The sequence below is a fragment of the Podarcis erhardii genome (genome assembly GCF_964252035.2).
Source record: "Podarcis erhardii genome assembly, chromosome: 5".
Classification (NCBI taxonomy): domain Eukaryota; kingdom Metazoa; phylum Chordata; class Lepidosauria; order Squamata; family Lacertidae; genus Podarcis; species Podarcis erhardii.
Genome location: NC_138509.1, coordinates 47,614,215 through 47,758,393, shown reverse-complemented (window position 1 = coordinate 47,758,393; position 144,179 = coordinate 47,614,215). Strand labels below are relative to the sequence as shown.

Here is a 144,179-nt window from a genome sequence, read left to right as displayed (position 1 = left end):
ATGTTCCTCACATTGTCTGACAATTGTCTACCTGGTAGAAAGCCTGTTTGGTCCCCATGAATCTCCTCCAACAAAACTTTTTTAAATCTTTTTGCTAAAATATCTGCAAAAATTTTATAATCCACATTCAAAAGTGATATAGGGCGGTAGTTCTTAACCTGATGTTTCTCAGTTTCTGTCTTCGGTATAAGTGAGATGAATGCTTCCTTCCACGATTCGGGAGCCTTTTTCCCCTCCAAGATTTGGTTACTAACTTCTTTCAATGGTTGTACTAGCCATTCCTTCAGTGCTTTATAGTATTTCGCAGTTAGTCCATCTGGTCCTGGTGATTTCCCTAGTTGCATATTCTGGATGGCACTCTCTATTTCTTGGTCTGTAATTTTCTCATTCAAACTCCTCCTATTTTTTTCCGAAATTTTTGGTAAGCCGTATTTTCCAATAAATTCTTCTATCTGTTGTTCACTTTTTGGCCCTTGTTTGTACAGTTTCTTAAAAAAACTTTGGAAACAATTACTTATCTCATTTGGTTTATTAATAAGCTTCCCGTCTACTTCGAGCGATGTCACCGTGTTTAGCTTTTGTCTCTTTTTCAATTGCCATGACAGTAGCTTCCCACATTTATCTGCTGACTCAAATGTCTTTTGCTTCATTTGTTTTATTTTCCATTCTATTTCCTGATTCATCAGTTCCATATATTGTGTTTGATGAAACTTTACACAATATCTTTTATTGCTGGGGACAAGATCAGAGCTGATACAGGCTGATAAATCTGAATGAACACAAGCTTTTTACAGTATCTTTGTTTTCACCACCTGCTTGACCAAGAACTGTAGAAAACTTGCATGTTTTCATAGCATCACAAATAGATATTAACCAACTGTCCAAGGGGATGGAGAACCTGCGCTCCTCTAGATGTTGTTGGACTACAACACCCATCATCCTGTGCTGGCTGGGAATCATGGGAGTTAGGAGTGACTATCTGGAGGGCAGCAGTTTCCCCATCCCAGAAAGGTGTCAGCTGATCCAGTTTGCACTCTTGCTAAGTCTGACTATTAAGACATTGAACCCTGCAGATAACTTGTAAAATAAAAACAACAACATTGTCAAGTTCAAACTGATAGCAAAATACTTGTATGAGTAATAGAATTTAACACCAAATATTATTTCCCCTAGTCAAGACACAGGGTGAGAGTAATTTGAAGAACCAACACCCAATGGACAAAATCAGTCACAGCACACACTGATATCATGCTATGTATTTGTTTTCTCATACTTATAACTTGTCCTTCCTCCCAATGGGAACACAGAATGGCTAACAGTACAAACAATAAAAATAACATTAGCAACACAGTGACAATATATACAATGCAGCAGTCGCAGAAAGAAGGCTGGTTACATTTCAGAGGCCTGGGTGAAGGAGAAGGTTGTCACCTTGCATCTAAACGAGGACAACATGGAAGACAACCAAATGTTGATAAAGTTGAGGTGGCAAGCAGGGCATCCCCAGAGGGCCTTCTCGGTAGTGGTGCCCTCCCTATGGAACGCCCTCCCACCAGATGTCAAAGAGAACAACTACCAGACTTTTAGAAGACATCTGAAGGCAGCCCTCTTTAGGGAAGCTTTTAATGTTTGATGTATCATAGTATTTTAATATTCTTTTGGAAGCCGCCCAGAGTGGCTGGGGAAGCCCAGCCAGATGGGCGGGGTATAAATAATTTTATTATTATTATTATTATTATTATTATTATTATTATTATTATTATCTTAATAGATGGGTAAAGCAATACTGGAGAAGGTACTCTCTTGATTATTCCATCTAGAACCTGCTGCCTGCATAATTTCTGAACTCAGGAACCACTGGTATCTGTATCATTTATAGAAAAATATAAAAGATACAAAAAATGTATATAAAATATACAAAAAAGGTTCAAAAATATACTGTCAGTATCAGCAGATTTGCTGGTCTAGATGGTTCAATGGCTTGACCCAGCAATAAGTTTATGTTCTTACATGCATGCTAAGCAAAAATTTCAGTAATTTGTAAGAAATAACTGTTTTGTGATTCTGCATCCTCCTTGGATAGACTTCTATCTTTTGACAATAGGTTCTGTAGGATCACAATAAATCTTTAGAAACATGCCACTTGCCAGATGGTGGGTGGTGGAAACAGACAGAGTGGTGCTAGCAAACGGTAAGCTTGCTCTGCAGGAAGATCAGATGAATGTGAGCAAACAAAATCTCAAATAAGGGTGTGGCTATCTTGGGATGGGCTGGAGAAGGCGGATGTGAAAGCATCAGTGCCTTTTCTCACAGCTTTCCTTGGCAGGGTTCCTAGCAGAACCAAGCTAGAATGTGTAAAGCTTCTACCGCAGATTACTGAATAAACTTACAAGCCATATTGTTCTGTTAGGGGAATATGAGCTGGTGCATTTGTGCAGATCAGTTTGTGCTCTGGCCTTATATGAATACACAATTACCTGTGAGAAATCTGGCAGGCTTCAACTCTGAGAAAGAGCCAGCCTGAATAATGCAAGCCTCAGCTCTGCTGGTGAGAATGTTTTGTGTTCTTGGTCTTCCTTGTCTACAGCAGGGATGTCCCTGGGTCATCCTGTCATAGAGCTGGCCCAATGCATTTTGCCCCCTGAGGCAAACCACAAAATGTGTCCCGTCCCCCCCAAACCAGGAAAGGAAGGGTGAGTGAGGATCTACATCAGGAACAAGGGGAGGAAACAAAGATCTACATTGGGCACAAGGGGAGAATCAAATTAACCTTACCCAGTGGTTGAAGTGGTAATCAAAAGCCATCGTGAGGGAAAAGGGCCCCCATTCTGAATCACACTGGATGTGGAGCCCAGGAGACCCCAGAGGGCAGCCCCTGTTTTTTTCTTCGTAGAGATGGGAGTAGACCAGTAGCACTTCCTACCTGCAGCCAGGCTGCTGTGGAGATGGCATCGCAGGGTGGGGAGTTGCTGAGGAGGCAGCAGATCTGACCTCCAAGCAGCGTGCCACAACCATCACTGCTACCATGGCAGTGGCAGCGGGCAATGTATTCCTTGGAGGATAGATCTGCTGCCTCTGTGGATCCTGCTGCCTGAGGCAGTCACCTCACCTTGCCACATGGGTGGGCCAGCCCAGCAACTAGCCCTTGTTTTCAGAGGTCTTGGGACGACAATTCTGGATATATCTGGGAGTCAGTCCTATTGAATTCAACAGGGCTTGTTTGGCTTGCACTGTAAGGCTACATCTACCTTAAATTTAAAGCACTGTGATACCACTTTAAACAGTCATGACTTTCCCAAAGCAATTCTGGGAGCTTGTTAAAGGTGCTGAGTGATGTTAGAAGACCCCATTTCCCCTCACAGAGCTACAATTCTCAGAATTCCCTGTGCAGACAGATTTATTGTTAAACCTCTGAGAAATGTAGCTCTGGGTAGGGAATAGGGGTTGCCCAACAACTGTCAGCACCATTAAGAAACTACAGCTCCCAGGATGCTTTGGGGGAAGATGTTAAAAGTGGCATTTCAATGTATGGTGTGACCGTGGCCTAAGACACTCAGAACTCTTCCTTCCTTGCCATGTCCCACCAAGAGCCTCAAGAAGACAAGGTTCAGAAACAGAAAAGCATCCATCACAGATGCTGCGGGAAAGACAAGACTTCATACTTTATAAGGCGGCAACTGCTAATATAGCTTACTCTGGCCCAAGACTAGATACCAAACCAAACAAGGCATACACCGGAGTTAGGTCAATTAATACCATAAGATGATTCTACAGTCCCTCTCACCTGGTGATTCACCACATCAGGGAGTGAGGTCAACCTCCCTAGCTTATACTTGGATAGGGGAGATCTGGGTTCAAATTCCTGCTCTGCCATGAATCTCTATCACTGTAGACCAAATGTGCATTCCTTCCTTACTCTGCTCAGTACCATTTATAATGATGAAAATGCATGCATGCATGAATATAAGTACTACAAGTAATTATTAAGAGAGTCCTGAGGGTAGGGAGGTTTCTGGCCCTGTCAGGAGGAACAGCATGTGACACTAGTTGTTTAGGAAAGGATGTCAAGAACATATCTATAGCAATCTGTTGATTGGTCTTCTTTGCTAAAAACATAAGGTGTGTCCTAAAGGATTTGTTAGACTGAGTTTGCACATTGGCCAGAGCTCTTGAAGGTAGATGAATGGATATGTGTGTATGTGGCGTTTCTGAAGGTAGTATGTGACACAGGCAGCATGTGGGTACATTCTCACATACAGATGCCTCATACACAATATTTTTCCCCATTAAAAAAACAAACAGGGAGGGAGAGACTTTAGTCACATGTCAAATACAGAGTGTATTCTGCCTGGCAGTGTTCTTCCACAACATGAACTGAATCTCTGGCCATAAGCATGCGAAGCTGCATCCTATTTTATTGGAATCTTGTTTCATTTAGGCAAAGCTTCCTCAATCCATTAGTCTGAGGGACCAAGGGGAAGAAATATTCTTTTGGGAAATAGATACTTTGTCATCTTTACCAGCAGAGGGCAGTTCACAACCATGTATATAGGGAATAAGGCTCTCTTCAAACAGCTGCTCTTTCTTCTCTTCCCAGCCAGAAATGATTGCTTGTTTTTAGGCTATAAATCAATATATTATCTATATTTCATTATTTAAATAGCATATTAGGAAGAAGAAAATCCACCCACCTTGGAATATTCAAAACGAAGAAAGTGGTTTATATGGTCAATTCTTCTTTCTCAAATATGTACATCAGAAGTACTTTAAACTGAAAATATGGATTGCAGTAGGGCTTGGTGAAGCACACCAAAAAGTTTGTGGGTGCCAGATTTGTAATCCCTATAACCCTAGCAAGTGTTAAAATATAAGACAGGCTAGCTTCCTCATGAGGTGATTGCCTGGGAGATGGGCCATTAAGGGAAACACAGGAATGGCTGTGTACCAGAGGGTAAGCGGGTTGGCCTCCTTCCCACAACTGTCTGTTAGATAGAAAGACAAAAAGTGAGCACAGAGGACCTAAAAGAAATAGCTGCAGGCTGGAAAAGCAAAGAGAGAAGCCCCAGCTGATTTCTGCTTGAATTCAAGGCTATGGCTATGAGAGAAACAAGACCCTTTTGAAGTGTTAATGCTGTGAATCCCTCCATTTCAGGCTCAGGTTGTATTTACGTGTAAATAAACCAAATACCATGAAGACGCCACAGTCTCTGCTGTGCCTCATTCCCAAAAGGAAACATGAAATCATGCACTGCTTGGAGATTGGGGTTGCGTGCAACACTATATACCACAAAACTGGGGAAGTACCAATGAAAGGTTTTTTAAATCCAGGTGCTTGAGATGAAATTTATCCCTGGCCCAATGTGTTTTAGAACAAATCCTTCCTTGGGGACAGTGCTTGTATTATTAATAATAAATATCAACTTCTATCCCACTTTTAACGCCTCCTCTGGTCCTTTTGCCTTGGAGGAGGCAGCCATTCTTTCTCTTCCTCTTCTCAAGCCCCCTTGACTCAGCATGCAAGGAGTTCAGGCTGTGGCACTGAGGCCCACCTGAAAGTGCCTCATGAACAAGCCCCACTGGTGGTTCCTCGAGTCCACTGTTTGAGAAGCACTATGCTATGACATTGGGGTGGGCTATTTTCATTGTTTTCCTTGATGGTATGTAAGAATAAGAAATCACACTGGATGTCACCAACCCCTGAGGCCATCCAAATATCAGCTGATGTAAATATCAACAGGGGCTGTGAGAAAGTTAACTCCTCAAGTGGAATACCTGAAGGACTTAATACCCAAGTAACCATGCTCAGAAAGTCCATTTCTGAGTATTATGCTGAAGTGAAGAATTAAGGCTTGAATATATTTGTTTTTAGGTAGTCCTCCCCATTCTCAATATGTTGGGAATCACTGATTACCAACAAACACAGGATTCTTTCTTTCTCTCTCAGCAACATTTTCTTTGCTCATTTGTTCTTTTTCAGACTGAACTCAGGGACTGAGAATGGTTGAGTAACAGGCTTGCAAAAGGAAGGAAGTGGCAAGTTCTTAACAGCGCTGTCTTATAAATGTTTACTCAGCCAGTAGTAACTCTGTATAGGAGGCCACCCCCCCATAAATTTAAAACACCCCCAAGAATCCTGGAAACTGTAGTTTGTTAAGGGTGCTAGGAATTATAGCTCTGTGAGGGGTAAATTACAGATCTCAGGATTCGGTGCAGGTGGGTGTGCCTTCATGCAGCCTGTGTTCTCAGGTTCAAAGATCTTTGGTCCTTCTATCCCATCTTACCAGGATTAGCCTTTATTTATTACAGTTTTATATCACCCTTTGTCCAGAGAGTTGAAGACAATGTATATGTGTCTCCCCCACCCTTCCCCCACACCTTACAAAGTACAGTGGTACCTCGGGTTACATACGCTTCAGGTTACATACGCTTCAGTTTACACACTCTGCTAACCCAGAAATAGTGCTTCAGGTTAAGAACTTTGCTTCAGGATAAGAACAGAAATCGGGCTCCGGCGGCACAGCAGCAGCAGGAGGCCCCATTAGCTAAAGTGGTGCTTCAGGTTAAGAACAGTTTCAGGTTAAGAACGGACCTCCGGAACGAATTAAGTACTTAACCTGAGGTACCACTGTATTGAGTGAGGCCTGTGCTGAATCCTTTTGGCTTCCACTGAGCTTTGTGGCTTGATGGGCAATTTGAATCTGAGAGTGCCCACATACATAATCTAATCACGACTATGCCACACGGTCAGTTTCCTCTAGGTCAGTTTCTCTACACCAGAGCAGGGAGGATGCATAAAATGGTTTGGAGAGAATACAGAGATACATTACATTTCTGGGGCAGCTGGCTCAGAACCCACCAAGGTCATACAACCAGTGGGGAAACTTGGGTTGTTGTCTCTTCTTCTTCTTCTTCTTCTTCTTCTTCTTCTTCTTCTTCTTCTTCTTCTTCTTCTTCTTCTTCTTCATGCAAAGTCATTTCTGATGAATATTAAGCTATCTCTCTGCCAAGGTTATGGGAACGTCCTGCACATAATCGTATGTGCAAAGGTAGCAGTAAACATTTTTAGCCTCCGCACGATAGTGATCAGCAATTCCAATTTCGTGACTATAATACAGCAGTCTCAGAGGGTGCTGCTGTCCCCTTTTAATTTTTCTGACTACTGTACCTCCTCTGAGAATTATGAACATTTCATTAAGAGTATGGTACTTCACTATGCAGAAAATATTCTAAAAGTAGCTACTGATATAAAGGCTTCAGGAGTGCCCTCCAGCCAGGAAGAGAGACCCATATGTAATGATAGTCTTTAGTTTAAATCAGTTATTGGAGTCGTACTTCATGATACTTAGAACAGGTCTCCCCAAGTGAGGTACATGACATAAAGCAGGATTAAGGTTCTTGAAAGATGCTGGTTATGATCCGTGGATGCTGTAGGCCCCTGGATCTCCCTAACCTTTTCAAAAGGTATCTGAAAAAGTGTGCATGCACACAAAAGCTCATACCAATAACAAACTTAATTGGTCTCTAAGGTGCTACTGGAAGGAATTTTTTTTATTTTCTTTTCAAAGGAGATATACATTAAAGGTATATAGGGCACCCCTCTTATGCTTTTGCAGCAGCTATCAAGATATATGCCGATTCATTTAAGCCCCTTCTAAAGCCATTAATGCCTCCTTAAATCATCCACTTACACTTTCAGAGATTTTTCTGCTCCAGAGTGAATTAATAGAATAATTGAACAGTACTACTACCCTTCTTCTGCCCTTGCCAGCAGTAGGGTTGCCAGTGTGGCAGGGAATCTGCGGCTCTGTCCCATCCCCAGTTATGATTGGTCCCTTGTTTTGATTTTAGGTATGTTGCTTTAAAATGGGAATTTCCCCAATCTCAAAGAAGACATAGATTTAAATATTAACTAAACATCAAAATGCACACATACATCTACGCACTATGTCTTTGCTTCAGAATACAAACAATGGTTAGCTAAGATGGTGGGGAGATGTAAATATTTTGCATATTCGTTCCTGGAACTATTACAACTTAGAATTGATATTGCTTTTTCATACATAGCTTAGTTAAAATGACAAGGTTGCTTGGGAGCTGAGCGGGAGAACGGCGAGGATTGCCAGAGATTAGAATGATTTGACATTTTTGTGACTTTAAATCATATTATTCTGGTGGTTTGCATGGATGAAGCCATCTATCTTACTGTCACCCAGCAGCCAACAGCAATGTAAACACCTAATAAAGTAAGTGTAATGATGTCCCAGTTTTTGGCAACTGTTTGTCCCCTTTGTGGAAGCTGCGGTGCCAATTTTCAGCTGATCTTACAGCACTTAAGCAAGATTATAGTGCCAAGAAAAAAACACATACACACAATTTTCTGTTTATGAACTGTTGTCTGACCCTGTAAGCTCTTCTGTATGAAAAGCGATTTATAGCTTCAGGTACCGTAACAAATATCATTCCAAGAAGATGTGTAGAAGTGAGAGGACAGCACCATCTCAGACAAACATAGTCATACATTTGTTTGAATACAACTGATAACCTAAAAGGTTTTTCAAGGTGTCTTATTCTACCACCACCTGGCTTCCTGAAGGAACGTCTCCACCTCCATCGTTCAGCCTGGACACTGAGGTCCAGCTCCAAGGGCCTCCTGGCAGTTCCCTCACTGTGAGGTCACAGGGAACCAGGCAGAAGGTCTTTTCACTAGTGGGGCCCACCCTGTGGAATACCCTCCCATCAGATGTCATCCGAAGGCAGCCCAGTATAGGGAAGTTTTTAATGTTTGATGTTTTATTATTGTGTTTTTATATTTTGCTGGAAGCTGCCTGGAGTTGGTGGGGCAGCCCTGTCAGATGGGCAGCATTATTATTATTTCATCTCCATTTTTTGGCTACTGGTGTTGTGAGGGAAGTGCTAATTTGTAATGATTTGTCAGTTGCATACTATTCCATTTTATTCGCCTTCAGGTTGACTTGCTTAGCTGCTCAATTTTTTAAATGGGGTTTTAGATTATGTAGATTGATTTGCTGCTTTTGCAATCCCCATTTTATAAAGATATTTACAAACGGATCCTGTGGATCTGCTTTACTTGCAGCAGCAGAAAAGCAGTGACTTATATTATTATAAAGTCATCCTATTTCTGTCAAGAAGAGTGGAGTCAGTCAATGCTGTAGAAATAGCCAGAGGGGACTCATCTATCTCTCTGCTCTGCTCCTGGCTGAGTTGTGTTGCTATAAGAAAACAGAGTTTGTCCCATGTTGATGCCAGGTGTAGTGACTGGTTATTTTGCAATGCTCTTTGGATCCTAATGCCCAATCCTATAAACTGTCCTGCTCACTTTATTGCATACTGTTTATTAGCTGCTCAGCTGTAGTATCTGTTACAACATTTTCAGTAAGCCCTGTGGGAAAATAACTTCTTGGGCAACTGGAACACCATACTTTAGAAATAGTCACTTAATAACAAATAAAACAGGATAACAACTAACACCGCCCCACTCCTGCCAATAAAAGATGTGATAATGTTATTGTGTTTGAGTGCCAGGGTAGCTGGTAGACTCTCCTTGACCAAATGAAGTGATAATGAGCCTTTCAAGTTTGTGACAAATTAGCCCAGAAGTTAAAGAATGAGGAAAATAAGCAGAGACAGTAAGCTTCTTTCAGTTTCTTCAATTAGTTTCCTACTTCATGCTGGCAGATTAAATGGCAACATTTCTTTGCAAAATTGTTTGCTAATTATAAAGCTGAAGTTTGCATTTCAGCTAGCTGAAGACCACTAGTTGAAAAATTGCTTCAGACTAATTTAATTATGTGAAGTGATGCCCTACAGCCATGCAGTGTGACTGTGTGCACTAGCGCCCCCCCCCCCCGTACTGCTGCCATATTGAATCACTTCCTCTATCTGGTCTCTGAACTGGTGGAACCTCAGTTGCTCCTCTGCTCCCAAGATCTGCGTGAAGTGTGAGAAGAAGAAAGACCTGTTCCACCAATGTTATTAAACAGCAGCATCTGTGTTGCAAAAGATAAACCAGAGGCAGCAGCAAAGCTAGCCACTTGGACGCATGGGGGGCGGACGGAGCGAGATGCCCACAGGAGCAAGGCAGGGCATGCTAGAATCCCAGTGCCTGAGCCCCGTCCTGCTCTGGCACTCTGCAGGCCCACATTGCTTTTTGGGGCAGCATGGAGCCTACAGGCGCTTGACTCCCAGGAGAGAGACGCATGGCTTGGACGCAGTAAGTGCCACCCCCCGCAGTGTGGGGCCCAGTGCCCCTGCCCAGCTACGCCTCTGACCAGAGGGCAACATACAAAAATATAGAAGTGGCTATTAGGCTATTTTAAGCATGGACAAGATTAAGATTGTCTTGCAGACTTGTCAAAACAGTATTGCCCCAGGGCAATCTGAGACACCTGGCAATATTGTTTCACTAATCAATTTACAGTGGTACCTCGGGTTACATACACTTCAGGTTACATACGCTTCAGGTTACAGACTCTGCTAACCCAGAAATATTACCTTGGGTTAAGAACTTTGCTTCAGGATGAGAACAGATTTGTGCAGCGGCGGCACAGCGACAGCAGGAGGCCCCATTAGCTAAAGTGGTGCTTCAGGTTAAGAACAGTTTCAGGTTAAGAACGGACCTCTGGAACGAATTAAGTACTTAACCCGAGGTACCACTGTATGCTTATCACAGAGTCCTGGCGCTGGAAGATACTGGAAAAAACTTTGTCCTACCCTTCATTATAAACTGGAATAGAATTGCCAACTTTTGTTACACTCTCCTTGGCTCAGCAACAACTTGCTGGGCACACATGAGCAGGTGATAATGCTTATCTCCATGCTGTAAAAAGGTTTTACCTGCTGATTACTGCATTCCAGGCTGCTGTTAAAGGAAAGGAGAAACCTAGGCTGGGGTTTTTCCAGGCCAGATAGCAGCAATTCTAAACTAGTATAAGACTCCAAAGGACAACATCAAACATATGCAGCAGCACACTTTTATAAGGATGCTACACTTCTCCCAGAAGAGAAAACATGCTGTTTGATCACTTGCACATTGACTAAAACTGAAATTGAGGTAAACTACCCTCAGCCTGGCAAAGAAAACTCAAGCAGGGTAATTTATCCCAGCGGCTGCCATTTTATTTACCCACAATACCTCAAACACGGCATCGTTCCATTGTGAATAAAATGGCACTTGCTGGAGATAATGCCATTTTTAAAGGCATCTATATACTGCTTAATTACCAAAGTCTCTATGGAGCATAAATAAAAATTACATTTTAAAAAATGATAAAAACTGGAGAGTTAAAGAGCAATGCAGCGCTGTTTACAAAAGAGCTTTCAAGCAGCCATGTTTATAGTCTTTGAATGGGTGAAGTGATCTTGATTTCAGGTGACTGGGGGAGGGGTTAACTTTTTCCACCGTGTTCTTCCTCCTTTCTCTCTCAGCACATGAGTGTGCACACACAGTCCCCTTCATGCAGGTGTTCAAGATAGAATAATGAGCCAGGCTATCGAATAGGCTCCTGGTGAAGGGCATCGCTGGGCAAAGTGACCTAGCCTCTCAGCTTACAAGGTGGTTTTATATTTCTTGTGAAAAATACTGCTGACTATTGAGATCACTCTGAATGTACTTTGTAGCAAAGGCCTTGGGAGGACAATGGACACCTAGAAGCATTATAATTGCTATGGGCCAGCTCCCCCAAGCTGTAAAATAGCAAGGGAGGCAGGGAAATGCATAATCAGACCCGTTGCTGGACTGTGAATACCATGTACTTTTGCACATAATGCACAAGGTCCCTTTGGAGCCTCTACAGAGGTAAATCAAACACGTTCAGAGGCAATAAAGCAGGTCAGGAGTGGGTATTTTATTACATTTCTCTGTAAACAATATAGAGCGACTTTAACCATCTGTCCACCACTTGACAGTTCACCTGCGACATGTTTGATAAATTCATACAATTAATAAATTCATACAATGGAATTGATTCTGTAGGCTCTTCTGTTATCATAAGGACCTGGTTTTGTGACACTGGGAAGTATGTTACTAAGGGCTCAATTAAACTTCCCTTTGTCCTTTGGCTTGTCCTGCTGTTTCTAACCACAGGTTTGAAATAGCACAGGTTCATTTTCCCAGGAAAGCGGTGGGACAGAATAAAAAAAACCCCTGAACCTGTGCCTAGAAATTGCAGGAAAAACAGAAGTGTGGGTGAGTCCTACAATAAAGTCGGCAAAGCTATACTTTACAGTGGGGGATATACCTATGTGAAAGGGCAAGCTTTCAGGTTTCATAGAATCCTCAGGCATAATTACCAAATTTCCTTTACTGGCTCTGCTTCCTGGGCCTTTAAAAACAGGTAGACAGATGTAAATGTAGCAAGTGAAAAATTTCCTGGCACGCTGTTACGTAAACCATTTTTACTCCCACCTTTCAACCACCTTTCTCAAATTGGATCACACCAAAGGTTAAACAGCATTGGTGGTATAGTTTAAGCGGGTGGCGCTGTGGTCTAAACCACTGAGACTCTTGTGCTTGCCGATCAGAAGGTCAGCAATTGGAATCCCCGCGTTGGGGTGAGCTCCCGTTGCAATTTGAAAGCACACCAGTGCAAGAAAATTGGTACCGCTGTGGCGGGAAGGTAAATGGCATTTCCGTGCGCTCTGGTTTCCGTCACGGTGTTCTGTTGCGCCAGAAGCGGTTTAGTCCTGCTGGCCACCTGACTCGGAAAGCTGTCTGTGGACAAACGCTGGCTCCCTCAGCCTGAAAGCGAGGTGAGTGCCACAACCCCATAGTCGCCTTTGACTGGACTTAACAGTCCAGGGTCCTTTACTTTTTTATAGCTTAAGAACAAATACTAAAAAAAACCAAACAAACCCACAACCACTGTGAAAATAAAACAGCAGCAGGATCAAGTTTAACCAGATCATGGAATGCCCTAGTTAATAAAAAGATGGTAACAAGCACTCCTAGCTACTGGGGCCACCAGGGCTTCAGGTGACAAAGCTATATCCAGGAGCAACCCCCAGACTAGCCACCTTTCTTTCACCCTACCCAAAGGAGGCAATTTTCCAAGTATCTAGATTTGGAAACAACCCTCTTGCAGTGCCTCGTCTTGCCAGGATTCAGAGTCAGTTTGTTGGCCTTTCTCCAGTCTACCACCAAGTCCAGGCACTGGTCCAAGGCTTGCATGGCCTCCCTTGTGTCAGATTTCACAGAGAAATAGAGCTGGGTATCATCAGCATACTGATGACACCTCGCCCCAAATTTCCTGTTAGCTGCTCCCAACCATGTCATGTAGATGTTAAACAACACTGTGAACGGGATGGTATCCTGTGGCACCTCACAGCACAACGGCCAGGGAGCCAAATGACCACCATCCAATGCTATTTTCTGAAACCGACCCTGGAGATAGGATCAGAACCACAGTAAAACAGTGCCTCCGTTTCCCATCCTGCTAAGATGTGGCAGATGGATACCACAGTCAATGGTATAATGGGGAGATCAGTTAAGAATAGGAGGGCTGCACTCCTCTGCTTTCTCCTCATAAAGGTTAGGGCAACCAAGGCCAATTCATTCCCATCACCTGGACTGAACTCAGAAGGAACCCAACCAACCAAAGTCCCTCTGATAGCTGCAGGCATATTCTCTCCCCACCTTGAATTAAAATTAGAGGTGCATTTCATTCACTTCTAGATTGTCATGTTGTAAGCCCAGCAACAACAACCCCTTGAGTGTGGACGCTGAGTCACTGTTCCGGGTGTGCCTTTTTATTGGAGTGAGACTAGCTGAAAGGAGTGACTCATGCGGCAGGACACAGCAGGCAGCCTATTTTGTGGGTGTGCACAGTTGTAAGATGGAGGGGGGAGGGACAGGAAAGGGATAATGGGCAAACCTGCTGGACAGGTTAACCTAGCAAATGTCTTTTGTTAGGGAAACCAAGGTTGCCATGGGAGCTAAATAGTTAGCAGTTTGCTTCTTCATACAGCAGTGTTCACCAAACTGGCGCACTCCACACAATAACAATAACAATTTATTATTTATATCCCGCCCATCTGGCTGAGTTTCCCCAGCCACTCTGGGCGGCTCCCAATCAAATGTTAAAAACAATACAGCATTAAATATTCCCTAAACAGGGCTGCCTTCAGATGTCTTTTAAAGATAAGATAGCTGCTTATTTCCTTCACATCTGAAAGGAGGGCTTTCCACAGGGTGGGCGCCACTACTGAGAAGGCCCTCTGTCTGGTTCCCTGTAACCTCACTTCTCACAATGAGGGAACCGCCAGAAGGCCCTCTGCACTGGATCTCAGTGTCCGGGCTGAATGATGGTGGTGGAGACACTCCTTCATGTATACATGTTTGGAACTATAACTCCCATCACCCCCAATGGTCCAAGAGAATGGGAGTTGGGTCCAACAGTATCCGGAGAATGTTAGGCTGTGATATGGCATCTTTTTGAGATTGTTCTGAGACAGCCATTTTGACAAAAGGACACCACCACTAACCAAGGGGAGGGGACTAATTGCCTGTGCAAAAGGATAAGACTCCAGTCACGCTAAAGCTCCATCAGTTCAGATACTTGTGCTCATTGCACAAAGACTAGGGAGAGAGGTTACTTCATGTATTCCTGAAGAGGACATCTTAATAGGGCTAGAAACAATGAAGAGAGCTGAGTTTGGGGGTTCTGGAAACATTTCAGGGTGCTAGCTGTCCCACTAGAGATCTGTTGTGGACTTTGCCTTTCTGTTGGGCGTGCTTAAGCTGCATCCCCACCTGCAGATTTGTAAATAAGCACCAATATTACAAAACATCAACAAACCTCTGGTGGCCTTCTTCTAAACGGTACACCAAACATCGGTTAATCACTGTACTCCCTGTGTCACTGCTTGGAGAAGTAGAGTGTGTGTTAACAGTACTTTTAAGTTCCCCAGAGCCAAAAATGATTTTACTTATTTATTTCTCACAACCACACGCTAGGTTTATCTCCTTTCCACACATTTAGGAAAAGCCCTACCTGTTGGACTTCTGCCACAGCAGGATTACAGATGCAGTTTTGCAGCTACAACATTACAAGGGAGCTATCGCTAGATTAGGATGTACTTAATTATCTTTAAAAAGGAGATAGCTGCTATCCTTCTCAAGTGATTAAAATCAAAAAGTTAATAAGGCGGTTAAGTGCTCAATTAAAGAGATTGGGATATGTGATCCTAGACAGGTAGCGGAAGCTCATCAACATAGTATCATTGTTTCACAGTAAGATCATTCATTTTAATGAAGACCTAACAAAAAGGTTTTATTATTGGTTGGTGTGTTCATATCGTCCTGACCTTACAAATTCATGTTCGCATCCTCAAACCAACAGGGGAAATGTCAGGAGGTGCATGGAAGTTGAACCAGCGATACTTGTTCTTTTGTCATGCGACAATCAAATGCTGCAACTACAGCTACCTACATATGAGTACATCTGAAATCTTACCAGAAAGTTAGCATGCATTTATTCTCAAATGTCACCATACGTTTATTTGCAGATGTTCTTAAGATTTATCCAGTGCCTGAGAAGACAACATGGGCTGCACATGGTCAGTGTGCCAACTGATAAACACTGCCAGCAGCTTGAAGATATTTCACAAACTGCCTGTAGCTCATGGATGGATCCTGGAACCTGCCCATTCATACTGAACAGCAGTACTTTTAAAACGAGCTCTTTCTTCTCTTTGAGAGATTAATTTGGAAGTGTTTATTATTCCCAATCCCGGAGCAAAACTACATTGCAGCTGCATTTATTGTTCCTTACACGTCTCACAAGCACCATCCTTCTCACTAAGCACATGATAAAATATTCAGGCTTTTACTGTACAATATTGATTATCTTAGCATTTGAATACATAAACACAATGCAACCACTTGGGGCAGGAAGATCCAACTGCACCCACACACCCCAGAAGTGGTTTTTGCATTTGTACTCTGTCCCACTGTTAACATTTGTAAGGTACTTGGGGGGGATGGGGGACAAAGACCTACCTTTTTACTTGTTACTCTGTAAAGAGTAAACTCTACGGTGCCATGTAGGTAACTATAACATATTAAAATATATCTCCAAAGTTCTCCAGTTAGCTGAAACTTCATAAGACTACGTGCATCCCAAGTGGTGAGAGATTTTAACACATAGCTCTGGTTTGGTTTCCTTTGAATGAAAGTCACTGGAAAGATGGACCATAAAATGGAAAGGCTCACAGCATTAACAGACTTGTACCCCCCTCCCCACTTTGGACTCAGCACAAGAGAGCAAGCCTCTGTGTCTTCCACGCTAAGACTGGCCCCCACACTATTGTTCTCTTGCACTCACCATGACATTGCCTCCAGCCAGGTGAGGGGGCTGAAAGCATCACTAGCTAGTTGTTTCTAGGCAACACACCTGTCCTTCACCAGCTCATTAGTCACACTAGTTAGGGACATGAGTGGTGATGTGGTCTAAACCATTGAGCCTCTTGGGCTTGCCGATCAGCTCGGCGGTTCGAATCCCCGCGATGGGGTGAGCTCCCGTTGCTCTGTCCCAGCTCCTGCCAACCTAGTAGTTCAAAAGCACACCAGTGGAAGTAAATAGGTACCACTGTGGCGGGAAGGTAAACAGCGTTTCTGTGTGCTCTGGTTTCCGTCACTGTGTCCTGTTGTGCCAGAAGCGGTTTAGTCATGCTGGCCACATGATCAGAAAAGCTGTCTGTGGACAAACGCCGGCTCCTTTAGCCTGAAAGCGAGATGAGCGCTGCACCCCATAGTCACCTTTGACTGGACTTAACTGTCCAGGGGTCCTTTACCTTTATTGTCACACCAATAAATGCTTAACAGGCCCACATTGGGTGAAAGATTCCTGCATTGCAGAGGGCTGGACTAGATGATCCTCGTGGTCACCTCTAACTATGATTTTATGACTTGGCTTAAGGCCCCAGATTTGACCACTTAAGCAGCGTCTTCCACTAAAGCAGCAAGAATCCAATTTTAGAGATACAAAACCACAGGCTTGAAAGGGACCCAGTGTGGGTATTCAGAATAATACTTAATCTGTTGTAGCTACTGTGCAGCTAAACAATGTACTCCTATCCAGCAGAATTTGAAACTGAAGGTACAAGTAATAAGACAGCATACAAGTTGTCAGAGGGAGGAAGTGCATGCCCTGCCTTCAGCATTGCTGGTATTTCATCAGCCCACACATTTCCTGTTGGCCAGCAGCTGCCAATGAATCTGGAAAAAAAAATGTAAAACTCAATTCTACTGCTGTCAGGACCATGAAATCCGTCTAGTTGGCAATTCAAGAAGAACACAGTGCAAGAGACCAAATACTGTGATGTTTAGTCTCTGTGTGCAGGAATCAGCACAATGAATTAGATGAGAGAAGATCAAAAGAAGCTTTGTTCTTGGCTGTGTGCACATTACATGTATAAGCATGCAGAGGACTGTGCTAAACATTTGGTTGACAGAATTTAGATTCAGATGACAGCTTCGCCCATGAGATGTAACTCTACGAGAATCCTCTGAAAATCATCACCACTTTTTTTTTCAGGTATCAGAAATAAATGTTTAATCCTCAGATCTATCTTCTACCCCAGCTGCAGTAGGAAAATATCCTTCACCTGTCCTTGCTCAGCAAGAGAGAGAGAAAAATAGATTGAAGATTGTTTCCTGTCAAGAGATAAGAAGGGTTACATGAGTTAGAACGAAAATAAAACAAAGATGGGAGAGGAGTAAAAGAGACCTTTGCAAAATGATAAAAATGAAAGGGGGGTAATTAGAAGGAAACAACAAAAATAATTACATTTCCTACACAAATTAATTTGTGAGGATGTATCCACCCTACCAGCCAATGTACCAAAACAACCACCATGTTTTCCAGCACTGCAAGGGCATGATGTGACATTGAAGGCAGACATGTTGGCTCAGACATTTAATATAAGGGTTTAAAGGAAGATGTTAGGTAATGGAATGAGAGAGAACCATCAGAGGAAGAATGAGCAACAAGCCCATAATAATCTCTAACCAAGCATGTTCATTCAACTCTCATATTACAAATGGGGATTTTTAAATATATGCTATTTGTATGGAAAATAAATAGACATGAGAAAAAGAAGCCATTTGGCAAAAGAAAGCTTCTTTTCGAAGTAGCAATAATAAATGTTGACTTTCTTGACATTATTGTAAAAATTGCTTCCTTAGATTCTTCTGGCTATAATCTTGTTGAGGCACCGATTTTTAATGAAAGTGAAATGGTTCTGCCTTGGTATAATTTTTTATCTTATGAAATATTAAGATGACAGATAGGGCTGCGTGGCTCTCGGCATTTTCCTTCCAAACAAAACAATTTTCTTAAAAATGAAACAAAACACACCTCTCTCTTTTTAGTGTGCTTCAGAATTATAATCAAAACAAAACAAATTCCTTCCAGTAGCACCTTAAAGACCAACTAAGTCAGTTCTTGGTATGAGCTTTCGTGTGCATGCACACTTCTTCAGATACACAGTGTATCTGAAGAAGTGTGCATGCACACGAAAGCTCATACCAAGAACTGACTTAGTTGGTCTTTAAGGTGCTACTGGAAGGAATTTGTTTTGTTTTGACTATGGCAGACCAACACGGCTACCTATCTGTTCAGAATTATAAATCTTGCAACTAGTATAAACTTGGACATTCTTTGCAAATTCTTCAGGGTATGTTTTAAAGTTCAAGTATGAACATTTTTAACACTGAAATCTAAATAATTAAATCTAGATTATTAAAATAAAGCAACAATAATGGGTTGCCTCCAATGATGACTTTGCCTAAGTAGAAAGTGCTTTTTCCATGCAAGTCTTCCGCCCTCCAAAAACTGTTTCTTATGCTCTGGAACATATCAGGGTCTTATCAATGGTGGCAGTAGGTAGGTGCTTCAATGAAATTTGGGTACCCTGACTTGTTTGACTAGAAGTGCTTACCACTGAGGCAAAACCACAATTGGAGATAGGGAACTGTGTGTTATACAGGGGTTCAGCCTCACTGCCATTTAAAGTATGTCTTCTAACAACTTATAGAATCATATAATAGTCGAGTTCGAAGGGAATACACATTTAACAAATGCATGATCAATTTGCCGCTCTATTAATGTGATTAATTGATGGTAAGAAGAGCTTCAGATTATTTTTTATCTGTATATGTAGGGTTTGGAATGGTTCTTTCAATGAGAAGCCTTTCATTACCAACCACAAGGCAATCTCAGTTATTTCATTTCATTGAACGCCCATCTGATATGCCATAGAAAATATAATTTGGTAAATAGATTATATTATTGAAAGATAAATAAGTGCATGATCTGAATAGATGACCTACATTTTAAATTACTGGGATTTACAAGCATGCCACCCAGTTCATGGATATGGCTCAAAGACCCTGTTCTGCTAATAAATATAGGTTCAATCCCTGGTATCTCTAGGTAGATCTGGGAAAGACCTGCGGTCTGAAAAGAGTTGGAAAGCTGCTGTCAGTCAGTGTGAAGACAGACCATAGTGAGATAGATTGAACAATGGTCTGACTTCGTGTAAGGCAGAATTCTGTCATATTTTCCTAGGTACAACACAAGTATGTATCTTGCATTCTGACAGTAGCAAACCAAAGCAGAAGCCAAATTTATATTGACCTAAATGTGCAATGCAATCCTATGTATTTTAATTTGGAAGTAAGTCCCACTGAGTATTCAAATATGTATACAATTTTGCTCTGGTGATTAGATGGATCACTGCCTGTCATGTATGATCTAGTTGTGATTCCTGCACTGAAGGAATCTCTTCCAACTCTACAATTCTATAATTCTATGAAATGAAGTTCAATAAAAACAAAGGTAAGGTTCTGCACTTAGGCGGAAATAACCAGCTGCACAAATATAAGATGGGAGACACCTGGCTTGCCAGTAGTACGTGTGAAAAGGGGTCTTTGTAGACCACAAGCCAAGTATGAGTCAACAATGTGATGAAGCAGCAAAAAGGCTAATTCTAGTGAAGTATAGTGTCCAGGTCAACAAATGTAATAGTACCGCTCTATTCTGCCTTGGTCAGACCACACCTGGAGTCCTGTGTCCAGTTCTAGGCACCACCATTCAAGAAGGATATTGACAAGTTGAAACACAACATGTGCAGAGGAGGGCAACCAAGTTGACCACAGAACTGTAGAGTTGCAAGAGACCCTAAGGGCCACCTACTTCAGCCCCATGTAATTCAGGAATCTCAACACAGGGTCTGCCATCTCATTTGAAAGCATACCAGCTCGTTTAGCTTTGCAAATGTGCTAGTAGTTTTATCGCTGCACCACTAGGAGGACCAAGGGTCTAGAAACCAAGTCTTGGAGGAAAGGTTGAGTTGGGTATGTTTAGCCTGGGGGGGGGGGCGGGGAGAGAGACTCGAGAGGAGATATGAAAGCAACCATCAAGTATCTAAAGGGCTGCCACATGGAATATGGAGCAAGCTCGTTTCCTTCTGCTCCAATGGCTTCAAGAAAGGAGATAACGATGACCCTTGTGGCCCCTTCCAACTCTACAATCCTATGATTTGATGACCCCCCCCCCCCCGTGGACTCCACGTCCTAAAAGAGCTAGTGAAAGAAGAAAAGCAAGCAAAAAACAACGATGCTTTCGTTCTGGATGAGTGGCAGACAGCACCGGCCTTTCGTATACTATGTATACACGCCTGGCGAACAGGAGTGTCAGCAGCACAGCCTCCTCGCCGGTCCACCCCTCTCTCTCTCTGCACAGCTCTGTGTCTTTTCCTAGGCCAGCGCGGGCGCCTGTCTCTGCCGAAGCAGCGTCGCTGCTTATCTCCAGGATAAAACCAACCACCAAGAAGGGCCTGGCGGCGGGAGTCACGTGTCCAGCGGGGCTCTCTCTCTCTCTCTCCCCCTCGCGCGCCGGAACCCTCCCGGCCTGAGCGCCGAGCGCCGACAGGGGCGGCAGCAGCCGAAGGAGGCGGGCCCAGCCTCCAGGCGGCGGATGTGGTGCGCCGGGCGTGAGCGCGCTCCCGTCGCTCTTCTTGGAATTTGGAGGGCTCGCTCGGCTTCTGTGGCCGCGGCGCGCCAAGCGGGGCAGGTCCTTTCGCCGCGCCTCGGAAACCCGGCGGCGGGCTGAGGGGAGGCGAGGCCTCTCGGCGCTCTTCTCGCCCCCAGCATGGAGCTTTTCCAAGCCAAGGACCACTACATCCTGCAGCAAGGGGAGCGGGCGCTGTGGTGCAGCCGCGCCGACGGCAGCCTCCAGCTGCGTCCCGGTGAGTCGCGGGGACTGGCAGGCTGGGCAAGGAAAGGGGCGCGCCGCCGCCGCCGCCGCCCGAGGGGCTTCAGTCTTCGGAGTAGCAATTCTCCTCAGGGGAGGAGAAGACTTAAGGTCGGCCGGGCGGAGGGAGCTCTGAGTCCGGGTCGCCCAAGGGCGGCGGGAGGGCGGCGCACCTGCTGCGAGGCGGGCGGGGGGAGATGCTGGGCGCGCGCTCAGGTGAGCGGGAGGCGCCCGGTGGAGGGACACAGGGAGGCAGGCGGCCGAAGGTGAGGGGTCCTCCTGCCGGAGGCGGGCGGGCGGGCGGGTGTGTGTGTGTGTGTGTGTGTGTATGACAGGCCGGGAGGCAAGAGGGAATTGTGGACAGCGGGGCAGGGAAAAGAGGCGACTCTTGACATCGGATCCACCCGCTTGGTGACCACTTTTACCTTTGGGAGGTTGTGGCTTTCATTATTTGCACCACCTCCTGCCTGACTCGAAGCGGCTTGCAAATAAGAACACGCACAATCCCTCCCCTCCCCCCACAATACGCTCGCAAACGAACGATATCTATAATAGTTCTTCCTTTCCTCACCTATAAAGTCGGTGACTCAGAGCAAACAGTGAACTCTTCGTGGCCTGATTTGTGTAGGTTTGAATTTCTTTTCCTGGAAGCCCAAAGGCACTCCTAAGTACACGGAGTGTTTTACAATGTAAGTTAGTAGGGAATCCGTGCCCAGCCATAGGTCTGACCCACGGAAAAGCAACACACCCCCTCCCCGCCCTCCCAAGATGGTAGAGTTTCACCAGTTTTGCATGCCCTTGCACTGCATGGAGTTATTCTGTCGCCCTCAGGATGTATCCTGTGGCTTGCTGTGCCCGGCTGTCTGTGGATTAAAGCATATGGAGATTTCTTTGTGGCTTGTGTATCCCAGACCAGTGTATTACCTGCCTTTTTAAATGTCTGGGTGGGTCAGACAGTGACTAATGCCTCATTGTAAGAGGGGCTGATGCCCACCACATTAAAAGTGGCGGTGGTGTAAATGCTCCTTAAGGCCCTCTCTGGATCCAGAGGTACTGGACAACTGATGCAAATATTTCATTTTTTTTAGGCAAGGCGATCAAGGTGGGTGGTGTTCAATTGCACTTGTTATTGGATGAAACCGATTTTCTAGACCCAGCCCAATCTGGCTTCTGACCTGAGTATGACATTGAGTTTACCTTGCGGAGTATGCATTACTGGAAGAGAGAAGATGGGGGCATGCTACCCTGTTTATTCTCACCAAACCCTCCATAGCTTTTGATATCACAGACCATGATATTGTAGAATGACCATGAATTGGGCACTATACTACAGTAGTTCCATTCTTACTCTGTCAAAGAAAACAGCATTGGGAGACTTTTGTTTGTCCCCATGATATTTTTGCTGTGGGGTGCCACATGTTTTTGTTTTGTCCTTGGTGCTGTTTAACTACTGGGAGGTGTCATTTGAATATTGGGAGTGCAGGGACTTCAGTATACTGATACCCAGTATTGTCTCCATTCCTCTTAAATGACAGGGGCTCAACCAATGTCTCAAGGCTATGATGGGCAAGATGAGATCCAATAAACTGAAGCTGAATCAGAGCAAAATGAAGGTGCTGTGGGTTCATGTTTCTTAGGCTCAAGAATATGGTCTGTTTTGGATAGGGCAGCACTCCCCTTGAAAGCACAGGTTCATAGTCTGGGCGTGCTTCTGGATTCCAAGCTGTCACTGGATGTGAAAGTAGCCTTGATGGTGCCTATTTCCACTTCCGGCTGATTTGCCAGCTGTAGATGTTTCTGAACCAGGAAGGCTTGTCCTTTGTTTTCATCACTCTAATAACCTCCTGTATAGACTACTGCAATGCCCTTTATGTGAGACTTCCCTTGAAAATGTTGCAGCTCAGTTGTTGTTGGGTGCGGCCTGACAGGATCATATAGCTCCAATCCTGAAGGCATTGTGCTAGCTGCCAGTATGTTACCAAGCCCAATTCAAGGTCTAAACAACCTGGGGCCTACATTCTTGTCAGAATATGTTTCCTGATGCCTGCCACCCTGAGCTTTAAGATCTGCTGAAGAGTCCCGGCTTATAGTCCTGCCAGCCAGTGGGCCAAGCAAGACAGTGACATGAGACAGGGAATTCTCAGTGGCATCACTCCTTTTATGGAACTCTCCCCAAATTAAGATACAACAGGCACACACATATAGATGAAAGGCAAAAATGCATTTGTTTGTGAAGGCCTTTGGAACCTTTCTGTTTGGTTCTGTATTTTATATTTTGTTATATTTTGTTGTAAGCTGCCTGCCCTATGCTCCAGTCTGGAGGAAGGGTGGAGTATGAAAACTTAGAGATAAATAAACAAGAGGCACATTGTAAACTTTTGAAAGGGCAGGCTGTTTAGATGGTTCAGTGAAGAGCCACACTGACTGAGCTAAAATTTTGCTTAACCAAATTGAGAAAGGAGTGTGTGGGCTGAGGGTTTGCTGGAGTTAGCTAGGATAGAGATTTTTTTAAAGCAAGTTGATGGGAGTGCAGCACCTTGTGGAGTAGAGAATATACAGTGGTGCCCCGCAAGACGAATGCCTCGCAAGACGGAAAACCCGCTAGATGAAAGGGTTTTCCGTTTTGGAGGCGCTTCGCAAAACGAATTTCCTATGGGCTTGCTTCGCAAGACGAAAATGTCTTGCGAGTTCCTGCGGTTTTTCCCCCTCCCCCCCTTTTTCTAAGCCGCTAAGCCACTTATCTGCTTATCTGCTAAGCCGATAAGCCGCTAATAGCGCTAATTCCGCTAAGCCGTCAATGGGCTTGCTTCGCAAGACAAAAAAACCGCTAGACGAAGAGACTCGTGGAACGGATTAATTTTGTCTTGCGAGGCACCACTGTACCTGGGATTTATGAAAGTACTGTATACTGGTCCAATTTTTGACAGTTGGTGGTGGATAAGCTTGCTGAAGAAGGAAGTGTGTAGGAAGGTGGTGATCTCATCTGGTGGAGGATGGCTGGGGAAGCAGAACAAATGAATTATAGAATTATAGAGTTGGAAGGGACTGTGAGGGTCATCTAGTCCAACCCACTGCAATTCACCCTGCCAAGAGTAAGTAAGAGCATGTCAGATTTAGTATGAAAGTGCCCCTCCCCTCTTATTTAGAGCTCTTAGAACGTGCAAGCCTTAAAAGGTTAGATGTCTGGTAATGGATATTTTTTATTTTTGCTCCTCTGTGCTATACAGTGGTACCTTGGGTTACATACGCTTCAGGTTACATACACTTCAGGTAACACACTCCGCTAACAACAGAAATCGTGCTCCGGTGGCGCGGCAGCAGCGGGAGACCCCATTAGCTAAAGTGGTGCTTCAGGTTAAGAACAGTTTCAGGTTAAGAACGGACCTTCGGAACGAATTAAGTACTTAACCCGAGGTACCACTGTACTTCAGATAATTGTAACTCAAGTTGTCTCATGTTTTAAAGTGGAATCAATTACAGTTCACTGACGCCACCTTCCAAATGCAATATGGTGCTTGGTATGTTGTAATTTCTCCTTTGTTTAGCACATTGTAGGAATTTAACATTTGCTTTTGAATGCTTTAGGAAGATTCAAAGTAGCTGTGTTGTGTGTGTTTGTAATACAACCTTCCCCAACCTGGTTCCCACCAGAGGTTTTGGGCTAAAACTCCACAATATGTCTGTGCTACCTGGGGCTAATGGAAGTTGTAAGCCAAAATATTGTGGTGGCACAACTTTGGGTAAGGCTGCAATAGGGAGACTTTACTGCTGATTTGCCAGGAATTTTTGACATTAGAGGGTGTAACTATAGCTTATATGGAAATGACTATGGACTTGTTTTTGTATTGCTCATGTGTAAAGTGATTTCTTGCTTCACTTGCAGTCTTTTCACATGTTTTGTTAACGCTCATTTGATTTGCTCAGTTTGTGCCCTAATGAACCTATTGAATGATACCAAAGTATTGTCATAGCATTTTGTTTGCTCGGTGCATTTTTTAGAGCAAGGGTGGAAGAACCTTTTTTAGCCCAAGAGCAGCATACATTTGTGGAAACCGGGGTGGGATGGGGGGGGGGTGAGAGGCTGCATTCCATTGGTGGTTGAGGCAAAAATAAAAAGTGAGCGAGACAAAAATCAAAATTGGGTTCTATCTTTGTTATAAACACACACACACACACACACACACACACACACACACACACACAGCATCTTAAATCCAACCAGACAAAAAACATGTTAATTTATTTTCCCCCTCTCCTTGACCCCTCCCCCCGACAAAGTTCTTACTAATGTCCTTCTTTTTTCCAAAAGATGTGGAATGATAAGGGTGAGTGGTTGTCAAGATTCCTCCAGATATTGCTACACTGACTGGCAATGTCTGTCCAGAGTTTCAGATACTATCTGGAGACACTAGGGCTTGAACATGGGACCTTCACACAAACCTTTGCTCCACTACTGAGCTATTATCTTTTCACCTTTATGGGAACCTCTAGAGTAGCAATACTTTTTCAAGACCCTACACTTTTTGGGTAAGCTAGAATTTGCTGTCACCAGGATACCCCCTCCACTCATTCCTGACTTTGTACTGTAAAAGTTGGGGAGATAAAGCCTTTTAGTTTAGGTTTTTGAGGCCCTGGGTGTGGTTTGCTTGAGGATGATCCCTGCCTACCCATCCCTCCTGCAGCTCTAAGATTGAGAGGAAGTATGGGGCTTTTCATGCTCAAAAGAGGATAGCCTCCCACTTGCCATGATGAGCAAACGTGTAGAACCCTGTTCTACTTAACAGTTTTCTGAAGTGCAACACAAATGTTAAGTCACCATTCCATTCTGCAACTGAGATCTGGGAAAGAGAGCAATGGCCCACCTACTGCAGTCACCTTGAGACTTGAGCTCTGCATAGCGTCAGATGAGACCTTGTCCTCACCATTGGGATGGTACTTGGAAGAGTTCTTTTCAGAAGCAATATTTGCTGGCTAGCCAGATTTGTGGAACTCTTGAATGAGAACAAAGGAATATTTTTTCCTGTATGCTTTTATGTTGCTTATCAAAGTACATGATGTTTTGAAAAAGGAATAGCGGAGCTGCTGAAGGATACATTCATTATCTTTCTTTGTCTCCCTTTTGCAAAGAACTAGTCTTGTGAGATTGCAATTAGAGTACCTTTCCCATTTATTATATAGAAAGTAACATGCTGGCCATGGGAAATTAGCAACCAACAGTTCTCATTGATTTGCAGTTTCATGAAGTTATGTATCCTGGTATCACAAAGACTACTAATCAAATACAGGTAAAATTACGTAGTCCTATATGAGCTACTCCCATACAATCATGTACTTACTGAGTATTAAGCTATATATATAGTCAGCATTTGATTACAACTTAGCATTGATCACACTGAGATTGACCCTGGAATGAAAAGTAAACCACTGAGTATTCTGTACTAATCACATAACACAAGGAGAATACTATACCTAGTATGAAGAATACAGTTAGACTATTAAGGTAATGGATATGTTAGTGTCTCTTGTTTGCTGTATCTTTGATGCCATATGTGTGTGCTGCATCCATCCATAAACAAAATGGCAGCTGTAAGAGTTTGTGTGAATCTTATAATCATAAATATAGTCTTTTCTTATATAATCTACAAGATGATGCATGTGCTAGTATAGACGTATAATAATGCATGTACGATATAGGCTTTTATGTTCCTGTGAGTTCCACCATTTTTACATTGTTTTCACTGCCATTGTTACCCGTAGCATTTCTAAGTTGAGGTGCTCTAAGCATTTTGTCAATGACTAAGTTGCTCTGCCATAATTTGAAAGAAAAATATTGTCTGCACCTGTTTCAGTCTGTGTTCAGGTTTTGTTTTGGGACAGAATCTGTCTTGGCCACTTTTATGGATGACCTTGAGGGAGTGCAGTTCTGCTACTTTTATTGGATCTCTCAGCAGATTCTGATACCATTGACCATAGCATCCTTTTGGTCTAAGTATGTGGGATGTGAGTGAGAGGCGCTCTGTAGGAGCCAGTGTCCAGTTTGGGGGTATTCCTGGGTCATCTTTGTTTCTGGAAGCCCAAGTGGCAACAGTGACTGGAATTCCTTTTGTCAGCTTTGGCTGGTATGCTGGCTGCGACTGTTCCTGCACAGGTATAGCCTTTCCACAGTGACTCGTGCATAGTAACTTTTTAATCTAACTACTGTAATGCCTAGGGACGCTGGTGGCACTGTGGTCTAAACCACAGAGCCTAGGGCTTGTCGATCAGAAGGTCGGTGGTTCGAATCCCCGTGACGGGGTGAGCTCCCGATGCTTGGTCCCTGCTCCTGCCAACCTAGCAGTTCGAAAGCACGTCATAGTGCAAGTAGATAAATAGGTACCACTCCGGCAGGAAAGTAAACGGCGTTTCTGTGTGCGGCTCTGGTTTGCTAGAAGCAGCTTAGTCATGCTGGCCACACGACCCGGAAGCTGTACGCCGGCTTCCTCAGCCAGTAAAGTGAGATGAGAGCCGCAACCCCAGAGTTGTTTGTGACTGGACCTAACGGTCAGGGGTCCTTTTACCTTTTTGGTGTAATGCCTTCTATGTGAGGTGGCCCTTGAGGCTGGTTTGGAGGCTGTGGCTGGTGCAACATGCGCTGACTGGGGTACCAACTGTGCACACATTATACTAGTTCTTAAAGAATTGCACCAGCTGCCAATAAGCTACTGAGCAAGGTTCATGGAGCTGTAGCTCAGTGTTAGAGCATCTGCTTTACATGCAGAAGTCCCTGGTATCTTCTGGCAAGGCCAGGAATGATTCCCATCTGAAACCCTGAAAAGCCACTGCCAGTCAGTGTAGACAGTACTGAGCTAGATGGACCAACAAATCTCAGGCAGTATAAAGCAGCTTTCTGGTGCCACAACTAGTAGAGGTTCAACTGATGGGGAAGCATTTTCTGTAACAGCAGCCTTTCATGGAATACCCTGCCTTTTGACCTTAGGCAGGAGCTATTTTTAATGTTATTTCAGTGCCTTCTTAAAAACATATTTATTTAACCAGGCTTTTGCTTCTGTTTAATTCCCATTTGGTTCTTTTCATTCTGCCTGACTTGCAGCTGGATTTGGTTATCATACTGTTGTTTGTGTTTTTAAATGTGTACACCACTCACCACCTCAAGACCTTGGTGTACACGTTTAAAAACACCAATTTAGGAGAATTCCTCCTAAACTGTACCAATTCATATTACAGGCTGTGATCACATTCTTAAATCACTGCCATGTCAAAGTCCTCCCTTCCTTGCTGAAAACTGCACATTGGAGAGAGAATAGCATTAGGAACAAATTTCCTTCCTTGTGTGTAGTCTAAAATGGCACTTTGTTAAGATATTGCTGACTTTGTAGAATGGATCTCACTGTGCAGTCCCATGTATGCTTACTCCAAAGTAGGCCCCACTAAATTCATTGCGGCTTACTCTCCGGGAAGCATATAGGATTGCAGCTTTAGTTTCTATAGGGTGCAAAGTGATGTCTTCTTCTAGACTTGTCCACTAATATATTTCCCTGAGGGTATTGCTGGGCACAGTGTCGTTGAGTCACATGACTTCTTGTATGTGTCCCTGACATCAGGCCTAGTACTGGATTCCCACCCCCCTCATTTTGTTGATTGTGTTTTACTATATTCACAGTCCTTACCCTTTGACCCTCTAACAGCATGCCTGGTGGACTGACTTTTCAGTGGGTGTGATGAGAAGGACAATAGTTACTGCTGTATAAGGCTCTGATTTACAAAGGTGATCGATTTAACTTAATATACCTGTTCAGATGGGGATATCTATCTATGGACTAATACTGTATTGTCTTCTGCATGCCTCCAAAAGCCTGAATTTGTAAAAGTATTGCTAGCCCTCTTTTTGTGCTGTGTTAAATGATAATACAGTGTTTGGCAAAACTGTAAGGAAAGAATATATGATGACTGTGCTTAGTAACATGCAAGGTTACTGTTATAATTGTCAGAAACCCTACTTATGCTTAAGTGAGAGTCCAAATGGCTTATTGCATATAGGTGCCTGATATTATTTTGTTTATTGGGAGGTTCTTTTTTTAGCAATCTGACAGGTGTACAGCTTTTGCTGTTATGAAGCTTACATCTTTGATGACTGAATCTGTTTTGAGGCAAGTACAAATCTATTTGTATCATGCTTACTCATCATCAAAGCTGTATGTCAAAAGAACAACTTGCAAAAGTTGGTAGGAAGGAATCCTGAAAAGACATTCTGAATTTGAGGATGACAAACCCATTTTATGATCTAAAAATTACCATGTACTGGAACATATGACTGGCTAGTTTTCCCTCTCAACTTTAAATTATTACTGTTTGCACATAATTATAATCTAGACTTGCTGGTTTATTGGGAATGAGAAGTGATAACTCCCACTGCACTCCTCCCCAGCACAAGCAGGATAAACAAACCAGGAAGCATTGATTTCCCATTATGTCTGTACTAGGGATTATGATTTGTTGCTCCCTAACAAGCCAGAATTGCTATCCAACCTGAAGCCATGGTTTTGTTATTGGATTGCTGATTGTGACTTGCAAGGGAGGAACAAGCCACAATCCTTGGTTTGCATATAGTGGGAAACCAATGGCACTTTTATTCATCATGTTTGAGCCAAGGTAGAGGAGTGCAGTGTGAGAAATCTGGCAGTGTACAAATCACAGACAGAGAATCTGGCATATTGTTGCATCTGAAAGTGGCCTATGATTGTCTCACAGTTCCTGGCGCATGGAGTTGCACAATAGCCCTCTTAAGAGAAAATGACCTTGCACCCACTTTGGATATTGAAGATACAATATTGAAGATGCTTAAATCTTAACAGTGAAGGCAACCTCACTTGGTGCTTACATGCATCTAGAAATGACATTAATTTATAGCATGATATCCTAAAACTTTGTCAACACTATCTTCTGTTCCCAGTATTTCCCAAAAAAATAATAGCTTGAAATAATTGTTTTCAAATACATGTTTGTTGCTCTAATTTATATATTTTAACTTCCAAGTACAGTGTCTTGAATTATTTCAGAGACTTACTTTTACTGGATGATAAACTGTAGTAGAAAGTTAACTGCTGTGTATTCAAATATGGGAATGCCTTAAAATGTGGAGCACAAGTTTGGGGAAGGCTGATTTCAAAAAAGCCTGTGGAGGGAATGTAGAGAATGGATAGATTCCCTCCTCCTACAATATTATAACTTGATCAGCAATGAAAATGATTTGATAATCTGTTCAGGATAAGCAACAGGACCTTATTCATACACAGAATAATTAACTTAGGAACTTGCTGCCACAAGATAAGGAACTTGCAGCTGGATTAAATGACTATACAAATTCATGGAGGATAGGACCAAGCCATACTACAATAAAGTAGCCACCATCTACCAGGACAGAAGAGTTATGTTGCTTCCAGATACATTGTGGTGTTCCACACATGTGTCAGCAGCATGCCAAGTTGGCGCCAGAGCATACCTCATCACCTGCGCCGGAGACATCTTCTCAAGAGGTTTTGCTAGTCAAACCACTCTTAACATGCACACTGATCCTAAGGACAGTACTGAAAGCTAGGCCAGTGGCCTCCTCAGAAGCACCCTTGTCTTCTCCTGGAAAAGTTGTTCTTTCTTAGACTAAGGAGGGTCTTCCCCACTCATCACCATAGGTGCCTAAAGTTCTTATGATGATCTGTGCCTTGAAATTACGCTGCAGGCCTCTGTGATGCATGTCTAGGAATGAGGGAAGGAAGGAAGGAAAGCATTTGAACTGTGTTTAGTTGAGGCTGTGCTGAGAGTAGCCCAAAGATCTCAGAAGAGGAGATCATTCATGTTTCCTGTCTCGTTTCTGCAGCTGGCCAATGGTAAGAGGCCTATTCCAGTCCTTGGCAGCGGATAAGGCATTCAAGTTAACACCTCGGCATTCACAGGAGAGTCAATGGATGGAGGAGGAAGCAAAGGCATGTTAGGTCCAACAAACCACAGTATCTTTGTTCTTATGCCAACTTGGTACAGTACTGGCTAGTTAAATTGTGGCTCAGTGTTGAGTCTGAGTGCAACTATAACGTTGAAGTGACTTGCAGCTTTGTTGTCCAGATCATTCTAATAGGTGGCAAAGTGCCAAGCCCTCCTTTGTTCCATTTCTTTGTTTCTGAGCAAACCTAGCAATATCAACAGATCTATTCAAATTGTTTATAAATACAATAGGAATTCAGGGTAGCAAAGTGGCTGGTACCAGAAACATTTCCCAAATGGTGCTTAAACTGACAGTGTCTCTAGACAAAAGAGCATCAGCTTGGTCTGCACTCTTCACTCTTTAAACAATAGCTTTTAATCTTACTGTGAAATTGTTTTTCTTGGAATAGAACATTTCCCTATAGAATATTTCTTTGAAATAAAGTTTAAAAATACATTTATTCTGAGTAGCAGTTTTACAAAAACCTTTGTCCGAACATCAACTTTAGTTTGTGTGCTTTCATTTTAAACCTAAACAGCACTGTTGGTTGTTCCTAAAGCCTTGATGGAATAATCCATTAAGAATAGTTATTTTTGCATTCTTTTCTTTCTTTGAAATCAGAATTATTTGTGCCAGAATAACTAATTTCCAACCAGGGAGTTGCAGAAGTTTTATCCGTTGTTCTGATCCATCAAACTAGATATGAGCAGAAAGAAAAAAGAAAGAAAGTACAGCAGCAAGATCATATACTCTCATCAGAACTGGCATTACTGCCTCTGCAGTATTTGTTCTTCCTAGCTGGTTAACTTACTGTTAAAAGGATATACTGTATGTAGCATGGGTGGTGGATAGCATTCTTTTGTTGGGGGAGCTGCATACAGGATGTGGACAGAGATAGAGCCAGCGGTGGGCAGAGCAGAGATAAACATGTTCTGGATTTATTAATATGGAACAAGGACCACTCTTGTTTCAATTTTCACCATGACTACATTGGAACATTGGATTATAATTCCTAAATCCTATGCTTTTTGGAAAAACATCATATATACATCTAAGGGTGGCACTCCATCAACACAAAGACTTTGGGCTGCACAATAGAATTTCCCCTACCTCCCCCCTCCCTGTGTACCCCCTAAATTGGTTCTGGGGGTTCCTTACAACCCTCTGGAGGAGATTTAAGGAAGGCATATGGAGAGAGAGGGGAAGAAGTTCTGGTGTGCATGCGGCAAAGTGCATGTGGCCTCATATTCCATACATAGTTTATTCCCTCACACATACCTGCTGAACACCTGAATAGGTGGTCTTGGAAAAAATGACACTAACAGTACAAGTGCTCCTGGTGAGTAAGAATGTTAAGCATTCCAGAGATTGAACTGTAAATTCCATAGGCTGAGGTTGGGAGTTGGCCTAGTGTGCTATTTTGGAGTGTGATTGTTCTGGTCTCAGGCATAGAAGCAATAGGGGAATGCAGTGTTGGCCCTTTCAATGGCTACTTCTAAATTCCTTAAACTTCTTTCTTACAGGAGAGTGAGAGCGCTCTTGCCAAGTTTTCTTCAACTTGTTGACACCACAAGTAGTATGTGAATAGAGTGGCATTCATACTTTAAGGGTGTGTCATCTATCCTCTGATTATGAACTCTAAATGAGTCATGTTTGTACAATTAAGTTACTGCAGAGAGCTATTTTCCAGTTATATAAACTGGAATGAACTTTGTAAAATTGTTTTTAACTCCTTGCTTAAAATAAAACTTGAAGAAAGCTTTTGGGCCTCTACAAGTAGGAATTCGGGTCTTGGAAGGTCACCCACCCTGATATTTCTTGCTGACTACAGCAAATAGGGCAGGATAGGAGGTAGGAGGTGGTAGGAGGCTTTTTCTAGTATATCTGCCTAGTCCTCACCTGGGGTATGAAGTGGGAGCAGTAGAACAGAAAACTGAGATGTTGCCTACAACCACTGGCTTGGGTTGCCTTGTAATTGGCACAGTAAACCTGACATTTAAAGATGAATTCTTTCTTTATGTCCCGGGAGGCCAGCTTTAAAAATGAATATGGTATCAGAATAATGTAACCTTCATATATTCCAGTGGGAACCTGTTGAATCCGTAGAGCGCGACCCATTTACAAAGTTATTAGCTAGCAAAATATGTGTTGAGATAACGTACTATAGGAATGAGCAACTAGAGGTCTTGCTGCCAAATCCATCCCTTGGAGAGGTAGGATCAAAACAAACAAACAAATAATCAGACTTGATTTTAAATTGCTTACCACAGATTCTGATTTGCATTTTTGTTTGTCTAAAATTTCTCCCACAGCTACTGACCTGCTTTTGGCTTGGAATCCGATTTGTCTGGGCTTGATTGAGGGACTTATTGGAAAAGTTCAGCTTCACACAGGTATGAATAGTAAAATTCTTTATCTTACCAGATTGATGGTTAACGTTAAAATTGCTATGCCCTTTTGTGCTCGTAACTCCCCTGACAAGGCTTTGTTACCTATAATTGATAAAACTAAAGTGGGCTTTGTCAGCGCCTCTCAGACTGATTTTTCTGACACTTTCATTTGTTTCAAGTCAGTGTCTGAATTGCAACACATAAATAACTGGCTCTATTTACATATACAGTGGTTCATGTATATTTTGTAGTGTTTTCTTGACCTGAGGAAAAGGTAATTGGGAGAGGGGGGGAGGTGAAGAATCAGCATCTTCCTGTAAATAGAATTTCATGAGGATACAGAGGTAAGTAAAATGTGATGCTTTAGTTCAGCTTGAGCATTATTTGCAAATATAAATGCAAAGTTCTTGTAGATATCAGTTTAATTTTGGATTGTAAATAAAGGTAACTAATGGTTTCCTACAAATGACAGGGATATAAAAATGTTCAGTGGAAGATGTAGTTTTCCGGAGCATTGATTACTAACATTTTTTAGGCTGGCTTTCTCATCTAGTTTCCTCAAACACCATCTGCTTCATGTTGATATAAGAAAAGCTAGACGAGCTTGATTCTATTAATGGAATAGTATTGGAAATCCTGCCAAAGAAACAGCTTTCACACATTGAATATTTCAAAAGTGAGGTCAGCATGCTTCAGAGTCTTATTTGCTTCTGCTCTAGAGTTGTTTAGCCGACCTTTAAATAATAAATATTGTTAACAAGCAGTATTTGTGAATTGATCTTTTGTAATTGTTAGAAATTGATTAAAAACCAATAGTTGCCACAAAACACTAAATTCGTGGTTAACAACAAGAAAAACCCACACATCTGATTTTCATATATGCTTGAAAAAACTTCCTTTAATACTAGATTTTATTTTTAAATAGAACCAGTGGTCTTACCAAAATGGAACACAGATAGCTATGAGTGACCCCTATGCTCTTGCTGTGTACTCTTCAGATTTGACTTTAATATGGGCTCAACAAGACCCTACAGATTCCATTCTGTGGACAGCCTGTGATTTATTACACACAAGAAAGAAGAGATTTCACAGAGGGGAAAAAAGGTTCACTCTTTCTTCAGCGATGCCCTCAAAGTTCTTTTAAGGCTCTATAGATTAAAAGAGAACAGTTATGTAACACAATAGTACAACTGGTTAGAAGGAATCTCTCTTCTGAAGTGATCAGATTATTTGTGGAGTCATTCTACACATTGTACAGAATTCATGTGATCTGTACTACTAGAGGTTGGGGAAATCATATTTCTTAACACTTCCACTAATAAAAATAGTGATTTAGTGTAGTTGAGTTCTTGATGCAAGGAGTGCTTATGTGATGGAAATTTGTTTAAGACTATCAGCAGTCTTAAACAGACAAGACCAGAATTGTGTGCAGTATCTAGAATGACACTAATTTTCTATGATGCCACTGCACTAGCTATTGTCCTTCAACTTTGGATCCCTACCTAGAGGTTGTTGGACTTCATCTCCCATAATCCCTGGCTGTTGGCTAACCTTTGGGGGATGATGGGAGTTGTAGTCCAAACAACATGTGATGAGCTAACATTGAGGAACCCTGTGGCTAAAAAAACATTACAAATTTAGTCTTGAGCTTTCATTCCTGTAGTTTGTGTTTGTTATTTCTTGGTTTTTAAAATCCGAGAAATGCCATTTGCTTCTATTCCAATGATCTCTAGGAGTCTAGGTACTAGTAATGACAACTGACATTGGTTGTTCAGATTTGTTTGTGATGTATGTACAGTATGTTCATTTCTGATCTCTTCAGTGTAGCTACAGAGAGACTGTATAAAGTGATTTTCTGCTATTCGCAATGCATCTTGCATGAAGCCTCTGTTTTCTGTGAATGCTAAGCATATCTATTAAGCACAGAATTTAGAGGATTAGGCTGTTAGCACTGAAGAAACCAGAGCTGTTGGTAGATATCTAGCTTTCCCTGGGTTAAATGTAGTATCTGATTAAAATTTTATAAGAAGGCTCTGTGTGATGTGTCCCAAGTTAACAAGAACACTGCATCACCATTCCCTTGAAAGCCAACTAGCAGTTATTGATTCTTTGAGGAGCTGAGCTGGAAACATTGCTTTATTTCCTTGCATTGTGGAGCTCTCTGGTAATGTTGTCATGGACAAGTTGTAGAGCTTTGATACCATGGTTGATTCATTGATTAAGAGCACAGGCCTTGAATAAATAAAAAGGCATCTTGGCAGCCTGGAAATGTGTTCTGTTTCCAGAACACTGAATACATTTTAATGGCTTTCATATTCATGGGTGCTTATTAGTAACTACATTAGTTCTGCAATTTCGCATGTTCTTTTATAACACTTGTGGGCCCTTTCTAAAAATAGCTGTGAATATATATTTTTTTAATAGTTGACCATAGTTCTGCAGGCAGGTATGCATGTTCTTTTAAAACAATTGCTGGTCCTTTCTAAAAATAGCTGTGAATATAATTTTAAAAATAGTTGACCATGACCCAATTAAATACTAATGTGTACCTTGAGGCAAAGGAGCAAGTGAATACACTTAGCATTTTCCGTAGAGAGAATATCTTTATATTCTATGATCACAAAATGGAAAATCTATTAATTTTATTGCAGATATACTGACATTTTGCTTTTTCAAAGCAAATATGAGCTATCTTTTATTTTTGTATATGCCGAGGGTATCATTAGAGAAGAAGGGAGAAAGAGAGCATACTAGGATTGCAGGGATGACAAACTGTGTATTTTTAGGACCATACAGGAAAGCATGATTTCTCTTGGGCTCTGCAAATCTGTTGGGGGTTTCTCTCAAACCACTGGAACACTTTTAAGGGGGTACCTGGGGAGAGGAGAGGAATGGGAAGTTCAGTTGCTCAGCCCAGAGTGTCTGCTCTGTGTATAAATTGGTTGGATTCAACCATGATTCATGTTTGTCATTCTTTGGGAAGATTCTCCTAAAAAGGATGTTTGTTTTCTTTCTCAAAAATCAAATCAGTAAATAATGTACTTCCTCCTTTCTGGCAAGGCAGGAAAAGGCTGAGGTGCACCCTTTGTGTTAATTTTTTGGAGTAGCATCACCACTTCCTCCTTTAAAACCACCTAGTTCTGGGCAAGGAAGAAACTCCAGGCAGGGACATTCATGATGTCCCAGCTTCCCTCTTCAGATGTACAGGGAAAATCTTGAGGCTACCAACTGTGTATGTTTCCTGTTAGCTAATATAGGGAATGTTTAGTGGGGGGCAGCAGGGAGAGTCAGGTCTTTCATCTTGTGCTTTGATAGCATCCGTGTTTTCCAAGAGCGACAAATAAAATACATAATGCAATAGTTAACATTGCCTTTGAGCAGGGTATGTAAACAATTGCTGTGTTAGTAAGAGCTTGCCTCATCTCGCCCAGCATGAGAACTGACTTGCAAGCTTTAATTGTTGACTCCTGCCACTGAAAGATGTGGCTACGCTTTGGCTGTTGCTGAAAGGAAAAGGAACACTCAGTTTGTTGGAATTATTATAGACTTGTCTACAAGAGATTATAATTCTACAAGCTGTATATTGCTATATAACAATGTGTATATTGAGGGAGGGAAAGTCCAGTTCTTTTATCATAATTTTCACATTGAAGAATGTGAAACTGTAAATAACTGGGGTTGGAGGGGTTGAGTAATAAAGGGTTCAATTTGAAAATTTATTACAGTAGCCCTGAAAAGGACCCTTCCTTTTTAAATAAACATTGCAGAAAGTTGTTGGCTTGTAAATGAATGCAACAAATGTTGCTTCTGCTGCTCATACGCAGTCTGGCTTAAAGAATCTAATTTCACCTTGCATTAATCTTAGTGTAGCACATGAAATGGGGGTGGTGGCACACTTTGAATGAAATTTCCCTGTTTGTGTATGCTGCGGAATAAGTTGTCATACCATCTTAAAGCTAGAAACGGGTGATTGACAACCAGAGTCACACTCCCTTACAGACTTAACGGATCTATGAACTCATTAAGGCTAGAATAAATGGGAACGGCACATATGGAGACATTGTAGTTTTTGGTTTGCTCATTAGTTGCTCTGTGCTTAGCGGCAATTGACCTGAAATATTTGACTAAGATTTGAATAAGACTAAAAGATACCTCTCCAGATTACATTTGGTATTAAGTCTTTGTTTATGTTCTGTTACATCACTTAGGAAGTGCTGGTTCACTCAGGTCAAAATTAATTGTTTCTGCAGATGCAAGAAATATAATCGCCATAGAAGCATAGCATATGTAATACATGTTTTGTTTTTGTTTTCCCCAGAGCCTTTTTGGCTTTACCGTATATGGTGAGAGCAACAAGCACAAATGAACACAATTCTAGTTCTTATTTATGGAGCAGCTTTGTATTATATAAGGCCAGAGGTTATCTATTATTAAATCATTCAGGCTTTACATACAACTCTTCTTAAATATAAAATAAGGAAAATTCTTAGTGTAGCATTCATACTAAGTTAAGATTGCACTGGAATGTTTTCTTGCACTTTCCAAGCTATTTATGAACCTTTTGAATGCTGCTTAGCGATTTTTCAAATATTTAAGTGGTTTAGAACTGCTTTTAAACAAATAAACAAAACTCGTATAAATATATTTAAAACTTAACAAGTGGGGGGTTTCAGTTCAGTAGGATCATTTTGTGCATACTTCCTTTGTCATTTACACTTGAAAATGCAAATCAGTGAATTTGCTGGACGGCTGAAAATTTTATAGAATTGTAGAGTTGGAAGTGACCATGATGATCATCTAGTCCAGCCCCCCTGCAGTGCAATGTAGGAATGTAGACTCGAACTAATGACCCAGAGATTAAGAGTCTCATACTCTACTGACTGAGCTGTTATAGATGTAGGAATTCAAAATTAAAAAGTGATCAAGACTGTAACGTCAGATATTTTAATAGTCTTGCCTGTCTTAGCCATCAAGTCCATATTTCACTGGAATATTTATGACAAGCAGAAGCACTTGAACCTACATGGAATCCTATTTAAGAGAACTCTCCTCTTGCTGTTCAGACATTCATTTTAATCTATCAAGGTTGCAGGTTTAATCCCTGTATGGCATGGCTGCCTATTCATGCATTGCAAGGGGTTGGACTAGATGTTTCTCAGGTTCCCTTCCAACTCTACAGTTCTGTGTTGCATGGTTACTATCACAATGAAGGATGGCTTAGAAGTACTTGTATGTGGTCTTTAGAACACTTTTACAGATTATCGAGTTCAGTCGTTGAGACAGAGTTCTGAATGCCTTTATGCCACTGAACTTCAGTTCCTGTTTGCCTTGGTGCTTCCCAGGACAGAATGCTGCTTGCTTCTTGTGGCTGTGATCTGTATATATTTGATTCTATTAAAATGAGGGCTGCCAACAGACCAGGAAAACAGTTGCTAGGCTAGTTTTGTTTACTTCCTGGGCATTGTTAGTGATGAGAGAGAGAAAGCGAGAGAACTGTTGTCTCCCATCCTTCTAATTCATTTAAAAACGATTCTCCCCTCATCCAACTGTGTCTTAAAAGCATGCTGTGAGGATACTAGGCCCAGCAGCAAAAATTGGTTTGAGCACCAGCTGTGAAAATTTAAAACGACTGTTGCCAGGGACTAGAGACAGCGGTGTCTGTTGCTGTGCTGGCCTGTACACACCACACACAGGAGGTGGTGGTTGAGTGCTGCATAGTCAGCAAAAGCCACAGCAGGCTAAAGTGTGAACAATGACCTGGGTATTATCTGGAGGTGTCGGTCTTTAAGTTTTTATTTTTAGCTGCTGGTTTGTGGGTAGGAGGAGTCTTTGTTTTGTTTTGTTAGCGTGTTGCAAACGTTTTCTATCATAGTTTTGGGAGGCTGTTTCCCCACAATGTATTGTATGATACCATATAATCCCCCTTTCCTGTGGTATAATGTATTTATGTATACTTATTTTTTAAATGTCAGTATTTGGAGACCCTTTGGTTCTTAAAATTAAAAACCAATTCTATGTTTCCATTCTCTTGAGGTTTGTACTGCTGCTTCTTTAATCTTGGTTTTGTAGAAATGGCAGGCAGGGTGTTCCTGATGGGCAGAATAGCACACCAAAGTTTCTATGCTATCTCTAAAGTGTCTTATGGAGGCTATGGTTATATAATGTCCCTAGAGAATAGCTTGCACTGAAGGTTTTCATGACAGATTTTGCTGTTAAAGCATTACTTTCTTTGTGACACCTTTTTAGTGTTCAAGCAGTTCTGTTTCAAATTGATGGAAGCTGTTTCACCCTGCTGAAAATCTGAATGTGTAACCTTACAACATCCCCCCCCCCCTTTAGAAGGAACCAAGAAACCTTCTGTTTCAGATTTGTTTTTGCAGACAAAATGCATTTTATTATTAGCAAAGGAAGCCTTTGTATCATGACACACAATTCTAGAAAATTGCATGACTGTTCTTTAGTTAGTAAAAACACAAGCAGTTTCTATTTTGTTACTAATCTTATTACAGTATTCTATAGTTTGGTCAGCAAGAAATCTTTCCACTAAAATGGATGGTTTTCCTATATCTAACCTTGGGAGGAGGGGAAATTGTGAAGTCAAATGTTTGTAAATAGAAAAAAATATTTTAAGTATTCATTTTCAACAATAGCATTCTACAAGAGCCTTTGGTTTCTTGAAGCCACCATACATGGTGGGGGCAGATTCACTTGTTTAAATAAGGGTCTGCACACGGTCATGATTAGTAGTGCCTCTCTCCCTTTTCGCATAACTGAACAATGCTTTGAGTACAGGAAGTATATGCATGAGTGTTTTGTAGCTGAAGAAAGCCACCAAATTTGTTGTGAAACCTTGCTACTGTCTGTTATGGAAATGGTTTTGTTCCTGGGTTAGGGAGAGGGGACTACTGGATGGCGCTGTACTTCATGATAAGTGCCAGCTATTCTACCGTTTGTTGTTGCATGGAAAAGAGCCACAGATATGAATACTATATTCTGATGCCATTCTGCAGTTTGCAAGCATTGTTTTCAGACCCCCAGTACCAGACTGTTTGTATTGTGTTTTAACTGAGATGGCTCAATTGTGAGGAACGTTAGTTTGAAGGGTTGCTGCCTAACTGTGATAATGGATACGTGGAAATGGAAAATGCCATACTAATAGATTTGGATTTGTTTCAGATTTGCCTTGGTGGTTGATTCTAATTCGCCAAAAAGTCGTGGTTGGCAAGCTTCCAGGAGATCATGAAATATGCAAAGTAACAAAGATTGCAGCAGTACCACTCTCTGAAGCAGAACCTCAGGATCTGGAACTGGAGGTAACTTTAACACTCGGAATACTTTGAAATCTAGCAGTTGATGAGTGCTTATATGCAAAACTAGGGCTTCAGTGTTATCTGAGGCTCTTAATTGGATGGTGTTTTTAAAAGTTTGTACTTTGGGATTTCTTCTGTTATCTGCTGCCTTGCTGAATTTGTATTTTTTATTTTATTGTTAATAACCTTCATTAGCTGCTTTGAAGCATACATGAAAAGCTGCATATAAATATCCTGAAAATAGATAGATAGATAGATAGATAGATAAGAATATGCACATATTCATACCTAAACCACATGCTTAAATAAAAGATAATTTATTTAACATTCATTTGATAGGACATATGTAATAGAATATTGTTTCTTTAAGCTTTATATTAACTTAATATTTTCTTTTCAGCTCTGTAAAAAACATCATTTTGGAATAAACAAACCAGAGAAGATTACCCAGTCTCCAGATGACTCTAAATTTCTGCTCAAGACCTTCACTCAGATTAAATCAAATGTTTCTGCTTCTAATAAAAAGAAGGTAGGGATTTCTGTGGGCTTTCAAAATGTTTTTTCCTTGTAGAGTGCTATAAAAACTATTTGTATTTGTATGTATGTATTCTGTACTTTTTCCACAAAGTAGCTTTTTATGGTTTCCTGCCAGTCAAATCTGCTACTCATTCTAAATAAGCATCCCTGGCCTCTCTGTTTTGCATTTCACCCTGCAGGTGATATCCAGTTATGGCATCCCACTTGTGCAGTGCACTTCTGCTCCTGCAGATAGGACTTCCTCTTCCTTTCTTTTCCAAAGCCTTTCTCTTCTCCTGTATTGTTCTTATTTCTTTGACAACTTCACCATCCATCTGTTGATGGGGCACAAAACTTGGACATTTTTTATTTCTCTCTCCTTTGAGCATATTCAGTCCTTTACTGAGTCATATGGCATTGCAAACATTTCAAAAACATGTCTCTTTCATTTGACCCCATCAGCAAAACTTTGGGCCATGTTCTGTTTGTGTCCAGCTTCCACTGCTGCAGTCTTCTCCTCTGTCTAGCACAGGAGTGGAGAACCCAGCATCCCCAGACAGCATGACCAGTGCTCAGGGATGATGGGTGTTTTAGTCCAGCAACATCTGGAGGACTGCAGGTTCTCTACCTCTAGCCTAGAATTCTGCACCCACTATTCATCTTTCACCATTCTTACTATGACATAGTTCCTTACATCCTCATGCCAGCTTCCTGTCTGCTTTCCTATTCAGCACAATTTCGTTCCAGGTCTTTGGCACCTCATACGTCTTCATTCCAGTATATCCATGCCAATGACCTTTTACTCATCCCAACTCCCCCAGTCTTAGGTTTCCTTCTTGCTGGAATTGTGTCTTGTCTTTGTTGGCAGCATTTATGCCTGTCCCAGCAGAACAAATATGTAATGTTCCCACTTTGTCAAAAGGACAACCATAATGGCTAAAGCAGAGCTTTCCAAACTTTTCATGTTGGTGACACGCTTTTTAGACATGCATCATTTTGAGACACTGATTCAGTTTTGCATCATTTCACAACACGCTAATGCAGTTTTACTAGCAAACTGGAGGTTAAACCCTTTTCCAGCCCCAGGAGGAGCATGGGGAGTGTTTGTGTGACACACGTACAGACTGCAGCCAACACACTAACGTGTCTTGACACACAGTTTGGAAAGCTCTGGGTTAAAGGAACTAAAACACTTTTTGTTCATAAAGGGGCTAAAACATTTGGGACTGTTTAGTTTTGGGATGGCAGAGGGACTAAGGAAGAACATAATAAAGATTTATTAAAAATTATTTGTGGTTTGAGGAAAGTGGATAGACATTTTTTCCTATGCTACCTCTTAGGCCTTTCCATCTGTGAAAGGTACACTCTGTACTGAACCATTTGCTTTTTAGAAGATAAAATCTCTCTGTAGAACATGAAGTGTTTTGTAACATATGATGTGGTCTGATCTTTTTATCTCCCTCCATGCATCAAAATAGAGGAATACAGTATATTGTGTATGGTGCCTGAGCAACTTCTGCTACATTGGAAAATGGGCAGTCACGTTGATAGGGAAGGCCTATCAAATACAGTAGCATCTCGGGTTACTTTATCCTCGGGTAACGTAAACTTCAGGTTGCGAAAGCAGCAAACCCAGAAGAATTTGACCAGGTTTTGCCATGCGCGCATGCGCAGAAGTGGTCTACTACTGCGTGCATGCGTACAACAGTGATCCTCGGGTTGCGAAAACCTTGGGATTGGGCCAGAGCTCCAGAATGGATGTCGTTCGCAACCGGAGGTACCACTGTATTCTAAATATCTCTCCTATTTGAAATCTAAAATGACATAATACCCTATACAGTGGTACCTTGGGTTACATACGCTTCAGGTTACATACGCTTCAGGTCACAGACTCTAAACCAGAAATAGTACCTCGGGTTAAGAACTTTGCTTCAGGATGAGAACAGAAATCGTGCTCCAGCGGTGCGGCGGCAGCAGGAGGCCCCGTTAGTGAAAGTGGTGCTTCAGGTTAAGAACAGTTTCAGGTTAAGAACGGACCTCTGGAACGAATTAAGTACTTAACCTGAGGTACCACTGTATGTATCTTTCAATCTACGTGACCTGAAGAAGCAATACCTTAAATTTGTAGTTAACTTCTATGGCTGACCCATTTGCTTAATGAGGACAAAGGTCGAAGGTTGGGAGATCTTGCTGGGCTGGAGTTTGTAAAAGTTGTTTAATAGTATATATTTGGATATAAAATTAATCAAAGTAACATTTCCCCAGTCAGCCTAATATTTTGCTGTTTCATAGGTTAAAGAAAGTAAAGAGAAAGAGAGACTGGAGAGGCGGCTGCTGGAAGAACTATTCAAAATGTTTATGGACTCGGATTCTTTTTATTACAGTTTGACTTATAACCTAACAAACTCCGTGCAAAGGCAAAGTGCATGTGAGAAGGCTAACTTGCCACTCTGGAAGAAGGTAAGGTTGTCTGTTGAAACATTATCAGTGTTTTGAACAAACACTTGGATTCCTATGTGCATGTATCTGATCTTATTCATTTATCTGTAAAACCAAGAAACATGAATTGTTTCCTGTTGGTTTGTGTTCTGATAAGGATGAGTTTGCATTGTTCTCTGATTTTCAGATGGAAAATATTTACATTTTAATTTCATTTTCAGGTTGATGATAGATTTTTTTGGAACAAACACATGCTAGAAGACTTGATCAATATTGGTGTGAGTAATGTTTGCTATGAATATGTATTTTGTTTAGAGCCTCTGCATAGAAGGTCAAAAGCTGTTCTACTTGTTTTTACTTCTTAATCAAATTGATTAGTAAGGAGATTTGTCAGGCTTCATGGGTCTCATTCTAACTTTCTGCAATATATATAATTCTGTAATAAAAATGTAGAAACCTAGTGTGGAAGGGGAAAATGCATAAAATGCTATATTCATCAGACCATAGGAAGAGCCTACTTGTTCAGGCCAGTGGTCAGAGGTGCCATCTTCGGAAGAACATTGGGGGGGGGGCACACAATGTCCTGACGTCGCTCTGTTCTCGGCTCTGCATTTGGCTTGAACAATGCAGGGCCCCCTGGAGCTGGTGCCTTTGTCAGTGGCCCATCTACTCCATCATTCTGTTGTCACAGGGACCGATCTGATGCCTATAGAAAGCTTGCATGTAAGACCTGAGCATAAGAGCATGGTCCCCTCTTGCAGTTTCTAGCATCCAGAAGTGTGCTGCCTCTGATTACAGAGGCAGAGCATAGCCATCAAGGCCTGTAGCCATTGCTAGCTTTTACCTCCATTAATTTGCCTAAACGTATTTTAAAGCCATTCAATTTGGTGGCCATTATTACCTATTGTAGGAACGAGTGTGAAGAAGAACTTCCTTTTATTCACCCTAAATCCTTCCAACAATTAGCTTCACTGGAATTTCATGAGTTCTAGGGTTACGAGAGAGGGATGAAATATATATCCACTTTCTCCATGCCTTATAAATTTCTATCATCTCACATTTTCTCCAAACCGAAAAAGTCCTAAATGCTGCAACCTTTCCTCCTAGATGAGTTGCTCCATCCATTTGTACTTCCTTCATTTCTTTTTAACTTTGTAGAAATCTGAAGTGGATTTTTGGATTATCCCAGTCATCCAGGGATTTGTTCAGATTGAAGAGCTTGTAGTTAATTATAATGAAGCATCAGATGAAGAGAAAAGCAGTCCTGAGACACCACCTCAAGAGCCAGTCTGCGTGGATGATATTCACCCATGTTTTCTTGTGGCCCTTATCTCACGCCGAAGTCGCCACAGAGCTGGTAAAGTTGCTATGATAGCTTTCATGGACTGTTTAATAATAGAAAAAATATTGATTGAATCAAGAACTTGAAAAAGTTGCACAAGATTCTTTTTTTCAAAAATGCTGTTCAGCTGATACTCCATGCCTTCCCCCACCCCCCGGATGACTGTACCCAGAAAACGGTATTGCTCTCTTTTATTCCTTTCACCATGTAGTAGTGCTAATAATATTTATTTTGATGGGATTAAAGTTATGCATTTTTCACAGATTTGCTTTCCAATTACATTGATCCTGAATTACATTGACCATGGATACCTGTCTGATTTGGGATAATGATACAAAACTACATTACTTTCATTCTTCTGTGCTAGTTTTTGTGTAAAGGGGAAAGAAAGACTTGAATCATAAGGCATATTAACTGCAAGGACATTCATGGGAGGAAAACTTTCCTTTCTCCTCCACACTATCCTGTGCTACCCCCAAAGCCTTTTTTGCGGGGAGCACAGGGGAGAGGAGAGGATTGGAAACTTTCCTTATGTGGACATCCTTATTAACTTAACAAAGCTATTGGCTTGGATCCTAAAGTTATCAACAATTATTTAATATGCAGAAACATACACATTTCTAATTGAATTCTCTTACTGATAACCTGTGTGGCTGGCAAGAATAACTTTTCCAACTGCTTTGCAGGGCTTGCCATCGCCATATAAATCAGAAATGGTAATAAACACTGAGGGTGGAATTCATCATCATACTCTTCCAGTTGTTCCATCTGTGCAAGCATTGCCAGACAGAACAATCCTTCCTCTGTCCCACTGCATGCTATTCTGGGGGTTCCCTCCTATGAGCCAATTTCAAGGTATGAAGGGGGAGGAGTCGGGGGGAAGACCCATTGTTCAGGTAGAAGTCCTTGAACATGACTTCTGTTGATGGGGTTTGCTAGGTGAATCCCACCTTGAATATATGCCACACCCCTGCCCCTCAAAGGAATTAGTTTTCATAGCCCTGTGTATTCATTGTGAGGAAAATAAGCTGTTTTTAAAATAAAACTGGCTACATAAAATACATAAAATAAATAAACTACATAAGATTCACTGTAGTCTTCTGAATTTACAGATTGATTTCAGCCATCTAATTCCCCCCACCCCCAAATATCTGCCGAAGGACTAATTTAATCTACTGATTACAAGTTTGACTTTTGATTTGACATTTTTGATCTCTTCATTCTTTTGCTATAACGGAGTAGCATTTAACAGCTGGAAATTACTCTAGCAAATACTATTCATAGGCTTGCTATATCCTTCCTGAGAATTCTTTGTTGTTGTTTTTTAAAGGAATGCGTTACAAACGGAGAGGCGTTGATAAAAATGGGAATGTGGCAAATTATGTGGAGACAGAACAATTGATTCACGTCCATAACCACACCCTCTCTTTCGTTCAGACGAGAGGCTCAGTGCCTGTGTTCTGGAGTCAGGTTGGTTACAGATACAATCCCCGGCCACGACTGGACAAATGTAAGCGTTGGTACCTTATGAGTGATTTATGCTCTTACTACAGCGTTTGATAGACTTAAATATTTATAGCTATGTTTCAGGTCGTAGTAAAGGTAGTCACTTTTGTCCCTTCACATGTTCCTGGAGTATTGTCATTGCTGTTATCTCCATACTCCAGGATATAGCAAGCTGCTGCTCGCATTATTTGACACTCAATTGGCAGAGGGACAATTCCCAAAGGGACAAGTGCCACTTGGATGTGTTGTGTGAACACTGTAAACCAAACTACACAGATGAAACTTTTTTGAGTTCTTAAGGGTGGCAGGGGAACAGTGATGTTCCAGGTACACATAAAGAATGGTATATTAATTTAATAACGTAAACCTACAACCCTTTGTTTGACATCCTTCTATGGAAGCAACCACTCTGCAAACTAAATTTCTGATGGCATCTTGAAACTTGCACAGATCACTTTATATGGAATCAGATCAAAAGCCTGAAAGTCTTGAATGTGGCTGTTAAGTTAGATCAGCTGAGAGCATGCTACTTGTAAATCCATAATCAAGTTGAGAATGCCAGAGATTGAACCTGAGTTGTACTCTACCGCAGAATGTTGGTTTACCACACCTTCCCCCTAAAGCACAGTTTTTCAAGCAAAGTAAAGATGAAATTACATTTTTGCATTCATCTGACATTTGAGGAGGATAATACTTAAAATAGTGCTGAGTTTCAGTTTAAGTATTTCCAAATGTATTAGAAAGGTACATCTCCCCAGGAGTTTCTTTTAGTGAATTAGATGCACCTGTTCACCTGGTAGTGAAGATGGTTGGGATAATAGCAAGCTGCAGCGTTAGATGGGATATCAGGCTGCAGTTCTGTTCTGGAGTGGTACTGAACTGGAAGAAATAGTTCCTATGGAAAAATGCTCTGAAATTCATTTATGTTCCAGAATTGCCCAAATTCGTCTCTTAGCGGTAATTTTCTCTTTCCTATGAATTTCTTTCCACAGACTTCTCCATGCACGTACTTCCAACGTGGCCCTGTTTGAATACTTTAAACGTGCCCATTTCATCCCCCAAGCTTCCTTAACAAGGTATTTTTTTTGCAGGTGAAAAAGAAACTGTTCCATATTTCCGTGCACATTTTGAAGAACAGTTGAAAATTTATACAAAACAGGTGGGTTTCCAAATTATTACAAGATCATATATTAAAAGTTTGGAACTATTGTAATGGTGATGTATAGCTTTTAACTTATGAAGAATAGAACTAAATGCTTGCATTTCATATTGAAAGCTGTTCCTGTTCCTGTTGTTGTTAATGATGATGATGATGATGATGATGATGATGATGATATAATAATAATAATAATAATAATAATAATAATAATAATAATAATATGAATAAATACCCCGCCCATCTGGTTGGGTTTCGCCAGCCACTCTGGGCAGCTTCCAACAAAATATTAAAATACAGTAGTCTGTCAAACATTAAAAGCTTCCCTAAACAGGGCTGCCTTCAGATGTCTTCTAAAAGTCTGGTAATTGTTGTTCTGTTTGACATCTGGTGGGAGGGCGTTCCACAGGGTGGGTGCCACTACTGAGAAGGACCTCTGCTTGCTTCCCTGTAACTTGGCTTCTCACAGTTCCAACCATTGGAACAGCAATTACAACCATATAAGGTGACATGCTTAGGACCAAACAGCAACTGTATGCCAGAGAGCATCCTAACTATTGTTGCTGCCTTGGCAGGTTTCTGTGCATTTGTGTATGCGAACTCTTTTTATCCTAATCCTGAATGTTGGAGAGCTAGGAGAAAAGCAACTTTTCAACCATAATCAGCCCATAATGTTGGCTTACATGCAATTAATTGATGGCACTCTAAAGGACACAGTTTCTGAAGGAGCTTCTAGCACTTATTGAGAAAGCACACAGCAGTCACCTATAACTTCTCCTAGACTAGACATATTTGCCCCTTGTACATACTTGTTAGATTTCATTTGTCTTATGTACTTGTTTGCATTTTTATTTTGAAAACTTTTAACAGATTATCATTAACTTGGTGGACCAAGCTGGACGAGAAAAAATTATTGGTGATTCTTATCTTAAACAAGTTTTAATGTACAACAATCCAAGTCTTACATACGTTTCATTTGACTTCCATGAACACTGGTAAGTCTGTCAAAATGTCTTATAGCAATTTAATACAAAAATGCTAAATCATTCCATTCCATTCCATGTTTCTTGTAAGCTGGTATAGTATGGCAGGTGTTTTCCAGAGCTAAGTTATGCCTCTGTGAATGTTTTCAACATCTTTGTAAACTGTCATTTTGAAATATTGTCTTTATAAAAATGTTTAGGTGAGTATTTTCTTGTATGTGTTTATACATACTGATGTCAGAGTGAGTCAGGATTTTGGGCATGTGCACAGCTATTCAAGTTGATTTGTCTGTGATAGATACTAGAAAATGCTTTTAAAAAATCTCCATAAGGATTATTTTTTCCAGATTTCGTTTGATATAAAATACACAGTACTGCATTCCTCTAAGAGTAAAAATTCAGTGGAACTTTTAATCTTACTCTTCAAACAATGACCTGCACAATTCCTTATCTGCATCTCCCATGGTCGTATTAAATTATGTGTTATTTTTAATACACCTATATAGAATTGTACTGACCATTATTATATAAGCATCTCTCCGATGAATTTCCATGTTCTTGTGTTGAAAAAAAGAAAAAGAAATCAGTAAGTTGTATTTTCTTTGTACCTTTTAGCCGTGGAATGAAGTTTGAAAATGTTCAAACATTGACAGATGCCATTTCGGACATAATCACTGATGTGAAGTGGTGCTGGTTAGTATTAGCATGTTAATTTCACTCTGAAACAGAAAATAAATTTTACATAAATGATTGCATGCCACTTGCCCCCTTGTAATGATACACACGCTGCTTGATAGGGTAGATTATTTTGGCCGGTGATTTACAACTGGTCCAAGATGAGCTTGTATATCCCTCGAAGTACCCAGTGTACACTTGACAGTTCTTCTGGGCTGGCTGCTAACTGGGAATGCTTGGTTAGTAGAAGTGGTCAGGGTGATTTTTACCATCTTATGTTCACAACTGGTGTACAAGTCTATTTGGAGAGGACAAGCCTTTTCTCAGTTATCATTGCACCTAGTAATGCCCAGCCTGGACTATGTTAATTCATTCCATTTTGCTGCATTTAAATACAGTTTGGAAATCTGGCTGCCCAAGTAATGATGGGGTCAGGTGATCAGATCAAATGGAACCTATATTTCACCAGTTGCTGGTACATTTCTGTCCCATTTGAAAGTGCAGGTCCTAATAACCTTTGAATGGTGTGGAACTAAGCTGCCCACACTTTTCACCAGCTGAAGCCTTATTTATGTCTCTGCCAGGAGAAAAATTAAGCTTGAAGGCATATAGGACAGAGATTTTCTCAGTGGTGACCGTACATTTGTGGAACATACTGCCAATTAGAGAACGTCAGGACTCCATTGCTGCAGGCCTGAAGTCTTCTTTGTTCTTTGTCACATTTTCCTAAAAGGGCTTTATTGGGCTGCTGAATTAAATAGTTCTTAACCATAATTACTGAACTGGATATTTAGCCATAATTACTGAGGTTGGTTTCATCAGTGGTTATTTTAGTTACTGTTACTCATGTTATATATTTTATGGGAAGTTTCCTTGGAAGGCTTTTGACTCTTAAAGGCAGCATATAATAGTGTTAATAAAATTAATTAGGAGAGGTTTGGACAGTATTTAAAGCTCAGGTGAATAAAATGATGGCATCTCATCAGTGATAATACAGTTACCTCACACAGAATGGGTAATGTTTAGGTGCCCTTTTTGAAGGACAAGAAATTAGTTTCTTGAGAGTAATGTTCTTTGTTTCCCCTGTGACAGGGGTGGGGAAGCTTTTTGGCTTCATGTTCCATATCCTTAATGGGATTTCTGTTTTAAGACCGCAAACACTGCTATTGCAAGCATCGTGGCAATCAAGAGAAACCCTGCTTCTTGCAGATCCACTAAAACGGGGCTTCTCTAGTGAGCAGTGATATGTCCTGCAGTGTGCCTGTAAGAAGTGCAGCGATACCTGTAAAATACTGGGGGTAGTTTCTCCTCTCCTCTATTCTTCTTCTCATCTCAAGCCACCCTGTCCGGACCATGAGACAGCCTTCTTCAGGAAATAGGAGAGAAGGGGAAAGAAAGCATGCTGTTTGCAAAGGCCTCTGTAACTATGAGAAGAGAAGGAGGAGAGGGCCTAAAGCTGAACATTATTTGGAGAGATTTGTGGACATTAATGCAGCAGCAAGAAGATGATTGGAATCCCCTTCGGAACTTGAAATATGGGTACCCCCAACAAAAATTTAAAATTCGGCTTTGTAATTCGGAATTTATGTGATGTGATTTGATTTGATTGGTTGGTTAATAAAAATTATTAAAAAAAAAAAGCTGATCTAGTCCCCTCAAGCTGGACAAGGGAAAACACAAGAGAACTGAAGGAGCCAGGTGCAAGACCAGAAGAATGGAAGAGGGGAGGGAGTTTCAGACAGCCCTTGCCACACTTGTTTGAACTGAGGAGGATTTAATCCCTGCTCATCAGCTGATTAGCCACTACTTTGGCAGTGCAGGCACTCAGACAATGCAGAATTTAATCCTGCCATCCCACCCATCATTCGGATGGGTGGGGGTGGTTTAGGGAAAATGATTTTTTTTCTACACCGAGGGATGTAGGATTTTTTCACTTTAAGCTTTCTAATATTTTTCTTCTTCACTTTTTGCAAGGGTGGACCAAGCTGGAGTGATTTGTAAGCAGGAAGGAATTTTCCGAGTTAACTGTATGGATTGCCTGGATCGAACCAACGTTGTCCAAGCTGCCGTGGCCCGTATAGTTATGGAACAGCAGGTATTGCAACTTCAGTTTACAAAAACCTTTATTAATGAGAACTATGTGAAATATAGTCAATTAGACTAGTATGGAATGTGTGCATAGTCTATTCATACTTAAATTGCTTCAGAATAATTCTTCTAATGTGAAGCATGATCTTAGTGGAGAACAGTAGTTATTACCCTTGCCATGGTTGCACAAGTAATAGATGCAAATTCAAATTTTTGTCCGGTGTTTGGAGAACAAAGTTTCAGTGGTTAACAGACGAATGGAATAAACTTGCTTTCTGTAGCTTCAGAAGAAAGATAACAGCCCTATACTCCTAGAGTAAAAAAAGACAAAAGAATGGCACTTAGTAATAACAATAAAATTAAATTCCAGTTGAAGAAGTTGGGTGTGATGCCACCGGAACAACCACTGCCAATGAAATGCAATCGGATCTACCAGATTATATGGGCTAACAATGGTGATGCCATAAGCAGACAATATGCGGGAACAGCAGCTTTAAAGGTAAAAACATTTCACTTCAAATAAAAATAACTCTTAGGGTAATTCTTTTCAGTTTTGTTAACTGAACTTATAGCAGGAATAGTTTGCAAGGTTTATACAGGAGCTTATTGTTTTGGTTTAACACATCACATCTTTCTTAATGTACAGGACTTCTGCTGACTGGGCTGGTTAGGTGAATCCCGTCCATAGATTTCACTGTTCTACAGTTAATACTATAGATCAGGGGTTCTCAAACTTTCTACCAATGTGGCCAGCTAGAGACAGCTGAAAATTGCTGAGGCCCAGCAGTCAAAAAAACTGCAGTGCAGGGGCAGAGCCTGTCACAAAATAGTGGCAGATTGTGGCAGAGGTTGGAATTAATCAGATGGAAGTTCCAGGCATTTTCTAGCGAGTCAGTCGATCTTTGAAATTGCTAAATTCTTTATTACAGCATTTTCTTTGTAGGAAAAAATTCCATAGCTCAGCTTTCCTCCAGCTAATTACAGGCATTTGCTCTTGAGGTATCATGAGTCAGCCTTCCCGTGTAAGGCAGAATTTGTTGATCCAGAGGGGTCTAAGTAGAAAGGTATTTCCCCTTCCCACCCACACAGGACTCTAAACATATTTTTACCTGTCTCCGGTGATTTCTTCTGCTATCCTCCCTTCACATTTAGTTTGCTTGCTATTCACCACCCACCCAGCTGCCTGTCTCATTCAGCCTTTTCCCTGATCTTCTTATGCTTTATTTTCTCCTATAAGAGCTTTCCTCCATTATCCTCTTTTTGCTTTCCAGTTTGTTTAACAGTAATGATGATTGTGATAATAAATCATTAACCTTTTATCTTAAAAGTTTCCTGCAACACCTCTTCTGGCTTTCCCCCTCCCTCAGAAACCTTCCATTCCTCTTCCTCCATCTCTCTTGAACCTCTGTGTCTCCCAAGCACTGTTACTCAGCATGCGAAGGGTCGCTGATGTTGGCATTGATCCAGCCAGCTAGTGGGGTGGGATAGGCAAGTGAGGAGGGATTGTGCAGACTGAAACACTGAGGCCCACCTGAAAGCGATTCCTGGCCCACATTCTGAGAAACCCCAATACAGATCTCGTGTTTAGAATCTGCAGATATGTTTTATAGAAAAGGGACATATTTCAAATGGTGACTCTTAAATAAGTGCTATTTAAACGTACAGGAGTACTTTTTTAAAAAAATGAGATGTAACTCTCTGCTTCTGAAAGATGCGTTTCTTAAAGCAGTGGAAAGTTAATCTTACTTAAGATGTCTCTCATATGAATAACCCGTGCATTGAGTATTCAAATATGTGTTTTGTGCAATAGGGCGACTTCACAAGAACTGGTGAAAGGAAGCTGGCAGGAGTCATGAAAGATGGTGTTAACTCTGCAAATAGATACTACTTAAACCGCTTCAGGGATGCTTATAGGCAGGCAGTTATTGGTAAGATAGTTTCAGTCAATTTCCGTACTGAATAATTGTCTACTATGTATCTGTTGAATTTTCTTTTCATGTTGGTTTCTTTGAAATGTTAAAGATGTTTGGGTCTGTGTTTTCTACTACTAAATAGGTCAAAATCTTGTTTTGTGTATTTTTAAAAGTATGAACAAGACTGACTCATTTTAGCTGAGCTTTCTAGAAGTTTTGGCAATAAAACTCTCTCCATTTGTAATCAGTGAATTGTTTTTTTTAATACTTCAGTCTTGAATCATGGTGGAAAAGGCAGGGAAGACTCATAGCGAAATCCACTTGTCTCCTAAAGATAATGAAGGCATGCCCCTTGTAATTTGAGCATTGCTTAGCTCTTGCTTAAGAATTAGGTCTTGGTTAAGAATTTCAAAATACCTAAATCCCAAGAGTCAGAGGTATAACTTAATCAAAGCAGTCCATTTAGTTACTTACCGCCGGTTTATTCCTGTTATGCATTGATATTGTTATACATTCATTATGCATTCAGTGGTTTTTTTGTTTTGTTTTGTGTCTGTCTAGATTTAATGCAGGGCATTCCTGTGACAGAGGATCTTTATTCCATATTCACAAAAGAGAAAGAACATGAAGCGCTGCACAAGGAGAACTTGAGAAGTCATCAGGAACTGATTAGCCAGTTATTGCAAAGTTACATGAAGTTACTATTACCAGATGATGAAAAATTCCATGGTGGTTGGGCACTTATTGACTGTGACCCAAGGTATGCAGAATGTTCTATGGTTATATAGATCTTAAAGTACCATGGCATCTTTTACAGTGACCAAATGTGTAATAAGGTGGTGGAGGGATACAGTGGGGACTGGGGAAGAGTTGAGTCTTAAATGTTTTTCAAGTACTGTATTTTTCTCTCTATAACACGCAGATTTTTTCTCCTAAAAAGTAAGGGGAAATGTCTGTGCGTGTTATTGAGCGAATGTGTGGTCCCTGGAGCCGACTGGTGCGAGCGCAGGGGCAAAAATCAGGCAAAAATCAAATCGTGCGTCATGGAGGAGGGAAGCCTGAAGAGAGGAAGCTGCTGCTTTCCTGCATTCTGCCTCAGGGTCTTACTGCCCACCCTCTTCTGTTTCGTTGCTGTGTTTGCTCAAACGGAACAAAGAGCAGGCAAATCCCCTCCCCTCCAGGCAAGCAGAGGGGAAAGGAAAGGATCGCGTCCGTAATGCTTTCTAGGGACTCGCAGGCAGCCGGAAAACATGCAGGTGGGAGAGAGAGAAAGAGAGGGGGGGGGCTGGCTTGGGTGGGTGGGGGGAAACTTTTGCCTTCCTTTCCTCCCTCCCGTTAAATCCCTCTCCTGCATTCTTAGCCAGCTGCTTCTCTTCACACCCCTTTCATGCTCCTTGTCCCTTCTGTGTTTTTCCTTCCCTCCCCACTTAAAACGTGGTTACAAAGCACGGATCCATATGGATCCTCAGGATCTTTGCATTGGGTCACCCCAAATTCACCATCAGATCACATAGCATGTCCATGGCTACAGCCTGCACCAAAAAAATCACGCACCCACTGTTGCCTGGAGCCACAATGGTGCAAAAACGTGGTTACAAAGCACAGATCCACAGGGATTCTCAGGATTTTTGCATTGGGTCACCCCAAATTCACCATCAGATCACATGTCTGTGGCCACAGCATGAAGCACAAAAATGATACATACACTGTTTCATTCAGAATCTCCCCCCCCCCTTGTTTTCCTCCTCTAAAAACGATGTGCGTGTTATGGTTAGGTGCGTGTTATAGAGTGAAAAATACAGTAATTAGAGGCCATATTCTCTGATTGTGCTCAACCTCTGGTACATGCCCTCCTAACAACAACAACAATTTATTATTTATATGCCACCCATCTGACTGGTTTACCTCAGCCACTCTGGGTGACTTCCAACAAATTTAAACACCAAACATTAAAAACTTCCCTGTACAGGGCTGCCTTCAAATGTCTTCTAAAAGCCAGAATGTTGTTTATTTCCTCCGCAAGGTGGGCATAGAAGGCCCTCTGCCTGTTCCCCTGTAACCTCACTTCTTACATTGAGGGAGCTTCTGCTTCTGTCATTATTCTGTATGTTTTGTTTTAAATTGGTTTGCTGCATTTGTTGTTGTATTTTCTGACTTGGAACTCCCCTGGGAACTTGTTTTGAAGGTGGTGAAAAATCCCTATAATAAATGCTGCCATGGTAATATCTAAAACTAGCCATGTGGGTGGTTGGATCATTCAGAATGTTACTACATCTATGCTACAACTCCCTGAGAGCATTACTATGGTACCTCAGAACAGTAATTTACTTTGAAATATACAGCAAAACAAAATTTTGAAGAAGAGAAGGATTTCTAGGTTTTATTGACAGACTATATGAAGCAAGGCATTAGTAAACATGGTTGTTGTTGTCATTACTAATGATTGACTCCATACTAGTTGCAGGGTGTAAAAGGCTTCAGAAAAGTGCTGTGAAATTTTCATGTCATCCTGTGTAAAATACTCTGTTCATTTTTGTTTAGCCTTGCGGATGCTACTCATAAAGATGTGGATGTCCTCCTTCTGCTTTCTAACTCAGCATACTATGTAGCCTAGTAAGTAAGATTCTTTCTACTTTACACATTGAAAACAAAGATATCAGAACATCTTTGCTACTTTTTTATTGCATTGTAATAGGATTCAGGTGTGATTCAATCCAGATCTAACTCTGAGCATTGATGTCTTTTTGTCTAGTTATGATGATGAAGTAGATAAAGTAAATCAATACCAAAGGCTGAGCCTTGAAGATTTGGAAAGAATAGAAATAGGTAAGACCTCAAAGTTGTTGCATTTTAGCTGTTCTCTCCTCATTTCTTGCCTAAACTTAAGCTATTTGTCACAATCATTGAAAACACATGAATGAATAACAGTCTCTTCTATATGTTGAGCACCCAGGATTTGCTACATTTATATGCCCCCACATGTTGTCAACAATAGCAATGCAAGAGGCGCAATACAAAAGGCAAAACAAGCAAATCCATTGTACCAACTATGTCCTTATATGTAATGCATTTACATAATAGAACAGCAGAGGACCATTCTAGGAGGGCAGTTGATCTCAGCTAAGTCAGCAGAGGGTGGTCTCACTGTTACACTTCTCCCAGTGATGTAATAAAGTAGAATGGCTGCTTAGGAAAAGAGCTGAAAGGTTCAGAGGTGTTATTTAGAAAGTTATGTTCTTTATTTCTAAAAACATTCATGCTTTTTGTAAAGGTCCCGAACCAACTCTCTTTGGGAAGCCCAAGTTCTCGTGCATGAGGCTCCATTATAAATACAAAGACACAAGTGGATATTTCCATACTCTTAGAGCAGTGATGCGCAACCCTGAAGAGGATGGAAAAGGTAACACACTTCTACAAAGTTTTTAGAAGAGAGGTAAACCACTTTTCCCAAGTCTGACCACTGCATATAGAAAGTAGAACTTAATTATAAGAATTGAGCTGAACAATTGAGTTGAATTAAACAAAATAGGTTCACTGAGAACAAGAAGGAAAGGAAATTGCTATTTTTCAAGAACTTGAGCAGAAAAACTCAACACTCCACATTTCAGAGCCTGGTTTTTTAGTCAATCAATTGAATTAATCAACATGAATTATAGATGCCAACTCCTTTAAGGCCCAAGCTATGGTGTTCTCCCAGCTTCGCTCCCTTCAATATCTGGGGGAAAAGGAGGAGGAGGGACAGACTGCAGGGTGGAAGAGAAGCTTCCCTTGCATTTATGTTGCTCTCCTTTGGCTCTTTCAGTGACACCCACTCCACCTGCTTTGTATGTGAATGAAGCAGACCTGCATTTAAAGATGCATTTAAGAGGGGATAATACTTTATCCAGTCAACAACTAGGAATAGTCCTCATTCTTTTATGCTTGTGTTCAGCTATATGGCTGCATTAATGTGCCAGTTGCAGAATGATGGGCGTCTCTCATTTCACATTGCTTTATGCTAAATGGCTCATTTGCCAGGTTAAAAGTGAGACCAATAGAAAAGCTTCACCGAAGCATCTACACACTCAGTTTTCACAAAACGGAAGTAGTAAGAGAGAATATGCTCTATTCATGGCTTTAATGGACAAATAACATGCATTTCAGATACTCTTCAGTGCATTGCGGAGATGCTGCGAATCACAAAACAAGCCATGGGGTTAGATGTAGCTATTATTGAGAAGAAACTGGAGAGGTGAGTTAATACTCTTCCCTTGGGGAGTCCCAAATCTCTTGAATCATAATACTTGTACTGGTTGCTTAAAGCAGCTGTCTACTGACAATTAGTAACTAAGAGCTTATCTGCACATGCATACAAGTATTACAGTACCCATCTACAAGTTTTTAATACTGTGCCCCTCGGGAGAGGGGTGTGTCATTAGGTTTTTTTTAAAAAACACACGTGCTGAATGAGGTTGGGGGAGCAAGTCCACAAGGAGTGTTCTCTCTTCAAGGGGCTTTGGGTGCAGGGAAGGAAGATGATGGTCAATGCCTAGCTATCTAGGAGAAAAGTATGCAGAAGCTAGTGCTGTATTTATGTCTCACTAAACAAAAAAATATTCATTAGAACGTGTCTGAATATTAAGCAATGTGTTGAAAGTATATCTGAATGTACGTTTATCAGAGGAAGTTACTGATCTTCTTCATTCTGCAGGAAAAGCAGCAAACCCCATGAGGACATCATTGGTATTAGATCCCAAAACAGAGGCTCCCTAGCCCAAGGAAAGAACTACTTAATGAGCAAGTTCTCATCTCTTAATCAGAAAGTGAAGCAAACCAAATCCAATGTAAACATGAGCAACCTGAGAAAGTTGGGGAACTTTACGAAGCCTGAAATGAAAGTCAACTTCTTAAAGCCGAACTTGAAAGTGAATCTTTGGAAATCTGACAGTAGTCTTGAAACCATGGAAAATCCCATGGCAGATGCTAAAGCCAACGTAGAATCTGACATTGAGATCTCCTCAGATAATGATTCATTCCATTCTGATGAGTACCTTTCAAATTCCAAATCTGATGATGACCAGCAGTTCATGGACTCCTTGGAGAACGTGGGACAGATAGATTATGTTCTGCCCAGTTGTGGTATCATCGCCTCTGCTCCTCGGCTAGGCAGTCGGTCCCAGTCTATAAGCAGCACTGACATCAACATTAGCATTCCTGTTCCTTCAGAAATCCATGTGACACACTATGAAGACCAAACTAACAAGTCTGAATCGGAAGGGAAAGGACCCCAGGAAACTCCTGCCACAGACAATGCTGTAATAGAGTTCACTAAGCCAATTGATGCCTACTGCCACAGATTTGTGCAGGATGCTCAAACTAAGATGACAAGTGTTTCAGAAACAGAGATGAATCCTCAAGAAGCTCAGCAAGAGTTGGATCGCATTAGCAATAATGCTTCTAAGAAAACTGAATCTTGCTTGGGAACAGTTGTTGAGGCTCCTTCCAGACCATCTAAATTGGATGTACCATTTTCAGAGTCAGGATCACAATTCTTAGCAGTAGAAAACACCAATGCTAAGTCTCATAATACTCCAGGCTCCTCATCCAGTGTACTGGAAGCTGGGTCAGGGTTTCATATGACACCTTCACCAGCAGAGAGTAATGGCAGTAGGGCAGTCTCTCCTTTTGCAAAGATTCGCAGCTCTATGGTTCAGGTGGCTAATATTACACAAGCTGGTTTGACCCAAGGAATCAGCTTTGCGGTGGCTAAAGTCCAGAAAAGCCCAGCTGAATCAGAATCCGTAAATGAAATTCAGCAAAATGAACTGAGAGAAATGTTCACGCAGTGTCAGACACGGATAATTCAGATCTAGAGAGCACACGCTTCAGATTTAAGTTGTACATATTGCTAAACAAATGGTTTGTAACGGCCCCTTGAGGGGAGGGGGTGAACCAACTGCCACTAAGTATTGGTATCAAAAAAATGCCAGTAACTATGTTTACAGAAAGGTTTGGGAGATGCTAATTGGGTTCTGAACAGGTTTCAGAATTATCCTCAGGCAGCTGAGCTGGTGAAGGTAAAACTACTAAACAGGTAGCTCATACACCAGTGGTTGATGTGCATGTTAAGTTTGCGTGATCAGTTGCACAGTTATCTTTTGAGACCAGTTTCTATAGGCCTTCTGATTTATGTAGAAGGGGGTGGTACTGAACACCTGTCAACCTTATTAATCTTGCACTGTACCAGTGAACTATTTTACTCACAGATGACATTCTATTTATTTTTCAGACTAACTTTTTTTATTTATATTTTAAAATTTGTTTTCTTGTCGTTCTAGTTGCATTCCTAAGGGAGGTGGTCTCTGCAGAGGAAGGACTTAAATACCTATGCCTGTGGGGGGTGGTTTACTCTCCCTCCTCTCCCATAAATTCCTTGCTTCTTCCTACCTCTGTTAATTTATAACTATGGTATCTAGGAGCAATCAATAATATAGTAATGAGTAAAAGCTTGCAGGGCAGCTGCTGAAAAGGTTTTTCTTACAATAAATAATCTTTAAAAAAACTTACGGTGTGTCTGCAAACTATTATGTGTCTTCTGTAGTGAAACTTGACACCCTACTCTTAGGCTGCAGCCTTTATTTTTTTTTTGAGGAAAAACAAAGGTCTAACTTAAAAAAAAATGCTGAATGTCAGGTATGTGCTAATGTGTTCATATGAGGAGACAATTGCCTAAATAAGCACGAAAGCACCAAAAAGGACATAATCTAAAACATACTCATCCATAAAATCATACTGCTGATATTTAAAATCCAATTAATGCAAAGTGTTTCAAAACAGTTGTAGTTGTAATCAGTTGTGAGACCAATTCTGGCTTTGTCACAGTACTGGTGGGGAATGAGGCTGCATCTAAACATTTCCCCGGGAATCTGATTCCAAAAACCTGATGTGTAAGAAGTAATTTCCTATATAGCTCATTCTGTTATTTCCCGGAGGAGTCTTGTGACTGATGTTCTATAGTAGAATGTAGCAGCAGAAACAACATCGGATTCTGCTAAGCTTCATAGCCTCACTAGTCCTCATTCTAGAGTCAGGGTCTCTGTATGTTAGTACATGTGTACTATAGCTAGACTGCATGTACTGTTCTAAGCAGTTAACGAGTGTCATAATGGTGGTATGATGTCTTTGAATATCTCTGCTATAACAGAAGTGATCATCACCTTAACCTGATTGTCCTTGTCTAATACTTTTGATACTGTTTCCATTTTGTTATTTATTTCTTATTACTGTAATGTGTATTCCTTTTTTTGGAGTGTCTGTATAAATTTGTGGGTATATTTAAAATAATATTGTATTGTTTTAACGTGGGAGACCTATATAAAATATTTTAATAAAAAATACTAATAGTATGCATTTTGGTGTAAGTGTTTGAAATGCTGAGATCCTTTTTAGTTCTTGAGTTGCTGAATGGATACAGCCTCTCCCCACTGTTGGTCTGAAACTGACTCCGTATTCAGTATCTGCCTTGGGTTCGGTGTACACATTTATGCTAAATCATGGTTTATGTCGACTATAGTTAAAGTTGAAGCATTTGACAGATGATCACTTAAACTATGCCAGAGAAGACACAGAGGCCCCACTTTCTGGACACAATGTGTTCCTAGGAAATTGTTTGCTAGGTGAGTAATAAGCCAATGATTTCCATTATTTCCAATGGGAACATTCCTAATTTGTAATTTGTCTGTTCCCTCCCTCTTTCCCTCCCTCCTGTGGTGTCTGCCTGAAATTACTGCAGCGAATCAGCAAAAGTCAAAGGAAAAACTGATTTGTCTGATCTCTGCTGCTCCACGATTTGTCTTACCTCCCTCTCTTCCTCCATGGTTTCTGCTGGATATGGCTGCCACCAACCAGCAAAGTACAAACAAGTGAGGAAATGGGCAAACTTTGGCTGTTTGGATATCTGAATCAGCTGTTTGTGTAGCAAGGTTTGGGTATAATTCTTTGTGTTCAGATAGCTGAGATTTTGGATAAGCATTCTGATAGTGAGACCAGCACATCATTAAAGGCAGCAATAGCTTGCATATAACAGTAAGTTATGATTAACGTTAACATGGTTTATAAAGCTACAAACCCTGGTATACTAGTGACTTCAGTATAATTCAACCTTGAATGAGTTAAGGTGCTGGGCTGGGTTTGCACTTAATGCTATGCCATGCTTGAATAAACAGTACAGTGGTGCCTCGCAAGACGAAATTAATTCGTTCTGCAAGTTTTTTCTTCTTGCGAGTTTTTCATCTTGCGAAGCACGGTTTCCCATAGGAATGCATTGAAAATCAATTAATGCGTTCCTAGGGAGACCGCCTTCAGACCAGATCCCTGGACCTCTTCTGAAGGCTGGCAGGGGGAGAAGGACTTTTCTCCCCACCGCCAGCCTTCAGAACAGCCTTCTGAAGGCTGGCAGTGGGAAGAAAAGCCCTTCTCCTGCCGCCAGCCTTCAGAAGAGTTCCTGCAGGGCTGCCTAGGCTGCGGATAGCAGCCTGCTGCCCCGCATGACGGGCGCTCTGAAGCAGAGCGCCCCTCGCGCGGGGCAGACATTCACAGCTTGGGGAGCCCTGCAGGACTTCCCCGCAGGGCTCTCCAAGCTGCGGATAGCAGCCTGCTGCCCCGCACGAGGGGCGCTCTTAAGCAGAGCGCCCCTCGCGCGGGGCAGACATCTGCAGCTTGGGGAGCCCTGCAGGACTTCCCCGCAGGGCTCTCCAAGCTGCAGATAGCAGCCTGCTGCCCCGCACGAGGGGCGCTCTTAAGCAGAGCGCCCCTCGCACGGGGCAGACATTCACAGCTTGGGGAGCCCTGCGGGGAACTCTTCTGAAGGCTGGAGGCGGGAGAAGGGCTTTTCTTCCCACTGCCAGCCTTCAGAACAGCCTTCTGAATGTTGGCGGTGGGGAGGAAAACCTTCCTCCCACTGCAAGCCCCGGGAACAGAGGAGAATCGCTGTGCGCCTTCTCCTCTGTTCCCGGACCTGTCCTGAAGGCTTGTGGTGGGAGGAGGGCTTTCCTCCCCACCGCCAACATTCAGAAGGCTGTTCTGAAGGTTGGCGGTGGGGAGGAAAAACCCTCCTCCCACCGCAAGCCCCGGGAACAGCGGAGAATCGCTGCGCGCGTTCTCCTCTGTTCCCGGACCTCCCACCGCAAGCCTTCAGGACAGGTGCTGCGCTTCCCCGCTGTCCCCGAAGATTTCCCTATGGGCTTTCGTCTTGCGAAGCAAGCCCATAGGGAAATTCGTCTTGCGAAGCCGCTAAAAAATCGGAAAACCCTTTCGTCTTGCGGGTTTTTCGTTTAGCGAGGCATTCGTCTTGCGGGGCACCACTGTAGTTTGTGTTATATATGTATAGAACCAGACTTTTGCATTGATTCCTCAGACGTTGTTTGAACAGTCAGTTTATATAGTCCACAGCCCTATTTTAATTCTATTCAGTCTAGGATTTTAAAAAGAAAAAACTTCAGTTTGAAGATGTTTTTATGAAAGTATCTTATCCCATTTCTTTTAAGGTCTGCTGCACTGATTTGCCTAGTCCTCCCAAGGCATAATGTATGGTATCCAACCATACTGGTGCTAGATGCAGGAATGCCCAAACACCTACCATGCATGAATGAAGACTTGCCACTACTTTTGCCTTAAGGGAGTCTACAAGATTCCAAACATGGAATATCCTCTGGTTAGACATTAGTTGATTATTCATGCATTGGTTAAATCTGTAGCTTATATGTTGATAGTATTGGCTTCTATTCCACCCCCCCTTTTGTTTCTACAAATAAGGGCCTCCTCTATGAACAGGTATTCACCACTGAATGCCACAGGGGATATATTTGACCTGGATGTAGTGTCAACATTGCAATGATGCAGCCAGGTTGCACATCAGACGGATGTATTGGTGGCAGTGGACTTGTGACCTTAGATGCATGGCAGCTTGCCACATCTGCAACAAAGGCTGTAAATTATGCAAGGTGCACCAAAGCCCCATACATATTACCCTCAGTAGTGTTGTGTTCTGCCAAAGGATGGAGGGCTGGGGAACTGATGTTGTAGAAGCTGCACAAATGAAGTCGACTGCAGCTCTGTGGCCTTTCTTCCAAGCTAATAATGCAGAACACCTCTCACCACAGGAACCTTGAAACTTTCCAAGGACTTTTTTGGGGGGACAGGCAAAATATAAAATTGTTGTCCTGCACAAGGGCGATTCACCATTGGCAGCTGCCTCAATATAAGCAGCTAATGCAGGGGTTGGCAAGGTTTACCTTGACTGGGCCGGTTCACTCCAGCGGAGATCCCTCTGTGGGTTGGATCGCGCATGCACGATTTCCAGCATCTGCATCTGTGCAGATGTGATTTCCGACATGAGTTCCGGCGCCCCGGAAATGAGCCCCCGTGCCGTGCTGTGCTGGTTTAGTGCAGCGTGCAGGGACTCGCTAAGCGGGTGGCTCGGTTTGGGGGCGGCTCATGGGCCTTAGGTTGCCAAACCCTGAGCTAATGGGACCTCTGGGAGAGGACTTAGTTGCTGAGGAAACGGAAGCCTTTCTGGATGCGGGCTGCCTCTTGGGTTCTACACCCAGGTATGATGGTATGTTGAAAAGCAGAGGCACAAAATCAAAATTGTACCAAGGAGCTGCCTTAGTTTGTCTCATCAGGAGTGCTATGAAGGAGAGATGATTCTGGGGCTATACCAGAGCCTTGCCACTGGCTTAACTGAGAGAATTCTCAGTTAAGTCCTCTGAGGAATGGCTGAATGAAGCTCTCAAAGAACTTGGGAGACTCCATAGGCTTTTCTAAAGTTCTTGGCCATGATTCAAGCCTCAAACTCCCACCCAAATAAGGCAGTAAGCTTAAACTCACTGAACTGTTAGTGTGAGGCAACGATCACTGCACTTTAGTAAAGAGAGAGACATTTTTTATAGTAAACTTTTAATATCAAACAATAATTGTTCCATTGTTTCTAGTTCAGTTACAAAACAAGCTCCAAAATTTTATGATCGGTGTTAAATCTGTTGAACACCATAAATTGTGTCCAAGTTTGAGAAAACAGACATAACATTCTGGTACAAATTATCTACAAAACCCAATATAAACATAAGCTAGCGCCCTTTGTACTAGCTCCACAGATTAGGCAAAAGTTGCAGTCATCAAAGCAAAATGGGAGCTGTAGCTTTAGAGTTCATTTCCATTTACACACTTCTGCTGCTGTAGTCTCCCTTTACGTTGTGCCTCCAGTTGCTTTGCTCTGAGCCATCTCTCTCTTGACAACGTCGTCTGCCCAGCGCTCAGAGAAAGGAACCTGCAGGTGAGAAAGATACGTTGTAGAAATACGGGTTTTAACTTTGCAACTGTAATCTGTGATCACTCCATATCCCTTAACTGTGCAAGAAAGCAACAAGCTAAACTGCGCTTCTAGGTCAGGGGTCAGCAAACTTTTTCAGCAGGGGGCTGGTCCATTGTCCCTCAGACCGCTCAAGCACTGCTGCTGCTGGCACCAATAAAGCCCAGCCCCCTTCCTCCTCTAGGCAGGGTGGGGAAAAGTCAGGAGGAGGCGCCGCCACCGTGTGAGGGAGTGGGAAAGGATGTGTGCGCTAGAGATCCACACAGCGATTCCCGGATCGTCTGCGGGCCAGATCCAGAAGACGATTAGGCCTGATCTGGCCCACCAGCCTTAGTTTTCTGACCCATGTTCTAGGTAGCCCCATAATCCTCCTTTGCAGAATCTGGGTCTGCATGTCATGTACTTGTTCTACTTAAGTGTATTATATAGTATAGTTTATTTGTAGGCTCCTATGAGTCTAGGTTACATTTCTTGGCAATCCAGGTCAAGAATTATCATAACCAGGACTTTTTTTCAGCAGCTTGCCATAAAAAAAGAGATTTAGTGACTCTCCAAAAGGAAATGGAGGAAGATAAATGAGCAATGGTGGGGAAGAAGGGCCAAGAAGAGAACTGAAGCAGTTAAAGGGATAAGCACGTCTCCAGCAAATTATGGCATCTTGCAGTTTGCTATTCTGCATTTGTACTCTCACCTTGCCACAAGCAGAGTTCTATGAAGATCATCAGCTGTGATACTCTCAGGGTCATTTTTACGCATTTCCACAAAATCATCTTCTACTGCCTGTAAGAGAAGTTGTGTTTTCATTAAATGTAGTGATAAAATTATTGCACTTTCGAAGTACGTTTTAAATACGAGTTGGAATTACATAGCAAATTACCTTGCTTGTAGCACTGCGCTTTTGAGGCATGTTGAATTCCAGGTGGGAAGAATTATTTACCCACTACACAAAATAAACATCTACCCCTTTTCATGCTACTTTTAGCTACTGTAAGGTAGGAATGCAGTGTAGTATTGGCAAAATCTTCCATTGAAGGAGGGACTATAGTTCCAAGCCTATATAATGGCAAAGTGCCTTACTCCCAGGTATCCTAGTGTTACAACAGCTCCTAATGGGCCTCTACATGGTGCCGTTATCCCTTGAAGACAGTATTCTAAAATGAAGAGAGTGTTCTATCCCACCATGAGAAGACGAGACCACACTTGCCTACTCCGCTGCCAATACGCACTGTCCGCTCATAGGGATCATGTCCTCCTGCACTTTCTCCCCTTGATAATAGCAACTTAACTGATTCTAGGACAGTTCTTCATATTTTTCAGGAAGCAACAGGCTGAAGCAGTCATATCTGAAGTCCAACAAAATCCCCAATGGTAGATTCCCTTTCATAGTTAGGGCAAGGAGTATTGTGGATAAGGGAGGTGGCAGCCTAGATGGAATGACTCTGTCCCAAACTATATACTCTGCTCGACAAGAGATTCTGGTAAAGCAGAAAGTGCTTTCTCTACCTTGGTCACTTCATCAGATATACTGTAATCCAGCAGTCTCAGCAAGCTTAGATAAATGCGGAACTTGTTGAGGACAGATGGCAGCACTGCTGTGAGAAGGCTGCTCATGTACTCTTCCATGTTGGGGGGAATGAGCTGCGGCTGCAGGTGGACTTGGCAGTCGGACTGTGGAAAGACATTGCACAGCATTACTTCTTCACTGTTATCAGTTCCATACTATAAGCGATGTGGGCTGTAATATGAGCCAGATGGGTGAGGTAAAAAATATTATTAATAATATATATTTATTAAACAATTTTATTAAACAATTTTATTAAACAAATAATCAATATAACCAATTACAATTTTATAACATGCAGAGAATAATATGTGCAAATAAATCAGAGAGGGGAGCTGAGCTTGCGGGTGGGAGAGTGAGGGATAAAAAAGGGGGAAATTATTATTATTAACAAAACACAAATATGGTTTAGACTATTAACAAAACTTAGGCAACCCTAAATAGATGTATTTGCTACACAGCTCTAACTTGAGGAATGGGGGCTCAAGAACTAGCCTATCTGGTTTATCCTCTCCATCTACAAATGGAACACCACACATAATGTCTATGATGTGAGGGCCATCATCTTCCAACTCTATGTTGTCCTATCACTACAGCATCCCAACCTTTCCCTTTCATTTCAAAGTAAATGAGATCTTAATAGCAAATATAGCATATTTCACTGAACAGCAGTTGAAAGTGGCAAGTAGTGATAACACACAAAATTAGTTGGCCTAGGATAGTATGCTCTTGTTCTTCATTAACAAGCTTTCAAATGCAGAGGAAAAGTGAAGTATTGCCATACCGGTAGGAGCGATCTGCCCTCTGAAGTGATAAGGACATTAATGTTGCATGGGAATTCCATCTGGTGGTAACTGAAGTCATAATCCACCTTCTGCCAAGTTATCAGGTGACCTAGTGCTGTCACATTGTGAACACCTACAGAATCAGAAAAAAAAAATCCTCTGAAATGTAGATGCAAAGTCTTCAAGTTTTAAACAAAACACAGTCTTTCAATGATCAGTTGGCAGTTATTTTGTGCAGTATATTACTATCTGGGAATAAATTATCTACTTAAATCACAAGAATATATGTTATATTTCACACACACAAACTTCAGGATGTAGAGTCTACTCCAAGATGATGTAATATTATTGTATGTATCATGGCACTTTCCAGTTCACAGGGATATTAGGTCAAGTCCTAGAGTAGATCCTGGAGTATACATTTGGAAGGAGATAGAATGGAGAATTATATTTTGCACAAGTATACAGCTTCTGCTGTTATAGCTTCTACTATTTATTCAGTATATCAGTTAAGAATTCCAGGTACTACAGTATCTGTTGAACTACGTGGTAGAACAAAAAAGAGAGCAATTTCAGCTTTTCAGCACCAGGCACTAGTCATCTGAATAAGGAGGGTGCTGGAAAGGGGGTGGGGAATAGTGAGAGTTTCAGGGTTCCATGAACTTCCATCTATAAGCAATAGTTTTTGTTTCCAGAAATCCCATCGTTCTTGCTTATTCATTCTTCCCCTGTGCCTCCTGAAGTGCTGCAGTGTCCATTTGCTAGGGTATAAATCTCACCAGGTGCTATGGTACCCATCATGTCCAGCTGGAAAAGTGCTGTAGCACTCCCTGTGGCCCATGGAACAAGTACTACTATAGCATCAGTATGATTTCAAAAGAAGCTAAGAGACCAAATATGAAGCTTCAGATAGATGACATGTTTGTTCCCTTATCAGGGAAAGAAATTTAATTCTTCTTTGGCGATCATTCGTAGCCAAGTAAGATGGTCTTCCATGAAAACGGTCTTAACAGTGAGTCCTTAAGTGACTGTGGAGGCCAATTCTGGATCCACCCATCCTTCCACAGTGGGGACATAGGTTTCCAGGCAGACGTTGATCATGGTGAGGGTTTGCCAAACGTGCCTTGCTCTTAGCTCGTTTCTCCTTTTTGCCCTGAGTTTGTGCTTCTTCAAAGTCCATGACACCTTTGGTAAAGGCTGTTCTCCAATTGGAGCACTCAAAGGCCAGTGTTTCCCAGTTATCAGCGCTTATACTACATTTTTAAAGATTTGCCTTTAAGAACCTCTTTAAACCTCTTTTGTTGTCCACTGGTATTTCACTTTCCATTCTTAAGCTGGGAATAGAGTAGCTGCTTTGGAAGAATAATCGGGCACCCAAACTTTAATACAGTGGTACCTCGGTCTACGAACAGTCCTGTTAACGAACTATTCGGGCAACAAACTCCGCAAAACCGGAAGTAGGTGTTCCGGTTAGCGAACTTTGCCTTGGAAGAGGAACGGAAGCCGGACGGTGGAAGGAGGGAAAGCGTGCCTCGTTTAAGAATGCTTTGGTTTAAGAATGGACTTCTGGAAGAAATTAAGTTTGTAAACCGAGGTACCACTGTATACAGTAGCAGACAAGAGGCACTACCACTTAGCTGGTGGCAACTACTATTCCATCCTACTGACCACGTTGTACCTACCAACACCTGCTTTTAAAGCAGAAATGCACTACTTGAGCATTCCTTCATTTATTATGTCCTTGAGAAAGAAAGGATCGTGATAGCAACTCATGGCTGTGGGTGGCTCCTGTTTTTCACATTTGCAGCCTGATCCAACAGAAGCAGAAAACCTGCTAGTAGAGAAGTTTAAGATAGCCTGGGCGTTCTACACAGGAGTTACGAAAATAGCCCAAGAATATTATAAGGAGGCGTCACTGTTTTAAGCCAAGAAACATAACTAAATGACACCAGAAGCTCTATTCTGCCAAGAATGATCTACTGATACAGTGAATTACAGATTTAAGTTTTAGTTTCCCCCTAATACAGAGCTTTTCAATAGATGCCTGAGGCTAATACTGGTAATACTGAGTAAGGAAGCTAACCGGATGTTCAGAACTGGCTCGAGCTGGAGGCTCCCACGCTGGGAAAGGCAGCAATGACTCAGCAAAGCTGGAAACAGCTGCCTTTAGAGCAGCGAACATTCATTCCACCAACGGGCAAAAAGGAAGGAATTCCTTATTAAGTCTTCACAAAAGTACACTGTGAAGTGTAATAAGTTAAGTGAAAACGGAGCAAATTCCCACCCGCCATATCAAACACAAGGTAACAAATTGTTCCACGCACATGTCAGGTTGATCAGAACAAACAAGGCATGGAGTAACTGGAACAATGAATTAAAGTGTTAAGCAGATTTAAGTAATGGTTTTAAATTAAAAGGCTTAAGATTTTGTTGGAGCACTGAGCCAAGTTTTTGTGAACTGCCCTGGAAACTCTCAGTGGTGGTACAAAAATCCCTTTACCACAAGCAAATTAAAAAAAAACCAGTGCTGATCCAGATTTGTCCTTCTGTGAATGAGAGGGCTTATTCCTTTTGCAGAAGTAACTCAAAATCAGTGGAAGTTCCTGCTGGAGGAATTTCTGTCACTTTCCCTTTCCTCTCAGAGCCACCTTTTATGCTGCAGAAATCAGCAAAAAACCTCTCCTTCCAGTTGAGTTGCCAGCTGGCACCTATTTATCAAACCCTCCATCTTGATACTAAGCACGGGATATGAAAGGACTTTAATCCAAATTTTCTGCAGTACTTTAAGCGCAGGTACTCTGCTCTAATCATGCTAATCTGTAAAAATTGGTTAGCTACATATGACATGGGTTGTCACGTATGAGAATTTGTTATACATTACAGAGACAATGGCTTGGATCCTAGGTTGCTACTCTGTTGATGAAAAAGGGCAACTTCCATCAAATTCTCTGTCTGTAGCCCCCTGTGCCATATCTTTACAAAGGAGGTGGAAATCCCTGTTATGTGAACTCTGCTGTTTGTCAGAAGGGAAGTTATGATATAAGCCAAAGCCACTACTGATATCAGGAGGGGGTGGGGTTGCGGGGCTCACGCCCCCAACTACAATCTCGTGGGGCTGGTGTCAGCCCTGCGGGACTCAGGGATCCCCCCCCTCTCATCAATATTCATCTCCCTCGGCGCCAGCTGGCTGGCGATTGGCTGGCGCTAGGGGGCGGGCTTACCAGGGGCTCTTAAGGTCAGGGCAGCCCCAGCTCGCCCCTTTTCCTTCTCACAGCAGCTACGGTTTTTCCCACCCACCTGCCCTCTAGGTTTGCATTCGGACTTTGCTATGGGCTTCGGCTGGTCGCCGCAAGGGGCCTGGTAGGAGTTTTTCCATTTGGCTAATTGGCTGCATTTTAAGCCACTTGGTTTTTTCGCCTACCTCGTAGCAAAACGTCACAACTCCTTGGTTTGGGCGGTTAGGCATTGGCAGGGGTATTGTTATGCAAATGAAGTTGGGGGGAGGAACGCCATCACCTCCCCCAAATCTTGAAGGGTAGTTCGTTAAAGGACTCTGGGGGGGGGGGTCGCCTCATCCGAAACCTACGGAGGCTAGGGCCTAAAGCGCGCCCCCTGAGCGGTAACCCCTCGGGGAGCGCCTAGGGATGTGCATCTCGGGGGCTCCCCCTGGTGGTGTTTAACCCCTTCCCGGTTAGACCGGATAGTCTGTTAGGGCCAATGCCTAAAGCCAATACTGCTCTTACCTGAAATCAATAAAGTTGTGGCCATTTACGCCCATTAACCTTAATTCTGTGTCCAGTGTCTTTATTACTCCAACTGTGGGAGGGGGCGGGAATTGCCACGCAACCAGTGGTTGAAAACCCTGATCTCACTGACATGTTAGATAAAATGCCCAATTATTTCAAGAATTAGGATTGTCAGCTTGAGAAAACACACATACATTTTGGGAGTAGACCACTAGGTTAACCAGCACGAAGGTCCTGCCTGTGGCTTTTGGAATTGGGAGTTATAAAACAAGGATGCCAGCGGTATAAGGAGATGAAGTCAGCACTGCTTCCAAACAGAGCAAAATGATCAGACACAAAAGTAGGCGGCAAAAACATGTATAAAGCTACCGTAGTGAAGTTCAGGTACTCTGCCCTAAGCAATAAAGTGGGTCAACTGAGAGATAACTCTGTAAAATAATGACAGTGCAACCTGAACAGCCAACATTATCCTTTCTAAATGCAGCGATCTGGTTTCTTCTTAATATTTCTGTTAATGCAAGAGAGCATTGCATTGGGATAATGAATGGATGAATGAAACCCAAATACCAACCTCTAGTGTCAAGCTGTCCTTGCTCAAGCAGAGTCTCATCTATCACAAGGGAGGTATTGCTTGCAAGCTGTAGTACTCCACTGACTAAGCGGTTAGCTGTGTAGTCCTTGTGAGGGTTAAACTTTAAGCAGTTCATGTTCTCTATGGTCATGGGCAGGCGATAGGACTGTCAAGGAAAAAAAAGTTATGAGTTTTCCGGTAAGAAGTGTTCCTTTGACAGACAAAACAACACTAAAACAATAACAGAGATATAACAAGTGGGTCAATACACACACACCAGATTCCAAAGGAAGGATCAAACAGAAACCATGCAGACATCACAAGTTGAATGGGGAATACAAATGTTTATTCTCAATACACTTAGATATGTCATTAGCAAACTTTTTTTAAAAAAGAGAACTGTAGCGAGTTAAGTTTTTTGTGTATTAGTTTTAAAAGATGCGAGTCTTACGTGTTTACTGAGTTTCCTTAAAGCTCCAAATTATCATAGTACCCTTGAGTATTAAAGATGTTGCGTAAGGCAAAATAAACTCTATTCCCAAAAATATACCATAGAATTCCACATACAGATACTTCATTTCTTCATTTAGGTGTTGGCTACTGCTATGACCAAGGAACTGAATGTACTGTTCCAATTGCAGTCTTCACAGCTATTGGAACAGAAATATTGTAGGAAAGTGTGCACCTGCCTTTTTTAGGTATACTTCTAACACCTCCAGTTCTGCAATGAAGCTTCTAGGTGGCTACTGTATCAACATACTCATATAGGTGAACTATTGCACAATCAGTTGCTCCACAAAGCATTTATATATATAGAATTCTTACTGCAGGCACTAGCTGCTGAATAATATTGTATATGTGCTCCGTGTAGACATTATTTCTTGGACAGCCGCTTAAGTTGACTGTGAATTTTCCCAGAGGAAGAACATCTCTTCTTGCATAGCTAGAAAACACACAAAAGAGAAAGCAGACATTTTGAAATTGCTAGAGTGATTGCAAGAAGTTAGTGGCAAATTCATGATTCATGGGTTTTTTTTTAAATAAAAAAGCAGGTGTCTAGAAGGCTAATAGAAAGCTCAAAAATTGTTTCCTCTCCCCAAACCCTGTAAAGTGAGCTTCAGTTTTATACATCTGAATACCAGAAAAGACCTCAGCTTCATATATAGATGGCGAATGATGATTGGGAGCACAGTTGAGGATATCAATGGTTCAGGTGGTAAATTATTCAGAACCTCCAAATTCTCCTCCACAATTATTTCAATCATCAGGAAAGGCTGAGGTAGTTACAAATATTGGCTCAACCTTCCCCTTTTTCACTGACCTCTTAAGAAGGAGTGAAGCCCTGAAGGAGTTATATTTCTGGATGGCTTTGTTATAATTGTTTATTGGGTGAGAGGGACAGCTTATGTGTCTAGTTAACTGCTCCTCTCCCAATAGATACTGGAAGGTGAGAAACAAAACAACCAAACTCAAATGCCCAGGTAGAGAAATTGCCAAGAATGAGAATGAGAATGGGATGCAAATAACATATGGAACACATAAGACAATCAGGTCCGTAACTTCCTGATGCTATAGGAGCCCAGTCTGGAGGTGAGCTGAAGGCCCAACTTTAGATGATGAAAATAGGGTAAAATTTAACAGAAGTAAATTTGGAGAATTTTTATCCAAAATGTACCACCCTTGAGCAAATTCTCACTCGCTCTTACAAGAATTAGCTGCAGTGAGCCTTGGGCTCGACTGCTTTCCCACCCTCCTCTGGTGTAGTCAGGAGTAGTAAGTTGGCAGTTAAGTATTGTGCTCAAACTTTGGTCAAAATGTGTTTAGTATTAAATATGGTTTGTTGAAACTACCATCAAGCCAAAGCCTATGAAGCTAGTCTGTCTGAATTACATATAGGTAGGACTAACCACAGTTTAGGATTCAGAGCCAACATTGAGCTGTGGTTTATTGAAACTGAGAGCTGTACTGGTGGAGGAAGGAGAACATGAACCTGAAGTTGGTGCACATAATGAACCATGGTTTATCACACACATGCGCTGCCCCCATTGTTTGAAAGCTTCCCAGAGTTCTTGCTTAAGGGAAGCACCATCTTCCATTTCTTGGGCAATGATATACCCAAGGCTATCCCTGTGTATTTGGGTTCAATACATTAAAACATCTGCTCTGGTTATTAGTTCATAGGTGTTATTTGATCTCTTTGAGCCCCTGACAGAACACTTAAGAATCTGCTGAGCTGCATGCTAAATCCTAAATTTAGAAAGGGTTGTATGGGAAAAATGAAATGTTCTAAATAGCTGACCAGGTTACTTACACTGTGGAAATGAGATGCAATATAAGGTACTCAGCAGCCAGGCTGTCTCCCAAGAAGGCATGAGTGAGGAAGCCAAGAAGCTCTGCTCTGACTGGTGACAGTTCAGACATAAAACTAGAAACAACTAACAGAGAACAGTAGGGAGTAGACAGAAATACCATTGCCTAACAGTCATATAAAATACAGTTCTTTTTATATGAATGAGTATCAACTGGGGAAAAAGACTGGACAACATACAGCTCTATATCCAGCAAAAGAGCAAATTTTGTATCTTGCTGTAAAACTTTGCCCACCTAAGTTTCACACTATGCTACTTTGTCTGACGGTTGGGGCAAAGTTTCTCAACATAGGCCCTTACTATTATTATTATTGGTTTAACGTAATGTCTTTCTTATTATATACTTTCATACGACACTAACTATAATACTATACAAAATCTGGTCTGCAAAAGTAGTACATAATTACACAAGCCAGAACACTATATGTGTGCGTGTTTAAAGAATATAGATTACACAAAGACACAGGGAGGTGTCTGTCATTACAAAGAGCACAGAACTTCAGAATACTACCACCAAGAGGCAAGAAGAGCATGGTTGGATTTGGATCTTGCATGAAGAGAAGTAGGTGACTCTAACCCTGAAGGAGGATACTGTGCCATGAGCCAGTCTGGGTTTGAATTTGAGAGGTCTGCTGCTTAGCTTCTGGTCTGTGGGTGCCCTCTGCAGGACAGGACCAATGAACACATTGGAGTACATGCAGCAGCATCACTAAATGTTTGGGGAGACCACTTGTTGGTCACATTTTCATGTAACACTAAAGCGTAGTTTAGCACAATATGAATATGCAGGACAGGCACTGGGCTGCATGCTTCCCCTTATCTTTTGCACACACAGCTGGGAGGAGCTGTTTGCAAGCTTCTGCTCTTTAAGGTGCAGCTCGCAGATTCATCTGGATCTAGAAATGTGCTTAGCCTTAACTATGGTTTGTTCAGCAGGCCACTGTCAGTAATTATGGTTTGAAGTTGGCTTGTTTGAAAATCAACCATGGTTAATATTAACCACAGTGTAAATGAAACAGCAGCTGTGGTTTTGTAAAAGCAGAAGCTGCATGCGAGAAAGGATGGGAGCCTAAGATGCAATGTAGCCAATTCATGCAGCACTCAACTATGGCTCAGTGGAACATGCAGATGTAGACATCAAAACAGCATGTTGTACATGGATTATATGGAGGGTTATTTTAATAATGTCTCCTTTTTAATCTTAATTTGTAAACTACAGAGAATATAAAATTGAAAGGTGGTATATAAATATTTTCTAATCTTGCAGTCCTTGGGAGAGTGCGTCAGGGGCCAAATAATGCTTCAAATCTGAGTGGGCAGGCCTCCCTCTGCAATGTCTTCCTCTGTAGCCTGCACCTTACAGAATTCAGTAAAGGAAAAGGGGTATGCCATGGGAGAGCAGGGAAAGGCATTAGATCCGAAAAAGTCCCAGTCTCCGGACATTATGCCCCCCAAATGAGTAAACATATGCAAGTCCCAAAGAAAAAGAAAGAGCAGGTGGTAACAGACGCCCCCCCCGAAACCCCCCCCCACTGCTTTATGCTCCCTTTTGTCCTGCAGGGCACCCAAAAAGGTGTTTCCCTTCAGTTCTCCCTCTCCCACACTGTTTGGATTGCTCTGTAAATAAATAACAATTAAGAAAGTAGTACTGATTATATTGTAATGTTTTATCTTTACTCATTACTGTCTACTTTCAAACACAGGAATGAATGGTAACTTGAATTTGGACAGAATTGAAGTTAATAAAGCAATTTATTTATTAATTTTCTTCCCCTTTTATGTAAACATTTCTCTAGCGAAATTCAGTGCCCACATAATAGCTGGCATAACCCACACTTTTAATTAACACTTGTGCTTAAGTGAGAAAATTCAATGTATAAAAACCCCCCACCCAATTTTCCTTAAACAAAGCTGGGAAATACGGTACATAATCATTAATATGAGGTTTGATTTTTTAGGAGGCTGGCTTCTGCCTCAGAAAAGCATCTAGCAGGGCAACAGCTGTTGTAGGGGGTGGGGTGGGGAAAGACTTTTACTCAATGTTGTAATTAAGAGCTGTTTCCTCAGCTTCCATTCCTTTGCTGAAAAACAGCTGATTTGGATTTGTGAATCCTGTTCACGGTGAATCCCTCATTAAAGGAAACTGAATGGTTTTTGAGCCAAGGGACTTAAATATGCTGTAGGATTCATAACTATCAGCTATGTTTACAAAAGGATTCAATATGCTCCATCTCCACCAAGGATCTCATAGTAAAACTTGTAGCCAAAATATAAACTACTTGCGTAAGGAAGAGAAACTACTGGAAAAAAATAATACAAGTGCCACAAAGCAAAATCAAGCTCAGTTAAAAACCAAAGAGATCAGTGTTGATAGCAACCTTCTTTAACTATTTGGAGTATGGATCTTTGTAACATGCACACTATAATCCCATGCTTGCATATTTCATATGCATTTGTTCACCAGCTAAAAGTACAAAATGTACACCAGAGCCTTAACTGTTGCTACAGGGGGTGAGCACTGGTTAATTAGGACTGGCATGGGGGGCCTTTTTCCAGGAATAAGCTTATTTCAAGTCACATTGCTCAAATAAAAAAAACCCCCGACAATGCCAATGTATTTGTGGAAAATCTAGAAAAACCTTGACATCAAAGGCTTAAAAGATGTTTAGTAGAATACCTTTGTGATCTGAATACGTAGGACTCTGGGAACAAGCTTATTTCTTTGTGAATGAGGAAGTGGAAACAATAAAGTCCAGTGCAGACATTCATCAGTAATGAGGTAATCTTTCTTTTAATAGCTTAACTACTTACAGCTCTTGCTTTCCTCTTCATTAAGGCAGGCAGGCAATAATGGATTTATGTGTTGAAGTTTCTGTGCTAAAATCACATGGATTCTGGGAACTAATGAGGCTGGGGGACTATGAACCCTCTGTTCTTCCATTGTGTCCATACATTCCATAGACTCCACTGGAGAGGATGAATTCTCCCTAGTAAATAAAAACAGCCAAGCTTAAGACACATTTCGTGCAGTTATACAGGTGCTATTAATGAATACAATGACATATAAAACAAATAGAGCGGGACTAAAAAATGTACACCATGAAAATTGGGAGGGGCAAGTCCTACTGGGAAGGACAGCTACTACAAGGTTTCAACCTCACTTAGAATCAAAACTTGCCACCGTGTACTTCTGTGGGATGAAGCTATAAGCTCTACAGGGGAAGGTATTACACATAATAGGCCTCTTTGCTATGGTGCTTGAGGCCGAAAGAAAAAAGGCAACATGGCTAGAAACCCTTCCCAATGTTGCATACACAGAACACTTCCAGGATTCTAACAGAGCAATCCTAAGTGGGGTCTGGAGTGGTACCAGTGTGGTGACTGGCATGGATGTGGCAGCCAACTAGGTCAAGAAGTGTGTGTATGCCTTGTAACTTTCCACAACATCAACTCCAGACTGAAGGACCCATAGATTGGTCTGGGGGGGTGGGGGCTTCCTGCTTGCTACACTGTCAACAACATAGCTGAGCTTGGTTAACGAATGAAGAGGTCTTCCTTCTGACATTGCCTGTCACCCTCATAGTGCTGTGTGTTTAAGGAGACAGCAGGGCATGTGCAACTATGCTGTCAGCACCATAGTAAAAGCTGAGCTCAGCTTGCTATTGAAAAACTGGATCATACTTCTGCTTATTTATACAGTGGTGCTTATTATACTAATAAGTTACAAATAAAATACTTAAATATTGTTTGTAGCTCAAATCTGTGTGCCTTCAACATTATTATCATTAATAACTGTAAATGTAGATCCTATTAACATTAAAATGTTACCTATCTTCGTTGTTCACCATGTTCAGGACTGGATCGACAGATAAAATCCCATACACCTCAAGAACATCATTCACTTTGAAACTATCCCCGTTTTCATATATCTGTCACAAAGAGTATTTTTAAGAGAAGAGACAGATTATAGTAACATAATGCATAGAGCTGAATATTAAGCCAGGACTTATCTTTGCAGGAATGAGCAACAGCAAGTAGGAATGGATGAATCCTTCAATTTCGGTTTCTTCCAGATGCTCATTCCTCCAATATCAAGTTCAGTTCTTCACTTTTCTGCATCAGTTTGTGAATTTCTTTTTAAAACGGTCTCCCAAAACTTCACCAACATTTTAGTGCTCATTTCTCCTAATACACACATTTCTGTAAACCTTTTCTTCTAATGTGTATATTACTTATGTTATTTTCACTAATATATGCATGTTTTATACACATTTATGCATACTGTACATAATTTGGGTTGAGAACTACACAGCAAAATTCAGAGAAGCGAGATAGCTGCATTTCAGCTCACGTATTGTTTTGGGTTCTGCAAATTAGTTAGGTTCACATTTGCAGTGTGAACTGAATTTCTGCCTCATTCCTCACAACAAGTCTCATATTCTTGCACTTTCCCTTCTTTCTTTTGGTATGGCTGCAAGGACGGCTCTGGAAGTGTTTGCTTCTGTTTTGGATTAACTGCAGCTTGTCGCAATGTCTGAACGCAGACAAAATGTGGTTAATCTTAACTATATTGTACTGGGAAAAAAAAGCAGATTTTGAACTCTGGATTATGAAACTGGTTTGTTTCAACAAACCATAATTAAGATTAATTGCGGTTTAGGACTTTAGGACTTTGAGTAAACTACAGTTACTCAAAAAGAAGCAACAGCTTTAGATCTTTTCTTTGTGACCACAGTGGATAAGATGAGAGGGAAGGGAGTGCACAAACCTGAGGCTTGCTGCAGCTCATTCTTGTAACAATAAACCACCCAAATACAAATGGTATCTGAAGAAGTGTGAATGCACACAAAAGCTCATACCAATAACAAATTAGTTGGTCTCTAAGGTGCTACTGGAAGGATTTTTAAAATTTTGTTTCATCCAAATACAGCCAGTGTGTTTCTCTAGCAAAATCATAAAGTAGATTTCAACATAACCGTAGAGACTTAAGAGAGCAAGCAGAAGGTTTCTTGCACATTTCATTGTATCTGCCACTTCTTGCTTGCAGACATCTGTAATAACTAGCTGCATTTTACCCATTTCCATGAGTTTCGCACTGAGCTTTACTCTTTATAGAGAATATATTAATCATTTCAGAAATATGCAGCAGTAATGGCCAGAGCTGCATAACACAACGCATTACTAATCAACATGCACAACCCCCAGCACAGACACCAACTGTTGGTCTACTTCTTAGCTTACATTCCAGTTTTTGGAGACCTACTTTGGAGATTTACATGTTGCCATTTATTGTGTGAGATACGAGTATCCTGCTATTTCACCTATGTCAACTCACATAAAATGTATGATCACAGTTGTTGTTTTTTTTAAAAAAGAATGCACATATAACTTCATAACTTCAACTGAATAAACAGGATTAAAGGAACATGACATCTCAAGTGTCTGCTTATGTGAGTACAACTGCAGCTACACATACTTCTGTGTTCTGAATTATAATAATATACCCTAGGTCAACAGTGCATTTAATGGCAGGATTTATTTTAAGGATTACATTCTTTTGGTTTTCTTAAGAACAGAAGAGCCCTGCTGTATCAGGCCAGAGGCTCTCCCAGTATCCTGTTCTCACAATAGCCAACCCAGATTGTCTATGAGAAGCCTGCAAACAGCACCTGACTGCAGCCACATGCTCACTCTTATGACTCCCCAGTAATGGGCATTCAGAAGCGTATTATTTTCATCAGTGGAGGTTGAACTTAGCCTCCATATTTCATCATGGATTTAAAATGTAAATGAGGTAATGCTTAATACTGCTTGATAGGCTTATTACCTTCACAAGACATGCAGGGCCTTTCTCTCCTGGAAGTGGAAAGTTTAGATCTAGCGGAGGTGAGCAATTTAAGGAGATTGTCTGATGTCTTGCAGATGCTTCTGTTTCTAATCGCTTTGGCTCTCCACTCCCATGGATATCAGGCACACTTCCTGCAAGTTAGAAGAAGCCGTTTCTAATCAAAGTCCAATCAAAGTTGAAATTAAAACTTCCAGTTTTTTCAAAGAAACTTTACAAGGCCAGAAGTTTAGGGTAAAAAAAAGTAAACGTTGTAATGGGGTGCATCCAATGTAGTGCAAAACTAGAAGCACACAGTACCTGTTTTGCTGGTGAAATATTTTGCACCAGTAGAATATTGTTGTGCAAGAGAATGCATAAGAAAGATGCTGGTAACTTTGTTGCACAATCAGTTGCACAATCAGTTGCACAAATGTTATGCAACATTTAAAACTCATCAGTCCATTAGTGCAAGAGCACTTGATCTAGTGGAGAATCATAGATGCAGCCCAATAAGTGGATCAGAGTATCAAAAAAATATGTGCTTCAATAAAACAGCTATTCAGCCATACGACTTTAGTGTGTTTTGGGTGTAAGAGGAACTTAAAATAAAACCATCAATGTCTAATTAGCTGATACCCAGATGTTGCTCTCTCTGTTTAGATGGATGCAACTCCATATCTTCATCTTCCTCATAACTCCTCTTGTGACGACTTGGTGTATAGGATGTCGAAGGGCAAACTCGAGCTTGGCTTGCACTGGTATAGGCTTAAATCTCAAGTTAAGGACAATAGCATTTACTGATGTGATCTACCCACCATAATTTGATCTGGTATTTCAATTGTATGGAATGATTTAAAACAAAAGAAGATAGATAGATTTGTTATTTTTGGATTAACCACCAGAGGGAGTCATATTTTTCCGAAGACTTCAATTTAATAGTATTCTAAAATTTAAAAAATGTACAAAGCTACTCATCTGCTTGTGTAGATATGCCTGGAAAAACCGACCCTACATTTTTATGGAATAATTAAAAAACCCCAAACACTTCAACTTTCTTTGTAGGACAGCACCTTTTCTTCAAATTTCAAGGCACTTTAATCAGATAGCTCAGTCGGTAGATCATAAGGCTATTAATCTCAGGGTTGTGGGTTATGCTGAGCAAAAGATTCCTGCATTGCAGAGGTTGGACTAGATGACTCTTGTGGTCTATTCCAACTCTACAATTTTTTCTTTCCACCCCACATTGCATATATATTTTTCTATATATCAGCATACAGAACAGTCAAAGAACTGCAAAGGATATTTCTTTCACCCATGCTGACTCTCCAGGCACTGGAACACAGTATAAAGTCTGCCTGTCTCCCGTTACTATTTGTTTAGGGTTTAAATCTATTTCTTGGTGAGGCTAGAAAAGAATCAAGTGACATTACACAACATTAGAATACGAGATATCCAATAATATTTGGCCATTTTCACTTCAAAAATTCTATCCTACTAGGTCAGTTGTAACAGAAGTTAATCTACCAGAATATTGAGAGTACCAAAGTATTTTTTTGTTTCAAAAAGGGTTGCAGATTCATATAGTGGTACTCCTTTTCACACTAAGATACAATATACTCTGTTCTTCCAACAACCATCTTCATGATGCAGCTGATGCTTTAAACCATTTTGAATGCAAGAACAAAACACCTGCAAATAGTTTTCCTATTATGGAACAAAAAGCATGGAGGTTTTATTCTTAGAAACTGGAACAACTGCTTCATCATAATCACAGGTTCTGATAGTTAATATTGCAGAACTATGATACTAACAGTCACAAAAATAAATAAATAAAATGGGCTTATTTAACAATTTGATATTATATGCCATAATGACTCATCAGTGTTTGCATCACTCAGACAAAACCCCCAGTATAATGTAAGAATCAAAGCTCAAATTAAATTAAAATGTTGAATCAATCAATATAATTTAATAAAAGCCTCATTCTCTGGATGCCAAATCTTTAAGTAGCCAAAACGGCAACATCCATGTGCAAGAAGGATCTATCAGCAGATGTGGAGGAATCCCAAAGTTTGCAGGAGTACCAATCAAAATATTTAGGGGGGAATCTAATAGTGGGAGGGGGGGTTTGACCTAAAATGAGCTGTGGAAGACTAAACAAGCTCACTAGCCATAAAATGCTAACTGGGTTTGAGAAATAACAGAGTGAAAATGAGGATCTTGAAGAAGGGCATGGCTGGTTTGTTGGAAGCCTGTAAATGAGACTTCACACTGCAATGTTTTATTACGGATCCTATGTGTTTATAACTAAATCTCAAAACTTCAAAGAACCGTGAATTTTCAGATAACTATCTTAATAAGAAAAATAAACATTATGTGGCAACAGCATCATTGCAGCATGAGCTTTCATAATCAAAAGCCTACTTCATGCATCTGATGAAGGTCTTGTCTTGTTCATGAAAGCTCATGTCACAAGACTTGTTTTTACAGCAGCAGACCAATGTGGCTACTCTCCTAGAATGTAGGCATAAATGAGACTTTCTATATTTTTAAAAAATGGAAATAATTCAGTACTAGATGCACCAAAAGGATCAGATCATCAAAACCTTCTACAGTTTGATATTCTGTTCTATTTCCACTTCACTGTCTTGGTTGTGTAATACAGGACAGAGGCATTATCAAGTACACCACTAAATACATTCTTTAGTTGTGGTGCTGAAATCAACATTTTGCCAATACAGAAAAATATCCCTGCATGCATATCCTTGTTGAAATAAACTTCTTTGAAGTACTATTTTTTTCTTTAGAGAGAGGTGCAAGAGAAGCAAGGGAGAGGCACATATATATGGGACGACTTATTGCACAGAAGTAAGAAACATCACTTGCAAGGTTTAGGTTTATCCCTTTAAAACCTACACTTAAAAACCCCAAACTGCTAGATTTTTATTCAAAGGGAGGAATTCAGTGTCACTCTTCTAATCGTTCTGTCGGTGCAAGCATTACAGCTTGCCCAACCAAACCATCTCCCCTATGGATTCTGGGGATTATTCAAACCCCAAACCGAAAATGAGCGGGGGGACAGGGAGCTATATTTGCCATATTATCACTCACCCCACATTCTGCTACATCTCTGTATTTTCCAAAATGCAAAACCTATTAAAAAGAGGACAATGTGAGATCACTGTTGTATCCTACATCAGTTCACATTCATTTCTATGCATAACAGAAATCTCTTCAATTGTGGTTATGCTTTAAGTATCAGCATTGCACTACATATTTCAAAGTAAAGATCAAAATAAATCTGACAAAGAATTGAATATGGGAAAAATTCTGGCCTATAGCCCCCTTCTGAAAGCAGCTACAAAATACTCCTACAGATGAAGAGCTAAATCATGATGGCTTGTGGCTATGCCTGACACAGATGTTCAGGATCTATTGGGAGGCTAATATACAAAATACGATTATGTAAATTTCATATTTAAAAAGGGCACACCCCTTCAGTTATACCAATAATTGATGTGGTGGCCTTGCTTCCCAAGAGGCACTGCTGAACCTTCTGCCGTGGTAATTAATATGCAAAGCAGTTCAGCTGAGAGCAAGTCCAAGATAGTACTTTTATGCCGCAGACACGCCTGTTTCTTTAAGGAGACTGAGACCTGGAAGTCGTCCATCTAAGTAGGGTCTTCTCAGTCTTGGTGGGAATAGCTGTAGGTCTCAGTCCTTGAGTAAATCACTGCATATGCCCAGCACAAGAAATGCCAGGGTTTGGAGCATGATAATGATGCACCTATCCACAGTTAAAACAGAATGAAGAATCCTCTTTCCTAAGGAGGAAGACTGATTACTCACCATCCCTGCACATTCTCCTTATTTCAGATTACTCAAGCATGGGGTGCTCTTCATTGATGAAGTTGATGGATTTTTAAAAGCATGGATTGGTTGCTGATACCCTGTGTGTGTCAGGAGGACTTGTGGAAAGGGAAGTGGCTGGGTTTCCCCCCCTCTTTCCCCCGCTGTCGAACTTCTGCAAAAGCCCCATGTGACATGGAACAATAAGCCGAAGATTTGAGAGAGGAGGTGGATGATGGCCACCATAAATCATGGCTGATTAGTAAGGCAAGCACACACAGAGAGAGCACGTATCTGTGCATGTGAGAAAGCAATAAGGACCATAATAAAGAAGAACCACTTACACATGATTTAGTATGTATGTCAATTGTTTCATAAACATTCATATAAAATTCAGGATCAAACATATCTTGAACCATACAGCGAAATTTCACTAAACTGTTTGGCTTCAGATAATGTAGAGGGACATCATTCAATGAAGGCACCTGTAGAAGAATAATAATAATATTGAATTACTACTACTTTCACATGACATATACAGAATTTTACTCTCTAATGGAACCTTAATTTATATAGTAATTAGGAATCATGAGGAAATCAATCTATACTAAAGAATATACATTATATTTTTTTAATCTAGCAGCAGCCTTATTGTTTGTTTACATCAGCCAGTGGAAAAAAAAATGTTGTCAAGTTCACAATATTTTTAATACTGTGTATAATAGATAACCGGTATAATAGATAATACAGATGTGTTTTCTAAGATAGGTCCAGCTTTTTAGAAGTCTTTTACTGCTAGAGTTTGACCTGGGAAATGCTGTGGCTCTTTGGTTAAACCACTTCTGCTAACATCTACTTTTCTTTTTGATAAATGCAGGTGCTAAGAGCCATGAACAGATCCATATCATTTTGAATAACAATGATGAACAGTAAAACTGTATTAATACAGTACGGTACTGTCACCATTCAAACCTTCGTTTTCTGAATTCACTGTATGCCCTTCATTACAAGGCTTAATTGCCAATTATCCAGTCTCTCAGGCTATCAAGCTGCTGAGCTATAATCACACTTCAGTTTACTCTTTTGTACTTTGGGGATGAATTTACCAGAGAACACTGATGTTCAAATATTTAATCTCAACTAAGCCAACACCGAGTGTCATTCAAACAACTTGTCATCAGAAATAGTGCTCTTTCTAGAATGCTTATTATTCTAATCTGGTATGCTCATGTGACTTCCCCTTTGTGTTCATGTCTAATTCTACCTACAACATGTTTTTACCCTAAACTCCCAGGTAGGTGGGTACAGGTTGGCAGCCTAGGTGTTAGTTAAAGATGGCACAGGGGAAAAGCAAGGTTGTGCCTTTAACAGCTATAAGGCAGAAGTTTGACAGGGTAAGCTTTTCCTAGTATGGAAATACATTTGTGGGAAAAGCTTCACTATGATTATATTCACTCTAATTTTGTGTTATGACATGTCCGTCTCCCATGGCAGCCATGTTGTGACTGGCACCCACAATGCTCTCTCAAAATCCAAAATTTGCCCATTAGTTCAAAAGGGTTTGTGGCCCTCTCTTCTACAGTATGCCACTGCAAAGACTTATCCTACAGCAGGCATCCCCAAACTCGGCTTTCCAGCTGTTTTGGGACTACAACTCCCAGCATCCCTAGCTAAAAGGACCAGTGGTCAAGGATGATGGGAACTGTAGTCCCAAAACAGCTGGAGGGCTGAGTTTGGGGATGCCTGTCCTAGAGGCTAAGAAACACTGCTGCCAATGCAATGAAATTAAACAGGCAGAGTAGGCAATTCTGCATCCTGACTATTCTTGCTCAAAATCTCTATAGTAGAATTAACAAAAACTCTGACCAGCCTCCGCCAGGTACTTATTTTTTATATTTTTGTGTCTTATCATGAGGTTAACAATACCTGCAAGTCCCAGTTATACGTGAGGTATCTAATTAGAGGTGCATTCAACTTACTGTCTTTTCAAAGAAGTTATAGTCTGTTAACTTTGCTCTTCTCTAATAAAGATTTTCAGTTCCTATTGCACTTATAGTGAAACCCTAAACATCAGATATGCCAAGTGGGAGAAGTTAGGATGTGGTATGTCATCCCACTCCCCAAATGAGATGCCCTTAAGCTGATGTAAATAAATTACCCCACTGTATCTGTTTACGCCGGCTGAAGGAAAGCCCTGGTGGCGTAAATTAAATCAGCTTAAGTTATGCTGGTGTAAAGGGCAAAAAGGGGGCATGTCAAGAATGGGAAATGTGTGCAGGGAGAGGGATAAAGAATCTTATGCTGCATCACAACTCCCTTAATTCATTGGTTTTACCCACAGAGCTTGGTGTAATTTACATCAGCTAAAATGCAGGTGTAACTAAATTCCCCCAATAAGAGTCAATGAAAGGACAGAAAATGAAGGTTTGCATCTCCCCTGCACCCCATCAAGCAGGAACAGTTAGAATGCAATTTAACATACAGAGATACGCCTTTGTATCTGCTTGGTTAGGACTGCTCTGCCCATCTGCTTGGAGCCTTATAATCCTTTTAGTAAAAACAAAAAATTCCTTCCAGTAGCACTTTAAAGACCAACTAAGTTAGGTCTAGGTATGAGCTTTCGTGTGCATGCACACTTCTTCAGATACCACACGAAAGCTCATACCTGGAACTAACTTAGTTGGTCTTTAAGGTGCTACTGGAAGGAATTTTTTGTTTTGACTATGGCAGACCAACACGGCTACCTATCTGTAACTGAATCCTTTTAGTAGTTTTTCTCAGTTCAGTTCGCAAATTTATTTAAAGCAATGTTACAGGAAGATATTGTGTAAAACACAAGTGTACTGCCACCAAAGCAAAAGGGTAGGACCTAGATATGTAAATAAGTAAGCCCATTTTTACCCAGTTAGTAGCATTATTTTCTTTCAGCTTCTCTCTGAAGTATTCCGTTACTTTTCTCTCCCATTCAGGATTCAGACTATTTTGAGCTAGGAAAAAAACAAATGAAATTGAACTATTTTAGAACATTCAAGATTCCAATGTATTTGGGAAATAAAATAGAATCCTGACTTAACTGCAAACACAATTTTTGCAAGAATATTGTCAGATAGCATTAATTATTGGAAAAAATAAAAAGCTTGATTCAAGTAGTAAGGCTAACATTTATTAGTATTGGAGACAGCATGCCTCTGAATACCAATTGTTGGAGTTCATGAACAAGAAAAATGCTACTGCATTAAATTAAGCAAGCTGAATATTTAGACTAGAGATAGGGAATGTGTGGCCTTCCAGATGCAGCTGAACTCCAACTCCCATCAACTTAGTGATTCCCATCCACTCTAGGCAGTATGGCCAGTCTTCAGGGATGATGGGAGTTGTGTTCCAGCAACACATGGGGAGTTCACAGGTTCTGAATCCTTGATTTAGTCTGTCAACCAAATGTGGGGTGAAAAATTTTCAGAAACAGAAACATTTCCAGTGTTTTATTTTTCAGGAGAAAAATAATCAATTTCACAAGTTCACTGTTATTTGCCAATTGCAAATAAAATATTAGGGAATCACAATATCACATAAATGACGGGTGGTCACATCGTATTTCTTGTGTGAGGTTTCCAAGTACTGGGCAGCCTGTTGGCTATCCGGCACTTAGGAACCTACAGCAGCTTCAAAACCATTTTGCTGTTTGCAAAGAGCTTTAAGGCAGCTCCCACGCTCCTGTTTGAGCCTTTTTGAAATATCGCTCTTTGAAGCAGCTCCACGCTTCTCCTTTAAGCAAACAAGTGGTAGAGAGACGGTGGAAGAGGAGAAAGATACCAGCAGATCTGAATCAATGAACAGTGTTCAAAACTCCCATCGTTGAAGGTGCATTTTGTGACAGGGAATTTCATTAGCGTGAACAGTTTCTGAGCGCTGGGCACAATACTGTGCCTAAGATTTCAGATTAAAACTGCAGAGTGGAAGGAAAGGATGACCTTTTTCTGCCTCCCCACTTCCAGCTACTTTCTGAAGATTGGAGAAGAGACCCTCTTAAGAATATTAGGGGCGTGGGCAGGGGAAGGACTAGACCATGTGAAAAACAAACATAATATTTTAGCTGCAGTTCATTCATTTTCAGCTTTGTGTTCTTGTTAAAAAAAAGTGCACCTAGACATTCCATTGTTGCGCCCATAACCAGGTTTAAGGTGCCATTTAGTGCCTAGCTTTCATATCTCAGTTTCTTTTCAGCTGATGAGTGGGGATTAAATCCTGCTGCCTTGGCTGCATGATCCTGTTTGCTTCTAGCAACAGGGCATGCAGCCAATGCAGGGCTGGACCCTGTTCTCCTGCCCTCCATGATGGGTGGGTTGATGTGTTTTGGGGAAAATGGCCATGGGGCCAAATTGGATTCCATGGAGGCCCAAGATTGACCCATGGGCAAGAAGTTATCCGCCCCTACTCTATAGCATCAGAAAAGTCTCCCCAAATTTCCCAAATATCCCACATCACCGTCAAAAAGGATTGATATATACTTTCCATGTCATGAAGAACAAACTGTTCTTGCCAATTAACTAAGTATCTGTAGCCTCTGAAAAATTCTAGACAATAGAAAGACAACCCAAACCCTAGTTGGGTAGCAGTGATGTGTGGTGGAGGCACCACTGCATCTGTCACTCATGCTGGTCAGAGAAGAAAGCCAGCAAGACGGGGGGGGGGGGAGGTAAATCACCCTCAAGTGATGACAGGGGTGCCTCACAATTCAGAAGACCCTGGGCTAGCTTAGCCCCTCTTCTGGAACACTCCATTTTGGTACTCCTGCTTGCCTGCACTTTTAGTGGACTGAACAGAAATATCTACAGTTACAGATAGGTAGCCGTGTTGGTCTGCCATGGTCAAAACAAAATAAAAAAATTCCTTCCAGTAGCACCTTAAAGACCAACTGAGTTAGTTCTAGGTATGAGCTTTCGTGTGCATGCACGAAAAGAAGAAGAAGTGTGTATCTGAAGAAGAAGTGTGTATCTGAAGTGTGTATCTGAAGAAGTGTGCATGCACACGAAAGCTCATACCTAGAACTAACTCAGTTGGTCTTTAAGGTGCTACTGGAAAGAAGAAATATCTACAGTAGTGGAATCCAGCAAGGCTGGGGGGATGGATTCCCCAACCAATCTAGCCTGCTTTCTCGCCTGGTGTGAAGGGCGGGGTGGGTAGGACAGCCAACTTAGTCGCTATGTAACTAATCTTGCTTAGTGCCTATGCATGTACGCAGAGAAAGCCAAGCAGAAACCATTCAATTTTACTACCTGCTCACAATCTATATATTGTTATGAGTTGGGGGGGGGGGTAGGCAGGCTGTATACTTGAGCCCCCTTCTAAGGTTACAAAGGAAGTGGCTTTGTGCCCCAACTTTCAACTCGCTGGTAGTTACAAAGACCAGAAGTTATTATGTGAGCTAGAAGCTAGAACCTGGTAGACTGGAGGCTAGGCAGCTGGGAGACAGAGCTGTGTGTGATTTCTGCTGGAATCCAAGGATGGGGCTATGAGAGAAGCAAGACCGTCTTAGGGTGTGTTAATGCCACGGACCTCTCCATCATAGACTTGGGTCATATACATGTGTAAATAAACCATATACCCTAAAGACAGCAGATTCTCTGCTATACTTCATTCTGAAGGAACATGACCTGGAAAAGCCTGGAACCCCTTGAATCTCACACTGCTCGGAGATTGTGGTGGTGTGCAACAATATAAATTTTGTACTGCAGAAGATATTAGGCATTCATTTCCTTAAAACATATGTTTGCAAGTTAATTGTTACTATAGCAGGCTGTCGTTATTCATACCAATCAATAAGCTACTTGATTTTAGTGGCTCTCTTTTGGTTGTTTAAATCAATGGTCATTTATTTCAATTGGCTTGGTTTAAACCCACACATCCTGGGAGACACAGACACCCTAGTTAAATACCCCAGCAACTGATACTGGTAAGGAACAAAACATGTAGAAGCCAGACGGCGTGGTATTTACCTGCCTTACTGGGCTTTGACATGCACCAGCCTAATACCACGTCCTCGCTTTATTCTGACAGAGGGCTCTGATCTGGCGATTACCCTCGGGGGGGGGGGGGAGTGATGCTGAAGGCTCCTTGGAACCTCCCGGTTCTTTAGCACGCGAAAAGGCATACTACACATGCTCAGAGGCACTCTTGTCCCCGTTCCTGGTCTGCTTTCAGGGCGCTTCACAACCACAACAGCCATGCGATCCCGCCGAAGAGTGGGAGCCAGGCGCCCGCTGCCCTCTCGCTGGGCAAGGCCGAGCTCCCCACTAACGCCTTCCAGCTCTGCCCAGCTAGGCCCACTTTGCCCTGCCGCCCCTCCGGCTCCCTCCATGCGCAGCCGACCCCTTCTTCCGGGTTGATCCCGGCCCAGCGGGCTTGTCTCAGCCCCGGCTCCTCGTCCTCCTCCCTCGCTTCTCTTTCCCGAAGCCTTCTCGGCGTTGCTTGTTTGCCTCGCCCCCCCCCCTCCGGTTCCCCCTTCGCTTACCGAAGATGCCTTGCACGATACTGAGGGGGCAGTTCAGCCAGTCCGCCACACACGGCATGTCGTCGGCTCTCGGACCGGGAGGCACAGGCGGGTTTTCACCGACGGTCGCTCAGTATCCCTCCGACGGCGGGCAATGGCGCGCTTAGGCGGGCTAGTGCTTCGCGAAGAGGCGTTGTCGTCGTCGTCGTCGATAGCGGCGCGCCCGAGGCCGAGCTGACTCTCCTTCTCTCCGCCTCACTTCCCCCTTCCCCTCAGCGCGGGCTCGGGTTGGCGGGAGATGAGGGGGAGGCGCCGGCGCCGCCATCTTAGAGGCGGGCGGAAGGGGCCGGCCCGGCCGCCAGAGGAACCCGAGAGGCAGCCCGGAGACGTGGAAGCGCCACAGCCATGGCTACCCCGAAAGCCTCCGTGGCGGCTGGCGGCCCCTCCTCGGCGGGCGGCGGCACGAACTTGCTTTTCTCTTCCTCGGCCACCGAGTTCAATTTCACGGTTCCCTTCATCCCCGTCAGCCAAGCCCCCGCCCCTCCGCCTCCTCCAGTGGCCGCTGCTGCTGCCGCCGCCGCCGCCTCGGGGCCTGGTCTCCTGCCCGCAGGTAACTCGGCTTGGACATCTTCGTAGGTCCCACACACCAGGCACCCGTGGGCAGGTGAAAAGACGCGCCCGTTTGTTTGCAGGCGGTGTCGCCCATCTCCCCGCTCCTCTCGCGGGGGACTCGCAAGCTGGGCAGATAGGCACGGGAAGCTTGTTTGTGTGAAAGTGCTGCCTTCGGAGGGACTTGGGAGGGAAGTGGCTTGCGTGCCTCCGAAAGGAAGCCCGTGATCGAGAAGGTGTCGTGGCTTAATTCGTGCCAGACGTCGGACCCGCTAGTGGCGTCTATGAGCCGGAAGCATGACCGGCCAAGAGCCTCCTACCAGTTGCTCTTGATGTGAATGGTCGCCTCTCAGCCTTTCCGTAGAGATGTCACACAGGCTCTGGTCCTGTTCTCACCTTTCCTATAAGCAGTGCTTCTTCTTTTTTAATTTTTTAAAAAAAGTTTAGGGGTATTCTCATTCTGACTCAAGAAAATCACCATACAGCAAATGTACAAAAGTACAAAGATTCACAAAATGTTTAGGGGTATGCGTCCCCCTGCACCTGCCTATAAGTTGCCAGATTCGAGCATCCGATGACTGCAGCTCATAAAAGTTTACATAACAATGAACCGGTAGGTCTTTTAAGGAGCCACTCTGCTTCCCGCTGGGTGATGACAACGAATTTGGGGGTGAGGTGGGGGAAGGGCATTCCCAGTTAATAAGTATTGTTTCCAGATTGAGTTGGACATTTGTATATACTTTTTCTTAAAACAAAGGATTGGAAGGCACAGGCATGTTGTGGTGGTGATTCGTGGCTGGGAGAACTTGTTGATGATGGGGCTTTGGGGAAGGGAGTAGATTATGGAGGGGCTGTAACACTGAGAAGCATGGGAGACTAGCACATGGATGTATGGAGATTAGCCTCCAAATCTGATGCCTGGGAAGCTGTTAATGTAACATCAGGTTTGTTTTTTTTTAAAAAGGACCCAAGGGGGATCCTGGAAATTATAGGCTATAGCATCGCAAACTAGTATTGCTAAAGATGAAATAACTAAGTATATAGAAGAAAAAGCCGTGCTGAAGCAGAACTAACGTGGCTTCTGCAAGGATAAGTCCTGGTCACTTGTCAACCTTGGCCCTTGGGGAATGGGAGTGGGGAAAGGATCCAGTCTGTTGGCTGGATCCTATCCCTATCTTATAGTGGTGAGGCATTTCCTAGGGGCAACATTTTTTGAGAGAATACTAGGTAGATCTTGAATCAGGCTAGCTACATCCTTAATGACTCTGCTGTACTAACAGGCGGGTTAGATGATAACACTCTTAACACTGATTGTGGCCACTGTTACTTGGTGCTTGGCTGCTGAGTATATTCTGTGCTGTCCTGTAATATTTAGTTTTAGGACTACTTTTTTTGCTAATAACTATGCATGATAAATGCAGATACTGAGCACACATGGTAACAGGCAAACTTGCCTGTTTACACCTGCTGATCAAGCTCATGCTAAAAGAGCATTAAAGAGAAAATAATTACTTATGCTGAATTTTGGGGAAAGTTTGTCACTGGGTGTTTTCCAACTCCTCCAGAGAGTTGCAGTTGTGAAAACAATAACAAGCTCTGTGCTTTGTTAATCCCTCAGGCTGGAGTCTTGATTATCTTGTCAGTGTGGGAGCCCTGGCATCCACTTTCATTTTGCCTGTTCCACTGGATTACAGGTAGATTTTATGCTGTGGCTGCCTTCCATTTTGGCAGCGTTCTAAAATCCAGCAGCTCATGCTACACAGCCAGTCCTCACTACTTTTTATTTGTGCTTAAGAGCTTTTTAGAGTAGGGTTTGTTTATTTGCATGTCTTGTTCTTTTCATCTTGTGCTTATTGAAGATGATGTGACTACCTTTGATGATAAAACATTTGCTGGTGCGAATTAGACAGAAGTCCTACATTTTCTGTTCTTCTAACAGGGTAAAATTGTGGATTGTGATTTCCCCCCAAACCTCTTAGGAAAAGCAAAATGCTTCATCTTAGACATTGCTACAGTGGTTCCTTGGTTTAAGAACAACTTAGTTTATGAACAACTCGGATTAAGAACGCTGCAAACCCAGAAGTAGGTGTTTTGGTTTGTGAACTTTGCCTTGGAATAAGAACATGTTTTGCTTCCTGTTGAGTGTAAATTGAGTCCCTCGCCCCTATGGGAAAGCATGCCTTGGTTTAAGAACGCTTTGGTTTAAGAACAGACTTCCGGAACGGGTTAAGTTCGTAAACCAAGGTACCACTGTATAGACATTGATATTTTTCATTTCAGAGGCCTTTGGAAGCTTGGATTCCTTTTTGGGTAGTGCGAGAGATTGCAAAAGAAGGTTATGTTATAGCTAATTATGTTTGGGAATAATCTGTATTTTATGCTAGCAATGTCATTTGAAAATTCTAGGTTTATGTAAGAGGAAGTAGTTCAAAAAATCGTATTTGCTCTAAATGTGTTCATGTCTAAATGTGACAGTAGTGTAAAAGACAGAATAGCAAGACATATTAAAGAGCGGAAATAAAATAACAACACTGCAATGTTTGACAACCTGCTTTGAAGACTCTCATTATTTGTTACTATTTGAAGTAATTTACAAAAGAAAAGAATACAATTTATCCAGGGGGAAGGATGAAAGCACAGTTCTAAAGAACTGAGTTACCGTATTTTTTGCCCTATAAGACGCACCAGACCATAAGACGCACCTAGTTTTTGGAGGAGGAAAACAAGAAAAAAAAAAATCTGTATCTCAGAAGCCAGAACAACAAGAGGGATCGCTGCGCAGCGAAAGCAGCGATCCCTCTTGCTGTTCTGGCTTTTGGGATAGCTGCGCAGCCTGCATTCACTCCATAAGACGCACACACATTTCCCCTTACTTTTTAGGAGGGAAAAAGTGAGTCTTATAGAGCAAAAAATACGGTAAATGTCTGGGCAATTAAAATTCATCTGCAGGTACAGGCAATAGGGATGCACATTGACAGTGTGTATTCCTGCATGTATCCCAAATTGGCAGGCTCTATGAATCACACCACACTGTTAACAAACACCTGTGAGAAATGTTAAAAGCACAATGCACTCAGAATGTGTTATTTTTAAAAAATGTATATATTCCTATTCAGTAAACATGTATCTAAATAAAGTGTTTTCACAGTGCTTCCAAAAAATGTTAAGACTCATGATTTGTGAATATCAGAATGGAAAGAGTCCAGGGGCTGGAATGTCACCACTGAGAATACATCTCTTAGTGTGGTATGCAAACCATTTGAAAGTGTGTCTCAGAAGGTTCTTTTAAGTAATGATGTATGCATAAGCCTAACACATTAAAAGCACTAGTGAGTTAGTTGGCCAAGAGATTTTGTCAATTTAATAGGTGATTCAAAACTCTGCTTTTGGAACTGAAACCAGAAAACCTTCATACAAGGAAAAGTCTCAGTTCTCCAAGATAATGTGCTGCAGTGAACAAGAAAGGAATGGAACTGGATAAATTTTCCTATTTGGGGGAAAATGTTTAAAATGGGCAGTACTACCAATAGTTTCTCCACATAAGCTTCCCTTTCTTTCAATAATCCTTGTATCCTTTGTTGTAGATGATACGACTGATGTTGGTGAAGAAGACAGCTTTCTGGGGCAGACTTCTGCAAATCCTAACCCCCCGCCAACTTTCAGTTATTTCTCCCAAGTTCCTAGCAGCAGTGATCCCTTTGGAAGCATTGGGCAGCCATCCTTAGGCGCAGCATCCCCACCCCAAGCTGGAACATCTGTTTTCTCTAAGACTTCAGCTTCTCTCCCACTTCTGCCTGGATCACAAGATGGGCCAAATGCTTTCTCAGCTCCTCTTTCCAAATCACAGCCTTTTAATGCGCCACCTGCTTCAGGAATTGGTTCATACACTGGTCCTCCACCAGCTGGCTTCTCAACTCCTCCTCATGCCATATCGCAGCAAGGCTACAACCCATATCGCCATACTACTTTAAGCAGTAGAGCTAATCCTTACATCACTCCACCGCAACTTCAACAGACACAGACACCCACCCAGAACGTTCAGCCTCCAGCCTCTGTACCACCTATGCACATGTATGCGACTCCAGGGACACTGCCACCGGTATGGAAAGTGATTTTTAGCTTTTGGAATTGGTATAAAACTTTTAAGGGTCCTCTCGTGACCTAGCTTGCCCTGCCCTGCATCTTCCAGCACCTCCATTGGTTCAAAGTAGTAATTACTAAATTCAGGGGGAGGGAAAGAGAATTGGAAAATATTGATCAGTTGATAGGCAAAACAAGAAATGGCAGTATTTTAAAGCATTAATTTAGTATGATGAACAATGAGAGTTATGCTACAAAAGCTTCCTTTTGGAACCCTCTAGAGTCTAGACATTCCCTGAAACTTTACAGAACACTGCCAGATCACAGGGCAAAGATAAAATAGGAAAATTAGATTGTTCTTGATTAGATGGAATATTCTTAATTTTTGTTAATAAAATCACTTCTAGACTGCTTTTCATTGAAAAAGTAGAAATAAAGTAATGTATCTATAAAACAGCACCACTATAGTACCAGAATAATTGTGAACTGGCATCAGCCATCAGGGAAGAGAGTATTGATGATATTTAAGCAAATCAAATGATAGACATTAGAAAATATTTGACCCAAATATTTGACCTAAACATGCGTACACATACAGACACAAATTAGGTTTTACATTAAACTTGATAACCTACACTGAATTGGATGCTGATAGAGGGCTTTGGAGAAGGCACCTCACTCTGAATCAAGCTTGTATTTAATGACATAGTAATCAAATGTATGGAATGAAGAATCTCAGGATCATTTTGTTGGATCTGACCAATTCTAGAATTTAATAAATGTATGATAATAATGTACATGATCAATGTAATCTGGAGGGCAGTGGATTTTGTGTTTATAATAACCTTTTAAAATTAAGAATTGTATACATTTAAACTGGTTTCATTTTCAGTTTTCTTCGCCTCAGTCACCAATGCCGCCTGTGGCTCCCATGTCATCAGGCCCTTTGGTGAAAGCACCTCCCACCTTACTACATAACCAATATGAGCCAGTTCAGCCCCATTGGTTTTATTGCAAGGAGGTGGAAAACAAGGAGCTATGGATGCCATTCAGTGTCCTAGATTCTACAACACTTGAGGAAGTTTATAACTCTGGTAAGGCCTCTGTGCTTTTCATTTATGTGATGGCTTTTTGGCTTTGAAAATAAAGAGGACTAACAAATTGCTGATGATTTACAATGAGAAGGCAGAAATACTAACCCGTCCCAATCTAGTACCCTCCAGACGTTTTGGTCTGCAACTCCAATCAGCTGCAGACAGCATTACCAGTGTTCAGTCCAAAACATCTGGAAGGCACCAGGCTGAAGAAGACTTCTGTATACATTTGCATATATTTACATATCCTTATGCAGGTGTTTCTTAAATGGGAACGTGATATATGTTCAGTTCCACATTCAGATTGACTTTTGTGTATAAATCCCATGTGCTGATTTTGTTTTCATAGGCAGCTCTTTGTTTCATTCATCTTGGCAGCTTCTATGTGAGCAATTAGAAAGGCATAGTTTGCTGGTAGCCAGTTCACAGAATTGTAGAAATGGAAGATACCCCAACTAGGGTAATCTAGTCGAAACCCCTGGGATGCAAGAATCTCAACTAAATAATCCCTGACAGATTGCCATCCAATCCCCTTTTTAAAAACCTCCAGTGAAGGAGAGTCCCCCACCTCCTGATGGAGTCCATTCCATTGTCATACAGCTCTTAACTGTCATAAAGTCATTCCTAATGTTGAATCAGAATCTCATTTCTTGTAATTGCAATCCATTGGTTTGGGTCTTCCCTCTGGGAGTAGCAGAAAACAAGCTTGCTCCATCTTCCAGGCGGCAGCCCTTCAGATATTTGAAGATGAGAATCATATCACAGAATTATTGCCTATGAGAATGCTTGTGTATGTCGTATACTGCCTACATTCGGATCCACACCAGTGAACATAGTGGAACAACTGGGGAAAGAGACATGCAGTGACAAGTCTAGAAATATTTCAAAAGTGTCAAGTTTCCCAGTAACACATTTGGTTTGACCTCTCTGTTTCATTGTTCTAATATAAAATTTGAAGAGAAGGAAAAGTGAATATTTCCTTCTTGTTTCTAAATATGTGTTAGCTTATCAGTTGAAGGATTCCAAGCTAATAAAACATTTTTTAATGCTTCTAGTGCAACCTGATCCAGAGAATGTTGTCCTTAGTACTGACGGAGGACGTTATGATGTTTATCTCTATGACCGAGTGAGGAAAGCTGTATACTGGGAAGAAGAGCCATCTGAAGTGAGAAGATGTACTTGGTTTTATAAGGGAGATCAAGACAGCAGGTTTATTCCTTACACTGAGGATTTCAGCGAAAAGCTAGAGGTGAGTGTACACCAGTGTGGTGTAGTGGTTAAGAGCGGTAGTCTCGTAATCTGGGGAACCGGGTCCGCGTCTCCGCTCCTCCACATGCAGCTGCTGGGTGACCTTGGGTCATTCACGCTTCTTTGAAGTCTCTCAGCCCCACTCACCTCACAGAGTGTTTGTTGTGGGGGAGGAAGGGAAAGGAGAATGTTAGCCACTTTGAGACTCCTTAAAGGGAGTGAAAAGAGGGATATCAAATCCAAACTCCTCCTCTTCTTCTTCTTCAATTGACTGAATAATAAATGTGTGTGATGGCTTACTGAAATTTGAAATTTGAAAGGGCTCAGATTTTATAGGAAGATAAAAAATACTCACTGTGGAGTGTTGATAAAATGTGGAAGAAATCCCGGTCTGTATTATTGCTATTGTTACTGCTGGTGGTGTTGTACAATGACCAACATTATTATTATTGTTTTGCATCTCAAATACTGTTGTAAGATCAGTGAAGTGTGCTTCATCCACATAGTCCTGGTTATTCACTGATATTTCTAATAAACATAAAGGAGGTTAGGATGTTCTGCACTACCGCTATTTGTCTTTAAATGGGGTAAATTGAACTTTCTGTTGATGTTCAACCTACTCTGAGATTCAGCCTCAGAGTAGCAGAATATCTAAGGCCTGCGGGAAAACATACATATTCCTTTTGCTCCTACTCTGTATTTTAAAATGCAGGCCAACTTGGGAATTTGGGTTAGCAAGCAGGCTGGAAAAACACTGAATAAGTACATGGAAACAGTAATGTACACAGTGATATTCAGCATTGTTTGAATAGATTTCTGCTCATGTGTTATGACTTCCCTCTCCCCCCCTCCCCTCTGTGCCCCCACCACATGCCCCCCCAATCTGTACTGGTAGCAAGCTGGAGGGATCCTCCAGAGGAGGTTTCAAGGACATGAGGGACTACAGAGGGGATCAGAGAATGGGGAAGTTCTGTTGTGCAAGCTAAACTAAAAATATTGGAGTTTTGATACTACAGGATTGTCAATAAATGAATGTGGTATAAGCTGTTTATGGCACTGTCCTTTGACACGACATCTTGATGCTTAGTTTCTTTATGATTTTGCAAAACTGTTTTCCCCCCAGGCAGAGTATAAGAAAGCTGTTACCACAAATCAGTGGCATCGGCGACTGGAATTTCCAGGTGGAGAAACTATTGTTATGCATAATCCTAAGGTAATAAGAATTTTTATTGCACAATAGCATTGCATGTGTGGTTAGAGCAGTATGTAAAACTCAGCGTAACTTGAGCTTCTGTTCACGGAAGGTGCCTGCCTCCACTTCCAATATCTCACAGTCTCTTCCTCAGTGCCACAACTGATCCCACTCTGCAGGATCTCCTGACCCTTGAGGGCTAGAGATGCAGAAGAGTCATTCTCCACCCACCCTTTTCCTTGAATGCACCTCTGGTTGCAACTCCAAGTGTTTAAATGTAGTGTGTTGTCCACTGATTTTTTTCAGGTTATAGTTCAGTTCCAGCCTTCTTCAATACCAGATGAATGGGGTACCATACAAGATGGGCAGACTAGGCCAAGAGTGGTAAAACGTGGAATTGATGAGGATCATGAGGAAATTCCAGTTGGTGAGTGGTTTAGGACAGAGGGCTCTCATATTAGCTTATCCCCCCCCCTTTTAATAAATAATGGGGTAGAATGCGGACCATACTTTTTCCATGCCCTAAGTGTAGCAGAGTTTGTTGGACTTTTCTGATTTGGTTGACTTTGCCAGCAAGGGGCCTAATGAGGTAGTTCCATGGAGATAAATTCAGGTTTATTTGGGGGAGGAGAACCCTCCCATCTATTCCTTACTTTATTAATATTACAAGTTTTAAATTGCTTCCTCATCCCAAATGGTCCTCCAAGCGGTGAACAACATCAACAAAAATATGGAAATAGACAAATGCACCTTTAGAGATATGATCTGAAGGCAATAAATATTTATATTAAAATCTGTCACTTTCCTAAGCTTGTTCCTTTTTAAAATTTAGCTGTGGGTCCCTGCTACTAGCCTGTGTCTGTTGTGTGGGGGTAAGGAGGGAACATGGGGATCTTCCGCCTCTATGCAGTTAACAGTGTAGTTCGCTGGCAAGTTGTGCTGTAGTTCAGGTCCTGCTCTGGAAGCCAATTGGCCATGCTGGTTGGTTTCTTGTGGCAAGGCCTCAGACTGGATTGGAGAAGCAACCTTTCCCCAGAGCATCTAATACATGGTTAGGAAGCCTCAGGCTCTTCAGATGTTGCTTAAGTCCAAGTCCCATCAAACCCATTTGGCGTGGTCAGAAATGATGGGCGTAATATTCCAGAAACAAAAAGAAGGCTAGAGATTCCCATTGCTATTTAATGAAAACTGTTGCTATTTCTTTTCACTTTTATAGGTGAGGTGTCTCAAATCGATCATCTAGTATTCATGGTCCATGGCATTGGCCCTGTCTGTGACCTGCGATTCAGAAGCATCGTTGAATGTGGTGTGTGTTTAGACCGTGTGTGTGCAGGAGTTTCTCTTGCTGATATCTTATTGTGTCCTAATTTACTCTTGTCAGCATTTATATATTATTGATAAGTTATGTTATTGTTGATTAATGCAGAAGTGGGGAACATAAACCATGGGGGTTGAATACATGCCTCCAGGTTTCTCTGTCTGGCCCTAGGGGTACCCAACCCTGTTCTGCCACCTCCCCAACCTGCTCCTCAGCAGCTGTGTTCCACACCATTCTGCAGTGTGTCCTTGAACTGATAATACCTATTGCTTGCTTGGATATGGGTATGGAGATGTTAGGATTAGAGTCCCCCATTTCCTGGCTCAGTGGTTAATTAGCAGAGTCGCAGACCTCTTGCTGTAGCGTGCACTCCAATAAAAAACAGAGTGCATCTTGAGCAAAAAAAGCAGTTCATATAAAATCCAACACTATACAAGAATACACTGAGAGTGAGAAACAAATAATCCAGGCAGAGAGAGAGAGAATCGAAAGTAAAATGAAACTGCTCGCTGGGTAGCTGATGTTTGTTCCCAGTGACCTTGAAGTGAGATGTAGTCAAAACAATATCCAGCTTGCTTCTTCGCAGAAATGAAAAGTGCCGACCAGCTAGAATTCCGTACAGAATGTTCCAGCTTCAGCTTCTGCACATACAAAGAATATGCTAGAAAAAAACTTCTGTTTACTTTGATAAACTGGAAATAGTTTCTGTACTTGAGAAACACCATTAACCCTGATAGGAGATGTGTGTGTAGAAACTTTTATGTGGCAGGAATGTAGCCTATTGTTCAAAGGCAAGTGTTGCATTCACTTTCCTACACACCTTGTGCCATTCACCCCATTCATTTTTTCCCCTCACCTTGCCCACCATTGGCATGTGGCCCCCTAGAAGGGGGGATGTCTAGAAGGGAATGTGTCTGTTATCCTGATAAAGATTCCCCACCTTTGCCATAGGAGCATGAAATCATGGGTCCATAGACTTTTATGGCACACCACTTATTAGATATCATGTGTCCAGGGTGCTTCCCAGCTGCAGAATGCACATGGCAGGTAGTGAAGTATTTATGTCAAAGGTAACACTTCCAGTCACTTCTACAGCTCTGAATATCTATATACATCAGTCTAATGGTTAGGCAGTTATTCCCCTGCCAAATTGCAGCAACCCTCCACCAGTTTATGTACCTCCCTTTGATAGGCTATGTGCACTTAGCTTAGGACTGTGCCTGCGTGGAAACTTTCTCAGTTTCCTCAAGGTTCTGGGAGACAGTGGTGCAGGGGAGGGCAGAGAAGCACCCAGCTCTTCTCTTGCCTCTTCCTCCTCTTCTGACTCATCCTGTTCTCTGCCCCCCAGCTCTGAAGCTTCCTCTGCCTCAGATTCTTGCCTCCTGGCCAGTACAGGCCCCCCACAAAACACTGCCCCCCCCCTCCTGAGTCAGACTCCAGCCCCCTGCCCGCATTGCATCAGTGGCTTGCCAGTCCCTGACATCATGTGGAAACAGCTTTCAATCACTCCAATGGATGCTGCATCAAAATATCCTTTTAAAACTGAATTAAAAATATATTTGGATGGAAGGGGAAATGAAAAGATGTACTGTTGTTTTCTTTCTGAAGGGAAGGAAATGTTTACTGTATAGGTAGATTAGCCAGTGGTCAGTGAGGGGAAAACAGCATTATTTAGTTTTGTTGATGTAATTATTTTGTAAATAGAAGGCATGACAACCCCTTCAGTCAGAAGGAAAGAATACAAGAATTGCTTCTGCAGCCTTTTCCCAGTGTGGCTTTCTAATGTTTAAATGGGTATCACTTCAAAGTCGTATGAGATTTTAAAAGCAAAATCAGACTGAAACAATGTGAAACTTTAGCTCTGTCTAATTAATGACTTAGTTTTTGTTTTGTACTGTAGTGATTGTTTTACAAATTTACACTTATTTATACAGTTTATGAAATGGAAAGTTTTGATTAGATTAGCAAGACTTCAAAAGTGTAAAGAACTGTTGGAAAATATATTTGAACACACGTAATGGGTATCAATTTGTGCAGTTACCATTAACCTCTTCTTTTCTTCCATTTTTAAAGTTGATGATTTTCGGACAGTGTCTCTGAAATTGTTGCAGTCGCATTTTAGAAAGTCAGTAGAAGAGCTTAAAGTGAGCAGGGTCGAGTTCCTGCCAGTTCACTGGCATAGTACTCTGCATGGAGATGCAACCGGAGTGGATAGGTAGGTCTAAAATACTGAAGTACCAAAACACAGTTATTCTCCAAACTTCTAATCTGTTTCAGCAGGGCTAGCTTGTTGTTTGATCATTGATCACTGTCCCAGAGATGAGCTGCTGAGACAATAATGTGATAGAATGTTTTAACTGAAAACTGCTCAAATGTGTATTGCAGGTTGAGAATGAATTGCCACAAGCTGAATAGTCCTATAACCCTCACTATAACTTGTCTCATTAAAATAAAAGAGTTCATTGAATCTGGTTTAGCGAATGCTATTAAAAGTGATCATAACGTAATTGTGTTAAGAGTTATGTGGCTTATCATAATGGAAACAAGCCAAAGGCAGCCTTGGACTTGCACTCTTTTTTGGTGGAGCTACAATAAGATCTGTTCTGTTTGGTTCTGTTATTGATTAGTCGCAGTTTAATGTTACATCCAATGGCAGCGTCATGAGGGGCGGTGCTCTCTGGCCAACCGGCTGGCTGGCTGGAGCGCAGCTTCCTTCGATGCTGCTGCATGAAGGAAACACTCCCTACCTGCGCGCAGGAAATGATCTAGGGAGTGTTTCCTGCCTGCAGCTGCGTGGGGGAAGGGGCTCAACAACTTTGGGCCATCTCCCCTCATTAAAATTGAGTCCCCCCAAATAGGGGGGGATCTTATACACGAAGGCATCTAGTAGAGTGAAAAGTACAGTACTATATAGTGCAGACTCTATAGAAATGGTAGGGCCTGTATCCAGCAGTGTTGCTCAGCTGACTGTAAGGCTTATGTTAGTGGAACAGGGAGGGAAGCACTGCACCCCAAATCTGCTCTGGAGGTTAGAGGACCTTGACTGTAACTAATAGCTAATGGGATCATCCTGTTTTTAGCTAAGCTCTTTAGTCATGTAATGAAAATGACTTGGCTATTAATCTATTGATTTTGTGTTCCCAGGAATATTAAAAAAATAACTTTGCCGACCATTGGACGTCTTCGTCATTTCACCAACGAGACTCTGCTTGACATACTGTTTTACAGTAGCCCCACCTACTGTCAAACAATTGTGGATAAAGTAGGACTGGAAATGAACCGTCTCTATGCACTTTTCAAGAGCAGAAACCCTGAATTTAAAGGAGGAATCTCTGTTGCTGGTCATAGTTTGGGTAATGCTACAACTTAAAAATGATAAGCTTTTTCAACAAAAAGCTATTTTTAAAAATTCCACAGTTCTTGAGAGATGTTGTTCAATGTTTGGTTTTGTGACTGCTTGGGCACACCATTGCTGTAATCTGGTTTGCATGCACGAAACACCTCTAGGTCATCTGAAACTCTAAATATGTTTGAGAGAACAGATCAAGAGGTCAGCATACGTCTTTCTATTTAAGTTTGGACAAGATTAATGCTATCCTGAAACATCTTGTTTTGCTTCTCCAGGTTCCTTAATATTATTTGATATCCTGTCCAACCAGAAAGATTGGACTTCCACGGTTAATTCTGTGGCTTCTGTCGCTGCCAATGGTATTGGGAAGGATGCGGCTGAATATGATCAGCAGGTATTTGTGCTAAAAAGCAATTGTCCTTAAAACTTGTGTGGCTGTAGTGGCTCTTTTAACTGTTTAAACCATCTTCAAAACACTGGAAATATACAGCCTAGTCAATTTGCTCTGTCTACATACTTTATGGGCTGCCTTTTGCATGCGGCAGCTGCCTGCAAAATAAAGATCCCTGGAAGATCGGGGTTTTTGGGTAGGGTATCTGCTGCAGAAGTTACTCTGCCCAGGGAAGCTGTCAAGAGTGATGCATAACAGGCAGGCCTCTTATTCACTGCAATAATAACCTGAATAAGGCTATTGCTTAGTTACATTTCCCTGGATATACGTTTGACTTCCACATACTGTTAGGCATTGGTTTTTTTATCACAAATATTTTTCTTTCTTTCAAGATGACAGTAGAGTCTAATTCTGCTGGTTCTGTACATTCTCTTTCCAATGATGAGCATGATGTGGAGGACGATATTCCAACCTTGCAAAGAACCCTGGAAATGCTTAGCTTGTCTGAGTACATCAGCACATTTGAAAAGGAGAAGATTGACACAGAATCTCTGGTATTTACATGAGCACGGGGAGGTAGCAAGTTAAAATGGACTGCCGACTAATTTTACAAAAGATGGAAATGTGTAATCTAGGGGTGGGCAACCTTAACCTTATTTCATGTGGTCCTTTCCCTAATTTCATGCGGGTAGTAAGGATGTAGTGGCAGAAAAAGGGGAGAGCACCCTACTTTTAGCTCTCCCTGGTCACCACTAGCATGTGGCAACCAATAAATTATCCCCGAGGGAATGCAGCCCTTGACAGAAGAAAGGTTCCCCATCTTGATATAATGGTTTTAGCATAACACACCCACCCCAGATATGTAAAAATAAAAATACATTGTGTCAGAAGACGGGGTCACACACCCATACCTATACATGCATTGCAAGAAAGAGTGGAGGGGTTTGCAACATAAACCTGTACCTTAGAAAAATTACCAGCATCCAGTCTAAACTATAGGTCTGTAGCGATTTTTATTTTTATATAATAACTTCCATGTGTATGGCACTTTCAGGGATCATTTCTATAGTTTGTAACTATAGGAGAATGTGAGATTAGAATTAGTCTGGAATTAAGATCAAGGGAGGGAAATGGAGGCATATCTAAATGAATGAACTATATGCTATTATTTAAGTTACATATATTTAGGCTTAGTTAAATGAGCATATTTGGACATGTATTGCACTAATTACTTTGCCTGAAATAGTTAGAATTTGTGGTTCCAGAATTTTGTTTGTTGGAGATCTCTCTTTTACTAAAATATGCAAATATAAACTGTGTTCTTAAAAAGTGAATAAGTAAACCTTGATATATTTATATATATTTACAAAACAGCTGATGTGTACGATTGATGATCTGAAGGAAATGGGAATACCTCTTGGGCCGCGAAAGAAGATAGCAAACTTTGTAAAAGACAGAGCGGCCAAACAGGTAGGGAAGGATTGCTTTGCAAGCCAGAACTATGGCAGTAACATTTCAGTGTAATAGAGCTGCTCAAAGAATTGCAAAATAGGCATGGTGAGAGTTGGATAAGAAAGAGTTGGTCAAAGTAGAATAATACAGACAGGCACGTCGTGCTTCCCAGAAAGCTTAATATGTACATAATATGTACACAATGCAAAAGGAAATAGTAGTTGAAAGGAAAGAGTAACAAGAGTTGCAAAGTTTTATTTTACAAAACTATTAGAAAAGAATACAATGTAAGCTTGATGTTGTAGCATCTCCAAAATACTCCACAATCAATACCTGATTAAATACTTTCATTGAGAAGTACACATACTTATTTAAAACTGACTACTATGAATTTTAGTACTGGTCACATCCAGCTGAATAACTACCATGTATCATACCGTATTGGCCCAAATATAAGCCATACTTTTTTTCCAAATTTCGACCGTGAAAAGTGCTGCTTAGATTCTCCGCCTTACAAAAATTGGCTTTTACGATATCGCTGCTGAAACAGACATAAGGTAAAATTGAACGGGTGTGAGTGCCTGCAGAATTTTAAGGAAGTGGCTTATATTCAGGTATTGTCTTTTTTTCTCCCCCCCCCATGAATTTTAAAGGTGAGGCTTGTATTTGGGTGTGGCTTATATTTGGGCCAATACGGTAGTTCTTTAATGTGAAATGTTCAGATGTGTTGAGTCAAGAGAGCCATGGATACAGGGCATGAGATCTAGCCTCATGACTTGCTTTTCCTAAATTGTGTAGGGTGGCTTGAGCCATAGATTAGCTGATTTTTAAAAAAGCAGAATCTAGTACAAATGGATCATATTATTTCAGCGCTTAAAGATCTTACTAGGCTGCTAGTTTGTTTCTGAATGCAGTCCAAAGTGTTCATTGTGAACCATCAAGTGCTGTATTCTCAGAGTGCCAGAGGATCTGAAGAACGTTCTGCTCCTATGTGGCTATGAAGGCAGGGCTTCCTGTGTTGCAGCACCCAGACTGTGATACTCCCTCCGCATGGCTATTTGTTTTTGCTTCCTGTTAAGCACCATTTGAACACTGTGCCAAGCTTTTAGTGGGATTTGACTGATATGGACCTAATTGACTTGTAATGTTATATAGACTTCTTGAGGTTTATTTCTTACTTTGCCTTGTATGCTGCCTCGGGCACTAAAGGCGGAATGTAAATATTTTAAAATGAATGAATATTAAAAGGTGATTTGAGTGAGTTAAGACTTGGTTGAATACAATAATACAATACAATAATTAAACTAAATAGAACTTAGCAGGGGGGTGGTTTCTTCCCCCCTCCTCCAAAGCTCCTCCAAAGCTTTTGAAATCTTTACATCAATAGGAACAGAGAAAAGCAGCGTTGGAGAAAAAGGCAGCAGTTGAAGCCATGTTGCGGACCCAGGAAGAAGCTGCACAGGCAGCAAAGAAAGTGGTCAGTTTTGCTTCACCTTCAGAATCTGGTATGCTCCAGGATCCATCCAAGAAAAGACTTCCAGTTGGAGCTTCAGTTTCCTCTGCCAACATAGATTATGAATATTTTGAAGTGGGCACTGGTCAGGTAAGTTTTATGCAAGTTAAAATAGTCCTCACTGATGGAACTGTCTTTTTTTGACACATACCCCATTCACAGAACTGGTGCTATGATGATGGGGTCATATGTTATGGAAGCGGTGGGATCCTGGCCCAGAGAATGGATGATTCACTTCAGTTGTGGAACATGATTCACTTCAGTTGTGGAAGTATACAAGTGCATACAGTTTGTATACCATCCATTCCTCAGAAACACTGTTTCTGCTAGGCTTGTCTTGTTAGTATCAGATGAGACCTTTGTATCTGTCCTGTGGGATACACCTGTGGCTTTCAAGTGGGCTGACTGACATATGAAGGAAGTATTAATCATCTCTTTTTTAATTCTTTGTCTTCTAGGTGTCTGTGGTATATAGTGCACTTGACTTTGAGCCAGACAATTTCTTTGCTCTGGGTTCGCCAATTGGTGTATTTCTCACTGTAAGAGGAGTGGAAAAAATCGATGAAAACTACAGGCTCCCCACTTGCAAGGGATTTTTCAACATCTATCATCCGGTTAGTGAGAAGCACAGGTTTTCAATCACTTTCAGCGAAAGGACTATAGACTGACTATCCATTTAGCACTTAATTGGATCTTTTTAAAAGCTCAGGAAAACAATTTGTTAGGCTGAAACTGATTTTTAGCACACCTTCAGGTACTTCTGTACCAATGTATATTTAGTTAAGATAATTACTTAAGCCCCATAACATACAGTGGGCCTGCAAATCAGTGGAATAGCAGCGCAATACATATACATATCTGCTCAGTGGGGCTTACGGGCAAGTAGGTATAGGACTGCAGCTTTAAGTTTGTTGCATCTCTGCACTGGATTATGGTCACACTTTTTTATTGCATTATTAAATTTTATTTAAGTATTCGTTTTAGAAATAGGTCTCCTGTGGAAAGAGCTTTTTACGTCCCCTTCCTTAACTGGCTTTGGGGGAGGTCATGTGAGGCCTCTGGAAGGCCCTGTGAGGCTCCCACAAGATTGATGTTTAGATTGATCACTGCTTTCGTTCTTGTTTCCAGCTCGATCCAGTGGCTTATAGGCTAGAACCTATGATTATTCCTGACTTGGACGTAAAACCAGTTCTTGTTCCACATCACAAAGGCAGAAAAAGGCTTCATCTTGGTAAATAAAGTATATTCATATATTTTCTAATATAGGGATCTTGTCAGAAGGCTGGATCCAGAACTGGCTCACTACTTCACAGGTCATTTTGAGAAGGTGGGCAGGACCACTCACTTGTCCATCACCTGATGTCAGGTGATTCAGTGTTCATGCTGTGTCTGCAAAAGAAGAATATTGAGGGTAGTGAAAATGCTGCCTTTTACGGTCAGAGAGCTGGCAGCATTTTTCTTATCTCTAGTCATACTTCTGTGTGACCACTAAGACTGAAGAGAAGCACCTGCTTGCTTTTTGACAGTAAAAGGTGATGGCAGAGACAGCACAGGAACCAGCAGAGGCATCAGCTCCAACCTTTGAGATGCTTGGATCAGATAACAGATCTCCACACCTGTTGTCATATGATGTCAGGTGACTGATGTCAGGTGGGCATGGTTTGCCCCAAATGGCCCCACTGGCTAATTAGATCCATGGGCTGGAGGTTTTCCACCAATGTTGTAGATTATAATAGACAAACAGAAGAAGGTTCATTCTCAGAAATAAAATTTTGCATAATTTCACTGACCATTCTGAAAGAGCAGAATTCACAATTTCCCCTGTCAGTTTACCATTTCCCTATACATTGGGCCTTACGGAACAAAAATATTTTGGGGTCTTTACATCTCTTAATATAGTGGGTAAGGAGACATGGTGGTCATATTCTAATACGTCTCTTTATGAATGCTTTTGCAATGCTGTGCATGTGGTGGCAGCTGTATAATCCCTGTTGTTTGTACAGTGGTGCCTCGCAAGACGAAAATAATTCGTTCCACGAGTCGCTTCGTCTTGCGATTTTTTCGTCTTGCGGAACGCGGATTCCCCGGGTATTAACAGTTTTACGAAAAAGGAAGCAAACTTGCAAGACGTTTTCGTCTTGCGAAGCAAGCCCATAGGGAAATTCATCTTGCGAAGCACCTCAAAAAACAGAAAACCCTTTCGTCTAGCGAGCTTTTCGTCTTGCGAGGCATTCATCTTGCGGGGCACCACTGTAGTGATATATTCCTCTTTAATTTATACACATGGAAAAGTTTCAGCTGTAAAATAGTATCAACTACTATAGCTGAATTATGTTAACATGGGATGCTTGAGGATATTGTCCTTGCATTTTTAATGCATTTCATTTTTTGGGTATCGGCTGCCAAAGTACTAGTTGTTTCAAGTTCCTGTTAGAACTTCAGCACCTCTACAGCCCAAATCTGTCCTGAAGGTGGCAGAATAGCTCATTTCATAGAAGCTATATTCAGTTTTTCCTCCTAAATGCGCTCTAAATAAGTTGTTGCCTGTGGAATAATGCTTGTCTTACAATTCATCATTTCTGTGGCGTTTCTAATTATTGGAGAATGGTTCTCGTTTCAGAATTGAAGGACTCTCTTTCTCGAATGGGATCAGACCTGAAACAGGGTTTCATCAGCTCGTTGAAAAGTGCTTGGCAAACCCTGAATGACTTTGCACGTGCTCATACATCTTCCATTCAGCTCCAAGCAGAACTGGAGAAGGTAGCTCATCAGATAAAACAGGAAGAAGAAAAAGATGAGACAGACGGTTAGTTATTGCACGGCTATTATATTTTCAGTAATTACTGTAAATGTTAAGTGACTGGGACATGCCCCAGTTTTATTACCTTTGTAATAAATACCTTTGTATTAGGAAGTTAAGCTCGATGCCTTTAGGCTTGATTTAGATTCTTACCCATCATTCTGAATATCTAACCCTGTAGCCTCTGGGTAACTCCCCCAACATATAATCTTTAAATTTATTTTTACTTTGACCACTTTGTCTGAATGAGAGTTTTGTCAATAACATTTTTCACTTTGTGTCTTTTGAACTTTTGTTGGCCAAATTGAAAGCACCCCCTTGCTAGCTGTACAAGCTTCATGTACAGACTACATGAAAGTGGGGTATATCTCTTGAAATGAATTGCCCTTGTAATACTGCCCCTAGATGATACTCTTCTGAGTGACCAGCAGTTTGCCAGCTTCATTCTGTCTGTGATTAATATGGCTTACCACTGTTTTCCTTGCTTTTGTCAAAGCCGCAAAAGCTTTTTGGTAACATCAAAATTTGTGCTAGAGTAATCAGATGGAATTAATGTATTCATATTGACAAGTACTGAAGGCCTTGATGGGTCCCGGAAACCTGATGGGAGTTTTGCCTTTTTTCTTTGATTAACAGCCCCTACTGTTCCTTGCCGCAAAGTGTTTTTGAACCTCTCCTCAGTTTTTAAGTGTAGTTTGTAAATAGTATGAAGGCCTGCAGTTTGAAAAACACAACTACAGAATCCCTTTTGGTAACTGAAACAAGCCACAGAATTTAATTTGTATTTGGGAAGCTTTTTGCTTTGGCTTTTATGGCAGGATATTCTGACTGTTCTACTTTATTTGAGCTAATATGATGAAACACCACACAAATATTAGGCTGTTGTTCTGTTATTAAATACTCTGAAAGTTTGACCTCCCGTAACTTATGCTTCTGTCTTTTACTATTAGGAACGCATAGGAGCTGCCTTGTAGTGACATACCATTGGGCCATCTTGCTGAGAAAGACCAGTGGTCAGGGATGATGGGAATTGTAGTCCAAAAACAGCTGGAGACCCAAGTGTGGGAAACCCTGATCTACACTGACTAGATGCAGTTCTCCAGGGACTCAGTCAGGAGACTGCCAGCTCTACCTGGAGATACCAGGGGGTTGAACCCGACCTGCTTCTAAGGCAGATGCTCTACTGAGCTACAGCCCTTCCCACATTGTGTAGATAATAGGAGGAACCCACAGCTGTAACAACCCAGACAATATTCCAACAAGCTTAAAATGGATAAAGTGTAATAGGGACTGCAGAAAGGCAGAACCAGGAATTCATCAAAGATTCAATTTACCATGTACTTTTCATGCTCTGTTTCCTTCTGCTGCCACAGAAAAGATCGTTGAAAGCCCAGATCTTTCAAAAGATGAAGACTTGGCTGTAAAAGTTGGTTTGCTAAATGGAGGACGACGTATTGATTATGTGCTGCAAGAAAAACCCATAGAAAGTTTCAACGAGTATTTGTTTGCTCTACAGAGTCACTTGTGCTACTGGTAATAATATTTTATTCTAATATGACGCACAGCTTCACGTTCTTTCCTGCATTTATTTTAGCTGTTTCTTTGCTAGCCTTTTGGGGACTTATATGCAGGAGCAGTGCAGGAGTGGGTGGCGAGAAGCCATCACTGGCATTGCTGCTTACCTGGGCAGGGTGGGGGTGAGGTCGGGGCCATGTGGTTGCACCGCTGAACATGCCAGATTGACAGGGTCACTCTTGCTGGTGCAACCACACGTCCCTGATCTTGCCCCCACCCTGCCTCAGGCCTATCTAGATAAGCAACAGTGATGCTGGTGTTGGGAGGACAGCTACTTGTATTTTTGTTCTGACTGTTGCACCTGCCACACTGAGGATCAGAACATTACAGCAAATATACAACGCAGTTTGCTGTGTGTGAGTACCCACACATTGGTTGCATCTTATTTTGTTCATAAGATCAGTTTTTGCACCAGGTAAAAGAGTTTTTCACTATAATGTTTTTAGTCTGGCTTGAGTTTCTCAGGGCTAGAATAAATTTATGTACAACAGAGTTTCCTGGTCTGTGGCATAGGGCAGAAAGTGGATAGACCGGTCTTTGTACCAATGTGGTCTTGTTGGTAAACCTACAAGAGTTCCCTCTGCTTGTACCAGTGCAGTGTTTGCAGTCACAAAAGGTTAATGTGAAATGCCACATACTGCAGTCCAGACAAAGCACATAATTTGCACTTTCCAGTGGAATGCTGCCCTTTGCAGGCACACCACAGGATCAGAGCTGCCTAAAGCAGTGGGGTTTGGTGGAGAAAATAAGGACAAGGACTTGTTATTACTACTACTACTACTACTGTGATTGTGCTAATATTTAACTGAAAGTCTTGTGTGCATGAGAAATATGCCTGATGTGTACCAGTAAAGGGTGCTTTTCTGGAGACAAACAAATTGTTTTTAATGGTGTGCGTGTGTCCAAAATATAAAGATAGTGATGGGAGTGTTTTTAAGTATGGGTTTATGTTTCTTGAGAAACAGTGCATGAGGATACTTCCTATTGAGCAGTTAGTCATTTAAAATAACCATCCAAACAGTATTTTAAAGTTTGCTCCGGAATTTTAATTGACTAGCTGGTGCAATAAAACGTATTATCCTGCTTGTTCTGTATCTGTGCGGGTTTGCTGTGGGACTAATGCTGGAATCTGTTTTGTTTGGTGTATGCCAAAAACATAGCTGTATATTATTCTCCATAAGGTGGCACTCTTGGGCTTCTTTTAATTAAAAAAAAATCTATTGATCAATAAATTATAAAATTAGTAGGCTTCTTAAAAGTAGTTTGGTAGGAAGGGGGCAAATGATTACTTACATATAGAGCTCCACTTGTTATCCAGGTAGTAGACAAATATAACCCTTTTGTATTTGTGCAATATTTACTCTTGTTCCCTGCGATTTGCAGCATATGGTTGAACATATGCAAGGATTAATGTAGCAGACCTTTACTTTTCCTGCCCATCCCAACCTTCTCCCCCCCTTTTTGTAGGGTGTCTTATTAGGCATCAGCTCTCTAGTTTTTTTTCTTCTGAGCACAGTGCCTATACAGTTTTATAAATAACTGTAAAAGCAATAAATTAGTGAGACTTCTGTGGAGAGATAATCTAGCATTAAATGCACTGCTTGAAAGATTGCTGTTAACTCTCTTTGGAGATGTTCTTAACAACTTCCAAAAATGATATAAATCTTGAATTTTGTAATACAACTGCTCAGTACAGTAATCTGGGTTGTGTAGAACAGGTAGATCGATTTAAATCAATGCTATTTAGGCTATGCTCATCTGAGGGTGGAAAAGACCTGCTTCACCCACAGAGCTCAATGAGTGTGCTAAAGGAATCTATATTTTTATTGCACTTGTGACAGTACAGTGTTAGGCACTGATGGATGATGTCATGGAATGTAAAGTAACATGCAGGTTGTTGAGGAAACCAGGCTGCCAGCAACAGATTGCTTGTGAGGTATGGGAGGAATGGTGTTGAGAAGCAATAAAAGGAACAAATGAAAGCATCACAGTGGCAAACTTTCAGTCAGCAAGATTACATATTTAGGTATTTGTGTCTGCTGCACTTGGAAAAAAAAATGCTGAATAGCAAAAAGGTTTCAAGCAGGCAATTATTTGGCAATCAGCAAGTATTTTTATTTGCAGGGAATCAGAAGACACCGCTTTGCTTCTCCTGAAAGAAATATATAGAACTATGAATGTTTGTCCTGAACAGCCGCAACATTGATGTATGGATACCCATCATTCAGAATTTGTAAGTAATCCTCAATATAAACGCAGCACAGGTTGTCCCTACTTGAGAGTACAACTCTCCTTTTGTAGAATAGGGAAGTGATGAGAGCTCCTATTGATGTGAGAATGTTAAAAGGCTGAAACTTAGAGTCTTTGTTCCCTTGTGCGCAGGTGACAATATCTTAGGTGGTCTCCTTATGTGTAGCATTTGCAATGAAAAGTGCACCTGGAGTAGACTTTTTTGTCCCATCCAGTTGCATAAGGCCATTTCCCTTATCCCAGCCTTCCAGGTGACTTCAGTAGGCAGGATACTAGAAGTCATTTTCTTCCTTTCTCCATGATTGTGGCTTGGACTATGAAGCAGTTAGACTACTACTTACCCTGCAAATCTACAATGTGCTTTGGATATTTGAGAGAGTGGTGAAAAAAAAAAGTGGGAATGCTTCAAGCTTCCAGTTTCCTGTGCTGCTTTGCAATATTGAAATCAGTACTTCTGCATCTTTTTATGACTGGATGCATAAGCTGCACTGAAGCAACACCTAAAGCCCTTGTCAAAGGAATTTCAAGCTTATGACAGCTCTGGTATCTGTTTAGCATTGCATTGTTAAAAATATGACAGTGTGACCCCCCCCCCCCAGCAACTATGAGAGCATAAGTAAATCAAAGGGATCTGTTTAAAAGATGGAAGTCACTGTATTGCAGTGGGCAAAAGTAATTTTGTGGTGCTCATATTTTAGTGACTTGCAAGTTCATACTAGCTAGGAATGAGATTAACTTCTGTTATTTGTGCCAGCATCTGTGCTAGCAAGGAGCTAGATATCGTCTCTCTTTCGAAATTAGTTCTTCACAGCTTCAGGTTAGAGAGGGAGGCAGGGAAACACAACAGAAAATAAATCCTAAATGTATACATACCCTTGCAGAATTAAATTCTGAAACGCTGAACTTAATTTTAATTATTATTCAATGGGTTATCAAGTATTTCAGCTCATTTAACTCATCTGTTATGTTCAGTTGACATAGTAGTATTGTTTAGCAAGGGAAATGTCTCAGTTTGTGTGCATTTGTGTGTAGATTTAAATGATTTGAACTGTGCTTGGTGTTTGTTTTATACTTTGTAATTGGGTGGCTCTGTTAGGTTCCCTAAACACACTATGGAACCAGGGTATCAAATATTAAGCATCATTTGTTTAATATCTTAATATTTTCTTTTAACTGCACTTGTTGCAGCTCTGGTAAACAAATAAAACATAGCTCTAGAAATTATTCCCAGGACTCAGTGAAATATACTCAGTTTGGCTCATACCATGCTGCTTCATGACATATTCATGCTTTGCTTGCTAAGTGAAGCTACATCTAAAATATGCAGATAAATGTCTCTGATCTTATGCATAACTTAAATGTAAACTCATCCATTGTACACAAATAATACCTTTTTGGAGGGGTTGGCAGATCCTGTGCTATCTCCTTGTGAGAGTGCTCATAGGTAAAAATATAAATGCCATCAGGTTGGGGGGGGGCGGAGAGAGAGGCTTTCCAGCTGTCTACAATTATTGGGCTGCTTCAAAAAGGACAGCACACTCTTCTTTAAAAGTTTATTTACTGGCTGTTCAATAAGAGTGCATTTTGACAGTGTTTTTTTTCCTTATTGCTATACTGCATCAGGTTGCAACATACCCAGTTCACCAGATGCGCACAGTGTCTGTACAGGATTCTCAAAGGTTCCCTATGGGCCCTACATTCTACAAGTAGTGCAGTTGACCATTTGAAGCACAGGGCAGCCTGAGCCTCTCCCCATTTGCCCATACAGCCTTCTCTCTTGCCTCAATACATGTTCATGTTAACTTGATAGTCGTAGCCCTTTACATAAGCTGTGAAACTAACCAAGTTTGCCATAGTTTACAACTTCTTTTCTTTTTACTCTTCCTTCCAGCCTTTCTAATCTTTCTGCTGGCCTGCCAACAACCTTTTGAAGAGGCAACACCAATTCCCTCGTCACAGATGACAGAAGTGGTTTCAATCTACAGCCCTCAGATTCCATACCATCATTTTTTACTTTTGTTTTCTTTCTTTTTTTATTAACTGGGGTGGAGGAAAAGAAAATGAAGCCTACTGTTCAGAGTACACATACCTTTTTTCTTTTTTTTAAACCAGCCTTGAATCATTTGTGGAAGAGTTGTCAAACATAAATGACCCTTCAAGAAATGTGTGGCATGCAAATTAATCTTTATAATCTGATTTATCAGACTTGTATTTTCTATAAGGGCTGTGGTTTGTTTGTTTTTATAAAAAAAATATTATTGGTAAACAGCAATAACAACCTTTTTGTTTAATAAAAAGACCATTTGTCCCACTTCTGCAAGAACTGTGAAGTTCAAACTACTTTAATACAAATTTACATCCATCCATTTGTATTTGTTGAAATAAAGCAATTCCTTGCACCTGGTAAGCCTACCACTAAGATTTTATAATGAAATATCTTCTGAGCCTCTGAGGGAGAGTGTTTTCAAATGCTTGCGACATGAACTTCAACTCTGTATCATAGAGAGCAGCTACAAACTGCTTGATCTTTCTGTATGTTTTTTTTTTTTTTTTTTTGAAGAGGGAGAGTAGAAAAGGATAAGCCAAATAAAATTTTAGTTTGACAGTAGTGACCAGCCTGGGATGTGGAAGTCTCCATACAACTTGGGAGACTGGATTTGCAGAAATCAAATACATTTATGGCCCTGCAGCAGAAGAGGTGTGTTTTGATTATTAGATTTAGAGGGAGTTTTGGTATGCCAAGAACAGTCCCCGTGTTGCTTAGTGGAGTATGAGAAGGTTAGAGAAGTTTCTATCACTTTTTTGCTGCTGCTTCTGATTCCCCCTCTGTATACTTTAAATTTTTTCATTAAAAATAAAACTGTGATAGCTTCTATTTGCTGGTCTTCTACATAGTGGCTTGTCATGGATGAGTAGCCTTTTTGGAAAAAAAAGTGGTTTGGTTTTTTTTTTTTGTGGCAATGTCCACATTATTTTTGATATTTGCTTTGTTGCAGCATTGTGTCTTGAAGAGGGAGGTAACAGACCAGGTGGTGCTGTAGTTGGATCAGCTTCTGCCTGCTGTAAAGTCTATGCAGTTTAAAACCTTCATATTCTTAGGTTGAGAGAACTTTTCATTGCAGTATATTAACCTGTAGCTATTTTATATCTCTTTATAAATATAATATTGTGGCTAATACTAAAAGATACTGTGATACCAGCAAGCTTCTATGCTTGCCTGCTCCCCACCCCTGGTAATCCTCACTTTATCTCAGAAAGCAACAGGATGTTTTCTGTCTTGCTTTTTCCTCTCTTTCTAAATATTCGGTGCTCCATTCATCACAATGAAATTTCCCTTCAGTCATTTGTTAAACCAGAACAAATTTCTGTCAGAGGAATGCGGGATGAAGCAACAGCTTGTCAGAGAGCATAACAAGTGGGAAAGCCCTTTAATAAATCCTGGATTAAAGTTGTCTCTGAACAGGTTTCAGAACTGTACATTTGGTATTCAGAATGTGTTTTGAGTCCTCCTCGATAAAATACCAAAGAACTGCAAAGGTTTTCAATAATCAACAACAGTATTGAGTGTGTGGCGTGTACTGAAGAGAAATGTGTAAAGGTAGACCAAATAAATGTAATGTTAGCAAATATGAAAATTAAAAAGGTGTTTATTGAAACTTTTAATTTTAAGGGGAAAAAACTTAGTAATTTCCTTTGCTTTTCACTTGCTCAATATTGTTTAGTGCTCTGGCAGGAAATTGCTTCTGCGTTGGTGGCATAGAACATACATTGTGTTTCAACTTGAAAATTTTAAATTCATTAAGAAATTCTATTTTTTTTTTTTTAGCAAACATTCTATGTGTCATTTGAATTGATGGATAAATATTTTCCCCCCTGTTTAAGGTATTTATCTGGGTGTTGATGTGGTTATCTAAAACAGTCTGAATATTGCCTATTAAACTTGACATTTGTTGATTGGAACATTACACCTGTCCTCTGCGCAAACTGCTACCTTTTATTCCTGTTGGCTCTATTCAACAGCTGAATTCTGTCACATTCTACAAATATTTGAGGTTCCAGTGATATGAGCACTAAAATGCCAAGTTCTTGTGATGGGATAAGGATAGAACTTTGTACAAAGGAGACATAATGCTGGATTTCCATGCAAACAATATGGAATAAAACATAAGTTGTTTTAAACTGTGTTTAAATTTGTGTTTTTTAAGTATCTAACCAACCCTGTGACCTCAGCGTAAAGGGTACGCAATAAATAATAATAGCAATGATAGCCCCAGTCCCACAATAGCAATTTGGGGGAACCTTCCTCTTCCACTAGAGCAGGGATGTCCCAACAGGTCAGTCGTGATCTATCGGTCTATCGCGGGGAGTCCCTGGTTGATTGCGTGATTCCCCACCAAAAAAAGCTCAACAACTTTGGTCAATCAAATCCAACGGGTAGATCACTGCCAGTTTTTTTTATAGTGGGAGTAGATCGCAGTCTCTTGGGAGTTGAAACCACATAAAAAAAAATTCCTTCCAGTAGCACCTTACGAGACCAACTAAGTTATTGGTATGAGCTTTTGTGTGCATGCAGACTTCTTCAGATACCTGGTGAGGTTGATGGACTTCCATTTCATGTGGCTCAATGTGGTGCCTTCCATAGTTCTAGTTACAGGTAGGTAGCCGTGTTGGTCTGCCATAGTTGAAACAAAACAAAACAAATAAATTCCTTCCAGTAGCACCTTAGAGACCAACTAAGTTATTGGTATGACCTTTCATGTGCATGTACACTGGACATTCCTGCACTAGAGGATAGAGAACACAGGAGCAGCCATAGCTCTGTTATAGTTCACCAGCTTGGGAAATGTAGCTGTGCCCTTTGGCAGCTGCATCTAAGCATTTTCTCTCCTCCCTCTTGAACTGATGAGAGACAAGACAACAACAGCAATAGGACTCTTCTGGACTGAGCTGTTGTGCGTGTTCTCTCTCCTGCTTTGCTACTCCCCTCCCCTTTACTGGCAGAAGAGAGAGAAGTATCGGTCATTGGATGTCAGCCAAGAGACAGAGACAGTAGACAGGGCAGCCAAACATGATCCAGCATCAGTACTTGGCACCCTCAGGCAGCTGGCAGGACACACTGACGCCTACGATTGACCCCCAGCTGTGGCTACCTGGTAGCAGCAGCTGTTCTAATTTCCCACAAGGCTTTGGAGCAGCACTGTTTGAAAAGCATTGTGGGAAATGAAAAAAGGCCACAGCCATCAAGGGCACTTTGCCAAGGGCCATGCGAAGCTTGATCTGCCAAATCTTTCTGTGATTGTTTTCTTTCATTTTAATCCTTTCTAGTGTTTTGCTTCAGTCAATACTGACAGTTGTTTCTCCTGGGTTTGAGAACTTGACTTTAGGTTTCAGTCCTCCCATCACTACAGTAAGCAGAACACTAGTCAAAGAAGGGGAAACAGGGGATGCATTTAGATTCTATTAAACAGAAGCAAAGAGTACCAGCCAAACATTAGGATTAGTGATTAGTCTTTCCTTTTGTTCATTAGAATCTAGATTGATCCTCTATACTGCTCCCCTTAACTAGCATTTTGCTTACTGTTCTGATGGGAAGACTGGAATCTAAAGTCAAGTTCTCTAATTTGACTTGGTTTTCTGCTGCCTATCATGTTTATGCCTTTTTTGATGTTGCTGTAACAGCAAAATGATTTGCATCTCAGTGAAGTTTCTTGTCACTGAAACAACTGAATGTTTTAAGGAATACTTCAGTAGGTTATGATAAAAGTATCTCTTGTTAAAGTGGTGAAACTTTAATATCGAGAGTAACAATTCGCCATGTTCTTTTCAGTTTAGCCTTGTTTTGTTTCTCCTGTGCCTTTATGATGTATGTCACTGTGATTAGGAAGAGTCTGTACACAACTCCATTGAGCCCAGCAGCAAGGGCAATTGAGCCCAGCAGCAAGTAAATTGATACAGAAGACTTCATAAAAGGTGCTTTGTTATGACCACTCTTGGAACCATAGACTACATCAAAATTGGAAGAGTTCTACCATGGAAGCGTATATAGTGTTTCTTATATATTTACTTTTCTCGCATCAGTAGGTTTGAGCGTTTGACTTCAGAAAAGGGCAACCAAAATTATCAAGGGAATGGAGCAACTCCCCAATGAGGAAAGGTACAAAATTTGGGACTTTTTGGTATAGAGAACAGGTAAGAGACAACATGATAGAAGTGTATAAAATTATGGGAAAGTGAACAAAGATCCCCCCCCCACGCCTCACAACATCAGAATGACCTTTCTTGGGATGGTTTGCAAACCTTTGGTAACAACTATGCCGTAGACTGATAAGCACAATCTCCAGGTTTAAGACAACAATATTCAGAATGGAGATGGAGAAGCTCTTTGTGATATTTTGTGTATTTTCTGGGTGGTAGCAAATGGTGGTGTTGAGTGGGGAAAGGTAGGAAATTGCTTTTATTAGTGCCCTGTTGCTTGAAAATTGTGGACTTGTAGAGCTGGGTCTGCTTTGCACATACTCTGGTCTGTCCAATACAGTTTCAGAGTTCTTTGCTGCCTGTATTTTCCTCACATAAAAAACATAGATTTGAGTATGCTGCTTTTGAGTATGCCTCTGATGAGACCATCCAACCTAATTAGAGTGGAGATTTTCCTCTTCAGATCTCCAGTCTACAAACTCTTCCATCATGCTTCCACCTGCCTTTTGGCACTTACGGTAACCAGCCTGATGATTGAGTTCTGATATACTTTGAAGTTTGCTCACTATTTTGTAATGTTTTAGTTGACCACAATAAAGACATGCTGCTGTTGCTTTTCATATTTTTTTCCTAATGAACTCACACTGCTACCTAAAATTTTTGGTGTTTCCATAGCATTCTGAGTTTTCCCTAACTTGTGTCAACCAGCATTTTAATTATCTGGAAAAAAATACATTTTAAATCTGACAACAGCATTTTCTGCACATTGGCAAGTTTTGATAGTTTATTGATTTCTAACTTTTTTTATTCCATCAGCACCATACTAATAAATCCATCTTCCTATTTGCACTTTGAAACAAGAACTGCAAATATTCTCATATTGTTGTCTTAAACATTTTTAAAAATAATTGACCTTGAGATTGTTCATGTTGGTAGAGCACTGTCTAGGAGAAAAAAACCTAGATTCTCCAGCCTATGTGAATGTTTACAAATATGAGAAAATCTTTTCACAAACACACAATTCAGACCTTTAAACTCGTGTTTTGAAAGCAAGCCACTCTCGCTTCAAGAGTTTTGGAAAGAAGTTTTGAAAATTCTTAAATTATTTAATTTTTCATCATGTAATTAACTTGCTGCTTCTGTTATGATCTCTTAGGAGGCAGAAACCACAGAAGTGGGTTAATTTCAGTTCACATTGATGGTGTTATATAAATGAATTATAAGCATTTGCATTATGTCCCATAGACTATAGGGGGAATTCAAATGATTAACTTTCTCTAGTTAATTTGTTGCTAGGCTTATACAGCTAAGCAGAGAAAGAAAACCCTATCATTTCCATGTTGCCATTTCCATGCTACAGGTGTACACCAAATACAAGATTCAATTTGGTTCCTGATTTGGTAATTCAGCTCAAAAATCAAGTTGGAGCTTTGAAACTGGTGAATCACCTATAACTACGTGTTTAGCAGAACTGTATGAAATTCGCAAGCATGGAAGCCCCTAATGTGGGTATGGATCCTGCCAAGTTTCAAACAGACAGATGCAGGGGTTTTTTTTTCTAGGTAAAGGGACCCCTGACCATTAGGTCCAGTCGTGGCTGACTCTGGGGTTGCGGCGCTCATCTCACTTTATTGGCCGAGGGAGCCGGCGCACAGTTTCCGTTTCATGTGGCCAGCATGACTAAGCTGATTCTGGAGAACCAGAGCAGCGCACGGAAACGCCGTTTACCTTCCCGCCGGAGCGGTACCTATTTATCTACTTGCACTTTGACGTGCTTTCAAACTGCTAGGTGGGCAGGAGCAGGGACCGAGCAATGGGAGTTCACCCCGTCGCAGGGATTCAAACCGCCAACCTTCTGATCGGCAAGTCCTAGGCTCTGTGGTTTAACCTGTGTCCCGTGTTTAGCAGAACTGTATGAAATTCGCAAGCATGGAAGCCCCTAATGTGGGTATGGATCCTGCCAAGTTTCAAACAGATAGATGCAGTTTTTTTTTCTTCTAGTTGCCTTTTAAAGTTGACTTTTGGATAGAAGGACCATGGAAAGAACTTGCTTCTCTCCCCCTGTGCTTTTGTATGCTAAGGGCATGCACCACAGAGGTGACCCTGGGTAAGCAACTCATAATATTTCAGAAGAAGGTTGGACAGTATTCCTTTCCACATGATTTTCTATGCAGTTTGCTGTATTCTATCTGTGTGACCTGTGAGTCACACATTCTCTCTCCCTGCCTCCACCCACAAGTGTGTGTGTTGGGAGTAGCGCATACTGCACAACTGCTTGCTCCTAAAGCCCACACAGCACCAGCTCCTTGCTCTTTCAGGCAAAGAGCAAGTTGTCCTTGTGCCACAACAAGAGACTACTGTGCCCTGCCTTTCTCCCTCTGCATTGAGGTTTTTCTCTGAGATGGTCCATTGGGGTTTCCATTAAGAGCAATGGGAGAGGAGGCACGACCAATTCTTGTCCCCATCCCCAGCTACTTCCCCTAGCCGCCTGAAGCTTATGGTCATCTAGCTGGCTGGTGCCACCTATAACCAAATTATGGCGCCATCCCCTCTTTGTACCAGCAATTGGGGAGAAAGTGCTGGGTGAGTTTGACACATTGAGATTCAGTGGAACTCAACAAATCTGATTGACTTGTGGGACTGGTGTCAGCCACTCACTGAACATGCAGTGAGCGACCAGTCATGGACAATAGTAGAGGGGTAATAACTTCACTCCTCAAATCTTTATATAGAGTGCAAGCCAGAAACACATGTGCCACTGACTCAATACTGCCATCTCCACATGGACATAACCATTTTTCCAGCGGAATCTTTTTGAAATCGACCCTCAAGTACAGCCAAAGCCAGTTTATTTAATCTTGTGGAAGTGAAAGTGCGTCTGTATTTTGGAATTGTTAAATTTTGCAAATAGGGTGCCAGAGTTTCAAAATGACTAGGTGGAAAATTATCATACCATGGACAAAAGTTCCTTATCGTGGCCAAATTATTCTGTCACTCAGTATCATAGAGGCGCTGTCTAATTAAATTATTTGCTTTATTGAAGCCCAGTTTAAAGAATCTGTTCAAATCTTCTTGTTCTGTACAGCTACTAAAAGCATGAAAGCCTTAATATGGCAACCCTAACACCAAGACCTACACAACTCTCCCAGATCAATGAAACAAACTGGACAGAGTAGCTTATGTTTTGAAGAGTGTAGTTGTAGGTGGTGTGTCAATAACAACATAGCACCTCTCTGACATCCTGTTTCCCTGATAGAACAGTGCTGTTTAAGAGCCATTGTAAAAGTGACAAAATATTGAGCCATCAATTTGAAACCTGCGGTTTTGCTAAACACAAGATCTATATTGGTGTTTCTGAAACCTGTGGTTTTTAATGTAGTAAATACATATGACCGTATAGCTTCCCCAATGAAATCGATAAGAATAGTCAGACAGAAAGGAAGCCAACTGGAAACTGCAGTGCTCATTTCTTATTTGGCTCAAAAGCATTTTCTTAAATAGATTTTGCAGGTTTTGATAAAACCCTCTTGCAGTTTTGTTGAACTCATATTTTTTTTATTCTGTGTAGGCAAATCATTCAATTGGATATCAACTTATTTTAATAATCAGGAAGGATCAGCAGTTGAAAAAGTAGAAATTGCCTTGAAAAAGTTTTTAAAACTAGTATTTTCTTTCTTATATGGCTCTGTACAGTCTAACAAATATCTTTCACCAGTATGAACATTTCATCTTCAATTTGTAATCAGTGCTACAAGGCAATAGAGTTGGAATAAGCACCTATGGGTGTACTAAGTGCAATGGAATTTCTTAAAATAGCTCACTTTCTGGATAGCAATTGTCACTGAAGACTTGCTGTATAAATACACTTGTTTATGTCTGGAAGCCTCCTATACAGGGCTTTCGATGCACAGAAGTATGGGCTATATAAGCATAAGGCAATTATAGGAATTCATGGATGCTACTGGTGACTATTATTCATGTTCTGTCTCCACTGTTAGAGGCAATATGCCTCTGAATATCAGTTGCTGGGAATCAACAGAGGGAGGAACACATGTGCATTCAATTCCTGCTTGCATGCTTAATGGAGGTATCTAATGGGCTATTGTGAGAACAGCATTCTGGACTATATGGGCAAGAAAGTAGGTTTATAATCAGACCTCTGTCACAAGATGTTTAAGAAAAGCCTTGTGGAATGTCATTTACAGGTGAACATTGCAGGTAAAGGGGATTACACATAGACTGGTTTCAATTCTGATGCCATGATTTTTACTCAAAGGTTTGGATCCTAAGATCTGCTGACTTTCATGGAAGGAAGCTCTCCTGAACTACCCTTGCCCAAGTCACCTGGGACCCATGAAAATCCCCCAAGGGTGAGTGCACCTTGCCACCCTGTAATGTGGATGGGACATAGGGGCTTCAGGGAGAGGAGAGGGCATGAAAATTTCCTTCCATGAATTTATTTAACATATCTTGGGATCCAGTCCCATATGCACAATAAAAGAAGTAGCATTTCAGTGCTAATGTATAACTGCTTTTTTAAATACAAACTTGGTAACTGTATTTGGGCATGCAAATTAGCATGTGGTGTTCCGCCACAAGCACAATGTGAACTTGCAATTCATACAGAACAGCCTTTCAGGATACTAGTGGTGCCTTTTCTTTGAGAAGACAGCTTCTGTCTAGACTTCTAGACAGCATAATTTTTACCATCCCTTGTATTAATGTCTATAAAATTTATAGAACAAATTAAATTTTTAGCAGATGGCTTCCCAGAGACAGTTGTATGTGATTCTTAGTTTAGATCTGATTTTTCTTCCTCCCAGAAAGGTTGACATTGCACATATAATTCTTGTTTCAACATTTTCAGAAAGCAGATGATATCTAGTTGCTTTTCATCAGTCTGTGACAGATTGTACTGATGTGCTGATGCCCAGCTGTCTCTGGCCTTGACAGTCTGAGAATGCCATTTATAATCAAGCAAAATATGGTAACTTGATATTTCAAACCTGTAATGAAACAGCAGGTCACAGAATGTGTAGAATTAGATATAATTTTATGCACCTTTCAAGTATATTTAGTGTTGCTCAGATATGCCAAGTTTCCATTATCTGATTTTGCTTTCTCTATGCCCTAGGAGGTTTTGTCTGTCGAAGAGAAGGGGAGTGTCTGGTGAGAGGGATCCTCATTGTTTATATCTAATTTTTCACAAAATATGTTAACACAGCTTGCTTTCCATCTTCCTTAAAAATTGACTTGCAAAATGTCTAAGCCTAAGCCTGTTTGAAACAATTCCAATAGTTTATAAAAATCATAGCATGTTGTTTACTGTGCAGTGACCTCCTTTAGAAGGATTTGGTACCCCAGGTGTCTGGTATGCTCAGCAAATCACTTTTCAGCTGATACATAAAGCAACATAAAGCAACTTGAAGGCCAGCATAATAAATGGACTCAAGGACATTTCATGTCATTATCTTTCTTTTTATAGCTTGAGGATGTGGACATGGCTTGGATCAGTCAGGTGACCACCTGCACTCTGGACAATTGCACTTCTTAGCTGATAACTAGCAGAGAGGGGGAAACTGGCTGGACCAGAAAGGTGATTAAAGCCTCCTTGCAGGAGGGGATGGTCCCTGCCTGCTTGAAGGAAGCAGTGGTAAAACCACTCCTCAAGAAACCCTCATTGGAGTAGGAAAATCTAAGTAACTGCCGGCCAGTTGCCAGTCTCCCTTCCCTTCCTAACTGATGGTTGTAGGCCAGTTCCAGGTGCTCTTGAAAGAAATTGATTTTCTAGATCCATTTCAATCTGGGTTTTAGGCCCAGTTTTGGGACAGAAACTGCTTTGGTCACCCTGTATGATAACTTCTGTCTGGAGAGGGACAGGAGAAATGTGTCCCTGTTAGTTGGCCTTGACCTCTCAACAGGTATCCTTCTGGAGTAGTTATCCAAGTTGGGGGTGCGTGACACTGCTTTGCAGTGGTTCCAGTCCTACTTAGTTTCCAGATAGCGATGCTTTTGGCCCTGTGTGGGGTTCCTCAGGGTTCAATTTTATCCCCCATGCCGTTTGACACCTACATGAAACTTCTGAGTGGGTTCATCCAGATTTTGGAGTATGTGGTCAGCAATATGCTAATGGCACACAGTTTAACTTCTCTTTTACATCTGCAGGTGAGGCAGTGGATGTGCTGCACCATTGTCTTGCTTTGGCGATGGACTGGATGAGAGCCAGCAAAATGAAGCTTAATCCAGAAAAGTTTGGAAATACCAGCTGGTGCAGAATTCAGAGGCCATGTTGCTCACTGGGAGCAGATGATCTGAGCATATAACACTGATTATGACCAAACTGCACTGGCTGCCAGTCAGTTTCCAGGTCTAATTCAACATGCTTGTTTTGACTTACAAAGCTTCAAACGGCTCAGAACCACAATACCATATGAACCGATATGGACTCTTTGGTCATCATCTGAGGCCCTTCTTCAGTCTCCCTCGCTAAAAGAGGCCTGGAAGCGGGTATCATGAGAATGGGCCTTTTCTGTAGTGTCTCCCCATTTGTGGAATGCTCGCCTGGTGCCTTTGCTACATATCTTTAGGCTCCAGGCAAAAACATTCCCATTCTCCTAGGATTTTGGCTAATTAAACAATGTATGGTCCTTTACCTTTAATTGTTGTTACCATATTATGAACTTTTGCATTTTTATATTGTAAAATAGATGAAGGGTGGTATAGAAATGTAATAAAAAATAAAAAGCATAATGTCAAAATAAAGTTTCTGTATAGTTCCTGCCCCTCCCAATTGTGCTATAAATACAAACACAGAAATTCTCTACAATTACTGTTGTACATTATATACACCCGTCACTATGATTTATGCCTGGAGCATGTGTTACAACTTTATCTTTATATTATACTGTCATTTTAGCCTCTGCATTCCCAGTATGATTCTACTTCAGCATAAAACATCACTTTTCCCCTCTGTTTAGTCTTTTAATATTGGATCTCTTATGAGAAAGTGCAGTGGCCCCCAATGTGTTTGTATGCGGCAGGTCTAAATTCTGTTACTTGTTGTCTTACTTTCTTCTTGCAGTACTCTTCTCATTCACATCACGATGACTAGTGAGCATAAAAAGTGCATCTACCTGAATGTTTCAAGTCTGCCTCGGGTTGTAGCTCTTGAACAGGAGTAGCTGGCATCATAGGATGGTACTGCAGAACTGCCCTCTCAGTAATGCCATCGCTGTTACTTACAAGGATTATATGTGGTCAGGGCAAGGCATGGTAGGCCAGGAGAATCAGACTGGCTCTGCCAGTGCCCCCGTGCAGCCCTGCCCCTGCTGCCACCCTGGCCCATTCAGGTACAGGAGGTGTGGTATACCAATTTTAGTATTATTATTAATATTTAAGTTTATTATTAATTCAGTGGGGCTAACTCCTAGGTAAGTGGTGCTATGATTGCAGCCTAAATGCAATCATTAGCCAAAAGAAAATGTAATATTCGGCAGTCTTTAGCAAAAAAGAAAAGAAAAGAAAAGTTGACCAAATAGTATGAAACATCCTGCAAGAACTCAAAGCAACAAAACAAGCATGTATCTAACTATTAGATGACAGTTGCTTCCAGTCTGCGTGTGATTCTCTCTTCTCCATTTTAAAGTGATGCTAGAAGCTGGTCTAACATGAATGAATGCGCATGTAATGGTCTGCAGCCACATGGCCACTGAACATATATTGATGCTGTGTAAAGCACTGTTTGATTTTGCAAAACCAGCAGCCCAGAAGAAGTGACTTCTCCTCATGTAGTGAATGAATTTCAGTGCACCTAGAAATCCTTATAGCTGCATGTTGCAAAAATCAGGAATCTAGGGGTTGTTCCATGTGTTAAGTTAGACTTGTGTACATGACGACAATGCAGCTGACTCCACGTGGGAGCTATTTTCACATGCCAAGTCATTTTCATCAAGCCACTTCCCCCTCCCACAAACCACTGCAAAACAGCCCACACAATTTTACTTCAAGGATTTTTGTTAATGTCCAGAGATTCCATGGCAGCTTACATAATGTTAACGATATAAATTATAAAAAGCAGTGTAGCATATGGTGAGCTCTGTACCTTGAGAAGCCTAGTAGAGTGATTGCCAAAAAAATATAGTAGAGTGATTTCAAACCACTGGCAGCTGCAACTGTTTAAACTTGCTTAGAATATTCATAGTCTGGTTATGTAGAAGGGGTGTCCGTGGTCCCCCAACTCCACTGAATGTACATAGTATGGAGAATGGAACTGACAGATGACTCTTGTGGTGTCTTCAAAAGATGTGACTACAGCACCCGTTTTTTTAAAAAATTAAATTAATTTTTTATTGTTAAAATAGTTCATCATTAATACACATATATTACAGATATACAAGCGTACAAACATACATTTCATACAATCCTTAAAAGTGTTCAAACATACTTACACTCAATCCCACAAATGATTCCTTTTCCCATCACCATCCACCACCCCTCACCCCACCTTTGTGTTAGACTTCCAATCTACTCAATTGCAATTTCTTTCCACTTCTATTACTTTCTTTCACACACCTTTAGCCTAATTTCATACTTCTTTTTCTATTACACATTGTTATCCATCTTATTCAGTATTTCAGTGTTTGAAACGGAACTTGTTTATTCTATTAGAATAAATAAAGTTCTGATTTTTCGATATGGTTTTGCAAGTATCTTTTAAACACCTTCCAGTCCCTATCTATCTTCTCTTTTGAGATCCTTCCAATTTCTCCCATTGTTTTGGATATATTGTAGTACTCCAATAATTTGGCAAGCCACTCTATTTTTGTCGGTACAATACTGCTTTTCCAGTTTTTCGCAATCAATAGCCTTGTTGCACTGTTGCACTACTGTTGACTACAGCACCCTAATTGTCTAGATAATCCTTGAGTGCAGACTTTATACCATTCCATAATAATTAACTTACTAATTTGATTATACCTAATCAGAAAATAGAGACAGGGAACTTGTAGAATTAGAAATGCACCCAGTTAGATTTTAGGGGTGATCATGGAGGGCTACATCACATCCAAACAGATGCCATTGAACATTCTTATGTGATGGCTTTGACTCCCATATAGCAATGGGAACATTTTATAATATACTGGCATGGATCAGGGTTCAATTCATGAAGCTTATCACACCTGATAACTCATTAAAATATGAACAAGGGCACAGAACTCTTGGGAGTCAAATAGTTCTTTGCAGAGTTCTGGCTGACCTCATAACATGTAGCTTCCATAGGCAAAAATTAGTCGGTATAAGAAAAACGAAAGTAGGTAACACAACCTCCAGGGAAGCTCAGTTCCTTGTCTTTCAAGTCCATTAGGTCCTCCTGGACCTAATGCTGTCCATTACTCTTTCCTCCTTTTCTATTCACTAATATTACCCATGTAAAATTATATTATGTAAATCTCATCCATTTATGCTCAAATGTCTGATTTGCATTAAGTTAGTTTGAGTGTTGAAATTGAATTTTCTGCTTGGCAGATATGACTTCTAAAAAAAAAAGGAAGAGTGTTCTCAGATGCCCTGGCAGATTTATTGGGCAGTAACTAAGAGCAAATGACCCAGTGATTATACTTTGTGTCTGTGTGAAAACCAGGCTCCTTTCCAGTTCAGAGCGCGAATTAAACAAAAAACTACTCTGCCAACTAATACCAATTAAATCCTGTGATTTAATTACAATGCTCAACATTCCCAATTTTTTTGTGTGTTCACCTTATTTTCATAATCTCTTTCCCCAAGTAAATACTTTAAACTATGCAAAGCTACTTACAGCCCCTGCAGACACAAAATCCTGACCCTCTTGAAATTAGTTGAAGGACATGAACACCAGTCAATGCCGAATCCGGTCCTTAGAGGATATATTGCTACTAAATGTTTAAAAAGTCTTCCATTAATGTATCTTGCAGCAGATGGATTTCCTCTGTCTCAAAACACTATTAAGCATATTCACAACCAGAGCTGAGTGTTGTTGAATATGCATGGCAAAACGATATGTGGCAACAGAAAATGGCTGGTCGGCATTCTTGTCTTGAAGGCCATGTAACCAAATTTGAATGTTATTAAAGGGAGGAACGAAAAAGGTTAGGAGTGAAGGAGGGTTGAGCAATTCTTTGCAGAGAATGAAAATATATACTCTTGATTATTTATGAGAAAAAAACATTTTAAATGAGAAGGGACTGTTTGGAAGTTACACCAATGCACTATAAAGCTTTGATAATTCACCCACCCACCCAGTTTTATCATTTATTGTATGGACTGCCAGAGCATAACAATATAAAGCAATGCAGTATTAGTCTGTTGGGTCCCATCCCCCCCACTCTTTAAAGCATTTTTGCTTTGATCTTCAGCTGAAAAAAAACTTCCAGAGTGGCTTAGAAAGATTAATAGTCCCTGCCCTCATAATTAAAAGGTTTGATACGAAAGTAAAACGAATTATGAAGGAGGAAGGGAAATGCACATTCGGACATTCATAGAGGAAAAGACTACTAGCGGCTACTGGTCATGAAACCTGTATGTAACCTGCAGGTTTCAAGTGAAGAACCAGCTGCTGAGGAGTGATGGCTTTTAGGTGGAGGTTTTTTTTTAATGGCTTTATTCTGCTCAGCTTTTTATTGATGTTTTCATGCTGGCTCCATGTTTCAGCTGATCTTCCATTGTTAATTTATCACCTTGTTTAAAATACTTTTCATCTTGTAAATTACTCTATGAGGCTTGCATCCTATTAAGGTGCATACCCTCCAACATTTCTCCAATGAAAATAGGGATGTCCCATTCCATAATGATAGTTTTACTATTTATACCCCACACATCTTACTGGGTTGCCCCAGCCACTTTGGACAGCTTCCAACATATATGAAAACATAATTCAACATTAAACAAAACCTTCCCTATCCAGGATTGCCTTCAGACGGCTTTTTTTTTTTTTGGGGGGTGTCGGATAACCATACCATCCAAATTTTTCCAATGAAAATAGGGACATCCTAAGGAAAAGTGGGACATTCTGGGATCTGAAGATGGGCTGTATATGATGAGACAAATAAATAAAATGGAAAATGGGATGCTGGATCTGGTGGATCTTTTGGTCTGATTCCACATAGTTATTTTTTATTATCTTTGCAGCTAGGGTTATCCTAGGTGTGCATGAGCCTGAAAGATTCTTAACCACATACAGTTGTCCCCACCCCCACCCCCAGACCTTGTATATGAATTTTTTATGGCTGTGCATCAACAAAATACATCTTAGGAATGTGTCATAGCAGGTATTATGTAATGATATGTCAGGATGTCACACGTAGCTATGTTTCTTTTTATGATAGTCTGTTTCCTTGTGTCATGTATGTTTCCAGTCAGTTTGGCATAACCAGAGGGAGTTAATGGATATAATTAACAGGATTTATGCAGTTCCTCTTAAAATGTGGTTGGGAAACTCTGATGCTCCAAATGTTGCTGGATGGTATTTCCCACCACACTTGGCCATGCCCAGTGGTTAGGGATGATGCGAGTTGCTGTTCAGCAACATCTGGAGGACCACAGCTCCTTTCTCCCTTCTTCTAAAGATGAGATTGTTGAAGGATTTCAGGTTCAATCTTGGTTGGGCAAAGAAGTCACAAAAATGGAGGGGGAGGGGAAGCTTTGGTCCTCCAGATGCTATTGAACTACAATTCCCATCATCCCTGGCCATTGGCCATGTTTGTTGTGATCCACAAACATGCATTGCATTTTTCATATTTACAGTGAAAGGTTACAGGAATCTACCTGAGGTTGCACAAAAATGCTTTGATGCAGAACATACATGCACAGTCAATCGAAATTGGCCTGATCCAACAGACTGTTTTTTAAGTTTATATGTTCTTAACTCGTAACCAATCTCATTTTAAATAAAAAAAAATATTAAAGTTTGTTAGTGAGCTGGGCTCAGTTCATGGTCAAGCATTAACAAATAGATTCAATCTAGAAACCACTGAGTTTCAATGGCATCTCTAGACCTTTGTTTTCACAAACAGCAGCTGTTAGATAAGCCTGTTTCTGGACTTTCATATAAGACTGCAGCTGAGGGATCACATTATGGGATACTTTCCCATGAAGGCAAGATTCCTACACATAGAAAACAGTATGTGTGCATGAAGGTTAGGCTCTTAATAGTTTTTTGGGGTAAATTTTTTGCTTGATGGAGTAGGCAAATTATTGCAATTTTGTGCAGAGGCTGGTGAACGATAATGGAAAACAGAGAGGGATCCTGACCTCCCTTACACCTGCAGTGACTTTTTGCTTGCTCTCCACTGTAAATTTTCAGAAGCTGGGGGAACAACAGCAAACTTAAATGAGGGTGTAATGATAGCAGCCACTGTGTACATATTAAAGCTAATGAAGACAGTTATTTATATGCAATTTAGCAATAATAATAAAACTTTGCTTTTTGGCTCACTTCCCAGATTCAAAAAACACCCTTGAAATTGTTTGCAAGTGCAGTCTTAAAGAATATAAAGGCTGCTTGCTTTCTAAGGACATTGGTTTTCCTCAGGAGAAAACAGAACTGAAAAGCAAGACACTATAAAAAGAAAGGGGGGGGAATCATTTGATGTAGAACTGGACCCCGCAGCCTTTTTTTCTGGTGACGTTTTGAAGTTACTGCATTTTCTCTCTTTATTCTTGATATTGGTCACCTTAAAAAGTAAAGGTAAAGGTACCCCTGCCCGTTAGGTCCAGTCGCGGACGACTCTGGGGTTGCGGCACTCATCTCGCTTTATTGGCCGAGGGAGCCGGCGTACAGCTTCCAGGTCATGTGGCCAGCATGACTAAGCCGCTTCTGGCGAACCAGAGCAGTGCACGGAAACACTGTTTATCTTCCCGCCGGAGTGGTACCTATTTATCTACTTGCACTTTGACGTGCTTTCGAAGTGCTAGGTTGGCAGGAGCAGGGACCGAGCAACGGGAGCTCACCCCGTTGTGGGGATTCGAACCGCCAACCTTCTGATCGGCAAGTCCTAGGCTCTGTCGTTTAACCCACAGCGCCACCCACATCCCTTATTGGTCACCATACAGAAGTGCTAAAGAAGAGTGTAGATTCACACTAAGCCACTTCCACTGTTCACTGTATTTGGCTGTCTATCAGGGTGCTGGTTTTTTCAAGCAAAGACTCCCTCTGTAAATTCATGTCATGGTTGTGCAGGAATAATATTATGGACACTGTTCTATCTCCATTGTCCTTGCCTTCCAAAAGCTTGACTGTCATCTATGCAGATAATGTTTTGACACTAAATCCAAACATCCCCCACTCAGCCTTTTAAAATTGTTTTATTTCTGTGAGAGTCTAACACAGGTTTTTTTTAAAGGACCTTGATACTCTAGCCACATTATGATTTTATGTTTTTAAATGCGTTTTATTGTACTTGTGACTTTGCATTGTAAGTTGTCCAGGAAATTTATTTGAAAGTCAAGATAGCCATTTCCATAATTTAGGGCACCATCTGCACAATTTGGAACCCTGTCCATCCGCCCCCTGAAAGCGTTAGAATGTGGGGAGAGCTCTAGGTGTAAATAGTTTTATGCATTTAGATTCTCACCAGATGTTTGAAAACATGTAGAGCAGTGCCAGTGGCTGCTGCCACAATATATCTGCACTGAAGTCTGATAAACCCCTAGTTTAAGGGAGCCCGGAGCCTTCCATTTGTTGGGCTCCAGCTCCCATCATTCCTGACCATTGGTTCTGCTGGCTGGGACTTTTGAAAACTGAAGTCCTACAGCAACTGGAAGGCCACAGGTTCTCCATCCCTGCCTAGCCCCCTGAAATTTCTCCCACCTATCCTATCTGGGCCAAAAAAGATTTCTTGTAGATGATTCCAGAGTGTATTTACATAGGCAGATATTTTACACTCAACCAAACCTTTAACAGTTACAGATAGGTAGCCGTGTTGGTCTGCCATAGTCAGACTATTCTACAATGCCTGCTATGGAGTCATCTTTACATCTGAAGAGCTCAGTGTTCATGGAGGGCCTTAGATACAATCACATAAGTCAAGGAGGGGGGGGGGGACTAATTTCAGTCCACACCGAGTTATTTTATTGTCAGGCTGAATTAACACACTTCACTCCCTATAAAGGTTTTGTCCAAACCTTTAACGTTCTTTTAACTCCTATTCTTATGCAAGCCCTCAATTAGCTTACTTTTAAGTGCTGTTCCCCACACTACAAGGAAATCCAGGTTTGTGACTGAGGCTATTCTTGGCAAACAGCTGCAACTGATCTTAGAATACACACATTTCCCTCATTTCTACATTAAGTGCGTGCTTAATATAGTGTACTTAGGACTTTCTGCATTTTCCATCTGCACCTCAGCCCAACAGGTTTATGCCTCTGGTTCCACAACAAAGCCATAAAATGGGCATGTGATTGCAACCTATACTTCAGATGTGAAGATGACTCCATAGCAGGCATTGTAGAATTTACAGTGACTTCCTTTTAAGAGAGATTAGAGACTTTAGAGTTACAAAGTTCAACCATTGTTGTTAAACACACAGCTTTCTATTCAGCGGTGTTGCTTCCCTTTCCAAATTTATAGGAGCTGGTGTAAGAAATGTGTGTTCTCTCTAACTCGTTAGTATGCTATTCTGCTTTAAATGACTGCAGCAGAGCAGGCTGTATATGATGAGTTGAGATGGAATTGCACAGATGAGCTCTCACTGATGAGCTGTGCATTGCTTCAAAGGCGGCAAAAATGCATTAGGGAGAGTTTACAGCAGCCTCTTAACAGGGTTATTTTTGTAAGGGTTGTGAAGGGATGTCATCAATAAGATGACCCAGGCACGATGCTCTTCTCTTGCAACTTTTTTTTTTTTTTGCTTCTAATCTCTTCTGTCACTCATACAGCAAAGCTGCTCTGTGTTTCCTTTTAATTTTTAAACAAAAAATTGGCCCAAAGAAATAGCCGGTTCAGCAGTTTATTTCTGAGGCTACATCTAAAAGGCCTCGTGATTTTATTCTTTTATGTGAAAATCACTGAAGTTAGTGTGCCAGTGAGCGTAGTCGGAGATGAATGTCTCCCTGTGGGAAACTGCGGTAGTAAAGTCATTACATGAGCATTTCCCCTCAGAATTACGTATCTGAATCGACCCAGGATCTTTGAAGCCTGCTTGGCATTCAGCTGATAGGGACAACAGTACTGAAAGAAGTAGAAGCTGGTTGCTTCATAAGAGGAGTTCCAGCAGGACAACAAGGTCAGTCACACAGAAGTGGACAGAATTCCTAATATTCCACCATTACAGAAGGACGGTTCATAGACTCTGTGAGTTATATCCAGCTAAGTCATCCTTAGTGCATTTTCAATGGGTTCACTCTATGACCAATGTTGGATAGCACCCAGTATATTCTCCCTCCCCACATGATATGTACAAGCTATGTATCATATAGGTAAGTAAGCTAGTTATTCCTCAGGCATGCTATACTCAAGATTGTTATCAGCAAGTTTGTTACATTGGAATGTGTTTGTGTATTTGTTGTTTGTGTTTTTATGAGGTTTTTTTTGGGGTGGGGTGGGTCAATCTGGATGGAACCCTGGGTTCCATTTCTAGAGCTTGCGATCCAGTATAAGAGCAACCTTGCCAAACTAGTTCTTTTGGCTTTGGCTGGCTGGTTAAGCACCATGATTTAGCATAACGAAAGAAGCAGCTCTGTGCCATAGAACAAATGAGTGGGCCTTTCCCCCACCCGTAGCTGCTATGTGGAGGACATGGGTGGCACTGTGGTCTAAACCATCGGTCCTCCTGGGCTTGCTGATCGGAAGATCGGCAGTTCGAATCCCCGCAACGGGGTGAGCTCCTGTTGCTCTGTCCCAGCTCCTGTCAACCTAGCAGTTCGAAAGCATGCCAGTGCAAGTAGATAAATAGGTACTGCTGCAGCGGGAAGGTAAACAGTGTTTCTGTGTGCTCTGGTTTCCGTGACGGTGTTCTGTTGCACTAGTAGTGGTGTAGTCATGCTGGCCACCTGACCCGGAAAGTTGTCTGTGGACAAACACTGGCTCCCTGGGCCTGAAAGCAAGATGAGCGCCACACCCCATAGTTGCCTTTGACTGGACTTAACAGTCCAGCGGTCATTTACCTTTACCTTTTACTTAACTGCTGTGTAGGAGAACCATAGTCAAAATTGTGGGGGGTAGAATCTGGGAGCTGGATATGAAATGTGAGAGGTTGTAGACTCGAGAGACATGTTCTGCTCTGTGCTGGACTATGAGCTATCCCTGGAAACCTAAGGGGGAAGCAAGATCTGTTGGAGTGCTAATGCTGTGAGCCCGTCTATCCTGTGCTCAGGTTGTATATATGTGCAAATGAAACCGTACATCCTAATGTCATCACAGTCTCCCCTCACCTTTATTTGAAGCAAACCAAGCCATGGGCAAGTACTGGAATGCCTAGCGTCTGCTCAGAGATTGGAGTGGTGTGTAACAGTATTTTTATCCTCTCATTTAAAAAACAAATACCATGTTCTATTATTATTTTTTGTAAAGGAACATAATTAATAACAGCCTTATTTGGGTTAGTGAAAAATATAGGAGGTAAATGGCTTGTTGAAAGGGAATACAAAAGATCTATTACTGTTGTAATAAGGGAGTGCTTCCCCCTGCCCTCCATAGTAGGAATGCTAGAAGGAATGGAAATTTAGGAATGAAAATTAATAATAATAATAATAATAATAATAATAATAATAATAATTTATATCCTGCCCTCCCTGGTGAGGCCGGGCTCAGGACAGCTAACATCAAAATATATAATACACTGAGACATTAAATCAAACGATTGATTAAAATACAGCTTAAAATTAGATTAAAAGCAAAATAGAATCATATGGCAACCTAAAAAATGAACATACTGAAGTCACTCATCAAATGTTATTAATGCAATCTGACTAAAGAGCCGCTGTTTTCAGACTACAGTGTAAAACTGCCCTCCCATTGCATTGGTGTAGCATTGACAGACTATAGGGTCCATTCAGACATGGGGAATATTGTGTTGGCTTTCCTGATTGTAATGCTAGTGCTCCTCTCCTGTTTTCTAACATTCCTTTCATGCTGCAGTTTTCCAGTTCTGTTCTACAAATTTCCATATCAGTTAGGGTTTCTTTCTTCGGCATTTTAGCATTTCCTAATATGTGTGATTTTTTGGGGGGGGTATATATAGACATTTTTGCAAAGCAATTTCCCTTGATATAATGCATTCTTGTATGTTATTTTCCGCAATATATGCATTTATACACACATTTTAGTATTTGAATTCTGGGTACTTTACTTGGCTAAAGAACTGCACTGCAAAATTCAGAGAAATTTGAATTTCCAAAGATGGCTTTGGTTTTCATGTTGTTTCAGAGAGTGTGAATTAGGTAGGTTTGCAAATGGAAAATGAATTATAATGGAAATGAATTTCTGCCCCATTTCTACTGAATATTTTGACTAAGTAGCTACATGACTTTTTGGATTTAGCATAAGCAACTACCAAGAGAAGGATCAGTGCAGGTTCAATTAGACACATTCATATATATATGTCATCATCTACAATTGTGGTTGAGGCTTAACCATGAAGCCTATTAAAAAAAAAAGGTGATTCTAATCTAAGCAAAATAATGGTTAATCTGCTTTCCAATTGAAAAGGTGTGTGGGGTGGGGTGGGGTGGGGTGGGGTGGGAGGGAGTAACAAAGGAGACTTGGAAGGCACACATCATAGAATTGTATAGTTGGAAAGGAACACACGGATAATCTCATCCAATCCCCTGCAATGCAGGAATCTCAACTAGATCATACATGACAGATGACCATCCAACCTCTGCTTAAAAACCTCCAAGAAAGGTTGAACAGCTCTTCCTGTCAGAAAGTTTTAGTATAACAGCATACAGTTCAAATCTTAATATAGAAATAATTTACACACCTAGAGTGCAATCCTATGTGCGTGTTTACTTGGAACTAAATACCTCTGTGTTCAGTGGGGCTTCCTCCCATTGCTGCAATCCTAAACGCCAATGAGAGAGTAGACTCCCAGGAACACCATGGGCTTACATCCGAGTAAGCTTGCTGTATAAAACTGCAGTGTGTTACTTCAAATTTACTCCCAGAAATTATGAGTAACTTCGATCAAACTTTTAAAACCTAGCTTCAGATTGATCAAAATATTTTCCAAACACCTACCTCACAAATAATTGCATTTGCCATTTTAAATCTAATCAGTTATGTTTTTGACATGGTGATTTGACTGAAGCTGAATTTAATTGCATTTTCCCAGTGATAAGTTGCAAAAAAAGCCCCCCAGACCTTGTAAGATAATAGAAATGTCACATTTATCATGTTTTGCATCTGATATAAATGAAACTGTGGTGCAATATTCCATATCCGACAGAAAGCAGGTAGCACTTGTGTACAAGAAAAACCAGAAACAAAGAAAGAATGATTGATGTCTATAACAGAACTTATTGAATAATGTTAGTTCCAGTATATGGTGAAAGATGGGGTCGTTTCAAAGTTGAAACTTTTTGAAACTAACGGAATACTTATGATCAACACTGGAAGGGAGCGAGAGAGAAAGAAAGAGATGTAACATTTCTGCCCCTTCTCCACCCTGCCTGCCTTATCAAGTCAACAGCTCAATAAAAATGGACAGCAAATGTGCTAATACAGGCTTGTATCCACTGATGGCTTTGCTTACAGAAGCACTTCTGCTCATGAAAGGCACCCCTCCCCATTTTTGCCAGGTACCCTTACCCATAGCTGTCAACGTTTTCCTTTTTTTAAGGGAAATTCCCTTATTCCGAATAGGATTTCTCGCAAGAAAAGGGAAAAGTTGACAGCTATGACCCTTACCTGCTGCGCCTGTCCACACTATTCCAAAAGGTCCATCAAACTCTGGGACCAGCTTCATAAGTTGCACAAGCTACAGTCAGGAGAGTGGCACTGGTGACAATGAAAACCCCTGGTGGGTCTTCCCTGGGCCCGCCCTGCCCGTGATGCCAGTCTTGGCCTGCCTGTGATGGGTCACTTCCACAGGCAAGCAAATTCAAACTCACCATGGCCCAGAAGGAGAAGAATGTGTCTCCCGCCAGCGATTATGGCCTCTGTCATGGAGCCCGGCACTGGCAGTGGGCACATGGAGCTGCAACTGCTGCCCACAAAAAGGTGAGCAGGATTTCTATAATTCTGTGGTCAAGTTCCTTAAGCCAATTTGAAGCAATTTTGGTGGTAGGGCTGAGAGAGGCCACCCTATCTGCCTGAGCCATGGAAGGTCACTGCCACATAAAGTAAAGAGCACTGCACTAAATGGACAAATAGTCTGACTCAGAATAAGGCAAATTCATATATATTATTTTTGTTCAGAGTACATGGATGCCAAATAAATAGACCGATCAGTAACTTCATCTTGTGCTCATGAAGAATGTTTCCCATTACAAGTGCCTAATCCCCGTATATATTGTATGTACTCCAAATTTGGGATGAGAGAAACCATGTTTTCCCTCATTTCGTTTACCATTTAAAACCACCTTTCAAATACATCTCTAGTTCTCCTGTTGGGAGATATAGCAGCAAAGCAGAGAGAATAAGACAAAAAGAGCCTGACATTTTCATATTATTCTCAAAACGTGCCTGCAAAGTTGCCATCAAATCTATTGTTCTCTCAAGGATTATATGCACTTGCTCGTGATTCATCCATTTTTTTTGGTTCATCGCCTTTTTTCTTTCAAGGGATTAAGTGGTCCTCATGTCTCATCCAGAAATACGGGAGAGCCTGATTGCACAGGGATGACTAGAAGGATGAGGGAATTGAATTTCGACATGGTTCTTGCTTCCCCTTTCTTGCACATGTGCCTTTCAATAGGAAGAGAATAACCCTCTTCTGCCGAAGCAAATAGGCATAGAAGGGTGAGGGCATTTGCAAGAAGATTTTACTCTTTTATTTTTTTTTTATTACTTTTTTTTTTTTAATAATATTTATTAAGAATTTCCAATTATAACAATATAAAAAAACAAAACATCCAAATTTAAGATCTTATTTTCCATAACATCTTTCCAGGACTTCCCCTTCCCTCCCCCTCTTATATTCCAATTCTTACAAATAAAATCAGCAATTTATTATCCCAAATTTTAACCTTATTATCATTGACCCAATTTAAAAATATTTTCCCATCTCCTAAGATCGACCTATTCCCTTCCGCGCGTTCCCCCCTTTAATATACATAATAGATTAAAATATAATAAAATAAAATATGATTTTACACCCTTTGGATTCCAAATTTCCCTCCCCCTTTTCCTGGTTGCGTTCCCCATATTAATCAACATCTGATGTCTTCCTGGAGCTCCCACATTTATTTAAACCATAGTCCTTTACCAGTCCTTTTTAATTTTAAATGTCCAATCTTGGAAGGAGTCTATCTCAAAAAGGCCCATTTTTTCCATCCAGATTTTTATATACTTGGGAGTAAAAACTCCAATTTTATTTCTTAAACCTTTCAAATCTGGATGTCCCAAATGCTCCCACTTCCAACTTTGTCCAATTCTTATTATTCTTGTTGTTCTTGTTAATCTCTCTCCTCTTTCTTTTCCTGTTTTCCTGCACAAATGTTCTAATTCCAAAAGCTTCTAAATTCCGCTGTAGAGGCTCTGTTATTCAGGAACGAAACATGATGCCAAGTCCCTTCCATTTTTCAATAGATAAGTCTATTGTCTACTTTAGTGTGTAAACCTCTGTAGCCAAAATAGTGTTCCATTTCTGCAGTTTCCCAGGAGATAAAAAGTTCTGTCAAATTCGATGTCAACAACTTGTAATATCCCTCGGCTCCTCTAGGTGGATTGTAGTAACTCAGTTCCCTTCCAGATCACGTCCACCAGTCAAAGTAACTTATTATTCCTTGTTTTAAACATTTTGTATCCAATTTGTAACAAATATAACCGGCAAAGTCCTCGTAACAAAGTTCTCATTTTTGTTCTTCTGCTTTGACAGCTCTTTGACAGCTGTCAAAACCTCTCCTTGTCTTCTCCCGGCGCTCTAACTAAAATGCTCCCAGGTTCCGGGGGGGGGGGTGTTGCTTTTTAATTAAATTCCACTTTTCTCCTCCAGCTCAATCTTATAGTTTTCCATCGCGAAATTTCATAACTTTATCAAAATAGGGTTGCGCTCAATCTTAGATGTTAAGTCCTTTACTTTAGCTCCTCTACAACGGGGGGGGGGCTGACTTCCTTTTTACGCCTCCCCCGCTCGTTCCAAATTCTTTAAAAATTTCTCGCCTTTTTTAATCCAAGTTCCAATTACTCACGGGTTATGCTTTTAAGTCCAAATTTCCAATAGAAGAAGTCAGCGCTCTCCGTCGAATGGCATGCGGCTTCGCTCGGCAGGGGAAGCGGAGGACTCAAAGCACCCCCCCCCTGTCACCCGTTCCGCAGCCTTTAAAAAGGCTCCTTCGCGGGTCGGGGGGGGGCTCAAAAGGTGCCAGCCGAGTCACCATGTCCATGGGTTTCAGCGCCCATGGTTTTTAAGGGTCCCCGCGTCGCCGGCGCGGTAGGACCCAGCCCCTGCCGAGCAGGCTCCCTCCGGAGCTCGGAGGGAGTCCGCCATTCGGCGATGGCGCCAACCCGGAAGTCCGATTTTACTCTTTTAATAATAAAAAAGTGGTTAGTGGTAGGACAGCCTGACACACCAAATACCTGAAATCAATAAGCCTGCATTTTTCTGGGTGACCCAATGCAACGAGAACAGGACTCTTGAGCCTTTTAATAATCCTATAGGAAAAGGAATTCTGACAGACGTAGATGCTTGCCAGGCTGGGGGATGGGGGCTGCATCTTCTGAAACCACCTCTTTTGTACAGATACTTAAAGGTGTATGAGTTCCGTTTTCTTTGCTCCAGAGAATAGGTAAAGAGGGTTGATGAATGGGAAGCCTGCCATATGCTCTTGAACGAGCTTGGTGCAGTGGTTAGAGTGTCAGTCTAGGACCTAGGAGACCAGGGTTCAAATTCCCACTTGTCTATGTAGCTCACTAAATGACTTTGGGCCAGTCACCGCCTCTCAGCCTAACCTACCTCATAGGGTTGTTTTGGGGATACAATTGTGGCATGGAAGAATGGTGAACTCTTTGTGCTCCTTGGAAGAAAGGTGGGATATCATAGAATCAGGAAACCATAGAGTTGGAGGGGTTGGAAGGGACCCTGAGGGTCACCTAGACTAACTCCCTGCAGTGCAGGAATATGCATATGGGGATCAAACCTGCAACCCTGGCATTATCAGCACCATGCTCTAACCAACTGAGCTATCCATCTATTTCTTATCCCTGTACTAGCTCCTCCTTCCTTCCTCCCTTTTCTTCCTGTGTCACTCTCAACCAGGTGTATGAGGAACTTGCTCATAGTCTTTGAGTCAGCTCGGAAGAACAGTGCATGGAATGCAATCAAAACATTGAAATAATGTCCTTCGGGAAGCCATAAACCTACAATAAAACTGTTCTCCAGGAGCTGGAGTCAAAGTGAACTTTCTATGTGTTTTCTTAGCATCAAACAACAAACTGACAAAGTAGGTTTCTATGTTCTATTTCCTCATTGCAAAATACTTTAAAATAATTTTCATCAGCTCAGCAAGCTAATAAATAATAATAATAATAATAATAATAATAATAATAATAATAATAGTAGTAGTAGTACTTTAGGGGAAAACCCAACCATGTTGTTTGCATCCTTTCATCATTCATGTCCAAACAGGCTATAACCCTATGGGCAGATGGTTACTTGATGGGCAATTAGCTGGCTTGTTGATTTGTAAGCAAAAACCACCAGGAAACGTATGGAGATAATATCTGCAGTACTGAAAGTTATGTTAGCTGCAGAAATGTAACAACATTATAACATTGAACTATTGTTAGGCAAGCTGTCAGCAGTAAAATTAATTTCTGCCACTACCTCAGTGGATCACAAACTGCCATGTACCAGGAAATGCAAGAAGTCTGTTGGATAGTATGCAAGGTGAAAGCATATGTCAAACTACATCTCTACAGTTCCCAAGATTCTTTGGGGGAAGCCATGTTAAAGGGGCATAAGAGTGCTTTGAGTGTATGGCATGGATGTGAGTTGTGACAGCAAATGGTGGACAGGCTGTAGAATACAGTATAGAGCAGCCTTACCCAGCTTGCCCTCTAGATATTGCTGGATGTCAACTCCCATTAGCCCCTGCAGGCAAGGCCCAGTGGTCAGAATTAATGGGAGTTGTAGACAAACACCATCTGAAAGGTATCAGGTTGAGAGACAGGAACAGAGACTTTCTTGGGATGTTAATCTCCCTGAATTTCTTCCGTACTACTCTGGTATGAATTCTGTCACGCAAACACTCCCATGTGTCCAGTTTGAGCTGGATAATCCGAAAGGGAATGTACAATAGAAACATAAGGTCGCTCCAGAGTGGTTTTCATATGAGTAAACGCTAGAAAGAATAATCCAACAAAGCAGAGGGAGGGGGCGGATGTAGCCTAATGCTGGAATGCTGTAATTATGACGGGTGGAAGAAATTGTGTGATGGGCAGCGACACCTATAGGACAGCGTTACATATTTGTATGGTACAATTCTGAATGCATACGAGAGATGGGAAAAAGTATAACGACATTGAATTTGGCCCTTAAATTGTTTCAATTATTATTCCCTTTTCCACGGGAAACATGAGACTTGCTATACTGTGTGTACAATCTCTTACAGAAGACCTCAGTACTTGGTCAAACTCTTCCTCCCAGGATTCTTTGGGAAAAGCCATGACAGCTCAAGCAGAACTAGTAATGTGGGCTTGATATAAATCATAGGCATTAAGTTGTAGCATACTGGATAAAGGCTACAAAAATCACATCCATTTTAGCATGCTCTTATGCTATACCTGATTTAGACTTTGCTTCTTATTCCATCCTTCCACATGCTCTCCTCTGATGTAAAAACATGATATCTGACACCGAACAGAAGCTGCTAGTAGGGAACATAATTGCTGTGCATATATCTTTGGAAAGCTATATGAAATGAAAGTTTTGTAATAGCAATTTTTACTGAACCATTTCCCTGTTTTGCATTTATACTAATGAGAATCTTTACACAAAATGACCATCTATGACCCCTCCTTCCCCTTCGTTTACCTACCTGTCACTTTGTTTCACTCAGGAGAAAATAAATAGTTTCCCTCTAGCTAAGTACATTATATTTTTAGCTATTGGTTCTGGCGGAATGTAGGTGCCACAGATAGTTATGCATGTATGAAGTGGAAAAATAATGAATTCTAGGAAATGCCTTTGTCTTTGACAAAAGATGAAAGACTCAGTTTTCCTGATAGCTATGAATCACTAGCAATGACTTTTCCATTGCTTTCGATAGGACTATTCAAAGTCATAATTCCAATAATTACTCAAGTGGGCATCAAGAAACATCTGCAGGATAGAAACACAATATTTTAAAAGATGTGAAAGATAAAAAGTGCACCTTTCATTTTAAAATAACTTTGAGCTGGAGATATACCTACTTTGCTTTTGTTCTGGTGCGCGTGTGCATGCGTGTGCAAGGTACTATGTGAATCCTGCAGTCACATACATTCCCATAAAAGTAGACATTTGGGGCAGGATCTTTTGTGATGAGGAAGGCACAGGCTGAAGATGGTCAAGCACCACTACTCAGAAACTACATTCCACAAATCATATATTCTAGCAAAGCACATGCACTGCATACGGAAGGTTTCAAATTTAGTCCTTGACATTTTAGTGTATTTTTGACTCTGTGGAAGCCACCCAGTGTGGCTGGGGAAACCCAGCCAGATGGGCGGGGTACAAATAATAAATTATTAATTATTATTATTATTATTATTGACATATTCAGTTTGAAGGCTATAAGTGCCTGGGCCAAGAAAGGCCACCCCCCTTCTCCTTGTGCCTTGGAGAATAACAGCTAGACTAAGTGTTTGTTTGTTCGTTCATATCCCAATCC

General features: G+C 41.3%; 3 protein-coding genes and 1 long non-coding RNA gene across 5 annotated transcripts; 3 read left to right on the top strand and 1 right to left on the bottom strand.

Annotated features, from left to right (window-relative positions):
* Positions 1-20,985: 20,985 nt before the first annotated feature.
* On the top strand, positions 20,986-60,088 carry INPP5F (inositol polyphosphate-5-phosphatase F). Of its 2 annotated transcripts, none has more exons than XM_081863646.1 (20): positions 20,986-21,267; positions 33,558-33,638; positions 40,812-40,948; positions 41,346-41,474; positions 43,754-43,921; positions 44,122-44,178; positions 45,059-45,257; positions 46,573-46,752; positions 47,840-47,907; positions 48,775-48,899; positions 49,503-49,580; positions 51,537-51,657; positions 52,021-52,149; positions 53,461-53,578; positions 54,125-54,323; positions 56,105-56,176; positions 56,316-56,389; positions 56,835-56,963; positions 57,707-57,794; positions 58,254-60,088. In XM_081863646.1, the coding sequence occupies exons 1-20, from the start codon at positions 21,171-21,173 to the stop codon at positions 59,413-59,415; spliced, it is 3,411 nt and encodes a 1,136-aa protein (XP_081719772.1). In that variant the 5' UTR covers positions 20,986-21,170; the 3' UTR covers positions 59,416-60,088. The 2 variants fall into 2 exon arrangements, with proteins under 2 accessions (XP_081719772.1, XP_081719773.1); XM_081863647.1 differs by lacking the exon at positions 20,986-21,267 and adding an exon at positions 29,012-29,037.
* A 4,512-nt stretch (positions 60,089-64,600) lies between these two features.
* Positions 64,601-90,310, bottom strand: MCMBP (minichromosome maintenance complex binding protein). Its single transcript, XM_081863719.1, has 16 exons — positions 90,130-90,310; positions 86,520-86,605; positions 83,963-84,103; positions 82,881-82,922; positions 81,075-81,174; positions 80,406-80,537; positions 79,770-79,921; positions 77,771-77,871; positions 76,754-76,929; positions 73,885-74,008; positions 72,399-72,516; positions 71,574-71,739; positions 67,256-67,389; positions 66,414-66,578; positions 65,602-65,690; positions 64,601-64,868 (listed from the first exon to the last, which is right to left on the bottom strand). Exons 1-16 carry the CDS (start codon positions 90,185-90,187, stop codon positions 64,742-64,744), a joined length of 1,911 nt encoding a protein of 636 aa, XP_081719845.1. The 5' UTR covers positions 90,188-90,310; the 3' UTR covers positions 64,601-64,741.
* A 178-nt stretch (positions 90,311-90,488) lies between these two features.
* On the top strand, positions 90,489-117,158 carry SEC23IP (SEC23 interacting protein). The gene is made up of 19 exons (XM_081863648.1): positions 90,489-90,718; positions 94,302-94,816; positions 95,690-95,891; positions 96,947-97,140; positions 98,263-98,352; positions 98,638-98,758; positions 99,548-99,637; positions 101,723-101,864; positions 102,794-103,002; positions 103,274-103,392; positions 103,782-103,943; positions 104,764-104,859; positions 106,229-106,444; positions 106,813-106,968; positions 107,483-107,585; positions 108,975-109,160; positions 110,528-110,687; positions 112,854-112,962; positions 114,871-117,158. The coding sequence occupies exons 1-18, from the start codon at positions 90,514-90,516 to the stop codon at positions 112,933-112,935; spliced, it is 3,048 nt and encodes a 1,015-aa protein (XP_081719774.1). The 5' UTR covers positions 90,489-90,513; the 3' UTR covers positions 112,936-112,962; positions 114,871-117,158.
* A 4,005-nt stretch (positions 117,159-121,163) lies between these two features.
* LOC309343330 lies at positions 121,164-125,821 on the top strand. The gene is made up of 3 exons (XR_014157246.1): positions 121,164-121,281; positions 124,309-124,343; positions 125,340-125,821. It is a non-coding gene; the product is annotated as an uncharacterized lncRNA (long non-coding RNA).
* The last annotated feature ends 18,358 nt before the right edge of the window (positions 125,822-144,179 follow it).

Coding starts and splice junctions, on each gene's coding strand:
- INPP5F (XM_081863646.1), top strand. CDS start 21,171: ATGGAGCTTTTCCAAGCCAAGGACCACTACATCCTGCAGCAAGGGGAG. Junction 46,753..47,839: donor CCGGCCACGACTGGACAAAT/GTAAGCGTTGGT, acceptor TTTTTTTTGCAG/GTGAAAAAGAAACTGTTCCA. Junction 56,177..56,315: donor TCAGCATACTATGTAGCCTA/GTAAGTAAGATT, acceptor CTTTTTGTCTAG/TTATGATGATGAAGTAGATA.
- SEC23IP (XM_081863648.1), top strand. CDS start 90,514: ATGGCTACCCCGAAAGCCTCCGTGGCGGCTGGCGGCCCCTCCTCGGCG. Junction 101,865..102,793: donor GATGCAACCGGAGTGGATAG/GTAGGTCTAAAA, acceptor TTGTGTTCCCAG/GAATATTAAAAAAATAACTT. Junction 106,445..106,812: donor TTGAAGTGGGCACTGGTCAG/GTAAGTTTTATG, acceptor TTTGTCTTCTAG/GTGTCTGTGGTATATAGTGC.
- MCMBP (XM_081863719.1), bottom strand. CDS start 90,187: ATGCCGTGTGTGGCGGACTGGCTGAACTGCCCCCTCAGTATCGTGCAA. Junction 86,606..90,129: donor TATCGTGCAAGGCATCTTCG/GTAAGCGAAGGG, acceptor TTTTTTTCCTAG/CTCAAAATAGTCTGAATCCT. Junction 82,923..83,962: donor ACATACATACTAAATCATGT/GTAAGTGGTTCT, acceptor TCTTTTTAATAG/GTTTTGCATTTTGGAAAATA.